The following is a 144,179-nucleotide window of genomic DNA, read 5'->3' on the forward strand; positions in this document are numbered from 1 at the left end:
ACTTGTTGTGACCAATGGAGTGACAGAAAGGTGAAAAATGTTTGCACAAAGGAAATTTACCTCCCTTGGAAACCTTCAACTGCTACCATGTGAGGAAGCCCAAGCTTGTATGTATAATGAAAGACATATATGGTTCATTTTTCCGTGTCACCCTAGCTAATGGCCCAAATCCAAAAGCCTAGGTGGGTGGAGTGATACAGACACATGAGCAATCCCAGTCAAAACCAGAAGGAGAGATGCCCTGCTTAGCCCAGTGCAAGTGGTTAACACTCTTAATTATAAGCTAGATAAATGCTATTATTTTAAGCCATTAAGTCTGGGGTCGTTTTTTTCTTTTTTTTTTTTTTATGCTGCCAAATCTAGTAGATACAGTATGAAATACTTAGTAATCACTTGCAGAGTCTTTTTTCAGAATGATGCATCAGTCTGAGGCATGCAGAAGGGTATAAATATAATGTAATTAACATTGCATTGATTAGCATTGCATGGGCAACACAGTATATAACCGAGCCCTCCGTGCTTGAGTCATGCAAAAGGGAAGTTGTTCAGGCCCTAGGAAAGATAACCAAGAGTGCAAAGGGTCATGTTGATTGGCCTATGAGATAGTGAACTACTGGTGCATTTCATAGAACATGGTAACTGGGGCAGTGAGGGTTGGTTGTATAGCTTAGCTGGACTATTTTAGACCAATCTCTAATAATTTTAATATGTAACAGCATAAAACAATATATTAATGAGCATATCGTACTTGGATCTTGATTAGAACAAACTGGTTATAGAGACATTTTTTAGGTAATCAGAAAAATATTGAAATAGAATAGGCAGTAATGATATTAATTTTTCTTTTATTAAGTGTGATACTGGTGAAATAGTCATTGTCTAATAAAGATGTGTAGTGAGGCATTTAATAGTGAAATGATTTAATGTCTTGAATTCACTTTAAAACACTCTAGCTACCCCTCTTCTTCCAAAAACGGGAAGATAAAATAAGTCCAGCTGACTGCTGATGATTGTTACAAGCAAATTATGGATACACGGATGCTCATTATGCTATTCTCTTTACTTCTTATGTCTGTTAAAAATGGTCACATTTCAGGGGCGCCTGGGAGGCTCAGCCGGTTGAGCAGCTGCCTTCGGCTCAGGTCATGATCCCAGGGTCCTGGGATCAAGCCCCGCGTCGGGCTCCCCGCTCTGCAGGAAGCCTGCTTCTCCCTCTCCCAATTCCCCTGCTGTGTTCCCTCTCTCCCGGTGTCTCTCTCTGTCAAATAAATAAATAAATCTTTAAAAAAAATGGTCACATTTCAAAAAGCAAAGATAATAAAACATGATTTCCTAATTCTTTTTAAAAAATCTATAGCATTACAATAAGATGAAGTGTCTGTTTTCTCTTCACTTAGAGGTGGAAACCAGATTCTGACACTTCTTTGAACATTATAAGCCCCTAGCATTCTTGAGCTATTTTGAAGACTTTATAGCCCAAATGGGATATGTTATATTTCCTATTAATGGAGCAGGTGGAAGCTCAACCAATTAACTGGGAGGAGAAAATGATGCTACAGTATTTTACCTGATGTGTCGAGGAGTTCAAGCTGGTTATATCTCATCATAAATTTCTTTTGCTCTTTGAAAGATTTCCCTGAAAAATACTTGATGTCATTTTGTAATATTAAATCAGGACTGATATTTTTGCCTTTGAATTCTATGGCTCTACATCACAGAATTCATCCATTTCTTTACATGACAAGAATGCAATGGAGTGTAAAAGAGAACCTAGCAAACTAAAAACAATTTTGATGAGAAAACTCTAACAAATATATTTAAATGAAGTGATATCTGTTAGTCCTCATTCAACTACTAGGACTAAGTAACATATTGTATGGTAGGAACAAATATGGGTTCCAAAAATTTGAGAGTCTATAAAATACGCAAAGCCCCAGACATCATATTTATGGTCTATCGTGGAACAGATATTAAACCATAAACATGGCACATGGACATGCAAAACAGAGGGACTAGGTGTTTTGGTGGCTTGCGTTTTTTTTGTACTTAATTAAATTAGCTTTTATCGGAGTGGCTGCAGTGTAAAGCTTATAAAAGTCCTTGTAACCATGATGTGAGAATTGGGAAGTCAATAATGAATATTGAAAGGGAAGGAATTAGGCTATATATATATATATATATATATGCGCGCACACACACACACACACACATATATACATATATATATATATTTTGTATTATGTTATGTTAGTCACCATACAGTACTTCATTAGTTTTTGATGTAATGTTCCATGATTCATTATTTGCGTATAACACCCAGTGCTCATTGCAATACGTGCCCTCCTTAATACCCATCACCGGGGTAGCCCATCCCCCCCACACCCTTCCCCTCTGAAACCCTTCCAAGTTTGTTTCCCAGAGTCCATAGTCTCTCATGGTTCTTCTCCACCTCTGATTTCCCCTCCTTATTTTTAAATTATACTTTGGCTGCAGTCAATATGTGATAAAAATAAAACATGACATAATGATAGATATAATAGCAAGGTAATACTTTTAATGAGAGGACTATAGTTAAGAAATATGAAGTTGTAAATGCATACAGTTTTTATATTTAAAGTACCTAATTAGATTTAACATGTTATAGAAATTTAAAACATCATAGTCATAGGAATCCTAAAATGATATAAAAGGCATGAGTATTTGATTCATTTACATTAAAGATAAATGTCCTAATCATGAGGTTAATAATCCTAATTACATCAAAAGTGTATAATATCTAGTATAACTCATTGATATTTCCAATATCTATACATTTTGATAAAACTCCTGCTTCAGAAATAGTGTATAATACAGTTTACATATTTCATAATGTAAATAATTAGATATATATTTAAATTACATAATTAGTGGTTAGGGCATTAAAAAATCTCAAAACTGATAACAGAAAGTATTCCAAATATAATTAGATTTAATCTGCAATATTTATTGTTTTGAAAATGTGCGATCGTTATGTTAGTTCACTTTCAAATCCTCAGAGTTGAGAAAAATATTTGAATATTTGAAAATTCAGATTAACTCAATCTTACAATTTGCCAAATATTTTTAGAAACCTATTAAAAATCATCTTTTAAAAAATCACTACTTTATAAATTTTGAATAGTAACATTGTGAATTTTCATCATCATAAAATAATCTAATAATACAAAATTCTTATGCAGTATTCTAAATTCACATAATGTGTTGAACTTTTGTGTCAGCATCAGGCCACTCAATGGCAAATAGCTTGCAGGCATTAGACCTTATTGAGAGAACAGGTGGGGAATTCACTGCATAACATACACAAAGAAGAATATCTGCAGTATGAGTAATGCAATATTAGCAGATAGGAACTTTGAAAACTGCCATCATATCAGATGTCAAATTCAGCTGCCAATCAGGACAAAAGAAGGAGTATATGACTCAAAATTCATGGCAATGGAGAAATAAAGGCCTTTTAAAATCTGCTCTTTCATAAAAAGCAATAAAGAATAGTTGCAAAATACTGAAAAAAATCAACCTTTTCTTAACTCTGGAATTAACCAAAGGCCTGCAACAGTGGGACAAGCATTTATTCAGGAAAAATGGCTGAACTCTATAAGAATAGCATGATTTGTGACATTTCCCTTGCCCTGTTGCCTTGCCCCTCGTTCCAACTCTGCCATTGCCTTAACATCCAATGGCCTCAAGCCAGATATTGTGAAAACCGCCACCAGAGGGAGACCACTGAGTTTGGAGTTTCCCAAAAGCCCGATACCCAGAGAATTTTCTCTATTTAACATGTCTGGAAAGTTCCTGGAAAAGCTCCATTTATAGGGCTTGTCTTTATTTGACTTAACTCAGAACAATTTCAGTGGGAAAAGTCCTATACCCATGTCTTTGGTTAAAAACACATGTGCAGAGATGTGAATATGGCAAAGAAGGAAATGAATAGGTCCCAATCTCTTACTTCCCACTGCTTATCTGCAAAAACAGGAAGTGAAGGCTAAGACACAGTTGTAAACTACCATAAAGTTAAGGCATGCCTCAAAGCACAAACAGGGCCACTATAAAAATGTGTGAGACTTACTGACTCAAGGCACTCAAGGAAGACAACAAAGCAATATCTGTGACCACAATTTTTGTTATGTTAGCAAACTCTTACACATTATTGGGCATGACTTTGTAATGGATGGATGGCAGTAGCAGAAAATGATCAAGTGCCAGGATTTGTCTGATTTATTTTTCAAAATAATTTTCAATTAAAAAATTGAGAAGATGTCTAAAAAAAGGATGGATTCTTATTTTCAATTGCTTTAATTGATTTTATTATTTTTTCTTCATTAAACAAAATATTTTAAAACTTAAAACTCATTTGCTTTGTGTCATTTGTTGTAATTATTGTTTTTTTAAAATATATTTGTAAGAATCAGCTATTTACCTATGCACACCTGACTGAAAATGAAAAACAGAAGTTTCCTTGGAAGTTTCATCTTTATTAACTTTTAATACAAGTTGAATTAATATAAGATGAATGATAGAAGGATGGATGAATGGATGATTGGAGGTATTAATAGATGCATACCTGAAGATATGGAAAAAAAGAGATGGAAATTAATTATAAAGAGAAGTGGAAAGATGGAAAGAAAGTATTATTTTGATAGCTTCTTGTTAATATTTTAGCATCTAAAACTAATTCAATCAAATTGTGCTGCCTACTTACTTCTGAGTTACTACTTTTTTGTCCAGTGATCATCTAATCTTTAAATTAAGTGATGCATGCACATCTCTGAACATATTTCTATTCAATTAATTTCATTTTTAAAGTTTTTAGAATTGTTTTAAGTTTCTATTTAAATTCCAGTTAGTTAACATACAGTGTAATATTAGTTTCAGGCATACAGTATGGTGCTTCAGCACTTCCATATAACACCCCGTGCTCATCATAGCAAGTGCAGTCCTTAATCCCTATCCTCCATTTCACCCATCCACCCACTCACCTCTCCATTTGTTCTATATAGTTAAGAGTATTTTTCTTGGTTTGCCTACCTCTATTTTTTTTTTCACTTTGCTCACTTGTTTTGTTTCTTAAGCTCCACACATGAGTGAAATCATATGGTATTTGTCTTTCTCTGACTGACTTATTTTGCTTAGCATAATACTCTCTAGCTCCATACACATCTTTGCAAATGGCAAGATTTCATTCTTTTTTATGGCTGACTAATACACACACACACACACACACACACAGACACACACACTACATCTTTAGCATTCATTAGTCAAATGGACATGGGCTGTTTCCATAATTGGAGTGTTGTAGGTAATGCTGCTATAAACATTGGGGTGCATGTATCACTTTGACTTAGTATTTTTGTATTCTTTAGGTAAATACCTAATAGTGCAATTGCTAGATTGCACTATTTTTGAGGAACCTCCATACTGTTTTCCTGAGTGGCTGCACCACTTGGCATTCCCACCAACAGTGTAAGAGGGTTCCCCTTTTCCACATCCTCACTAATACTTCTTGCTTATTGTGTTGTTGATTTCAGTCATTTTGACAGGTTTGAGGTGATACTGTAGTTTTGATTTCTATTTCCCCGATGATCAGTGATGAGCAGCATCTTTTCATGTGTCTGCTGGCCATCTGTATGTCTTCTTTGGAAAAATGTCTATTCATGTCTTCTGCCCATTTTTTAACTGGATTATGTGTTTTGGGGGTGTTGAGTTTTAGCAGTTTTTTTATATATTTTCAGTACTAACCCTTTATCAGATATGTCATTTGCAAATATCATCTACAATCCTATAAGTTGCCTTTTAGTTTTGTTGATTGTTTCCTTGGCTGTGCAGAAGCTTTTTATTTTAATGAAGTTCTCATAGTTTATTTTTGCTTTTGTTTCCCTTGCCTCAGGAGACATATCTAGAAAGAAGTTGTTATGACTGATGTCAAAGAAGTTACTTCATGTGTTCTCCTCCAGGATTATTATACTTTCCTGTCACATTTAAGGTTTTCATCCATTTTGAATTTATTTTTGTGTATGGTGTAAAAAAGCATCCTGTTTCACTCTTTTTCATGTTGCTGCCCAGTTTTCCCAACAGCATTTGTTGAAGAGACTGTCTTTTTTCCCATTGGATATTCTTTCCAGTTTTGTTGAAGATTAATTGACTATGTAGTTGTGGGTTCCTTTCTTGGTTTTCTATTCTGTTTCATTGATCTATGTGTCTGTTTTTGTGCAGGTACCATACTGTTTTGATCACTGCAGCTTTGTAATATAACTTGAAGTCTGGAATTGTGATGCCCCCAGCTTTAGTTTTCTTTTACAAGGTTAGCTATTTGGGGTCTTTTATGGTTCCATCCAAATTTTAGAATTGTTTGGTCTAGCTCTGTGAAAAATGCTCATGGTATTTTGATAGGGATTGCATCAGGTGTGTACATTGCTTTGGGTCGTATAGATATTTTAACAATATTTGTTCTTCCAATCCATGAGCATGGAATGTTTTTCCATTTCTTTGTGTCATCTTCAGTTTTTTTCATCAGTGTTTTACAGGTCTTTCACCTCTTTGGTTAGGTTTATTCTTGGGTATCTTACTATTTTTGGTGCAATTGTGAATGGAATTTTTTTCTTAATTTCTATTTCTGTTACTTTATTATTAGTATATAGAAATGCAACAGTTTTTTGTATGTTGGCTTTGTTTCCTGCAACTTTACAGAATTCATATATTAGTTCTAGCAATTTTTTGGTGGAACCTTGGATTTTCTAAGAAGAGTATCATGCCATCTGCAAATAGTGAAAAAACGAGACTTCTTCCTTGCTAATTTGGATGCCTTTTATTTCTCTTTGTCGTCTGATTGCTGTGGCTAGGATTTCCAGTAGTATGTTAAATAATGGTGGTGAGAATGGACAACCCTGTCTTGTTCCTGACCATAGAGGAAAAGCTTTCAGTTTTTCCCCACTGAGGATGATATTGGCTGTGGGTTTTTCATATATTGCCTTTATTATGTTGATGTATGTGCTCTCTAAACCTACTTTGTTTAGGGTTTTTATAATGAATGGATGTTGTAATTTGTCAGATGCTATTTCTGCATCTATTGAAATGATCATATGGTTTTTATTCTTTCTTATCATTTTTGGTGTCTCCTTTGTACTGAAATAGTGCCCTTTAATATTTCTTGCAGCTGGTTTAGTGGTCATGAACTTCTTTAGTTTTTGTCTGGGAAACTTTTTGTGACTCCTTCTATTCTGAATGATAGCCTTGCTGGATAGAGTATTCTTGGCCGCAGATTTTTCCCATTCAGCACTTTGAATATATCATACCACTCTCTTCTGGCTTGCCAAGTTTCTGTTGAGAAATCTCCAGCTAGCCTTATGGGTTTTCCCTTGTAAGTTAAGGACTACTTTTGTCCTGCTACTCTTTTAAGATTTTTGTTCTTTATCACTATATTTTGCAAATTTAATTACAATATGTTTTGGTTGCTTGCCTTCTTTCGTTGATTTTGATGGGAGTTCTCTGTGCCTTCTGTATCTGGATGCCTATTTCCTTCCCCAGATTAGGGAAGCTTTTGCTATTATTTTTTGAAATAAATTTTCTGCCCCCTTTTCTCTCTTTCTTCTTCTGGGACTCCTATAATACAAATGTTATTGTGTTTAATGAAGTAACTGAGTTCCTGAAGTATATTCTTTTGTTGTATAATTCCTCTTTCTCTCTTTTGTTCAGCTTCATTATTTGCTATTATTTGTCTTCTAGGTCATTAATTCATTCCTCTGCTTTTTTCAGCCGCTGTTCATTGCATCAAGCCTGTTTCCAATCTCGTTTATTGCATTCTTCATCTCTGATTGATTCTTTTTTTAACTCTTTTATACCTGGGGTATAGATCAGTCTTCCTGATGTCTTCTATTCTTTTCTGAAGCCCAGTGTGTATCCTTATGATTGTTGCTTAAATTCTCCATCAAGCATGTTACTTATATCTGTTTTGCTTAGATCTCTATATGTGTCCTTATCTTGTTCTTTCATTTGTGATAAATTCCTTCTTGGCATTTTGTCAAAGTATCTGCGTTCTTCTGGGTGTTAGAAAAGACAGGTATGTCTTTTGCTCCTGAACGTAACAGCATTGTGAAGAGGAGTTCATGTAGTGCTGAGGGCCTGGTGCTTCAGGGAGTGTCTCTGTTGTGTGCTACATGTACTCTGTTGTTGTGTTTTGGCTGCTCTCTCCTTCCGGCCGGTTGTCTGCAGAAGCTCTCCTTGCCTTCTGTGGGCAGTGTTTGGTCTTTGACGTGAATGTTGAAGTTTTAACTGTGTGTGCTCTGGTCTTCTTATGAAATGAGACTTGACACTAATTCCACTGAAAACTGAGGCACTGTAGAACTCTGGTCAGAAGACATGGTGTGGACAAGGGTTTATGCTGGTCTTCTGGGGAATTGGCCCACCGTGCTGGGCTGAGGCAAGTTTGACAGAGAAGGGTAGTCTTGCCAGAGCAGAGCAGGGTGGCGCTTGGTGTAAGCAATTTAGACAGCCAATGTCTGCACTGTGCTCCTTTGCTTAGGTGGCTTGCTGGTTGCAAGAACTCATGAAATTCAGCCCCTCTTATTTTCCAAGCCAACGGCTTTGGGGAAACATTTTCCTTGTGCATCTCCCTGTGCGCTCCTCTGTCTTGTGCTTGCTCCCTCCCCTCCACAGCCCTGGGGATCTGTTTCTCCCCTAGACCATGTCTCCATACTTCCTACTATCTTCAATGTAGTCTCTTCTCTCCCATTAGTTGTAGAGTTTGTTCTGTCAGATGACTTGATAGTTACCTGGTTGTATTTGTGGGACAAGATGAGCCTACAAATGTCAAGATTTCATTCTTTTTTATGACTGAGTAATATTCCATTTTATGTCTATACCACATCTTCTTTATCCATTTATCTATCAAAGGACACTTGGGTTGCTTCCATATCTTGGCTATTGTAAATAATGCTGCAAAAAATATAGTGGTGCATATATCTTCTTAAATTAGTGTTTTTGCTTTCTTTGGGTAAATATCCGGTAGCAGAATTACTGGATCATATGGTAATTCTATTTTTAATTTCTTGAGGAATCTCTATACTGTTTTCCACAGTGGCTGTACCACATTCTGCACTCTTGTCTCATAATTTTAAATCGATGTTTTAAAAAATGTAATGAAATATATAAATAATTGCGTGAATAATCTATTGTTGGTACATTTAAGTTTGAAAATGTCTTGTATTAAAATCTTACCAAAGAAACCATGGCAATTATTCCAGAAAACATTGTGTGTGTGTATGTGTGTGTGTGCACGTGCATGCGCACACATGCACGTACACACACACTAAATAACACTGCAATTTCTTTGTCATTTATAACTTCCTAATTTTCAAAGCAGATAACTTGACTCATCCTACTTCATCACAATAGAGTGAGGGTATACATAATTCATTCTTTTAATCTCTCACTTTAAGTCTTAACTTCAGAGCTCCTTAATCATACTTCTGAGTTTTCTTCAAAGGCCTTTCCATTTGTCAGCATCTTTATGACACTGAAGTGTCTCAAACTGAAAACAGTATTACAAGTGTGTGACCTTATCAGCCTCTTTATTTATTGTTTATTTTTCACTTGTCACAAAAAAACATAATGGAAACTTGATATAACAGGACATTTCCAATGTATGGAATGGTACTGCTGTATTTAAATGGAGGGCCTCTATTTCTCCATGGGATATGTTATAGCATATCTTTAAAAATTATCATCACATGTACCATGACACAAATCCATGACACTTCATATAAAATTTAGATGTTTTTTTGAGTTCACATAAGCTGAGTACTCTCAGTTAAGTTCCAGTGGTAACAAATTTCAGTTCTGCAAGGTTACTCAAAAGGTTTCCAAATGTAAAAGTACAGCAATTTACTCTTTACAGTGGAACATAACTAATTCTTGAAAAGTTGGAGTTTTGTACAAAAAAAAATAACTGTTAGGGTTGCAAACGACATTTTAAAATGATATCTGGAACTAAATTATCAGCACTTACTAAACACTTGAGTATTTGGTAGGAGTAATGGGGAAAATTAAATGGTTTGTGTTAATTCCTTCCAAAGTATAAAATATGAGAGTTAGCCAGGAGGTAGCTTGGGCAAGGGCATTATTGTAACCCCTTCAGAGAGAGAGAGAGAGAGAAATAAAGACAGAGAGAGAGAGAGAGAGATTGAAAATGAATTAAAGAAAGTAGCTTTTCTTTCTCTTCTCTAAACTGGAGGAAGAAGACCTTTCCCTATGACACAGGTGGTCACTAAAGTCCTAGGATATTTCAGGAAGCAGAAGGTTATCAATTACTTTTTGACAGGTTATAAAACAGGCAGATGCTTTGGTAAGAAGAGTGTGCCTAAAAACTCTTCATAGATACATAAGAGGACCCAAAGGCACGTAAACCATCGCAAGTGCAGGAGTAGAGGGTATGTTAACAAGCAATCCCAAAAGTGGCCTAGCTGAGGTGGAAGAAGTGTACACAAACAGGAGAGGGCAGCACGTTAGGCATCTTTGGGCATGCCTTCTACTACTCAGTAGGAAGCCACCTGGCTTCCTTGTCAGGTGGAAGGAGGCTACAGAGTTTCCTCTTACTGTCCCATGTTCCTCTCCCACTTCCCCTAACAACCTGATTCAGGGGTCTTAATGGGGTCAGGGACCAGCTTTTTTGCCAGGTTTTTCCTGTATGGAAGCCTACTTCTACCTTGAGGGTCATTCACTCTAGTCACTACAGTGCCATCAGCACGGTGGCCCTGCAAATCTGTCGAACTCCCTAGGGCAGCCCAAGATCAGTGGGTCCTTACAGGGAAATTTATGAGCATGTGCCATCAGCAAGAAATAAAACTTTATTTTAAACCCATAGAGATTTGAAGGAAGTCTGTACAGCCCAATCTTGACTATACAAAATGATATTAAAAGGTCCTTTTATTTTTTTAATTGTTTTAATTTCCAAATTAACAACATTAAAATTTATTACTTTGTTAATTCATTAAATTTTGGTCAATATTGTATTATTTATACTTTGGCTGTCTAATGTTAGCTATATGTATGGTTTAATAAAAGACTAAAAATGCTTCATTTTCGCTTTTTAGAAATACACATATATATATATGTATGTAAAATCTGATTTTCAGGATGTAGATCTCTTTCTATCTATATCCATTTATCAGTATATATATCTAAATTTTCTATGTGCTTATACTGCCTATCTTGTGTAAATCTTGGTTGTTTGCATCCACCGGATTTGTCTAGATCTGAGACCTCTGTTAAAAATCTTAATTTACTGGGCACCTGGGTGGCTCGATTGGTTAAGCGACTGCCTTCGGCTCAGGTCATGATCCTGGAGTCCCAGGATCGAGTCCCACATCGGGCTCCCTGCTCAACAGGGAGTCTGCTTCTCCCTCTGACCCTCATCCCTCTCGTGCTCTCTATCTCTCATTCTCTCTCTCTCAAATAAATAAATAAATAAATCTTTAAAAAAATCTAATTTACTTTGCATATATCAGTCTCTATGGGCATCTCCCAATAGTTTCTGTTTAATTAAAGTTTTGACTTTATTGTATGTTACATAGATATGAATAAACGTTATATCTTCATTGTGAATTGTAATTATAGCAGCATTTCCCTCTATCTTTTTTTTAAGAGAGAGAAGGAGCACATGTGTGCAGAGGGAAAGAGGCAGTGGGGGAAGGAGAGGGAGACTCTCTGAAGCAGACTCTGTGCTGATTGTGGAGCCCAAAGTGGAGCTCGATCTCATGACCCTGGAATCATGATGTGAGCCGAAACCAAGAGTTGGATGCTTAACTGACTATGACCCAGGTGTCCCCCTCTTTATCTTTTTAAAAAAATATTTTGGGGGCTAACTGCTATTTTATCTAGTATCAAATTCAGGTCCCTTGTTTCATTTTTATTTAATCATTTCTATTTAACTTTTGACCCATTAAACTTTTGTAGCCCCCCATTGTTTTTTTTAAGATTTTACTTATTTATTTGACAGAGAGAGACAGCATGCAAGAGAACACAAGCAGGGTAAGTGGGAGAGGGAGAAGCAGGCTTCCCACCAAGCAGGGAACCTGATGGGGCTCAATCCCAGGACCCTGGAATCATGACCTGAGCTGAAGGCAGATGCTTGACAACTGAGCCACCCAGGCACCCCATTTTTAGCCCTTTTAAAGCATTATATTTTAGTGCACTTTTTGTATACAACATGAAGATAAATATTATTTTACTAAGTGAATTGGAAATACTCTTTTTTAGTAGATGAGTTAAACTTACCTACATTTATTGAAATATCAGATTTGTTAGATCTCAGTTCTGTAATATTTTAGTGATCTTTTCCTTTTCTATATCTTTCTTACTGTTTTCTCTAGTTTACTTGTTTATTTTAATTTAATATTTAGCAACACATGTATTATTAAATTTGTTTGGCATCAGGGAAACTAAAATCCAGTTTTAGTTAACCACATATAAGACTATAAGTATCTCTCACCAAGAACGGGAGAGAATATACTTAGAGAACAGAAATAATAGAATATGTAACAGAAGGTATTATATAACTCTCACATCATGATAATTATAATTTATCCATTCTTCCATTCACATTATTTAAATATGATTTTGATCCATTTCCAGTATTTATTTTTAAAAGGTACAAATAATATTACAAACAATAGTACCTCCAAATCAATGTGATTTCATTTCTATGTCCTTTTCTATCTCCAATAGCTGAAAGAAGGTAAGTACATCGCATTATTCCAGTTGTATAGACAAGGATTTCATTTTATTTTCCAATAAGGAACATCACAGCCTCCCAGGAATGCAATGATGTCTATAGTTTCTACTACTTTGGCATAATACAAGTAAATCCTGAATCTCATTGCTTTTCCCCTATATTACATCTAGAAGAATGTTTTTTTTTTTTAAAAAAAAAGATTTTATTTATTTAAGAAAAAGACAGAGAGGGAAAGCACAGGCAGGGAGATGGGCAGAGGGGGAAGCAGGCTCCCCGGTGAGCAGAGAGCCGGATGCAGGTCTTGATCCCAGGACCCTGGGATCATGATCTGAGCCAAGTGCAGACGCTAAACTGACTGAGCCACCCAGGCGCCCCTAGAAGAATAGCTTTAAGTATCTATCAACTATAAAAAAACAGTACAGCTTGATATGCAGGGGGACAACATTTATTCTTTTAAGTATTGACCCCCAGCCCCTTCAATGCCACAGGCAGTCATGGGATTATTCTGTCAACTGCTGCTGGACAAACCATGTTTTGCAGTGTGAAAGCTATGGCTCCCAACATTTGGGTTTGAAATAATATATAAATATTTGGACCAAACTTTTTTTCAAGAAGTCTTTATTTCATAACAAGGAAAATTTGTATGCCATAAACATAAGAAACTAAATGTTTTATCACCTTTTATGCAGTAATTTAGTTACCAAAACTATATTTAATTCTTATTATCCATAAGGAATTCTCTTGGGAAGTATCACAGACATAATAACAATAAAGACTTGGTGGACCTCAGGAACTTACTACTCTGCAAAGGAGATGGAATCAATGCAAATTCCGGTTTTCCAATGTAAGACAACACATTCCCAAATTTATTAACAAAAAGAGGAGTTACAATTTTAAAGATAGGTTAACAGAGTTGAAGTTAAACTCGGAACAACTTTAAAGGAGTGCACTTAATAATGAATAGTAATAATAAATATAGAATTAATCCAAGTACTTGTAAAACTTTTCAGTGTAATAATGAGGAAAAAATTTGAGATTATCTAATGAAAAAGAAAAAGAAAAACACTGTCATTTGAGTTCTTTGGTTGTAAGCCATAATAGCAACTTGGATTACTTAAGGAAAGGGGGGAATATTAAAGAAGTGTGTGTGTGTGTGTGTGTGTGTGTGTGTGTGTGTGTGTGTGTGGTGTGATTGTGTATATATTTGGAAGTTTGGAAGTTATGGGAAGTCAGCTTTGATAGCAAGACAAGAAACAGGAAATAACCTTTTCTACCATGAAAACACATCACTGGAATGAAGAAATGTAGGATTTCTAACCTGGAAAAATACACACACACACACACTATTAAAGGCATCAGCAACATGGAAATTACCAGTAAATGCTGCAGTCAGTGAGTTTGCAATTTATTTCAAAAGTGCAGTTGGTTTTTAGGATTTCTCTTGTACACAACCCTTACTGCACCCAGGTTGGTCAGGGCCTCTTGCCTATTCTAGGGACCAAGCCATCACTTTGAGGGAAATAAGCTCATAGTGGACTTACCTGAGATCTGATGCAATAATCTTCTATTTATCCTTACCTTTGGAATTATAGTAGTTAGTCGAGGCTGCTATAACAAATTACCGTAGACCAGTGACTTATAAACAACAGAAATTTATTTTATAAATAAAATACTTTGAAGGTCAGAAGTCCAAGATCAGGGTGCCAGCACTGTCGGGTTCTGGTGAGAGCTCTCTTCTGGGTTATAGGATGCCAACTTCTTACATCCTCACATGGTGGAGAAAGGAGTAGAGGAAGCAAGCTCTCTCATAATTCTTATAAATGTATAAACCCCATCCATCAGGGCTCCACTATTTTGACATCATCTAACCTTAATTAATCCCCAAATACCCATCTTCTAATACTATCATACTAGAGGGTAAGGTTTCCGCATATGAATTTTGAGGGGACACACATTCAATTCATAATAGGAATATATCACCAAGATATATTCCACTATTATCTTAAATTTTTCAATAAGTTCTACCGACCTCCATTGTAAGAAATGGCAGGAAATAAAGATATGGGAAAAGAAAAAGCAAAATTGTATGCTCTAATCATCTGTTCATAATTTTTGTTGGTATATGGTATAAGTAGGGATTTAACATTTTTTTCTTCAAAAGAGAAGACCTACTATTCTAGGAAAATCTATTTCAACTGCTATAATATTAAACCTTAATTATTTTTCTACAGTGAACAATTACTACTCATTCTAGGCTTTTCTTTGTTCCTAGTCCAGTAATTTGTCTATTTTTGTGGAAACCAATATTGTTTTAATTACTTTAATGCTGTAGTTGTTTTCATTGTCTATTGATGGGTTCAATTGTTATTCCCTTCTTTCTGAAAACTTTATTTATACATAGTCCTTTATTTATTTAAGATTTTATTTATTTATTTGAGAGAGAGAAAAAGAGGGAGAGCATGTGCAAGAGGAGGGAGGAGCAGAGCAAGAGGAATAAGCAGACTGAGCTGAGTGAGGAGCCTGATGGAGGGGTTGATCCCACAACCCTGAGATCATGACCTGAGCTGAAATCAAGAGTCAGACACTCAACCAACTGAACCACCCAGGTGTCCCGGTATATAGTATTTTATTTAAAGCTTCATATACTGTCATAAAATTTAAAATATCCTGCAACTTAAATACTTGATATCCCACAACTTAAGTACTGAGACTTAATTGAATTAATACATGTCAATTCTATGGGGATAAGATAGGAAAGAAATAAAAATGTGTGCTATATTTATATATACATATAAATATTCATAATTAATATATTCATATTCACGAGAGAAAATACTCTTATGATTATAGTCCTGATTCTGCAACTGATTTCAGGGCATAGCTTGTACTTATAAGTATCTTTTTTCACTACCTATTCCATATTCTCTTTGTCCTCAGCAATTACTTCAACTGGTTATAGTTCTTTGCATGATGGGACAACTAAAACTTGTATTCCTCAAATATCTGGGTCACTTAGTCCTGCCTGAATTGAATTGTAATTTTCCATTGACATAATGTCAGAGTTTATATTGTCAGTGCTGCTAATTGAAGTGGGATCCCTTGCCTCACCTTGATAATATTTTGTCGGGATAAATTAAAATTTATCACCAAAAAATTTCACAGTGTGCAATATTATACATGAAATTATTTTTTAATATATGTAATGATAACTGTATATGTATATACATATATGACTGTTGACTGTAGCAATGAATATGTTGCTAAAACATAAAAAAATACTTAAATGCAAACTTGAATGTTCCTCTAAAGGGAAAATACAAAATGCATGGTGTTACAATTAAAAAAGCCTTGAATGGCTTGTGATTGCACAACACGGCTTCCATTGTTATTGTCCACCCTCACTTCTTGACAGCTTCTCATGCATACTACATGTGCACATGTGTAGGCTTCTATTATACTAAAATAATTGCTGTTCCTTCACTACTCCATCACCATTTTGGTCTCTATAACACGCCCACCCCCACATACTAAACCATTTTTCTTTATACACATTTTCATTTTATCTAGTAACTCCTCATTTTTATAATTGCATTGTATGCTTCTCCATTGTGAAATTTCCCGTGAGTCAAACTGACACATGTATATTCTTTTTTCCGTGGCAATATCCCTGTGTTACAGAATATTTCATATTTTAGAACAACTGGCCTTTATCTCCAATATATTTTGTGCTTTTTTTGGATACTAATGTTGTATATTTCAAAGTATGTACCTCTAGCACAGCATCAGACAATAGGAACTGCCTCCAGAAATTACAAAATAAATGAATGTTTATAGATTGCTCAAAATAGTATATGAATAGGTCATACATGTCCTTGTCATTTTTAAATTTTAATAAATGCATTTTACATGTGCATAAAAGGATGCTAGAATATTAGTGAAATATATTTGATAAACTAAGAGTCATTATATTTTGATGACACAGAGTTGCATAACCATTTTGGGTTAGTAAGTTTTATTTAAATCAGAATTATGGAGGCACCTGAGTGGCTCAGTCAGTTAAGCGTCCAACTCTTGATTTCTGCTCAGGTCATGATCTCAGGAGGGTGAGATTGAGCCCCAAATCAGGCTCCAAGCTCAGTGAATAGTCTTTTGGAGATTCTCTCTCTTTCTCTCCCTCTGCCCTCTCCCCACTCATGCAGGTGTTCTCTCTCTCACTCAAGTAAATAAGTAAATCTTAAAAAAAAAAAAATCAGAATTAGAATTATGTAATTAAGTAATAAACCATATAATAGGAGATCAAACAATTTATAAAATATTAATCGGGAAATATAAATCAATAGTAACTGGGTTTCTGCAAGTAATCCGATAAAAATCCATATGAATAGCATGCATGCTTGCCATTTTACAGTGTCTGTATGACATAAAATATTTTGAAATGACATTTATCCGGCCATTTTTCTGTATTATACAGATTACATACTAAACCTTTTCTAATTTTATCAATATTATGGCTGCAGAGTTAAATAATTTGATCATAATATTGTTTTCTTTCTTTAAAAATTTCATGGATCTAGAGTTAAGTCACATCGTCTTAAAACCACTGAAAACATCACTCTTGTAGCTGGGTTTTATTATATGCTTACTAAATTTCAGGAATGTATTAGGCCCCATATATTAATTGTATCTAAATTTATAATACATTTTTATTGTATTTATTTTTGTTAAATTTTTTTTAGATGAACCAGTTGATTGTCACAGAAATTAGTTTCCTTGACCTCAAATTACTTTTACTACTGCAGCCAGAAATAGAATGCATGCCTGTAAAACTGTAGTCAGGCCTATTTCCTAGAAACCATGTTTTGTTTGCATTTTGTTCACTCATAAAATGTACTAACCTACATCAAAAATTTATATAAAATAGTTTACTAATAAACATGTGGGAATTATACTATCATAAAATTTTAGGGACTACTCCAAATTCTCATTTTAAAGAAATTGAGTTCCAGAGAGGTTAGGTAGTAGAAGTTTCTATTTAGCAGTGTATTTTGTGAGTGACTTTCAACTTCTTGACATATTTATAGAAAGGTGAATAAATTTAAGAATATAACTAAAAAAACCCTTAAATTATCATTTATTTGTAAATTGGTCTTAATTAGTAGATTTCTTTTTATTCCCATGCTTACTAGAATATAGTTTTGCATTTTGGATGGTGTACTGTTGACAATAAAAAATATTGGTGATATTGGTTTCTACAGTGTTTCTTTAAAAAGCTATAATTATTATATTTTTACATTACTTTCAGATTTTTATAGGGCAACTTATTTTTAAAGATACTTAATGCTAGTTATGATAATCCATACTATTTTGTAATCTTGGAAAGTGGGATCGTGCTGGTTCTTTACCTATTGCCTCTCAAGCTAATGGTTCCCCCTTATGCCCTGCTCTCTGATACTGGGCCTGGAATCTGAGTATCTATTTTCAAACTACTTTGCTGTTAGCATTTGGGGTTATATCCATGCAAAGCATTGGTGGGCAATTGGAAGGCAAGGGAGACAAGGGACCTTATATCTTCCTATGTCTACATCTCTCAGCATTTCTCCAGCCTCCAGGTTTGCTGGGTGTTCATATGTTTGTTTTGCACTTCAAGCATCAGCTCTCTGAGCCTCCTCAGAGATACCTCAGCATGAAACAGCTCTGCCCCTCTGCAGTCTGAATCCAGGACATGAGTCTGAGGTACCCTTCTCCAGGCTCCTAATTTTTGGCAACCCTATTTCTTCCCTTTAGTTATTAACACTGTAGATGGTACCTGCTTGCTGCTTCAGTGTTCTATCGTACTTGAGCTTTCTCAACAAGAGGGGAACCCATTTCCCATATTCCAGTCATCAACAGGCAAACCAGACCTGGACTTTTCTACTACCAATATAGCACTTTGATCAGAAATATTTTATTTTTAAATCTGCAACCTATTGTTTATTTAGTTTTATCATTGAGATATTTTTATAAATGATAGATATTTATATTATATGGAACAGGTCTTTTTCAATACAAAAAGATAAATTTTTTTCATTATTGAAACAAGGCAATTAAGATAATTCATTGGGTCACACTTGTATAGATCTTGCTAGGCAATTAATCATGGTATTTTAAACATTTCTGTCATAAGTCCATCAGTCCCATATGGAAGCTAATCGTGACAGCTTCCTATATTCCGAGTGCTGCCTTGCTTTTCTCTCCTGGTTGGAATGTCCTTTCTCTTGGATTTCTTGACCCTTCTCAAACTCAAAGGGACTTAACCTGCAGCCTGAACATGAGGCTTCACCTTTGATACTAAGTTTTTCAGAACTGCAAAGACATTTTGTTACCCTTTCTGGCAAAATGTTCATTTTTCCTTTAATTGTATATATTAATTATATATTAATACATTAATATATATAGTATAAATATTGTATATATTTATCCTAATTTCTATAAATTTGGTGTACACATGGTAGAAACAAGGACCCATATATTCATATATTTTAATCCCTGAATCTTTTAACATGGTATTTCATGTATTAACTGAATTTGATTGAGTGATAAAAATATAATAACTATAAATTTTTTTAAAGAAACATTGTAGAAACCAATATCGCCAATATTTTTTATTGTCAATGATACCTCACCCAAAGTGCAATACTATATTGTACTAAACATGGGGATAAAAAGAAATAAATAAAAAGAAAAAGAAATAAAAAGAAAGTCCTGATGCAGAACGTTTGCTTACTTTCTTCTGTGTCTTCAGGTACCAAAAACAGTACTTAGCATGGCATAGTCATTAAGTATTGTTTTAAAATAAATAATTTAAAAAGGCAAGATGTTGTTTGATTTTCAAAAGAATATAGAATTGAGTGTCTTCTTTTACAGAATACACTGTCCTTCTATGGAAACAAGACAAATATACAAAATTAAAGAACAGTCTGAATCAGGAGATAATTTATATCAAAAGAATATCAAAATGTGAACATAAGACGTTTCCCAAAAATTAGGTCCACATGAATTAGTCTGAAATTACTTCCCCTGGCATTGTAAAATGAAGAGCTCTGTTGAAGTTGAAGGGCTGAGGAATTGCTTGATCCAAAAATCAGGGTATTTGAGTTGGAACTTGATGCAACGAATTTATGAGTGGAATGGACATTATTGTGGCCATTGAAATACTGAAGGGAAAAGCAAATCTGATTTGACCAGACTTAAACAATAAAACTGAAGGTAATAAAAGGATATTTTTACATTGTGTTGCTCCTGCTTGAAGCGAGATTTTCTAATAAATTTAGAAGAATCTATAGAATAAGAAAATGAGTCATTTTCACATAGCAGTCAACACATTTCCTATCAAAGCCTGGAATTATAGAATGGATGTGTATGCTCCCTCCAAAAAAAAATTCATATGTTGAAATCCTAACCCCTAGTGTGATGGTATTAAAAGATGGGACCTTTGGGGAGGTGATTAAGTCATGAGAATGGGTTCTGATGAATGGGATTAGTGCCCTTATAAAAGAGATTCCAAAGAACTCTCTTGGAAGTCTCACCATGTTGAGGACACAGTGAGAATGGACTAAGACATATAGGAAGCAAAATTTCTTCCATTAAGAGAAACCCTTAAGCAAGTATCACAAGGTGAAGATAATTTGGTGGAGAAGAATCATACTGCTTGCATAATATATACAAGGTGGCAAACAGTGAAAAAAATAGCTAGCCTTATAAATAAAGTTTATGAAAGCTCTATACCTTAAAGTCTCAATGGAGATAGAAGATCACAAAACATTGAAAATAATCTATCACCTTTAATGCAAGACTATTAGGGAAGAATGGATGATATAGAAGAGACTAAATAGAAAATGGACAACTAAGACTAAAGCAGATTTCCAAACTATAGTTAATTTATAGAACCAGTTATAAATTGTAATTTGATACAATTACAACACTTTTTTATGCAACACTTAAAACAGTGTTTTTTAAGTATTGATAACATAAGAATTACATTATTACTGTATCTGGCTTTGTAATCTATTTGTATTAACTGTTCCTTTAATTGTATGCACTTTATTTCATAATATATCATGAACCTCAGTGAAAAATAGTGGTTTTACCAAGTGCCAGAAAAAAACATAGACTTTTAAAAGCAGATGTACTTAAACAAGTGGTTCAAAAAACAATTCCTAAGAGAGTTCTTAGTTAAACAATGTACACAGCAATATTTACAATGTGGTCCTTGAAGAAAAAGATTATATATCATAGAGCATTACACTTCAGTGTAGAGACACACAACTTTATCTTGGATATGTCATCCTGGAAATGTAACCAATTTTTTTGAGCCTCAATATCTTCAAATTAAACATCTTTAAAAGTAGTAATTCATATTTGAGAATCTAGTTTAAGGATCATGTTCAATCAAATACTGTATCCTGGCACATAGTGTATGCTGAAATTGAAGTGTGGCATTGGGTACAAAAACCAAATTCAAGAGCGTAAACAAAAGATAGTGTTGGGGAGAAACAATACCCACATTAGTTTCTGAGTTTGAACTCACTTTTATACAAGGTTAATACTACTTTAGAAAAGAGAATTGTGATTTTTATCATCCTATGCCTCTGCTATTTAGTCGAAGTTGACTTTTCATATGCCCTCTTAAACCTTTGTAGTAAAAGTTAAATAAAGAAACAAAACAGTAAGTTTAGTGTTACTTCTAGGCTCAAGTTCAAACCCAATGTTCTTCCAAAAGATAATGCTTGTCAACAACTCTAATGTAGTTAACCTAGTTAGCATTCATGTTGCCCAAGTCATGGGCTTTGCCTATTTTCAAATGTTTAACTTCTCTCAATTTTTATGGTATAGTTTTAATTTTCAGAGTTACTAGTGAAGCTTAGGGAAAAACGAACCTAAATATGCATTATTTGTGATGTTTAGATTTTCAAAAAGTTTTGAAGACATTGATAATTGATGGTTATTTTACAAAGTTACTGTATGCCTATTGTTAAACTAACCTCTCCAGGATTACATATATAATCATAAACAGAAAAAGAAGAAAATGTTTTTCAGTCTTTTTCAATAATTAAATTTGTTTCTAAGATTTTGCTGTACCAAAATTTTGCTTGTGTTTACATACTTCTGGATTTGAATCATATATTATTCATGTAGGCCTTAAGGGAAAACTGCTCCATTAAAATAAAAGTGAAATCCAGAAAATCTAACTAGAAAATGATTACCAAGAGGGCAAAGAAGTAAGACATACTTCAGGCTTTGAAAAATGCTTCTTCTATATGAGTCTTCCATTTGGTTATCACTATTTATTGGGAGGTTCAATATTTAATGTGGATTTACTACACCTAATAAAATTCTGGAGTCAGTTTCTTGTTTTAGATGTAACTGGCTCCAAATGTGTTCACTTGGGGGAGTGGACCCTCATTCATATTTCACTGGGGAAACAGGGAAGGTCATCAGAGAGGATCTCTTTCAATTCTTTATAAAGACTCATCCATTTTGATAATAAACTGTTCAGCATTTTAATTCTAACAAGTTAAATTCATCTCCATTGCAAAGGAGAACTTATTTCATTTCATACACGAGGGTAACAGGGAAAATAGATTAGACAAAGCAAGAATACAGATAAAAGAAAAATATTAATTATTAACTTATGAAACATCTAGGGAGCCTGGGTGGCTCAGTTGGTTAACCGACTGCCTTCGGCTCAGGTCATGATCCTGGAGTCCCGGGCTCGAGTCCCACATCGGGCTCCCTGCTCAGCAGGGAGTCTGCTCCTCCCTCTGACTCCCCCCTCTCGTGCTCTCTCTATCTATCTTATTCTCCCTCTCAAATAAATAAAATCTTAAAAAAAAAAAAACTTATGAAACATCTAAAGCAGCTATATGTGTTTGGAGAAATCAGCAAATTTGGAAACATGGAAACCCCAAAGATTTTGAACATTTTATAAATATTTTCTTACACTCAACCTTAACCCAAAAAGTGAAAAAAAATTTTGACTGGTTTCACTTTTTCTTAATGTGAGAAGAAAATATGAGCTGTTCATAGTTTATTCAGAGTCTATGATTGCCTCACATAAACATATAAACATTGTATTTATAGAAAAAAAGATGACCTCGCAAGGTCTTTCCTTGATATGCTCTGTGTGTGTTTGAGAGCTCTCTCTCTCTTCCTCTTCTAAGGCCATTAATCCCATCATGAGGGCCCCAACCTCATAACCAAATTTAACCCTACTTACTTCTAAAGACTCCATCTTTATGGGCGCCTGGGTAGCTGGGTTAAGAGGCTGCCTTTGGCTCAGGTCATGATCCCAGGGTCATGGGATCGAGCCCCACATCGGGCCCGTGCTCTGTCTCTCTCTCTCTCTCTCTCAATACATAAATAAAATCTTTTTTAAAAAATAAAGACTTCATCTTTATTTATTTATTTTTAAAGGTTTTATTTATTTATTTGACAGAGAGAGACAAAGTGAGAGAAGGAACACAAGCAGGGGCAGTGGGAGAGGGAGACGCAGGTTTCCCACTGAGCAGGGAGCCTGATGCGGGGCTTGATCCCAGGACACTGGGATCATGACCTGAGCTGAAGGCAGATGCTTAATGACTGAGCCACCCAGTTGCCGCAAAGACTTCATCTTTAAATACCATGACCATAAATGTTAGGGCTCCCACATATGAATTTTGAGGGGACACAAATGTTCAGTCCATAACAAGACTTCAAAAGATTGAGGGGAAAATATATGTGGCAAGCATTCCTATAATTCTAAATGAGATACCAGGTGTCCTATAGGGAAGTAAAAAAAAAAAAAAATGCTCAAACTCTTTATTTATTTTTAAGTCTTATTTTCTTAATTATTTCTACCCTTAGCTTACCTCCCTCTTGAGGATATAAAAAGGCTGAAGTTAAAGAGGAAAGAAGAAAATACATTTGGCAGGAAAAATGAGACTTTCCCTGTCATTTTCCCTCCCATTGCCATGGAGGGAAGTGGAGGTGGTGGTAGGGAATCTGTCATTATGCCTACAGATCTCCGTGGAATTTGGGAACAGTAAACAATGTGCAATTCGTGTATGAATACCCTGAAGTTTTTGTATCTGACTAAGATGGCAAAACAGGGAGAAAGAAAGACTTCACTGGGACTAACTACACTGGTGTAACATTGGGTTTTTTCTCGTGTACCAGATGTGTGCCATGCAGAGAAAGAGCCAGGCTGATTCCTTTTACAATGCTGCTTTGAAGGACTGTCTGGAGAGATCATATAATGCCAACAACAAGGTGGACGTCTGGATGAGCAGGCACTGAGAAAATCATAAGCAATCAGCCTAAGAAAATGCACTGCCTTAGTCAAGAACATGGAATTTCAATATTCTCTGAGCATTCATGTTTTAAGTGAAGAGACTGAAAATGTACTCTACTTGAGCATTATCTTTGATTGCATTCCAAGCAGAGAGCCAAAATCAAGCCATTATACAACTAGGTGAGTAAAAAATGTTTCTGCCCTTTAAACTTCCTTTCCAACATCCTCTCTCATTGTTTCCCTAGGGAAATCATTCTTCATGCCCAAAAAGTAAGGGAGAAAAATAAGAGAGTAAGATAGGAAAAGAAAAAAGGTCTGCCAAACGTCCCTTTCCCACTTAGATCTCCGCTTGAAGTGGGCTCAAGTCAGTGAAATGAAGAATCTTCACTTTTTTTTTTTTTAAAGGTCTTATTTATTTATTTGACAGAGAGAGAGAGACAGCGAGAGAGGGAACACAAGCAGGGGGAGTGGGAGAGGGAGAAGCAGGCTTCCCGCGGAGCAGGGAGCCCGATGTGGGGCTCGATCCCAGGACCCTGGGATCATGACCTGAGCCGAAGGCAGTCACTTCACTGACTGAGCCACCCAGGCGCCCCTGAAGAATCTTTACTTTAAATAAAGTTTAGTTTGGCTATTACACAGGATGATTTAAGAACTGATTATGTAAATCTTTGGTGAAACTGAAAGTGACTGAGAAGGTTTTGCTGTTGTGTTGAGTAACCACAAAAGTAATGAAAAATTCTTTGACCTTTATACAAGAAAACGGAAAGAACTGGACCCTCAGAATGGATTTGTTCAAGAAGTATGAAAAAAGAGAATCTTTTCTCTTGCATCCTGTGAACCCAAACCTAAATCTTGACTCAGCATGAAGTGAAGAATATTGCACAGTATTTCTGATACACAAAACCTAAATGTTGTATAATTATAGTACACCTAAGCAATAAATGGTGGTATCTGGGACTCAGATATAACTTGACTGAAAAAAATTCCCTCAATTTCTATTGCTATTCTTTTTCTCCTGGGATCTTAGACCTAATTACTGAACTTGACTGAAGGCTTTCTAGAAGCCCAGCAATTTTTTAAGAAGTTTACACATATTATTAACTACTTTAATCTTCACAAGAATGGGTATATGTGAGGAAACTGAGACAAGGGAAATTAAGTGCTGTGACAAAAATTAGAGATAATTATCAGAGTCGGGATTTGAGCAATGAATATGTAGATTCACAGGTTTGCTTAAATGCTATGCTTTACTGTTTTATTTGTGATATCTGGTAGTCTGGATTGGTTACCCAACTAACTTTTAAGGACCAGATTTTGATGTTCATTTACAGAAATTCACTCTTTCCTCTCCTTTCCTTAAATTCATCATGCGATTTGAATTCATTTGAACCATGTTGGGAAAATCTTTTACAAACCAACCAGCAGTTACCGGCAATGAATAATATTTAAACTGTAGATTATTCTCAGATAAACTTTATATTTTTTTCAAATTCTCAGTGTCTTCCCACTCTTATTTGTCTGATCTGACATAGGTTGAAACATTTTGTTAAATTCTCCATCAAAATTACTTTTGTCAATTCCCATATAGTTTGGAAAATTTATGGTTATTAAGATTGCAAGTTATTCATTACTTAAAAGTTGAACTATTAAAGTCTTATCAAGAATTTTCCCTTTTACCTCTGCATAATGATCCTCTATTCCACAAAATGCATTTTGCTTAAATTCTTGACTGGCTGATATTAATAACACTCTTATTTGTTTGTATTTGCCTGACATGTTGTTAGCATCTTTGTAGAAGTTGTTTATTTATGAAATATTCCATACACCTCTGTGATAGTTTGATTACTGGCTCACCAAAGATGTGCACACCCTAAACCCTGATGCTACATCTGTGAATATCTTAACATCACATGGGAAAAGGGAATCAAAATTTCAGATCAAACTAAATTTGCTGACCAGCTAACCTAAAATAGAAAGATTATACTAGATTATCAAGTGGTCCCAGTGTAAACACATGGCCTCCTAAGAGTGGAAGATGAAGGCAGAGAGTGTCAGAGAGATTCAACCGAAGAAGGAGGAGAGATCACAGCATGAGAGGGGTTCAACCCACCTTTTCCAGTTTTGAAGATGAAAGAAGGGTGACAGAGACAAGAATACAGGCAGCGTAGTACTAGAAACCCTAGCCTCAGCAATCAGACAACAAAAAAAAGTAAAGGCATCCAAATCGGCAGAGAAGAAGTCCAACTTTCACTCTTTGCAGACGAGATGATACTCTATATAGAAAACCTAAAAGCTCCAGCAAAAAAAAGTCCTTAGAACTGATATAGGAATTCAGCAGTCTCAGGGTATAAAATCAATGCACAGAAGTCAGTTGCATTTCTATATACTAACAAGAGAGAAGAAAAGAGAAATCAAGGAATCGATTCCATTTACTGTCACACCAAAAATCATAAAATACCTAGGAATAAAACTAATCGAAGAGGTAAAGGATCTGTACTCTGAAAACTAGAGAAAATTTATGGAAGAAATTGAGGAAGACACAAAGAAATGGGAAAACATTCCATACTCATGGATTGGAAGAACAAATATTGTTAAAATGTCTATACTACCGAAAGCAATGTACACATTCAGTGTAATCCCTATCAAAATACCATCAACATTTTTCACACAGCTGGAACAAATAATCCTAAAATTTGTATGGAACCAGAAGAGACCCCCAATAGCCAAAGGAATGTTGAAAAAGAAAACCAAAGCTGGAGGCATCACAATTCCAGACTTCAAGCTGTATTAGAAAGCTGTAATCAAGACAGTATCGTTCTGACACAAAAACAGACTCATAGATCAGTGGAACAGAAAACCCAGAAATGGACCCTCGACTCTATGGTCAACTCACCTTCGACAAAGTAGGAAATAATATCCAATGGATAAAAGAGAGTCTCTTCAGCAAATGGTATTGAGAAAATTGGACAGCCGCATGCAAAAGAATGAAACTGGACCATTTTCTTACACCATACACAAAAATAAACTCAAAATGGATGAAAGACCTAAATGTGAGATAAGAATCCATCAAAATCCTAGAGGAGAACACAGGCAGCAACCTCTTTGAACTTGGCTGTAGCAACTTCTTGCTAAACCTGTCTTCAAAGGCAAGGGAAACAAAAGCAAAATGAACTAGTAGGACTTCATCACGATAAAAAACTTTTGCACCTCAAAGGAAACAGTCAACAAAACTAAAAGGTAATCTACAGAATGAGAGAAGATATTTGCAAATGTCTTATCAGATAAAGGGCTAGAATCCAAATCTATGAAGAATTTATCAAAATCAATACCCCAAAAACCAAAAAATCCAGTCAAGAGATTGGCAGAAGACAGGAACAAACATTTTTCCAAAGAAGACATACAATAGACATGTGAAAAAAATGCTCAACATCACTTGTCATCAGGGAAATACAAATCAAAACCACAATGAGATACCACCTCACACACTGGGCAGAATGGCTAAAATTAGGGGTACCTGAGCAGCTCAGTTGGTTAAGCATCTGCCTTTGGCTCAGGTCATAATCCCAAGGTCCTAGGATCAAGCTCCATGTCAGTCTCCCTGCTCAGCCGGGAGTCTGCTTCTCCCTCTGCCCCTCCCCCAGCTCATGCTCTCTCTCTCTCTCTCTCTCTCTCAAATAAATAAATAAAATCTTTAAAAGGAATTGCAAAATTAACACTCAGGAAACAACAGATGTTGGCAAGGATGCAGAGAAAGGGGAACCCTCTTACACTGTTGGTGAGAATGCAAACTATTACAGCCACTCTGGAAAACAGTATGGAGGTTTTTCAAAAAGTTAAACATAGAGCTACCCTACAACCCAACAATTGCACGTTTAGGTATTTATCCAAAGAATAAAAACATAGTGATTCAAAGGGGCACATGCACCCCGATGTTTACAGCAGCAATGTCCACAATAGCCAAACTAAGGAAAGAGCCCAGATGTCCATCGACAGATGAATGGATAAAGAAGAGGTGGTATATATATATATATATATATATATAAATACAATGGAATATTACGCAGCCATCAAAAGGAATGAAGTCTTGCTATTTGTAACACCATAGCTGAAGCTAGAGTGTATTATGCTAAGTGAAATAAGTCAGAGAAAGACTAATACAATATGATTTCACTTATATGTAGAATTTAAGAAAGAAAACAGGTGAGCATAGTGGAAGGGAAAGAAAAATAAAATAAGATGACAATAGAGAGGGAGGCAAACAATAAGAGATGCTAAGCTCTAGGAAACAAACTGAGGGTTGTTGGAAGGGAGGTGGGTGAGGGGATATGGTAATTGGGTGATGGGCATTAAGGAGGGCACTTGATGTAATGAGCACTGGGTGTTATATGCAACTGAGGAATCACTAAATTCTACCCCTGAAATTAATACAGTATATGTTAACTAAATTGAATTGGAAAAAAAAAAGAAAAGAATGTAGGCATCATATGTAGGGAACTCAGTTTCACAGTCGGAAGGAACCAAATTCTTTCAACTATCTGAATGAAGAAGGAAATAGGTTTTCTTCTTGAGCTTCCAGAAAGGAACAGCCCTACCCACACCTTGATTTTAGTTCACTGAAATCCGTGTTACACTTTACCTTTAAGAACTATAAAATAGGGATGCCTGGGTGGCTGAGTTGGTTAAGCTTCAGCTCAGGTCATGATCCCAGGGTCCAGGGTTCGAGCCCTGCATTGAGCTCCCTGCTCGGCAGGGAGCCTGCTTCTCCCTCTGCCTGCCACTCCACCCTGCTTGTGTGCTCTCTCTCGCTCTCTCTGACAAATAAATTGCCGGGAATGACGAGCAATCCCTGTACTGACGGATGAAAGATTACCTCAAACTCTGCTGTGAAAGAGAGGAGAAGGCAAGGGGGTCAACACTCAGAGAAGAAGACCCTTTACTCTTCTTTGCTCCCACTGTTATTGACCCTTCAGGATAATCACAAACCCTTATCACTGTTTCTCAAGCACCTGATGTGTGACAGGGGTCTTACTAAAACTGGCAGGATCTGTTTACTGGAAAGATACAATATGCTAATCTGCGTGTTCTAAGAGTTCTGCTAAACATAGCCTAAGGGACAATGCGTACATCTCTTATATCACAGGGCAGCTGTTTGGGCTAAGAAAGCCTCGGGGAAGGCAACTCCAGAGTGGTCTCGCAGGCCTCGGCATTCCAAAGGCCTACGCCCTTCTCCGAAACCTTACCTCGCCCCCAGCAGCCTCCATGTTACATTTTAGCAAGCCAGGTATTATGGCTGATTTCATGCTCTACATTTACCCCAATAGTAAATAAATAAAATCTTAAAAAAACCCTGTAAAATAATAGCCCTGTGTTATTAGTCATTAAATTTGTGATAATTTGTTACAATAAGAATATGACTAATATTATTTAAAAATAGATTTTATAATATCGAAATATTATATGCAGTAGGATATTAAAGTGGTACCCATTTGCCTCACTTTTGAGTACAGCATGAATATAGATATAAATATCAATCACAAAAGTGGGTGTGAAAATTATCCTCATATGTAAAACTTATAGCTAAAACTGAGGAAAACTAATTTTATAATTCTTAGAGTTCTCAGAAAAGTCAAAAACATCAAAAGGAAGGCAGAGGATAGAGAATTAAATTCTGGAGTATTTCTTTGAAGAAAACCCTGCTGTGCTCCTAAATTCCTACTCCAAGGTGAGTGAGTTGTACTTAAAGTGAGAGATCCTTCGAGACTTGCTAGAACACTTACTTAGTACATAACCCATGCATTTGGGGGGCACTAGGCTGATTTTGGACATAAGCCAGGAAAAATCGTGGGCAAGGGGAAGAACTGGCCAGCTGCTTCCACAGGAGAAAAGGCAGATGGAGGGAAAGAGGAATAGAGATTGGAAGTATTCAGTCTTTTTCAAATAGATCTCAGAGAAATGAATCCCAAAACAGATGTAGAACTTGTAGAAGTGTTTACTGAAGGTCATTTTTAAGGGAATCTTATGCTAGAGAAATTATGCTAGGGGGTAAGTGTCTCCAAAAGTTTTCTTATAGGGTAGACATTGGTGAAAAAATAGCTGAGAGAATATTATAAAGGAAAAATGCTTTGTCCACATTATGGCATTGCAGTCACCAGTGATAGGAATCTCCCCAAAAGCAAAAAAGAAAAAAAAGAAGGAAAAAGAAAAAGTAAAAATAAAAACACAAAAAAGTTCTCTACACTCAGGAAAGTGCCACTTTATAATAAACTGTCTGGTTACCCAGAAATGATGAAATCACTCCTCCAGGTAAGGGGTAACCAGTCCCCTGAAATGAAACCTCTTTCATTTGACTGGAAAAAAACAAAATATTAAGTAGCAAATTGGGTTTGAGTCAAACTGTGAAAAAAGCCAAGCTGACCACAAACCTTTTCCAGATAAAAGGCTGTCATTAATAGACCTTAGCAGAAGAAAGAGCAGAGGAAGGCTAACTACTCAACTACTTGTGAAGATTGAAGCATGCAGATTTTAATTTTTAATACTTAAATCATGTTGCCAACCTAAAGTTTCTTCAATGGTGTTATTATCTAAGAGCAAACAGAAAACTCCTGGAATTAGCCAAGTGTTCAACCAGAAATTTACTATTAGGGAAGAGAGGCGAAGGAGTAGAAATTTACCATGAATAAATTTAAAGGATGACAAGATAAAATAACTTTTATTATGATTAAATCAAAAGTTATGTTTGTCTGCATACTAGATACAATTCAGTAAAAAACATATTAATACATTTAAAAAAAATAGAAAATGTCTTGGAGCATATTCCTCCCCAGTTGCCTGTGTCTCTCATTCCACAGGGCTAAGTAGTCCTGTAGATTTTGGTGTTAGCTTTTTCTCCCCTTTGGTAGTAGTTCTGTGGATATGTATATTTCCCAATAGAGTACATTCTTACATTTTTTAGATTTTTAAAAGTTCTATGAATACCATTTTACTATCAGTTCCATAACTTTCTTTTCTTGACTCAACATTTTGTTTTTGAGAGTTACTCATCTTGGTATGTGAACTTATGATTCACTTATTTTAATATAAATAAAAATATTTTAAACATTTAGTATTTTATTGCTTAATTGCACCAGAATATATTTAGCCAATCTGTTGTTAATGAACATTTGGGTGATTTTGTTTTTCCTGTTACAAACGAGGTTACCATGAATATTCAGATACACATTTCCTAGTGCACATATATATACACAATTTTATCTAGAATACCTGACATAGGTTTATTCATTTTCTTTACTAAAATACTAACATATTTTAATTTAGGTTTATTTCTTCTAAGAAAGATGAGATTAGACTTTATGTTTTAGTCAATATTAATATTTTAAAGTTTTGTAAGTCTTGGGAACATTTCTTTTTTCTCACATGGCTCATAATTTTTTTTGTTTATTTTCTTTGTCATTTATTCAATCCTATAAAAACAGTTTCTTGCCGTTGTGTTTTGTGTGTATGTGTGTTGAAATATACTTTCAGCCAGGTAAATTGCAGAATTTTTATATTTGGATGGCCTGCTCTATAGTAGGACAAAAATAATAAAGACAAGAAAATAAGACACTACTGACATTTTTATTTTATTTTGTATATTAGGAAAGCAAGGATTATCATTTGCTTATAGTCACACAGCTAATCAGGGCTAAAATTAGTAAAAAAAATTTCTCTGTGTTTTTGCCACAGATAGCAAGTTAATTATTGAACAACTACAATATAGAGAAGATGATCAATGTTAGACATTTCTGGGTTCATTGCATTTATGTTTTCCTACTTAGACATGCAGATATTTTAACAAGCTCTTATTGTTGGAATAAACATATTTAATGCTGTAATGTTATTATATGAATATTTTAGCTTACAATCAACTAGAATTTAGAGTTACAGAAAATTTGCACAACAATGAGCTCTCAATAGAAACTACAGATAGGCGGGTGCCTGGGTGGCTCAGTTGGTTAAACATCTGCCTTCGGCTCATGTCATGAGCCTGGAGTCCTGGGATCAAGTCCCACATCAGGCTCGCTGCTCAGTGGGGAGTCTGCTTCTCCCTCTCCCTCCCCCCTTGTGCTCTCTCTCTCTTTCTCTCATTCTCTCTCTCAAATAAATAAAAAATAAATAAATAAATCTTAAAAAAAAAGAAACTACACATAGGTGAGTCATGATCTTTTATTGCAAGTAACTGTTTGAATATATATATTTGAATTTTATTTATATTCTAATATATATGCTTATTTCATATATATGTGAACACATATGTATATATGTATTATGAAATACAGAAAAACTGAAACCTAAACAAGAAGGCCATACAATATTAGAGTTAAAATTTTCAAAGCCTAGTTATATTTTAAAGTAAATCTTTACTGGGAAAATATCCTGGTAACACATCAGTCTGAATACATCTAAAAATTCAATGTAAATTGCTAAAGCCATATGTTATATCTAGATAAAATAGGCAGTCTATTTATCACTTGGTTTTATCAGGCTGAATTAAGATCTGTAACAATCTGTAAAAACAAATTTAAGGAAAAGGTTGTTTTCTTAAAAATTGAGGATCATTTCTCCTCTAAAAGAATGTATTATAACAGGCATTTTAATAATACAGTAGTTCCCCGCCCCCATCTGCCATTTCGCTTTGCATGGTTATGGTTACGTAGGGTCAGCTGTGTCCTGAAGCAGATGCTCCTCCTCCTGACTCACTGTCAGAAGGTCAATAGTAGCCTGATGGCTATGTCACAATGCCCATGTCATTCTCCTCACTTCATCTCAGCATGTAGGCATTTTATCAACTCACCTCATCACAAGAAGGGTAAGTACAGTAACAGTAAGATATTTTGAGAGAGAGAGACCACATTCACATAACTCTCATTACAATACATTGTTATGATTGTTCTATTTTATTGTTAGTTATTGTTGTTAATCTCTTACTGTGCTTAATTTATAAAATAAAACTTTATTATAGGTAAGTATGTATAGGAAAAAATAATTTTATATATAGGATTCAGTACTAACCGTGGTTTCAGGCATCCACTTGGGGTGTATTCCCTGCAAATGAAGGAGATTAATGCTATCTGTTCAGAAATCTCATGAGACCATGAAGCACCTAATGACTACCTTGAGATACCAACATTGTTTCCACTCCCTTAAAAGAATTTCTACCAGTATACAATTAGTATTTGTCAAATTATCAATCATTTTTTATTCAAATGCTTGTAAACATTTAAACATTATATCTAGTCTCACTTCATTCAATCACGAAAAACATGAAGACTGTGAAAAGACTTTATAGATATTACATTATATATGTTTGCCACAAAATACTAAAATGTTAACAACTTAATTTTTAATATGCAAAGTATGCTTTCTAAAATCACTTAACTGTTCCTTTATAAAAACTTATGTAGAAAATATCATCATTGGCTATTTCAATTTGTATTTATTTTCTTTTATTTTAAACTTAAATTACCATTCACTCTGTGAATACATTCATTCAGCAAATATTTTTAGCATCTCTCTAAGCACCAGAAAATATGGCAAACATAAAAAAGAGTGAAACATAAAATATAGGCTATACTCTTATTAAAACTTAGATAATTAGCAAAGATCAGTGCACTAAAGCCTGATTACTTTGCATTCAATTTGAATAATTTTTATTTATCGGGATTGTTTATTCATTCAGCAAAATGAATGAATGAATTTGAGCATGTAAGTCCCAGGATAAAATTGTGTATTATGAAACCAATTCATTTCATTTCTCTTCAGTCTCTAACCAAAAGAATGGATTGTTCTAGTTCCAGGATGGTTCCACTAATTAAAAAATTATGCTGGAGGCCAGAAAGAATACGTATATCATTTGCAGAGAAATAGTTAACATAGTGATTCTCAATTCCCTATGACACAAACCTAATTTTACTAACATACAAAGACTATGTATTTTGCAGGGGAGAGTGAATTTATCTGAAGACTCTTCAGCGTGCTTGCAACTGTCTACACAAATTCAGTGAAAAGGTAGAGAGGGCTTCCAGCATGATCCTTCAGAGAGATACAGTAAATGGTATCCCAACAGACTGGGATATTTTTTCAAAATGATGGTAGTTTATTATGTAATCCATATTTATGGATATTCCCATTTTATTTTATTTTTTTAAAGATTTATTTATTTGCGAGAAAGTGAGCACGAGTGGGGGAGGGGCAGAGGGAAAGAATCTGCAAGGAGACTCCCCACTGAGTGCAGAGGCTGACACAGGGCTTGATCTCAAGACCCATGAGATCATGACCCATGAGATCATGACCTGAGCCAAAACCAAGAGTTGGACGCCTAACTTACTGAGCCACCCTGGCACCCCTGGATGTTCCCATTTTAAACTATGGATTCAAGCTGAAAGGAATAGTCTTTAAAATATAATTTTTAAATACAAAATTATGAGTTTTCCTGATAAATATTATTTTCCATTTAAGTGGAGCTAACATATATAATTCTCAGAAAAATAATCACATATTTGGTTTTATTTCTAGTATATATGGTTGAAAAATTGTGATTGTAATGCATAATGAAAAATAAAAGTCACATTCTAATTTTTGAATACAAAATGGAATTCATATTTTAAAATGCAAATTTTAATATTCAAAGCCATATTTATTTTTATTTTAATGCTTATTTTTTCAATGTGATGTGTGTCTGTATATATGTGTATATGTGTATAGATGTGTGTATATATATATATAAATATATATACACATCTTCAGTATTTTTTACCTAATTCTTCCACTGTCTTTCCTTAAATCTCGAACATATGAAAATCCAAAGTATCTATTACACAAATAAAAGTGCCTACATAGCTCTTTGGATTTTGCAAGTCACCCAAACCTATTTCAAAAATAGGTTTATATCAAGGCAAATGAAATATGGATAGACAAGTGTCTAGATAAATTATAACTCTGCCATAAACATGAAATTATTGACCAAATGTCTAAATAATTCTAGTTGGTAAATTTAGGTTCATAAAATCTATAATTTATATATGTAAAATATTCATCAGCTGATATTAGTAAATAATTGTTACTAGCAATGTTATTATGCTAGTTAATAATGACTCATGAATCCTATCTACCACAAGGAGGAACAAACAAAATGTGTTGATTCTAACTACATTTAGGGCTGCTTCATTGCACGACTTTGGTACGTACCTCTCATGTCTTGGTCCATGTACACATAGTGTCTAGAGCTATAAGATACAAAGTGTGCATCTGTGCACCGTGGTTTTGTGTTTGCTTCTATCCTCAAGGCTTTGTGTAGAATTCACTGGTTATATTTGCAAATGGAAGCCACATCCACAATTTGTAAACCCCGTGTTTCTATACTTAGTCCTGGTTTAATGTTCAACAATACATTTATTATCTACAGCTCAGTTTATTCATTTTCAAAATGGGAATAAAATTAGCGTAATATTAGAAAGGTATTTTTTGTAAACGTTACATATGCACAAACTACTGGATTCAACTCATATAAGTAATCAAAAGTGTAGCTTAATGTTACTATTGCATTGATTAAATTCTTATCAATTTAATATAGTTATTATTTAATAACACTAGCAAAACAATTTCATGGCAAAAATGAATGACTACATGGAGTCATTTTTTAGAGTGATGTCAATTTTAAAACATACTTCAAAATACTACCTATTGGGTGCTTATGAACAAGAGAAGTTTTAACTTTCAAGGGCTCAACTGATGTGCAAGCCAAAGAGAAACACATTGATTCATAAATATTATTTTCTCTACTTAGATATTAAAGATTATGCCTCCTTTGTTTGGCACAGAGAACATAAACAAATTTATAAAGAAGCATCCACAGTCATGTCAACATGATGAGAAATCAGTCTAGAGTACTTCTGAGCAGACCCATGTCTGAAGTAAAGACAGTTATTCTCTGCAGCGCTCACAGTTTACTCCAGGGAAAGCTCAATTCTTTTTTATCACAAGGGAAGATAGAATTGTGAAGAAATTAGTTGTCAGAGCCAGTAAGATTACCTGAAGCTATAATAGAAGAGAGGTTAGCAAGCGGAGATGTGGGGAGAAAAAGAAAAACACTGGTGAGAACACATTATTTATGAAATATTGCAAATGACCTACTCTAAAAAGGATATAAATATCCCTAAGCTTTATTTATTTTCACTGATGAAACTGAATTTTTTATATTGAAATTTCTTTTGGTCAATTACTGTTACAATCCAACTAACGAAAAATTCAAGGTACAAGAACAGGCATGGACATTTTAAATTCTGAAAGAATTTCATTGGTAATGCTGTATGAGTCTACCTTTGGACCTACTAAATGGGATTTCTCAGTCTCAGATTTATCTATCAGGAACTCAACGTATTTCCTCCTTACTCCTGCATAGCCTAATATCCAGGCAATTAAAAATAAAATTTGTCTAATGTAGAAAATCTTCATTTTTATTCATTAATCCAACAGGTATTTACTGAGTACTCATTGGACCAGACACAAGAATATAGTGATGAAGAGAATATTTTTTTATGACCCTTACTTTCTACTGAAGGAAGTTGAAAATAACAAAGATAAACAGGTAGGATGTCCAACACATTGTCTAGTCATAAGAAAAAATGAGAAAAATAAAGCAGGGAAAAGAGAATAGGAGATGTTGGGGAGGTGTTGCAATAGCTCCAGATTTGGAACCTGAGCTACTAGAGATCAGGTTTACCTTTTACAAAACCATGGAAGACAGATGTGTGGAGAATATCAGGAGATCAACTCTGGGTGCATTAAGTTTTTGATGTATATTTGATTTTCATTGGGGTTCATGAGTCTGTTGTTCAAAGGAGAGAGTTAGGCTAGAAATAGAAATTTGTAAATAATTAGTATATGTATGTATATGGTATTTAAAACCAGGAAAGCATATTACCAAAGGAGTAAATATAGGTAGAGACTCAGTTCAAGGGCAGAACAGACTCTAGTGTTATGATGTTGGGATATTTAGATGAGGGGAATCCAGCAGAGTTTTCTGAGGAATATTGGCTAGAGAAAGAAGGAAAATAAGTTTCATGTGGCAAACTAGAAACCAAGTGAAGAGATGAGTTCCAATGAGAATAAAAATTAAAATGACAGGAGAAATATGATTTTATATATATATGTGTGTGTGTGTGTGTATAATGTGAAGTCTGATTACATGTGTATATATGATTATATGTATATATATACATATATACAGATACATGTACACACACATGTAGTCAGTGTGTTAAATGCTGTTGTTAAATAAAGAAAGATGAATATACAGCAACATGGATATTGTAAGTGGAGTGGTTTCAAGGGAGCCTGGAAAGAGAAATTTGACACAATTTATACAGAAATTTTTTCAAAGACTCTTGTGTAAGGAAAAGGATAGGGCTATAAATAGAAGGTGCAGTCAATGGCAAATTGTTTGTTTTTTTTTTAATTTTTTGGTTGAGTGAGAGAAATTATAGCACATTTGTATGTTTATGGAAACCATCCAGTAAATAAAAATATTTGATGGTACTGAAGAAAGGAAGGAATGGTATTGTAAGGGTTAATACAAATTTAAAGAAAAAGTAATACTTTTCCCATGCAAAGAGGAAGATACCCAGTCTCTTGCCTTTTCTTAGAAGATTTTCTTCAGATAGCATTTTCTTTAGGTATTTGTAAATTATTTCTCTAGCCCTTTGATAAGATGTATGCAAATCATTTAAAAGCTAAATAAATCTCTTGCTGGTCTTAGAGCCCAGGAATGTTTTTCTCAAAGACCTGGGAAGCTTCCCTTTGAAAGGAATTTAGAGCTTTATTTCACCGTTTCTGAGAGAAGGTAGGGGCCTCACTTCAGTAGGTGCCTCACTCCAAGTTACAAAACTACCTTCTGTCATGAAGATAGACGTTTAGTTTACCTTTGGATAAAGCCAGTTAGCTAACACAGATGATCAGAATTCCAGGTAAATTTAGGGTGAACTGTGTGTGACCAATGGTGCTGTCAAGTCCTCTTAGTTAGGAACAGTTTGTCTTAAGAACATGTATGTAATGGGTTGTATCTGCTTGATTTAAGTAAATGGGTGATTTTTTCCTGTCTTTAGTGGACTCCCTTAGATGTACATCACATTCTGGTTTAATGCTTATTCAATAATAAAACTGTTTTCTTTCTCCTCTTTTGTGAAGAGGTGTTCTGGGTTGGCAGGAAATTTTATTTTTAATTATATTTCCCCTACACCATACAGTGACTAAGTAGAGAGGTTGGCCTTAGCTAGGAGCTGAGGTGGTTCATCTTTATGGAAAGCCACAAATAAGACAGGTGTTTCATATTAAAATAAGACAGCAGGCCCCGAAAGGAAATTGCCTATGCTATGCCCATATTGCCAAACTGTGACTTAGGGTAATTACAGTTTTTACTTCCCTAGAAATGGAATCTTAAACCAGTCAGTCAGGAATCACCTAATCAGCACTAGTTAGTCAATCTGCCTGATAGACCCCTGCCATTTCACAGAGGAAGGTATCCTTGCAATAACAAACCTGCTTTTTTGCCTAGTGTAAATTCCTTGTCCCGTTCCCTTCAGCCTATAAAGTCTTCCATTTTGTACAGCACCTTTGGAGCTTCTTTCTATCTGCTAGATTAGATGCTGCCTGATGTGAATCAGTTTTTGCTCAAACTCTCAAAATTTTCCATATGCATCAGTTTTCTTTTAACAGTAGAGATGGTGTTGAGAACTTATGGAAATGCTCTTTTGATTATTTTTTCTTGGTGACAAAAGGAAGTGAGGCCAACAATGAGAGATAGGATGTGATTTTTGAAGTGCCAAAGTCTAAGATCACAAATGATCACCTAGGAGAGTGGAGAGATAAAGGTCAAGAAATGCAGCACTTTTTTCTAGGCTTTGCTAAGGTCCATGCGAGCTAGTGTTGATTAATTTAAACTGAGTCAAGTCAGCATGGAGGAGTTTTTCTCCAAATATCTTAAAGCACAATAATTCTTGTATGAACTTGGTGGAGAGTTATAGGATTATGTTTCAGACAAGTAAGTACGGAGAACAATGAATGGAAAGAGGGTAAAATCATTGAAGGTTTAAGCAAGAGAATGATTACAGTGATTGACTGTGGAATTCAAGCTGACCCAAACATATCAGTTACATAAAACATATTAATTAACTATTAGAGACCAGAAACTAGAATAAAATATGAACAGAAGAGTGTCCTTTGTATTTTCTTAGAGAGAGCATTGTAAATTCATGTAAACACAGATACATAAGTTAATTACTATCAGAATTGTTAAGTGCATGGAAAGATATCAAATAGGAAGATAGACATAGAGCATGGGAGTGGTTTTTGAGCCTGTAAATTAGGGTAGGCCTGAATGCAGAAGGTCTGAATTGAGACCTGAACCCAAAGCCAACCTGCAAAGATTTGAGGGACTCACATTAAAAAAAAAAAAAAAAAAAAAAAGTGGCAGCGAAGACGAAGGTAGAGAGAGCTTGACACATTTGAAAGGTCAGATATTGACAGCATAATCAATGAGGGTTAGCTGGTTGAAGGGTAGATTTGGAGGGGTAGGTAGGAGCCAAATCAGGAAAGGGACCACAGGGTTTTATTCTGATTACAGTGGGAAGATACTGGAGGAATTTAAGCAGGAGAGAAGTCTTTTAAAAATGTACCCCTTGAAAATATAACTATGGTCATTCTGTGGAGAATGGGTGTAGAATCTAGAGGTGGAGCCTGGGAGATCTGAGCAGGATTGTTATGGGGGTGCAGGTGAGAAATGATGCTAACTTAGAATAGGACTTCGGAAGTATAGATGACTAAATGATCAGATTCTGGTATGTTCTGCAGAGTGGGCCCACAAGTATTAGTGAATGGAAATGGAGGTAAAGTAAAAAAGGGGACCCATCCCCTTTTTTATACCGATAAGTATTGCCCTCAGCAGGTGGGTATTTGTTAGTGCTGTTTTCCTGAGCCCAGCAACTCTTGAGATATGAGAGTCAATTAGGTCTCAGTAACAGTTTCATGTTACCCTTTCAGCTTAACTATATACTTTTTTGTTTTCCTTGTCAAAGCCTCACCTAGGATTTCAGTTGGAGTTTTGGGTATGCTGACCAAGTCCTACCTCAAGAATGCACATCTCTTCTCTTTTCCTCTCTGTCTCAGTATTTCTTGGAAGTTCTTGTCCTCCATATAAGAGAATCTTGGAAATTTGGGGGAATTAAAACACTTAGAGACAGTCCTCAATCAGTAGAGGGTGGAAGCTGTGGGGAGATATCCCAAACTCCTCTCCTGCGGATAAACAGTTGTAAGAGGCAGTCTGTTCCTCTCAGAGGTCCTGATGGAATTGACTACCTAATGGCTACATCAGCATTCTCAGTAATATACCCTACGTTGCCTTTCCCCCTTTCTGTCTCATGTTCTCTGCTTCCTTACTCCTGCTTTTTGGTCCCTGTCTTAGGTTCTACATTTAGGGTAAGCCAAACTAAATCATATGTTTTTATTAAGGATAAAAATAGAGATAAAAGAAAAATTGCATTCATTAAGGATAACAATGAAACTCTAAAAGAATTTCAGAGCTTAAGAACAAAAGTAAAGAAACTCAAACTTGCCTTAATAAAGTGATAAGGTAAAAGGATTTTGAACCTAAAGTTCTATACTTAGCCTGAATGAACAACTAGTATGGAAAAATATATATATATATTTTTAGACATGCAGTGCCTCAGAAAATGTATTTCTGAAAAATTAACCCATGGATTCACTCAGCAAAATAGTAACAAAAACATGAATTAAAAAGGAAAAAAATTATTATGAATGAAAGAATCACCATGATAATTAGGGTCTGCTTGTAATTGCTCATCACTGTAGAGTAAACAAGATATCTTGGTAGCAGTTCAGTGTACGTATTTGAAGATCTACTTACAGGAAATTATCTGTATGACTGCCTAATAGTAGTAATGCTCAATTTGTAGTCTTTGTGTTCCATACTCTTGAGATCTGGGATAAAATGTGGTGAAAAATAAGTTTTTAGGCTCTTGAAGATTCGTCTTTATCTTTTCAGTATTTTCTAGTAGTAAGAATAAAAAAAATGATCATGTTTCCTCAGAATACCATTCCCTCATATAATGTATATTATCATACAGGTCTTTAAAAAGACAATAAAAATGACAAGATGAAAACTAAATAGAAAGAGCGGTTTTTCTTATTAAGTGCAACATACCAATATATTATCATAATAACCGCACTTTGGATACCACTGCTACACAGTTTTAAGTTCAAAAACTAATTTCTAATGTAGATTGGGTTCCATTGAGTTTTATAATGAACGTTGAAATATGAATTAAGATTTTTTTCCTTGATATCTTTTTTACCTGTTGGTAAACCTACTGGCAAGTTTGTGGGCACATGCAATGCAAAAAGGTACTTTAAGATACTTTCTCATCTGCTTTTTAATTCCTAATTATAAGCAGTTTATAGCAGAAAGAAGCTGAAATGAGATGGAATACAGTGATGGAATCAAGGACTATGGGAGATGGGAGGCAAAGGAAGCTAGGTGGAGGATGAAGATGAAGAGGAGGAGGAAAGGAAGGAAGAGGAAATTGAATGAGTCTGTGAGACAGTTTGAGATTTCCTCAGACCAAAAGGAAATTTCCCAGAAACCCCCCAAAACTCCACAGGACTCCCCCCTGGTGTTCAGCTGTTCTCCAAATATCTGGCAGGACCTCTGAGTGTCTTTGTGGTATGTGGGAGGGTTCTAGAGCTCTGAGCTTTGCCACACAGTTCGGTAACCCAAACATGCATAGCAGTTGACATGAAGAGAACACAGGGACTGCAATAAAAAGGGTATCATCAGTAACTATTAAACTGACAACTGAAGGGGACCATTAGGCACTTTGGCCCCAAGAAACCAGTTTCTACCCTCAGGGCAAAAGGAGATTATTAATAATGGTGTAGATTAAATATCCCATTCCCCTGTTAAAATAAATGCTTAAAATCAAGATTAATTTGATTTCTCAAAAATACACAGAGGAAATATATCTTGTTTTTAGGGTTTATAAACTAAAATTCAAAGCAGTTTCGTGAATTGCCTCATTCCTAGGCATTCAGTCATAGAAGTGTAAAAAAAAAAGTAGAATTGGGGCTATACTAGCATAAAAATGACTCCAGTTTGAATCGTATTTGGGCTGATTTGCTTCAACCTCTTCTGTGACCACGGTTAAGCATGGAATTAAAGACTTAACTGAGGGAACCACATGTGTAGGTCCTGATAGAAGGGTTTCAGTAAGGACACCGAAAGTGTTGTATGATTATGATAAAGAGGTATGTGTGTCTTATCCTGCCTTTTATAGGTTTGTGTTTATTTATTTTAATTCGAACACATTGAGACAGGTATTTTGGTTTTCAGCTCCCCTAGAAGCATATCCTGAGGCAAATATTCGAATACAAGTAGTTTATTTGAGTGGTGATCCAAGAAACTCTGGCAAGGGATGTGGAAGTGAGGCAGAAAACGGAAAAGAGCCCACGTCGGGTGCACTATCAAGGAAGCTCGTTCTGTGGGTAGTTGGAGCTTAATCTTGCCGGCAAATTCAGAGAGCAAGTATGCAACAAGCACCTCAGAGTTATTCCTCCCTCTGGGCAAGGGAGCCAGAATATTGGTAAACAAATTTCCATCCTTCATTGGTTGAGGGCTTTCCTTGGGAGCCTTAATCTTAGCACATCTGGTTGGCTGTGAGTATATAAATGCAGCAAAAGAAAGCCTCAGGCAAAAGGAATCCCACTGCTGGGGGTGTGGGCAGGAATTAAGAAGAGCATACGCAATACTTTGATCACAGAATTCATCTTTCTGTTTTCTAATAATCTGACTGCTTGATTTACTGATAATCATGACTGCCTGGCCTCAACAGGCTCTTGAGTTCACAATTTCTAGCATCACCAACTCCTTGATACTCATGATGTCAAATTTCTTACTTACTGTCTTAAACCATGCTAGCCGTGAGTTTTTAGGAGAGTTTTGTAGGGAAAATCACACCCAAATGAACTTGTGTTAAATTAGCGTTTTGTAAAAATGTTCATGCAATCCAAAATCCACTTGGGGGCGGGGGGAGCCACAGAAATGTTCTCTGAAAGATGAATAAATGATAATTTAGAAATATATATATATTTCTTTTTCATATTCTGACATTATGAAGTTATTTGTTTAAGTAATAGAGAGCACTTATTTCTTGTTTTCCATATTCAAGCTTTCATTCCACTTACAAATTGAACTGAACTTATAGGTCATTTAGAAGGTTAATAAGAGAGATGAAGGCATAATTCAAATTTGCTAGTCTTTGCTTTGGTAGTGAATTGATTTAGAACATTGCAGAGCAATGGAAGAAGATATGGTCCTGAAGTCTTATGCTCATTTTAGTTCCACCTGATTAATTTAATATTTATATAAGCAAAGAAGTTTGGGGTCAAATCCTTTGATTTTTTTAAACTCTTGAGAAATGAACAAAAATGAATCAAACCATCAAGTTGCAATATATGGGTCAATGCTAGATCTATGGATTGTTGTGTTTTAAATATCTCTTATTTACCTTCCTTTCAAAACTCACATGCATCTACATCATAGATCTTAAGAATATTGTACACATTTGTTGTATCAATAGTGGCAAAGCCTGGTACTTTCTTTGGTCAGGCCATCTAAGTGGGAACACAGGCATTCATATTAAAAATCTCTACGATGTGACAAATGCTTTCTATAATTTAAAAGATAATAACCCTGGTTGTCTGCTTACTAATTTTTGCTAATGCATACATATATAAGTGAATACTAAAAATTTTGATGCATAAGTGATAATGAATGACCACAACGGTGGTATTTTCAGCCTTACTGCTTCCAAAAACAGCTGGAGAAGAAAGATTTGGTTGTAATTCCTGATCTTAAACTTGATCAAAGAAGATAAAATAAATTATATTTTTAATTTCGTTATATAGTGTTCTATAACATTTGCTAAAGTACGTTGCACATTGAAAGGAAGGATAACTAGAAACAAGTAACTCATTTTATAATATTAAATTTAAAGATAAAAGAAGTTACTGCATTTTAGAATTTCTATGGATTTTAGAAGTAATCTTGTTGGAATCATTCTTTTTCAATGTGAGAAAAATGACACTCAGCTTATTGGCATGCCTAAGCTGAAATAGTCAGTGGCAGCACCAACATTTGAGCACAGACATCTTTTCTCCAAAGCTTATGTACAATGTATCATTGCTTCATTAAGAGTGACAAGGGATCCAGTCTTCTGCAAACACCCGTAATTATGGTTTTCACCTGTCGTCCAGTCAGTATCTCTGTATTCCCCTAACTATGCAGCACGGGTGATCCAGCATCTACAGCCTTGATTATAGTCCTATAGTAAATGGAGCAGAATATGTTAAATGTTTATTGGGAGCACAGCAGGGATTTAAGCTGTTTGTGGATGTGTATGCTCTAGATTATAAATAAATCCTTGCCCAGCACTGCACGGCAATGTAACAATACGCGGCTCTGCCAGTGACCTTAAATAAAAAACCCCAGGCATCCTTACCCAGCCACCTACTCATTCCATTTGATAAGATTTTGGCTGATAGAAAGAAAAAAGCTCTAACTGAATGATTTTGCTGAAATGGTGTAAATGAAATGTAGGGAAAACATGGCTGTACTGAGGGAGAAATAATGGTGGATGATCCTTCCACTGAAAATAATGAAAGAATAGTTGCTTCACTGAAAGAATTATCTATTAGACTAAATTTTCAAAGATCTTAATATATTATCATATGGAGTTACATATTTCCTAAATTTAACCTACTCTCTGAATTTGTTAATCATCTCTTAAACTTAGATTTATCAATTTAGGGTTCAATTTGTTAAATCAAGACTTTGTTCTTTGAAATTTAAGTTTTTAAAGTACTAGGCAGCAACATTTGTACTATATAATCATCATATCCATAAGGGATATAATGGTTATAAGAACCTTATCGATATAATGGTTATAAGATTTCTATACTCTTAAGTGTATTACTATAACATTCATAAACATAAGACTTAAAAATGTAGTTACTATAAAAGCATTACATATTAACTATAGAAGTGTTCCATTTGGGTAGATTTTTAACTTTCCCCACAAAGCCATTACCTTATTTGATTTGTAAAAGTACATTGTTAGTCATAATAATCAAATACTGAGACATCGCTCAAGAAAAAATCATGTTGCATTTTTTTGTGTGTGAGAAGAGTTTCTAGTAGTTGTAAGACACACTTTTTACATAACCATCTTATTTTTTTTTTGAAGATTTTATTCATTTATTTGACAGACAGTGAGAGAGCATAAGTAGGGGGAGCAGCAGAGAGAGAGAGAGAAACAGGCTCCCCACTGAACAGGGGACCCTGACGTGGGGCTCGATCCCAAGACCCTGAGATCATGACCTGAGCTGAAGGCAGACACTTAACTGACTGAGCCACCCAGGCGCCCCTACATAACCATCTTTCTCTAAACAGCCATGAATATTTTGCACAGATTCTTCTTCAGCATATCAAATTCAGCACCTGCAAAATGGAGTTAAACCTTGCTCAGTTTAATTCAGAGTATTATAATAGAATGAAATTAGATAAAATATGTGAGAACATTTTGAAAATGGAAACCAGTCTATAAATATTACCTCTAGGAAAGTGTTTGAGTCACAGAAATTAAAAAGTAATTCTAACTATAGAAAACCCAATAAGCAAACCCTCATTAAGAAAGATGCTTTTTGGGTTGCCTGGGTGGTTCAGTTGGTTAAGCATCTAACTCTTAATCTCACCTCAGGTCTTGTTCTCAAGGTCATGAGTTCAAGCCCCATGTTGGGCTCCATGCTAGGTGTGGAGCCTGCTTGAAAAAAAAAAAAAAAATCCTTTTCAGCAAAGTACAGGCATTGCTTTTTTCGGGGGTGGGGTGCGGCATTGATCACTTATTCTCAATGCTAGTAACACAATTGTACAGCCCAGCACTAAAAATTTTTTGTGTTGTGCTTCTAAGTTCTTTTACTTCTATTAGACTCTATTTCACTGATCTTGTTAGAATTATTTGCCCGATAAATGAACATAACATACAGTTATTACTCATTTCTCAAAACTTTGATTTTAATATGATTTTGTTCAGAGCTGTAAATAAAGAAATACAAATAAGTCAGTGTCATATTAGTATTCTTCCAGAGTTTGAGAGAACTCTAGAGATCATCAACACAACTTTTTCTTTTTCATATGTGCAGGAACAGTTTTAAATGATTTTCCCTCTATTACATAAATAGGTAATACAATAGCAAAAGCAGATTAACGAAGAATGATCTGAGAAACATAATGGATACTAGAGTCAGAAAATAAGCTTGATTCAAGGATCTGCCATTTACTGGGTTTATAATAAGGAGTCTTTGCGATGTTTTGCCCTCCTCCTCAGATTCTACATGTAAGAAACTATATAAATAAAAATAGCATCAAACTTAAAGAATGGTGTTACTGATTCTGTGCTTCTAAAAAACAATCAAAATTTCCAAATTCATTTGTAAAATTACTTGAATATTTACTGGTAAATTTTTTTATATTTTCCAACTCAATGAAATACTTTATGAAACATATGAACATCTTATGTTTGCTTATTTAAACTAAAAACAAACAAAAAATAATACCCAAAGTTGTTTTTCTAGACTTCACTTTCTGGAAATAAAGGTTGGTTTTGGTTGATGCCAAGACATCTCAGAAGTCTAAAATATAAAAATTATGAACAATGAAGAATCCCTTCACTGAGAAACCCTAGAGAATTACTAAACAGTTGATTCACCAGATGACTAGAGAGTTCTCAAAACAACTTACAAAAAATATTGCAAGGCAGATAATTTTGTTGTATGAATAAAGAGCACAGATGTTTAAACATATGCTATCCTTATTTTTAAATTACAATCAGTTTTTGAAGAATCTTAAGGGCTAAAATATTTTTCATCATTTTAATTTTTGTTTGAGTGTCAAATTTTATTTCTTGGCATACCTTAGTCCAAAGTAGGTAACATAAAATTTTAACTCTTCTAATATCTATGTGGTAGATATTAGATGGTTCAACTCTATCAGTGAAAATTACCCATTAATTCTACAACTTATGTTTTCTCAAATATGAGGGAAATGGATTACAGTAACTGTAAAGAGAGAGACAGAAAAAAAAGGGGGGCCAGCTCTCTCAACTCTCACCAACTCTCTCTTATAGAATTCTCAGCTTCCTCCAAATTTCTCTCTACATAGTTCTGTCGGTTTCCAGAACATTCTTTCTGATATGATTTGATCCTCTCAGTCATTCTTTGAAATTTGCCATTGTAAATCTCATGCAGTTATAGTTGAGAGAGGATGTCTGTCTCAAGAGCACCTGTAACTGTGAACTTCTGTTAAATTACTCATCATGAAATAAGGCTGTGAATGTCTTTCCTCATCACAACTGAAGTCATTGTTACATAAGTATTGAATCTGCTGATAGAACTGATAAAATTTAGTCAAAAGTTCTCTTAGCCTTTATGTTTTCATTTCAGCATTCTTTCTTTTGGACATGGGTATGATCCCATGATGGCCATGTGATAAATTCAGTGACCAGTATTCTACCCAAATGGCACCCTTTCCCAGCAAGATTTACTAAGTTCCTTAAACAGATGGAGCTCTTCTATCACATACATCATTACCTACGTCATGTTATATAAAGAAAAATACTTAACTCCTTCATTTATAATTAATTCACCTCATATTTATTATGCACCCACTACAGATATTCAAGATTATATTGGACAATACATTCACAAAAGAATTAGAATATAAAGTGATAAATGCAAAAGAGAAACCTGATTAACATTATAGAATTAGAACCAAGTGCTTGAGTTACTATCTGTATAACCATGAATAAGTTATTTAACTTTACTAAATCTCAGTTTATTAATCTGTACTAATAAGGGTAATAATGATATTTATTTTATATGATTGAGGTAAGGACTCAATAAAATTTTGCATATATGCACCTAACACATATAATCATATAATAAATGCTATTATTGCTATTATTTTGTGCTTATTATTTCCATTAATGTTTGAATTGAGATGGTGCCATTTTATTTGAGTTTAGAAAAATATTTGCGTTTAGAAAAAAATAGATAATAGAGTGTGAGTGAAGATATATAGAGTCAGTGAAGGTAGAAACAATAGCATTAATAAAATAGTATATAACTAATAGAAAAAAAATTAGAAGGGAGATTAATTTTCTGCTCTAATTTTTCCAAGTCCCTCCGGAGGTTCTTAAAGAAAAAAGAGGGGTACCTGCATGGCTTAGTCAGTTAGGCATCTGACTCTTGATTTCAGCTCAGGTCATGATCTCAATGTGGTGAGATAGAGCCCTAGTCCAGCTCCATGCTCAGTGTGGAGTCTGCTTGAGATTCTCTCTCTCCCTCTCCCTCTCCTGTCTCTCAAAATAAATAAAATCTTAAAAAAAAAGAGAAAGAGAGAGAGAGAAAAGTTGCAGAGCGGAAATATTGAGAATAAAAATTTTAAAAAACTATACATGATTAGAAGAAAATTATAAAACTTTAACGAAGTACTTCACTTATAATTATGGTTTAAAATATTACCTCTAAACAATGTTCTAGAAAACGATAAAGCACACCTTTCATATTTATACAATACCACTTGGAAAAATTGGAGTATTAAATGAGATCACAGCAATTATATATGGAAAGATTATTAATAGGACAATATGGCTGTTGCCACTGATGTATCATAATTATATTCTAGGAAGCATGCCTGGCAAAATGAATGTGCCTTTCACAGAATTGGGAAATTGGGATTTTCTTGGTTTGCATAAACATCATTAAGGTTGTCAGGACAATACAAAATGAATGTGCATATGCCATGACATAAAGTATAACATTTGGGTCAAAACTGCTTTTGGACCACCATAAGAAAATGCTGCTTTTAGTAGCAAATCAAAGGTTTGATGTGGAAATTTTTCCATGTAAAAATGCTTGATACAATATTCCTATGCTTCTGAAATCTGAGTAAATTATGGCATATTTCTATCTAGAGAATTGCACACTTAAACAATATTATATAGCTATCAATTTAGTTTACAAAGAGCCACGAGATGGAATTTGCACTATGTTTCCCAAGCCATCCTTGTCAATTAATTCTGGCAAGCAAGTAAACAGGAAACAAGGATGGACGGTTAAGTCAAAGAAGAAAGAAATGATTTTACTTCCTCCCATGGCTTGATCCTCATCTTGGGGAATGACATAAGTAGAAAATTTTATATCAGAATGATCATAGTGTTAATGATTTCCCCACATTTAACCCACTTTCAAATTTTTAAAAACGCGGTTTGTAATATTATTTAACATAAATTACAAAAACCATAACTTTTCAAATGTATTTAAAAATACCATGAATATTGGGCACCTGGGAGGCTCAGTCAGTTAAGCATCTGCCTTGGGCTCAGGTCATGATCCTAGGGTTCTGGGATCCAGCCCCGCATTGGGCTCCCTGCTAAGTGGGGAGTCTGCTTCTCTCTCTCCCTCTGCCCCTCCCCCTGCTCATGCTCTCTCTCTCTCAAATAAATATAATCTTTAAAAAATACCTTTAATATTAATTTAAAATTTAAAATAATTTTCATCCTTTAATAAATTTATATAAATGAATAAAATTGAAAAAAAAGTAGAGACAGTATGAAAGGTTTTCCTTTTCTACAGTTTATCCAACTAATATAAATGTATGCATAGTTTTATGATGTTAATATACAGCTGTTTAATAAAGCATAGAAAATTGAATACTTTCCGAAGGGGTATATATTCTGGTGGGAAAAGAGAAGTGTGCCACTGTGTAGCACAAATATATATACATATATATACATATATATATATACCTGCAACTTATTTTAGCCAAATCTTCCTGATAAACCCCTGGTTATGGTAGAATTCCCAAAATGAATTTTTTTTTCAATTTAAATTACTTCATGAAACCTTGAATAACATATAATAACCTTTTCAAATTGTTATTAGTTCTTGGCATTCAACCTCTCAAATGAGCATTTTTAGCAATACAAAGAAATAAGGGTAATGATCCCTTATTACACATAGTATGGAAAATTCGAATCCAGTAGATTAAATTCTTGTCTTCAGAATATACATCTACATGCCTTTATTCATAATTCCAGTGACATGCATCTTATTTCTAGACCAGAAGTTTTTTGCTGCATAATCAGAACCTGCAGTGTATGTGAAACCTATTATATTAAAAACACATTTACATAAAAGATAGTTCCATGAAATTTAAAAGTACCATGAGGAGAAAGATGAGTAAAAGATTAAGTTTAAATTCTCTTACTGAGTTTGATAGAGCTTGTATTCTTCCCTTGATTTTAATTACATATCTCTTTTTATAAATTATTTAATGAAAGAGAGATTGCTCATTGTCTTCAGCATATCATGGATTTCCAATAGAATTATTTCCTTTTTTTATGTTAGATTTGAATGATTCATACTCCCTCTGAATTTTGATTTCTGTATCCCTTAAATAAAAAACAAAACAGCAGACTTACATGATTAGGCCTCATATTTACATTAGGCATTATCATTTGCAGCATTTGAGCTCTATCTGTACCGACTGGTTTCCTTTATTTTTTTAATTCTTTTTATTTTTTCATTTATTATTTTTATTATTGTGTTTTTTATTATTATGTATTTATTATTATAACCAGCATATAGTACATCATTAATTTTTGATGTAGAATTCAGTGATTCATTAGTTGCATGTAACACCCAGTGCTCATCACCACACGAGCCCTCCTTAATACCCATCACCCAGTTAACCTATCCCCCCAGCCCCCTCCCTTCTGTAACCCTCAGTTTGGTTCCCGGAATCCAGAGTCTTTCATGGTTTGTCACCCTCTCCGATTTCTTCCCGTTCAGTTTTCCCTCCCTTCCCCTGTGGTCCTCCACACTATTCCTTATGTTCCACACATGAGTGAAACCATATAATAATTGTCTTTCTCTGTTTGACTTATTTCACTTAGCATAATCTCCTCCAGTCCCATCCATGTTGATGTAAAAGTTGGGTATTCATCCTTTCTGATGACTGAGTAGTATTCCATTGTATATATGGACCACATCTTCTTTATCTATTCATCTGTTGAAGGACATCTCTGCTCCTTGTGAATATTGCTGCTATGAACATTGGGGTGCATGTGCACAGATGACATGATACTTTATGTGGAAAACCCAAAAGACCCCACCCCCAAATTACTAGAACTCATACAGCAATTCAGCAATGTGGCAGGATACAAAATCAATGCACAAAAATCAGTTGCATTTCTATACACTAACAATGTCACTGAAGAAAGAGAAATTAAGGAATCAATTCCATTTACAAAAGCACCAAAACTGTAAGATACCTAGGAATAAACATAACCAAAGACATAAAGGATCTATACTCTAGAAACTACAGAACACTTATGAAAGAAATTGACAAAGACAAAGAGATGGAAAAATATTCCATGCTCATGGATTGGAAGAACAAATATTGTGAAGATGTCTGTGCTGCTCAGAGCAATCTACACTTTCAATGCAATCCCGATCAAAATACCATCTACATTTTTCACAGAGCTGGAACAAAAAAATCCTAAAACTTGTATGGAACCAGAAAAGACCCCGAATAGCCAGAGGAATGTTGAAAAAGAAAACCAAAGCTGGTGGCATCACAATTCTGGACTAAGCTCTATTACAAAGGTGTAATCATCAAGACAGTATGGTACTGGCACAAAAACAGACACATAGATCAATGGAACAGAATAGAGAGCCCAGAAATGGACCCTCAACTCTATGGTCAACTAATTTTCAACAAAGCAGGAAAGAATATCCAATGGAAAAAAGACAGTCTCTTCAACAAATGGTGCTGGGAAAATTGGACAGCCACATGCAGAAAATTGACTGGTTTTCTTTAAAACGAACTCTGTTTTGTAAAGAACACCTAAATGTAACTGGAAGGCATCATATCACGGTGGTTAAGAGAATAGTAATTAAAGTCATACATATGCTTGACAGTTTATCCTGACACTTAAATAGAATTTTTCTTTTTTTTTAAAGATTTATTTATTTATTTGAAAGAGAGAGAGAGAATGAGAGAGAGAGAGAGAGCACGCACATGAGAGGGAGGAGAGTCAGAGGGAGAAGCAGACTCCCCGCTGAGCAGGGAGCCCGATGTGGGACTCGATCCCGGGACTCCAGGATCATGACCTGAGCCGAAGGCAGTCGCTCAACCAACGGAGCCACCCAGGCGCCCCTTAGATAGAATTTTTCAAAGTAATTGAATATGCCAAGTTTTAAGTTTCATAATCTGTCAAATGGGGATAGTAATAGCTCCTCCAGTTTGCATGAATTAAAATCATTTTTGGTCTAGCAAGTAATTAAAGAGTAACTATTAATAATTGGTATTGGAAAATATTGGTGAGAGGTATTTGTGATGGCCTATAATAGGAAGGTTTACTTAAGAAGGAAAATGGTCTCCTATCTATACAAGACTTTTTCAGTGGGGTTTTAACAATTCACATTTAGTTTTTCCTTATCTGGCAGTTTTAAGAACTTTCATGTCATGTTAATAAAATTACTACCAGTTTTTAAAATAATTTGCAAATCTGTAATACTAACAACCTATACATTATGGCTTTTTGCACTTTTTATAATAGTTTATTATCTTTCATTTGTAATTGTCTTCATGTATTTATAGAATTGCAAGCTTCTCTATAACATAAACAGTCCCCTCATAGTTATCAAAATAAGGAATGTATAAGGAGCCAAATACCTTGGATACAGGGTTAGTATGTAACAATGGAAAAAGATACAATAATGTTAGTCACACAGGAAAGAGAATAACATAACAGAAAGTAAGACATAAGATGAAGCACCAAAACGTGTGTTTAAATTAATATGAGTTGCGGCGCCTGGGTGGCTCGGTCGTTAAGTGTCTGCCTTCAGCTCCCAGGGTCCTGGGATCGAGCCCCGTGTCAGGCTCCCTGCTCCGCGGGAGGCCTGCTTCTCCCTCTGCCACTCCCCCTGCTTGTGTTCCTGCTCTCGCTCTCTCTCTGTGGAAGAAAGAAAGAAAATCTTTAAAAAAATAAATAAATAAAAATAAATTAATATGAGCATGAAGGAAATCATTCTTCCCATGCATGTAAGTGAGAGAAAGGTATATTCAAAATTTAGTGGTGAGAGAGAAGACATGGCTCAAGTTGCGGGAAATAAACCAGAGTCAGGTATTAAATGAGTATATAGGACCAGAGCACTAAGAGCAAGAGAGTATATGAGGCAGAGGAAATGCCAGGGTAAAAAAATGGAAACCCAAAACAACAGAAAACATTCAGGTATTCATGTTTATTAGATACAACAGAGTATAGTGAAAATACAGTTCAGACTTTTGAGTTAGATAGATACGGACTGCTTTCAAAACCCAATTCAATTATTATCTGTGGATATGTGGTTATGACTCAGTCCAATCAACTGTAACAATAGAAAAGATAATATTCTCTCTGGGTCTTAAGAAATGCTAATCTTTGCAATTGATGTTTTGTAGGGATATAGGGAAAGGATGATCAAGGTTTTGAGGTACCTGAAGCTGATACAATTTGTGGAGCCCTCTTAGAAAAAGAATGTAAATTGCAATTACTAATTTACATAAGAATACAAATTTAGAATGAGAAAGTAAATCACAAATTTCAAATACCACAAACTTCAAATAACAAAACAATTTTATTAATGAACAGCTCAACACAGCTAAAGAGTATCTTTTTTCCCCCTAAAATATCACTAGCATATTTTATGATGACTTTTTCATAGTACAGTGACTTTGTAATACAATCTTGTGGAAATTATAGTTTGCTCTCTCCTCTAGCTTAATTAAAATTTATCTTAAATTATTATTATTAAAGAGAAGCAGGTTTAGAAAATAGTTCACTCAGGTTCACAACTCAATACTGGAAACATCATGCAAATATTCAGAATTATTGTTAAATTTGGATAAACCATTAACAAGATTCTTTCACCTAGACTACAAAAATACAGGGCATTGCAAGTTTTCATTTGCTGTGGTGTCTTAAATATTGGCTGAACTGACGCTACAAATTAGCTAGTTTATCATGGATGATTTTACGGCATTACTTATATAATGGATTTTGTGTGTTACCCTTGTCAGTGTCAGTATTTTGTATCAAACCAACAGCAACTAGATCATGGCCAATGAGTTCATACAATGCGATGATAAGTTGTAGTATATAACATTCATCCAGTGCACACACTTAAGTACTCAATATTTGTTTTAATGCTGGAAGCACACGCCCTACAAATACAGGATTTCTGATAAATTCTACTTCACGCAATTCCAATACAAGTGAAAAATTATTATTTTCTTACATTGTATATGCTGCAGTACTGAGTATATTCCTGGACGAACACTACTTTTTTAAATAGACATCAATGAGAACCAGTCTTCTTCATATAATTTTATATTCCTCATGATAGCATAGTTTCCCACAGAGTAGCTTCTGGCTCCAGACATTTGGAATCTTGTTATTCCTCTACTCACATCGGATGCCGGGCAGTTTGTCGTATCGCGATGATGTCATAATATCATTTCAAGTTTTACTCCTCTGGCACAATATGAAGTGAACAAGCATGGTAGGCAGTACAATTACTTCTGGAAACTAGTTCTATTCCGAGATGGATAGCAAAAAGTTTACTGTCATTGGAGGGGGCCAGTGATACACAAAAACATTTATTCCACAAAGTTCAAACTCTACTATTCAACCTTTTCTGGGCCAGATCCTAAAAATGACTGTAAGCACTCCAGTACCACACAACAGCAGAGGAGGTCAGATGAAGAACAAATAAGGGTAGAAAGAAACTGTTTTTAAGCAAATGCAGATAAAATATCCTTAAAAACAAAACAAAACAAAAAAAACATAGGACCATATGCATTGACTAGCTCAGACTACTATAAAATTCCTCAGACTTTATTTTTTCATAGCTTTGGAATCATAAAGTCCATAATGAAAGTGCCAGCAAATTTTGTGTCTGGTGAGATCTTTTCTGCTGGCTTGGGAAACGGCCCACTATTGGTGCATGTGCGAGTATGCAGCTAAAGTTATATGTACAGGGAAATTTATAAGGCTAAAAGCTTATATTAGAAAGGAAGAAAGATTAAATGACCAGAGGCCTTCACAGGAAGTTAAGAAAAAAAGGAACAAAGCATGTCTAAAGTAAGTAGAAAGAAGAAAATAGATAAAAGCCAAAACGAACAAAAAACTGAAATATAACAGAGTAACAAAGCTAAAACCTGCTTCATTGAAAAGTTCAACAAAAATGATAAGCCTTTATGGGACACCTGGGTGGCTCAGGTGGTAAGCATTTGGCTTCAGCTCCGGTCATGATCCCAGGGTCCTGGGATCTAGTCCCATATCAGGCTCCTCTCTCAGCAGGGAGCCTCCTTCTCCTTTGCCTGCCACTCCCTGTGCTTGTGCTCTCTCTCTGATAAATCAATCAATCAATCAATCTATCTTTTAAAAAATGGTCTAAAAAATGATAAGCCTTTAATTGAAGAGAGAAAACACCAATCAGTAATATAAGAAACTACATATCCTACAGACCTTAATCAGTATTAAACATACGAGAATACTAAGTCAACAAAATTAGAACCTTGGATGAAATGGGAAAATTACCTTAAGACATAAACTAAGTTCACTGAAGAAGAGATAGCCTGATTAATTCTGTATTTATCAATTAATGATAAGTAAACTAACACAAAAATGATATTTAATCTGATAATGGATATTTACAAAAATTGCATGGTGAACATCTTATTAAAATGTTAAACACTTAATTCTTTGATCCTAAAATTAGGAAAAAAGTGGTTTACTATCATCTTTTTCTGTTCAACATTATACTAGGGTATACAAATATTAAGGCATAAATACCAGAAAGGAGGAAATAAGGCTTTCAGTGCCAGAATATTTTTTTCCAGATAGGTAACACTTCCCTAACTCTTTATTTATTTATTTATTTATTTATTTATTTATTTATTTATTTATTTGATTAGGAGAGAGAATACTAGCGGAGAGAGATATATTGTCAGATGGGATATAAATACAACACCCAATTACATGCTTCTTATAAGAAATTACTTTAAATACTTTAAATTACTTCAAATATAAAGGCATGAAAATATTAATAATTAAAGGATGTAAAAAATATATCATGTCAATAGTTAAAAGAATTCTGGAGTGTCTCTTTTAATATCATCTAAAATAAATTTCAGAGTAAAGAATATCACCAGAGATCAAGAAGGTAATTTCATGATTTAAAAAAAAAAAAGTGGTTGATTGATCAAGAGAATTTAGCACCATAAATTTGGTAGCTTAAAACAACAAAAATTTATTCTCTCACAGTTCTGGAGGTGAGAAGTCCAAAACCAGTTTTACTGAGCTGAGATTTAGGTGTCAGCAAAGAAATGCTCCATCTGCAGTCTTTAAGGGAGAATCCATTCCTTGCTTCATTTAGATTAAGGTGGCTGCTCACAGTCCTTGACTTGTATGTAGCCTCTCTCTGTGGTCCTATTGCCTTCTCCTTCTGTGTTCTGTCTATTCTTCCTCTGTTTTTTTCTTATTAAGATAATGGTAATGGCATTTAGAGTCCACCCAAATAATACAAAATGATCTCCTCATCTCAAGATCCTTAACTTAATCATCCTTGCAAAGAGCCTTTTTCCAAATGAAGTAAAATTTACAGGTTTCAGATACTAAGATGTGGATTTATTCTGTGGATTTATTCATTTACTCATTTTTCAGGCTATTAGAATACCTTTATAGTTAGTTTTGAAAAACAGGTAATAATAGGTTTGATAGACCAAATAGATTTGATCTTTTCAAAATTGTTTTGCTCTTATAGATCTTTGTATTTTAAAGTTAATTTTAGAGTCAGTTCTTAATTTCTCCACAATAATTCACTGGAGATTTGATGGGATTATTTTATATCTATAGATTACTTAAGGACATATTGTCATCTTAAAAATGTTGAGCCTTCAAATCCATTATTTATTTAGAACTTTAATCTTTCTCAGCAATATTTTATATTTGTCACTGAACAAGTATTACACATATAATCACTGTCTTCATCCTCAGGTATTTTATGATTCTTGCTGCTATTGTAAATTATTATTAATTCTTTTTAAAGATTTGATTTTTTTTAAGTAACTTTGTTGGAGATTCCTTAGGATTTTCTTTGTATACAATCATTAATTATAAATAAGCACAAGTTGATTTTTAATTTATTTTGTTACCTTGTTACGCTGGTTAGGAATTCCAATATAATTTTTATGAAAATTATTAAAGAGGATATCCTTACTTTATTCCTGTTCTTTATATTGTCTAGTTTTACAGTTGTTTTTAAAGATTTATTTTAGAGAGAGAAAGGGAGAGAACACAAATGAGCATGTGAGTGGGGGAAGGGGGCAGAAGGAGAGAATCTCTAGCAGAGTCTGTGCTGAGTGTGAAGCCTGACATGGGGCTTGATCTCAGGACCCATGAGATCAGGCCTCAAGCCGAAATCACAAGTCAGTCGTTTAACAGACTGAGCCACCTAGGCGCCCCTAGTTTTATTTTTTTTTTATTTTTTATTGTTATGTTAATCACCGCATATTACATAATTTGTTTTGGTATAGTGTTCCATGATTCATTGTTTGTTCATAACACCCAGTGCTCCATGCAGAATGTGCCCTCCTCAATACCCATCACCAGGCTAACCCATCCCCCCACCCTCCTCCCCTCCAGAAACCTCAGTTTGTTTTTCAGAGTCCATCATCTCTCCTGGTTCGTCTCCCCCTCTGACTTACTCCCCTTCATTCTTCCTCTCCTGCTATTTTCTTCTTTTTCTATAGTTTGTATTGCAGAAAGGCACAATCCAGGACCAGTTACTTCATCATGACTATTCTGATTACCACAGCTGTGTCAAAACTTATTTTGAAACTTAGTGATCTAACTCATGATGGCATTTATCTTGCTCATGAGCCTTTAATTTGGGCAGCACTGAGTATATCTTATCTCTACTCAACTTGGATTCAGCGGGAGTAGCTCGAAGGCTAGGGCTAACATTATCTACAGGCTTTCTCACATTTTGGCAATTGATAGTGGCTTTAGGCTGATAAGGGCTATAAGTGATAAATAGGGACCTTAGCTGGACTATCTACCTGTGGCTCTCTATGTTGCAGAATTTGTTATAACATGGTGAGTGCATTCTATGAGCAAATGTCCCAGGAGACATAGCCAGACTAAAGCTTCATCACATTTTATGTCCTAGTCACATAAACTACATTATTACTTTAATCAAATTCTATTTTTTGAAACATTCACAAAGTTACAGCCAATTGAAAGCTGAAGGAAAGTAGGCTTCACTTTTTGATGGGCATGGTACATTTCTGGAAGGGCAGGTAAGATCATAAATACTCCTACAAACACTTGTTTCAAAATACAACATATAGTAATGACTCAATAATTTATTTTAAGGCTTTATTCTATTTGTGTATTGCACAAAAAATGAAAAATGCTAAATGTTCATCCTAATGAATTAATAATCAAGTATTATGCAGATATTAAAAGGAGAAAGCTCTACATTTCTTCTAAAGTATAATTTCCAGGTAAATAAAACAAGTCCCCAAAAGTGTATGTGGTAGCATAAGTGATACAAAAATGAATATAAATAAATAGGTATGTTAATATATGTAGATAGCTCTGGAAGAATACATAAGAAATTAACAACATAATTGCCACAGGATAATGAACCTGGGTGATAGGAAGAGAGAGGTGGAAGGGATAAATTAGCTTTCTTAATTTTTTGTGGATTTTAAATATTAGAATACATGTAATTTTTATATAACATGTACATAACTAGATAAATAGTATTAAGCTGAAATTATATCTCTTTTTGTATCTTATAATGTGGTAAATATTATCAAAGAGATGTTACGGAGGAACTCCTGAATAACCCAGTACCTCTGGAGAAGTTGGAGATGACTTTTCCAAGGAAATGACATTTGACTTGGATATAATTTTTTCCTAATGTTGGCTCATTTCAGTACTCATTTATTTATTTTATCATTTTATAATTAACATTTATTTTACTTTTTGTTCAAATCTTCTCACTCGCGGAATATAAATCACCTTCTTCATTTTATTTTCTAATCATTGGTGGTCAGAACTGAGTCCTGGATTCAGATGTACTGTAACTGAACCATGAACATTAGATCAACACAGGGCATCCAATCTCAAAATGGGAAAGGCGGAGTTTGATTTATACCTGTTGGCTCTCTCTAAAGAAGTATATTGAAGGCTGTGTTTATTTACTCCCTCCAAAATGTTTTCATCCAAAATGAAAAAAAAATTAAATAACTGGATAATTCTGGGGCTCCTTGGTGGCTCGGTTGGATGAGCGCCCAACTCCTGATCTCAGCTCAGGTCATGACCTCAGGGTAGTGGGATTGAGCCTGTGTGAGGCTCTGTGCTCAGCTGGGAGTCTGCTGGAGCCTCCCTCTCACCCTCTCTCTCTGCCCTCCCACACCTCAAATAAAGAAATAAATCTAAAAAAAACCCAACAAACAAACAAAACAGATAATTCAGCCAAATGCCTTGATATAGGTTCTTATCACTGAAACATGGCTGATCGGTGCATTCTTTCCTTTACTTTGCCCTTCTAGATAAAGTCTACTAAGAGCATATAAAATTTTTTTCAAAATATATTTTCACCATAAAGAACATAAAATATAGACTGAAATTAGTTCATATTGATAAATAAAATACTTCTGGGGGAAAATTATGGCTACAGTGTCAAGTGGAAGTAGATCTAATACAAACTTACGAATCTATCATAACTTGATCACATCAAGAGATTGTAAGTATGCATTTTGGTAAATAAAGGAATCCTAAATCTAAAGGCCCAATATTGTGATGACAAATAACAGACCTTATATGTCTAAGCTCCACTGAGAATTCAATTGCTTTATCTTCATTACTGAAGAGTGATACTATTTTTAAAGTATTTTATTTAAACATACAATTGAGTTGTGAATTCTATAACATGGTGGTTTTGTGCAGGCTCAATTTTCAGTGGCACAATTTTAAAAACCACACTATAATTATTCATTTCCTGTTAGTCACTATTTAGAGAATCATGACAGCCACTCTAGGAGTATGTTTGAGAAATTGTTGCTGAATTTAGCACTTAGTAATTAGATTATGTTATTAGAGGATTGCTAAGTTTCAGGCATTGAAATTTAACAGACTCCTGAAACCTCTTGTTGAGGGTACTTGATTCTATTCCCATGGAAACTGTTCATGCCTTGACAAATAACCTGTAAGTAGTTTTTGAAAAAATGAGTGTTAGAATTTTAAGACTTTACTGTGGTGAAAATTTTAAGCATAACTATATACTCTAGCTGATATTTCCCTTTCCTTAACTTTTTTGTATTACAACCAGAAAAACTGGGCTTCACATAAAAAATAATTCCAAAATTAATTTTTATAAATACTTGGTATTTTATACCATATGTAAAATGGCATAATACCATTTGTAGGTAGGCTGTAATAAACAACTATATTATTTTTCAAAACTTAGGGAAATGAAGTAAGGATATAAAAATGAGTTTTTAAATAATAAACCAAGAGTGTAGATAAAATGGAGTAATAATATTACAATAAGACAAAAGCAAGAAGAAAGAAAGGGAGAAGGAGAAAAAGGAAGAGATGGATTAAATAAAAAAACTGGCAAATGACAAAGTAAAACATATCAATATTCACATTAAATTAAAAATATTCTAAACACCCTAATTGTAAGATATATCATCAGATGGGATATAAATACACCTAATTACATGCTGCTTATAAGATATCACTTTAAATATAAAGACATCAAAATATTAATAATTAAAGGATGTAAAAAATATACCATGCGAATAGTCAAAAGAAATCTGGAGTATATTAATATCATCCAGAAAAAATTCCAGAGCCAAGAATATCACCAGGGACAAAGAAGGTAATTTCATAATTAAAAAAAAAAGTGGTTGATTGATCAAGAGAATTTGGCACATAATAATAGAGCTTCCAATACATGAAACAAAACCTCATTAAATTATATGGAGAAATAGATAAACCCACAATCCCAGTCAAAGGTTTCAGTATCCCTCACTAAATAATTGATAGAGGAAATAGAAAATCTGCAAGAATATAGAAAATTTGAACAGTCTGAACCAACTTGACATTTTTAGTAGACTTTCCAACACCAGAAATATTTTCTGTTCCATAAAACAAATTTTATTGCATTTGAACAGAATCAAGTCATATTGAATATGTTCTCTGACCATATTGATATTGAGTTAGAAATCAGCAGCAGAAAGATATCTGGAAAATTCAGATATGCAAAAAGTAAATAAAACACTTCTAAATTACCCATAAGTCAAAGAAGAAATTAAAAAAAAAAGAAATTCAAAAGTACTTTTTTTTAAATTTTATTTATTTATTCATGAAAGAAAAAGAGAGAGAGAGAGAGGCAGAGGGAGGAGCAGGCTCCCAAGGGGCAGGGAGCCCGATACAGGACCCAATCCCAGGACGCTGGGATCATGACCTGAGCTGAAGGCAGACGCTTAACCATCTGAGGCACCCAGGCGCCCTAGAAATATTTTGAACTAATGAAAATGAAAACACAACATATCAAAATCTATGAGACTCCCCTAAAGTAGAGCTTAGAGACATATTTATAACAGTAAAATCATTGTTAGATAGCAAGAATTCTCTCAACTCAATAAATTCAGTTTTCATGTTTAAGAAACAAAAAAAAAAAAAAAAAGGAAGAAACTCAAATTAAGCAGAAGAAAGAAACTGGGAGAGATTAGAGAAAAAAATCAATGAACAGAAAATGGAAAAATAATAAAGAAAATCAATAAAACCAAAAACTTTTTACTTGAAAACATAAGTAAACTGATCAGTGTCTAGCTGGAATGAACCAGAAATCAAGATACAAAGTACAAATTGCCAATATCTGTAATACAGAATACAGATGTGAAAGAGTAATGAAGAAATATTATAAAATGGTATGCCAAAACTCTGACAAATTAGAGGAGATGGTTCCTTGAGGCAAAAATCTATCAAGAATCACTAAAAAAAAAAATAATAATAACTTAAATAGCCCTATTTCTTTTAATGAAGTAGAATTGTAGTTAAATTCTCCCATTAATGGAAACTTCAGGCCCAGAAACCTTTACTGGTGAATTTTATGAAAATTCTTGCTTAGTAGTAAGAACTAACACTATCTTACACAAACTTGTTTTTTTCAGAAAAAGTAAGAGGAAAGAATATTTTTCAACTCATTTTTGAAGCTATCTTTACACTGATACCAAACGAGATAAAAAAAAATTACAAAAAAGTCAATTGTTAGATCAATATCCCTCATGAACATAGATGCAAAAATAATTTTTGAAAATCAAATAAAGTCTAACAATTTTTAAAAATGATATTATATCATGATTCAGTAAAGTTTATTTCAGGAATGCAAGTTTGATTTAGTATTCAAAAATTAATGTAATTTACCATATTTAAAAAAACTAAACAACAAAATTCATATAATTATCTCACAAGATGTAGGAAAACTCACTGGATGAAATCCAACATTATTTTTTGATAACCACTGTCAAAAACTAAGAATAGAAAAGCACAATTTTACATGGTAGAAACATAAAAAAATCTATATTTAATAACAACTTAATGGTGAAACACTGAATAATTTTCTTATAAGATCAGAATGAAAGGATGTCCACTGGCACTGTTCTATCCAACATTGTACTGAGGGTTCTAGGCAGCATCATAAGTTAAAAAAATGAAAAATAATAGATATCCAAAGACAAGAAAGAAATGTAGAAATCTAACAGAATCTACAAAAAAAGCTACTAAAACTAATGAGTTCAGTTAGTTTCTGAGATATAAGATGGATGTACAAGCATCATCTATGTATTCATATTCTTTGAATAAAGAATTAGAAATTGAAATTAAGAAAGCAATGCTATTTATTAGCATTAAAATTATAAGATACAGAAAAACCTGACAAAATATGTACCAAACTGTTACTCTGAAAATTACACTATTACTGATAGAAATTAAAGAAGGTCTAGATAAATGGAGAGATACATCTTATTCATAACTCAGAAGATATAAAATGTTATGGTGTCAAAGCCTTTCAAATTGTTGTAGAGATACAATGAAATCTTAAAATCCAGCAGGCTTTCTGTACATAGTGACAACAGATTCTAAAATTCATATAAAAACATAAAGATCCTAACTTGCTAAAGTAACTTTTAAAAAGAACAAAATTTGAAATTTAGCATTAATTTGAGTAGTAGTATCAAAAAAGACACACATATCAGTTGAATGGAAATAGCATCAAGAAAAAGATTCACACATTTTTGGACATCTAATTTTCGGACAGATATACTAAGGTAATTCAGGGGAGAAAGGATAGTCTTTAACAAATGGTGCTGGAGCAATTATATATCCATATGTAAGAAAAATTTCTATCTGTGAATAGTACCATATACAAACACACACACACACACACACACACAATGGACAATAGACCTAGTTGTTCATAGATTTAATTGAAGGCCATCTCAAAGCAACATGGAGACACCTATAAAGTTTTCCTTCCAGAAGGATCCCTGAATTTAAGAAACACCTTAAAAAGCCAATTGAGACTTGCTATAGTTAGAGAGGATTACACATTTCCTATAACTTTGGAATGAATTAGTGACTCAGAATTAATTATAATTTGGTTGTCATATTATGTTTCAAATTCTATCAGAGGGTGGAGTAAGCCAAGAGAGGAAAGACAGTCTCTTGTTTGAAGAGCTTTTTGGAAATTATTACCTCATTAGGAAACTTGGTAAGAGAAGAAAATGTTGGAATATTTCATGAGAAGATCATCTGTTTTAAGTTCTATCCTGATGATTGACAAAGTTTGAGCCATGTAAAAATTATATGTTAATTTATTCTCCTTTATGTTTCTCCCCCAAAAAGGTTTCAAAAAAGGTATTTAACGTCACATATTTCTTCTCTAATATAATAGAGTGTGAATTATTCACATATATGGGTTTCTCAAATAACTACTTCTATCAACTTGGAATGGACTAGTAAGATAAAGGCAAAATTTAGGCCACTAGAATCTAAGTTATTTTTAATTATAAATCTTTAGAAGTATAAATATAGATGAAAAACAATAATGTGATGACACAAAGAATCTCATTAAAATAGATTTTCATATATAATAATAAATATCTATATTATATATATGTAATTGGCTTACTTTAGCAGCTAAAATATTTAATTCAGTCTCTTGTATTTGGTAATAATGTAACTCAGATGTAGCCCATTTCCCACAGTTATATAAACAATAATATAATTTTGGTAATTTGAAGTTGGTTGGGGGGAAATTAAAAGGGGCAGAGGGAGAGAATCTTAAGCAGGCTCCACAGTGAGCTTGGAGCCCATCACTGGGTTCGATCTCACGACCCTGAGATCACAACCTGAGCCAAAACCAAGAGTCAACTGCTTAAATGACTGAGCCATCCAGGTGCCCCTTGACTTCATAATTTAATACAATTGTTGCTTATGCCGTATGTGGAATAGTTTGGCAAAAATGAATGTAGTTTATTTATATCGTTAGTTCAATCCCTTATGTATTCAAAGTTAGAGGGCCTCTTCTGAGAAATGATACTGTTGGTTTCACACAGTCTCTAGAGCTTTATTTGTTTCTCATAAAAACACACCTGAAATTTGGTGGCTTCAGCAGCCAAAAGAAATTTAGAGGAACCTAAAATCATGGCAGTTAAAGGAGTTTAGAATCATGGTATGCAGCTTTTTATCACATTTTCTGGTATGTGTTTGTAGAGGGAAAGTGTTACTGGAGGAATTCAGCGTACAAAGATCTACATGTTTTTCAAAAATGTGATCAATTTTATTCCTTTTATGCCACCCCATCTGGACACAACTTCTAGGATCCAGGTTCACATTTCCTTGTTGTACCAGAGTTACATGATCTAGTCATATAAAGGCTAATGGATCATGCTATATAACTTAGCTTCTGTTGCATTTTATTCTTTGCTGAACCACAGGTATATTTAAGGTGTCAACACAGCTATCTTTTCCATGGCCAGACAAATCATCATTTGGTTGGGGATGTTAATAGCAATAACTTAATCACAACTATTTTTTGTTATGTGAAGGTATACTGCTACCTCTGTAATCTGGACAAAAATATACAGCTGTATTCCATATTCTAAAATTTTATTAAAATTTATGAAAGAAAACTATGTTAAAAAGTCTTGCCCCAGTCTCAGTGATGGGTTTAGGTATTCGTCTTTGCCTCTAAAGATAAATCCAGGTAGAATAACTTAGGTGAAAGCAAGGTGCAAATTGAATTCTTTTCCCCCTCCCACCTTCCCTCCATCGTTTCTACTCTCTCTGTCTCTTCTTTTTTTCTTTTTGTAAACAATAATTAGAAGGTATCCATTTTATTTTTATTTCTTTAACCCTGTACTTTAACAACCAAGTCTAAAATTCTTTGTGTTTTTGGCTGTTTCAAGCTGATATGGTTTAGCATTCATTTCTTCAGCTACAATTAATAACTATTATTTTGGGAGAAGACTTGGTTCACAATTTCCAAATGATGTGTTTTTCCATAATAAATTAAATTGGTCCATGATATCATAAAAAATGCTTGGTGTTTACAAAAATAAACATAGGTAGGCATCACCAAGGTATAAGATAATCCTGGAAAATGGCACTGATCTCGTCCACAGCTACATCACTAGCTTGCTGACTGGATGAAGTATCAAGTTCTACAAAACAAATTACTTGTTTTGTTTTTTCAGTTTACCTGCATTGGTCTACTTATTGATGAAATATTTAGAGAAATCACATTTGAAAGGTGCATGCTTCCCAAAAAGACCTTGTACCTAGTAACAGAATGCTGGAGTTGTTCCTGCATTTTTTTAGTTGCAACAATACCAAAGTGATTTTAAAGCACTAGAGTTTTGAATTAGGAAATAAACTTCTGAATTTTTCCCTGAAAATATTAAATTGTCTGCTTCCACCAAAATTCATACCTAGTAGAGTTTGGCTCAGGTTTTTGCCTTTATCGATCTGAATTTTTGTCTATATTTTTGCTAGGTAATTGTGGGTCTTCTCTTTGTCTACCTACAGCTTCCTCTGAAGCCCATGTAGTCAGAGGCATATTGGGTTTCAGAAGCATCAGGCCATCAACAGAGTGTTGCCAGCTAAGTACCAGTGAATGGGTCTGCACAGGAGGGCTATAGTCCCACCATTTGCATTTCCTTTCACCATATTCACTCTTGGATCACCTCATGGAGGAGCTACTATCTCCTTCTTGAAGTTTTTTCATGCACCACACCCCAGACCATGTGCCTTGGTGCCTTCAGGGCTAGCCTAGTCATAAAAATGGTCACTGAAAGAGCATGAAGTCAATGAGTGGAACATTTCCCTTTACCCAATATATGTCTTTTCTGCTTGAATAGCCCACTCCTTGCCCTGGAACTAAGAAATAATGAGCCTCCTCTGCGCTTTTCTTCTTTAAGGAGAAGCCAGGAAATGGGACTCCCAAGTTGTGGCTTGATCTTCCCTTTGCCTTTCTTATTTTAATCCCCTGGCCAAATCTCTCTAGGTTGTTTGGACTTCCTAATTGTTCCAATTTATACATTTGTCCCAGAAAAAATGCCACTGAGCTTCAGTATCATATGCACCATTAAAATAATAATGTCGTGAGTAATAAACATGCTGTCAGTTTTTAAAACCTCAGTATTCAATAAAATATAAATCATGCTTACTTCAAAAACAATATGGTCAATGCAAGCCACTGTATTTTTGGTAAAGACAGAAACTACAGGGTAAATGCAAACCCTAAGGGTGAAAGAAAGCTGCATTTCATTTCAAATACTATAATATATTGTCTATCAATATGAAAGGTTTTTTTCTGACATTTAAAGTCAGTTAAGCATTGACATTTTAGAAATGAACATCAATAATGTATATAATTTATAATACAATTTGGGTATGTATATATACACTGAGATAAAATATATTCATAACGATGATCAAATTGGCATATATTAAATTTATCTGCATTAAAAATACTAGGAATCAAAAGCTTAAAAGCTGTGTTGTCAACAGTTACCCTCATAATCCTCTGGTAGAAAATCATTTTTCTTACCATGTTATACAGGTGAAGAAACTTACAGATTTAATGCCTCAGCTAATGATATACAGAAAGACAGTTACAGCAAGGGTCAACAATCAGAATTTATTTTGGGATGTCACTTTCAAACTGCTGTTTCACATTGACCTCTGAAAGAAAATCAATTACATAGAACTTACTGGTTTAGAGAATGTCAGTGCAATGCAGTTTAATTCATCATTAAACCGTACTATTTTACCAGTCTGTTGTTTACCGTGAATAGTAATGTTGAATAAAAACCACATCTGGAGAATAAGGAAAGGTTTATTTATTGGGACGTCTACTAGACATTAGTCACATTCCTACTAAAGTGCTTTCCTATCACACTGAAGACATTTTTTAAAGGTTTAAATTCACTGAATGATACTGAAGCAGAAAGTAGAAGAGATCATCATTCTATCATACCAGATGTGGAGTGCTATTTCTATAATTTCTGGAATTGCATTAAAGTATGTGGGGAAATGAGTTTTCTCAATAAAAAAAAAATGGATTTAAAGGATAGCTGGAGTGACACAAAGAGGTAACTCATTTTCCCAATTCCAGACAGTTTACTGTCTGAAGAAAGAAACATATATCTATTTAGGGGTGGGGTGGGAAGCATTGTTATCTTCTGGAACTGCATACAGAGAAGAAGAGGGATTCATTCAAGGAATCTTCTTATAAAGAAGAAAATATGACAACAAATACAATGCATTCGACTGAAAGTATTGGCTGAAGACATACAAATTATTCTCAAATGAATACTTCTTGAATTCAGTATCAGTGAAGTAGAAAGCTTAATGCAAACTTGTAATTTACTGAAATAATTTTAATGTGAAATAACACATCTAAAAGAATGGCTAAAAATTTCTGTACATAGTTCTAAGATAAAATTCTTAATCAGGTATTTTGTAGCAGCTGGATTGAAATCTTTTCTTTCTTTTTTTTAAAAGATCTTATTTGTTTATTTGAGAGAGTGTGTGTGAGAGAAAGACAGAGCATGAGAGGGGGTAGGGTCAGAGGGAGAAGCAGGCTTCCCGCTGAGCAGGGAGCCCGATGCGGGGCTCGATCCCAGGACCCCCGGGATCACGACCTGAGCCGAAGGCAGACGCGTAACCGACTGAACCACCCAGACGCCCCTGAAATCTTTTTCTAATTTAATCTGATAAAAGTAGTTGTGCAAATAAAATATCCTATGGATTAAAACTAGGTGATATATGTTAGAAATAATATATGAGGGAGGAAGTGGAAGAGGAGTCCTCTGCATAAGATCATTCATGTTACAGATGGCACAACTCCAGCCGGCACCATCTCTATATGCTGTAATATGAAATGTAGCCCTGGAATTGTTCATGTGATGAGCTTGGAAAGGAAGGTTACTATATTTTCCCTAGTTTATTATAAAATTGTCCTTTTAGAGGTAAGAGCTCTAGTGTTCAACTACTCTTAATTCAATTCTACAGAACCTTTTGTCCATCTTTGTGTGCTTTGTTTTAGCCACTTGCTTCAGATCTACCTTCCAGTACCTTTGGAATCTCTCCTCTGTTCTAAAGTTTGCTTAAGTTCTCCACTGAATTTTTTTTTTCAAAAATTACATTAAAATATTCTAGATGTTCTATTTATATCTTTTAAAAATTTTGCCACTTAACATTTTTCCTTTGCTTTAATTATGATTGGGTTATCTGTTTATGTATTTTATGCAAATATTGTTGTAGACTTTCTGAGATTGTTTTATCATCATAAATTGTTTTGTTGTTAATGGTTCAATTTTGTTAATTCTGGTGTACCCCCTCATGGATGATTACTATCTGTGTCTTTTATAATTTTAGGTAATGCAGTCATCCTCAACAGATTCAGGTGTGTTTGTTTTATTATTTTTTGCTCTTGGAATCCCTGGGTTCCCTCTAGAGCAGAGAGTGCTGCTGGGGACTTTTATTGTGGGGGGAGGGAACGACAGTGACTTTACTGTTAATAGACCAGCTTTTGCTTTATTTTCTTCCTCCCTGACTTCCTACGACATACAGACACTATGAGCTTGGCTTCCTCAATTGTACATGGAAAAAAATGGGGGATTAAATTTTTCAGAGAGGACATTTCTCCCACCTCCAGCATTAAGGCCCAGGACAAACTTCTGACGCTTTCCTAGGTCGATATGCAGTTTTTCTCTAGTGTCATTCTCATGAATCTTGGATTATGTTTGGTAGCACTGAATTTGGTTCTAGTTTCCGATCTCATTTAGGCCCAAGGTCACACCTCTTCCTCTCTTACAGGTATTTTATTAAACCCCATGTCTAGCAATTAGATCGTACAGCTTTTCTATCCTCTCTTCTAGTGAATTCTTGGGTTTTCTTCTCCTGCTCTGCATTTCCATACATTTTTTCTAGCATTTTCTAGGATTTATATTTAACCTGGTAGTATATAATAAAATAAGGTTGGGTATATATCTGCATATGCTAGGTTCAACATGTTTCCAATATGTAAATAACTTCATAAGTATCTTTTGTGTCTTTAGTCTCTCTAAGTTAGTGTGCATTACTTCCTCTCTGAATCACACATTCCTGTTCAGTCATCTGCATTTTCCTTTCCCTCTGTCATGGTCACCTGATTATGAATTTACATATACACTGGTAATTCATATTGGATATTTGGTAGAACTAAAACACTGTTATTGTAAAGGATATTAAAGATCATGTCTTTTAATTTCTTTCCATTGCTTGGAAGTAACGGAAAGTAAAGAAACTCAGACCGAGAAAAGTCAACGCCATTCAGTATGATACCCCGGCACAATCGCACTAAAACAGCTTTTGATTCTGCAAATAAAAAACTTGTGGATCATATATTCATAGAATTTGAGAAATTTTATATTGCTCTATTGAAGTTCCAGAATTACTGTGTTCTCCAAATACAGATCTTCATTAAATCGGACTAGAGATAGTAATACGAGGCATGAAAGTGCTTTAAGTTACTAGAACAGGAACCTTGATTTCTGTACCCATTGTGGCTTTTATTAAACACTGTGAATGTTGGAACATGTTTGTATTAATTTTTACTTTTCTGTTTCCTAAATGATTCTGGTCATATTTACTTATAATTAACTATTTTTATTTAGGTTTTAAAATGTAAAGATTATAAAGGTCTTTATAACTAAAGCTTAGTTTTATCATATGGATATTCACATCAAATCACATATCATATTATATTCATATATCAAATATGTTTTTCAACTTACAAACGTTGTTCAAAGAGTAAATTTCTAGTTTCTATCCTAGGCCAATGAATTAGAAACTTTGAAAATGTCCACTACCCATTTTCTACACATTAATCTTTTTAGTACTAGTACCCCTCAGAATGAAGCACAGAAATTCTTAGCATGTCATACATAGCTGGTTGATTACCTTTTGGCCCATGTTTGCTTATCATCTGAATCTCCCGAAATTCCAAGCTAATCCCATTTCCCCACTTCAGGGAATTTTGTGCATTTTATGTATTCATAAAATTCCATCTCATCTCAAACATTCTGCCATCAGTAAAAGTTGCTTTCTTTTCTTGGAAGTACTTACAGTTCCTCTGGTGAAGTTTGACTTATGCCTGAAACATCATTTCAGATATCACCTGGTTTATAAAATTTTATAGACACCTCTAGGTGGTGAGAAGAAGATAAAACATGTGTTGAGGCAGTAAGTTATGTAAGAATCTCCATTTAATAATCGTGAAACAGTGGGAATGTGCATGGTCAATCTTGAATGTTAGTGATAAACACTTTGTTTTTAAATTATGTAAAGGATAGGGGGCGATGCTCCCTTGTGTCTGCGTGCATCTCATCGTATGAAGTCTGCTTGGTGTGACTTGACCACTGAAGTTTAGTAGCTCCTTCACAAGACCTGAGGAGTTACACACTTCTGTAGACTATTTCTTAATCCTTCATTTGGGAGTGTTGTGAGGCAAGGAATGTTTTACAAGTGAAGACAAGTAAATTTAAGTATAAAAAAGCCTTTTTTTTTGCCTACTTAAGAATAAAGCAAAACATAAAATTAAAAAACAAAACATGTATCTCCTACCTTAAGGCAACTTGCTCTTAGTTTCTCACTGTTATGGGGACCAGAACCTTATGATTTCTTTAAAGATTGAACCCTGTAGTTTTCTTGCACAAAAATAAAATAAAGAGAGCTGAGCTGGCCGGCCGGCCTGGCTCCCCTCCTTGGCCCCAACGGCGGGCGGGCTGCCCTGAGGAGGTGGGGAGGGGAGGGCTGGGCCGGCGGGCGGGTGGGCGACGATGCCGAACTTCTGCGCTGCCCCCAACTGCACGAGGAAGAGCACACAGTCAGACCTGGCCTTTTTCAGGTTACTGTGGATCCGGCCAGATGCCAGAAGTGGGTGGAGAATCGCAGGAGAGTGGACTTAGAAGATAAAACACCTGATCAACTAAATAAACATTATTGATTATGTGCCAAACACTTTGAGACCTCTATGATCTGTAGAACTATACATTTTGCAGAGGCATCAGAAAACTAAAGAATGATTGGGTTATTTTATTTCTCAAAATTAATTGAAGCAGATACTTGTGAAGTCACTGGGAGAGTCCTTATAGGACAGTTCTTCGAGATAATGCAACACCAACAATATTTGATCTTATCAGTCATTTGAACAATCCACATAGTAGATACAGAAAAGGAATAAAAGAATTGAGTGAAGATGAAATCAGGACACTGAAACAGAAAAAACTTGATAAAACTTCTAAACAGGAACCAAAACGTAAAGAAATAAACAACAGCAACGCTCAGAATCCCAGTGCAGTAGAAGGGATTGGAGAACAGGATGAAGACATTTTACCTTTAACCATTGAAGAGAAAGAAAACAAAGAATACTTAAAATCTTTATTTAAAATTTTGATTCTTATGTGAAAACAAAAACCTCTGGATGGGCATGAAGCTGATGAAATCCTAGAGGGTCTGTCTACCCCGGATAACTTCCAAGCACTGCTGGAGTGCCAGATACATTCTGGTGAAGAGGTTCTGAGAAAGTGCTTTGAGACAACAGCAGTTAACACATTGTTGTGCTCGAAAACACAGCTGAAACAGATGCTAGACATCTGTGAGAGCTGCATTCATTCGGGAGGAGACCCTCAGGGAAGTGAGAGACGCCCACTTCTTTTCCATCATCACTGATGACGTAGTGGACATAGCGGGGGAAGAACACTTGCCTGTGTTGGTGAGGTTTGCTGATGAATCTCATAACCCGAGAGAGGAATTTGTGGGCTTCTTGCCTTATGAAGCTGATGCAGAAATTTTGGCTGTAAAATTTCACACTACGATAACTGAGAAGTGGGGGTTAAACATGGAGTATTGTCGTGGCCAGGCTTACATTCTGTCCAGTGGATTTTCTTCCAAAATGAAAGTCATTGCTTCTAGACTTTTAGAGAAATATCCCCAAGCTGTCTACACACTTTGCTCTTCCTGTGCCTTAAATATGTGATTGGCAAAATCAATGCCTGTTGTGGGAGTATCTGTTGCGTTAGAAACAATTGAGGAAGTTTGTTCTTTCTTCCATCGATCTCCACAATTGCTTTTGGAGCTTGACAATGTAATTTCTGTCCTCTTTCAGAACAATGAGGAAAAGGGTAAAGAACTGAAGGAAATCTGCCATTCTCAGTGGACAGGCAGGCACGATGCTTTTGAAATTTTAGTAGACCTCCTACAAGTACTTGTTTTATGTTTAGATGGTATAAATAGTGACACAAATATTAGACGGAATAACTATATAGCTGGTCGAGCTTTTGTTCTCTGTAGTGCAGTAACAGATTTTGATTTCATCGTTACCATTGTTGTTCTTAAAAATGTTCTATCTTTTACAAGAGCCTTTGGGAAAAACCTTCAAGGGCAAACCTCTGATGTCTTCTTTGCAGCCAGTAGCTTGACTGCGGTGCTGCATTCACTAAATGAAGTGATGGAAAATATTGAAGTTTATCATGAATTTTGGTTCGAAGAAGCTACAAATTTGGCAACTAAGCTTGATATTCAGATGAAACTCCCTGGGAAATTCCGCAGAGCCCAGCAAGGTAACCTGGAATCTCAGCTCACTTCTGAGAGTTACTATAAAGAAACTCTAAGTGTTCCAACAGTGGAACACATCACTCAGGACTTGAAAGATATATTCTCAGAACAGCACCTCAAAGCTCTTAAATGCTTATCTCTTGTACCCTCTGTCATGGGACAGTTCAAATTTAACACATCGGAGGAGCACCATGCTGACATGTACAGAAGTGACTTGCCCAATCCCGACACACTCTCAGCTGAGCTGCATTACTGGAGAATCAAGTGGAAACACAGAGGGAAAGATATAGAGCTTCCATCCACCATTTATGAAGCCCTGCATCTACCAGACATCAAGTTTTTTCCTAATGTTTATGCACTGCTGAAAGTCCTATGTATTTTTCCTGTGATGAAGATTGAGAATGAACGCAATGAAAATGGGCAAAAGCGTCTCAAAGCATACCTGAGGAACATTTTGACAGACCAAAGGTCAAGTAACTTGGCTTTGCTTAACATAGATTTTGATATAAAACATGATCTGGATTTAATGGTGGACACATACATCAAACTCTATACAACTAAGTCAGAGCTTCCTACAGATAACTCAGAAACCATCGAAAATACCTAAAAGACTTAGAGTAGGCTTTCTCTTATGTTTGATATTTGGAAAAATCTGTAAGAAATTTGAAAATATCTTACAGGAAAGCTGTCAGATGTATGTAGGCCACTTAATCACTGAATATCTTGATCTGTCAACTTCTCATTGAGTACATTAGCCATTGATAATCTGCCTGTTTAAATGTTCCCTGTTTAAACTTTCATGCTTTGGAGACGTACCTGTTCCAGAAGATAGCATTGAAAGTGCCACATTACACTTCTGTGGGATCTCTGCTAATGGCACTTGGGAATTGTTTTAGTTAAGTCATTTTAGATAAAACATTTATTATCACTGGATCCAATTGTCTGGTACTGAGTTACCAGTTCTTAGAAGATAAAGATTTTGAAGAGGTATGGGAGGAAGGAGTACATTTTATAAAATGTTACAATGAAGCTCAGAGTGACCTTTGAATAGTAGGAGTGTTAGTATGTTTAAAAATCTGTAATGGACAGTAAAGGGAGTTACCAGACAGAGAGAGAGAGAGAGACAAACAGGTGAGCTTGCCAGGCAAGGTTTGCAGTAGAGATTTTGTCTTTATCAAATAAACTTAAAGGAACAAGTTACAGTTCAAGTTTGAATGGGAGAGCCTGCCATTTTTGTTCCACATTGGATTGTTGCTGTTTACATTCCTTTGTTGAGCCAACATCTTCATAAGCTCTTTAGCAAGTGTATGTAGAACACCTAAGTCTTCAAGTGTATGTAGAACACCTAAGTCTTCGTAAGCTTTTTAGCAGGTATATGTTGAACACCTCTGTTCATGGTCAAGACAGGATCAGAGGCCATGGATACTGACAAATGATTTGTCTCTTTTCCTCTGTCTTTTTCCATGACTATATCTACTGCCTTGATTTATAAACAAAACCTGGAAAACCTACAAAAATAAGTGTTTTGTGGTTTATCTAGGAATAATACAGAAAATATTGCTGTTATTTTTGGTGAAGAAAATCAATTTTGTATAGTTTATTTCAACCTAAATAAAATGTGAATTTTGTTTAAAAAATAAATAAATAAAATAAAATAAATATAAATTACATTCATTTTTAAATTAAATTTTATTTTTATTGAGATATAATTGGCACATTTCATTGTGTAAGCTTACAGTGTACATGGTATTGATTTGATACATTTATATAGTGCAATATGATTCCCACAGTAGCATTAGCTAACAACTCTATCAAGTCACATAGTTATAATTTCTTTTTATGGTGAGAACATTTAAAATCTGGTCTCTTAGGAATTGTAAAGAGTATAATACCATATTATTGACTATAATCACTAGGTTGTGCCTTAACTATTAATTATTAATCACAAAATATATGCATGTTTTAAATACAATTCAACAATACAATATTTTAAAAAGTCCTCTACAGAGCACACATTGAAATTAAAGTTTACTAAAGTACTTCTACAATTTATGATCCAGGCAATATTATCTATGAATTCATCTTTTAGAAGTACTTGCACAATTGCTCACTGATACATTATATGTAAGAGAAAAGAAATAAAGAAAAGAAAATTCAACCATCTAAAAGACCATCAATCAAGGCATTCCGAGAAAAAAAAAAGCTCTTAATCTTATTCTAATCCTACCTCCTGAAGCTAACTATTTTTAATAGTTTCACATATATTCATCCAAGATATATGTCTATGCAAATACCATCAAAAGATATTTTAACAAAAAGGAATCACGTTATAAATACTACTCTTTAACTTACTTTTTTACTTAATAATACAATAATGTGGACTATATTTTTTGCTATTCAAATGCAATTGTATTATTTTAATACCCACATAATGTTATTTAATACATTACACACTTTCAAAAGCATAATTCCATTTGTTATGGTGAATTTAAGTGATATTTTATGATACCTTACTTATTTTGTGATATTTTATGATGCCTCAAGCATATAGAAATGTTGAGTACAAAAGCAATTTTAATATATAGATAAGCTTAAAAACAAAAAAGGGGATATCCAAGAGCTAACTAAAAAGAGAACTCAGGGGCGCCTGGGTGGCTCAGTCGTTAAGCATCTGCCTTCGGCTCAGGACATCGTCCCAGGGTTGGGCTCCCTGCTCAGCGGGAAGCCTGCTTCTCCCTCTCCCACTGCCCCTGCTTGTGTTCCCTCTCTCGCTGTGTCTCTCTCTGTCAAATACATAAAATAAAATCTTTGAAAAAAAAATAAAAAGAGAACTCAAAGCCATAGTGGTAAGCTGAAATTAAAGTTGCATTAGTGGTTCAGTATATTTTAACTGGATATATGTTTAGTGGCTTGGATTTTAAAATTAATATTGAGATCAAACACATGCATGGTTATAACTAAAACTGATAAAACTTCATAAAGCTGGGAGCTGGGCAAAAGCATCATATCTATGAAGAGAGAACCATTGCTAATGAGTTCACATGCTGCAATCACCAAAGCATACATAGAAACTTATTACCAAAGGTCAATTAAAAAACAAATCCAGACAGGTAAGGAGAGACTTTATTTGAAAATATTATTTAAATAAAGAGAACAGTCTGACCTCAGTGTCTGCAAGTGTCTCAAAATCAAAAAGAAAAAAAAGTTTTTCTTTTATAGGGAAGGATAATTGAGGTAAGCAGGAACTTTGTAGGGAAATGGGGAGCAAGCAGATGGGAGTGAATTTTCAGTATCAGTGGACCTGTTTAACAGAAAATGTACTCTCAATGGTTGGCCAATTCTGAGAATGAGTTTTTAAGGGGGATGTTCTGTACTATACTGATTCTTGAAACTTGGAGTCAAGCCAAAAATCAGGGATCTGTGGGGAGGAAACTTCTGAAGATTTACTAAAGTTCGGTCAAGCCAAGTTACTAAGTCAGTTATCAATTATGAGCATCTGGTTACAACTGAGATCATTCATCAATGAGTTGGCAAGTCCATACCCCAGGAACTAAAGATAATAGAGCAATCTGAAAGAGATTTAATTCATTTAAGCTTAAATGCCTTCAGAGATATTAAAAAGAAGAGAAAGAGAGAGAGAAATGAAAATATGGTGATACAAAATATCATGGCTAAAAACTAATAGATCCTAAAGTGCAAGAATTCACAATATTATAAATAAAAGCTACATTTGATAAAGTACCAAACAGAATTACTATCAAATAAAACCTACAGTCACTATAATAAAAGAACAACTTGAAGTAATTTAAACAGTAACTAAAGAAAGGATTAAGGAAATGTTTTCAGAATAATAAACTGAGAAATATAATTGGAATATACATAATAGGCAAAGGAATACTATCTATATTTTACAAATTTAAAAAAGAAACAGTAAAGGAAATGGTACAAAATAAAAATGACAACTCAAAAAAGAACGTGTAAAAAGCCAACAAATATATGAAAATTATAAGAAAAATTGAAACAAAATACCTTTCTCAGTTACTATATTGGAAAAAATTTAAGACATTTTAAAGCCATTCATTAAATTTGGAGAATAGATGATGTTGTATACAATCTTTGATTTAAGGTGATTGTTGCCACACAAGGAATAATTTGGCATTATCTGTTGAAATTTTATATGTGTATCTTTGCCCTGGAATATGTGCTTCTATGAATTTATTTAATATGATTCTCTTTAAGTCTGTATAAATATACGCAAGGGTTTATGATAACAAAAACATCCAAACAATCTAAATTCCTACTCTCAGAAAAAATTTAAGAAAATATCTTTTAGGATATGCTTGAACAATAAAGTTCAAAAATCTGAGGATTTTCAGATGTGCTTTTTTTTGGCCTATAATTTGTCATCTTTTTTCTCTCTATACTTTATCAAGAAAAAAATCAGTGAGTGCGCCTGGGTGGCTCAGTCGTTAAGCGCCTGCCTTCGGCTCAGGTCATGATCCCAGGGTCCTGGGATGGAGCCCCGCATTGGGCTCCCTGCTCGGCGGGAAGCCTGGTTCTCTCTCTCCCACTCCCCCTGCTTGTGTTCCCTCTCTTGCTGTGTCTCTCTCTGTCAAATAAATAAATAAAATTAAAAAAAAAAAGAAAAAAATCAGTGAGTTGTACTGCTATGATCCATTTTGATCCTAAAATGCATCTTAATTAGATAGCATTAATAATTTTAGTAATAAGATAGTTTATTTATTAAAGTTATCAAATAATTTTTGAGGACATTAAATATTAATGTAGTAGAAATGTTTTATCTCCTATGGCCAATAAACTGAAACACTGTTTTTAAGATGTTTCTGTACAGTCATAAGACCTAGAGAAGACAACTCCAAACCTAAGCAGCCTTGAGAGCCCTGAAAACTGAGTTATTTGTCAATGTAACATGAAAGGTATATTTTAATAACCCACGAGTCAAATTGAAAGACTCAAAGTGATGTGAAGTCTAATAGAATGATATTTTGGAATATTATGTGAATTTTTTTTCTTGCTGGTTATGGCATTGAGAGAACTATATTATATAGAAAGAATCTTTTGCCTCAGGCAATAGATGGTAAAAATATTAAGAACAATGCTTTTGTATTGTGGGCGTTAGCAACGCTGAGGAAACTCAGCACATTGCCTGATGGATACAGTGCCACCTAAACTTTCCAAATCTGTTAATTCTTCTCCAGGTAAGTAGAGCTAGAGAATCAGAAGAGAAAAATAAAATGTCGTATGTTGGTAGGTCCCGAGATGGGACCATTCAATCTGTTAGTTTAGGGAACGTGACAGTAGAGAATCTTTGTGCAAACTCCTCATGTTAACACATGATACATGAAAAAAAATCTCGTAAGGAAAAAAAAAGTCTACATGGCAATACAAAGTGGATGTGTCTTAAGTGCCTCAGACAGTCTCAGCAAATTTCCTGTAGACACAATGAGACCCTGGGGCAACCTGATTATCCTGGGTACCAAAATGCCCACTGAAGTATAAAGAAAAACTGACATATTTAAATAGGCAAAAATTATAAAGAGGACTTGTTTCATAGAATAAGGAATTAAATGTCAATAACCTGCCTGCAGCTATAATTTAGGACTCTGATAAAAGGTGGCCACAGCTGGTGATGGTACCACATGGATAGACAACAAGCCATATCAGTCAGTCTTCTCCCCATACCGCCATATGCCTCAATACTACATGATATTTAAGGTAGAGTATTTGGAAAGAGAGCACCCATTCAACTATCTAACTTGTTTTTTAACTTGAACTGGGTAAGAAAAAGAGTGCACTTGTATGGGAAGGTTAATTCTTTTTTCCCCCAGAAAACATAGATAGATCAGTTTATCTATTGATCAATCTATATAAGTAAATAGATTTATAATTTATCTATCTAGGATTTAATAGATACAAAGTTTTCTCTCTATAGATGATATAGATATAGAGACAGATACAGACGCAAAGGCAGACAGAGAACAGACAACAACCAAGATCCTCCTTTTCTGAAATCAGTATATTTTCTTATTATATCACATTGCTACCAATCCAGCTACATTCCCCACAAGAAATTTGCTTTGATTGCTTTGTAAGGTAAGTGAACTAGTTTTTCACCTGCAGACTTTGCTTATTCTTCTTAACACAATTCAGAGTTAATGATCCCAAATAATTGTTCAAGCTTGTTCAGGGACCATCTGCCAAATCAGAAGAGACATTTCTGCCTGGGAATGAAAATGCGTCTGCATATGTGTTGCTATATTTTTTGCCTTGTGAGGAAATAAATGTTGCATGGGGTCAGATAAAATTGAACTTTAGTCATATTTTATAAAAAAGGGGTCCATTTTTCTAATGATAATAATTATTGCCATCATTTTCAGAGCACATTTTATTAGGTCCTTTGCTAATGACTTTATGGGAAAGTATTAATAGCTTTCTCTTCCAGAAGAACAAATTCTATTTAAAGAGATTATGTCACTTGCCAAAGATCACCCAAATAATAGATGCCTTGGACAGAATAAAAATTGAGATGGTGTTCTTAGCCTTTATACAATATCATTTTGATTTACTCAAAGTGATATGATCCTATGTCTATATTGTTATTTAGAAAGATATATACCACTCTGAAAGTGTTAATTTGTTGATGACTTCTATATTAGTTGAACAAACCTTGATCTTCTAACTGCTTTGTTGAGAATAAACTGCAGGGGAATAAGAGCAGAAGAAAAACCATTTAAGAGACTATGACAGTAATCAGAATAGAGACTATTTTTAATAGTTCAAAGTGGTGGCAGTAAAAAGGTGGTGAAAGTGGTAAGATTCTGTTTTATTTTTCAGTAGGATTTCATAATGAATTGGGAATGGAGTGTGTGGGAAAGACAGTAATCAAGGACAGTTTCAGGATTTGCGGCCTGATTGCCTGGACAGATAACGTTTCCATTGACTGAATTGGGAAACAGCTTAGAAGGAGTAGGTTTTGGAGTCAGGGGATGGGGCAGTGAAGGGCAGGAGTTAGTTATGGACATGTGAAAGTTGAGATGCTTATTTTGCTCCTGAATGGTTTTGGGCTCATTGAGGAAAACAGAAATTTGATACTGAAGTTAAAATTTATAACATTGGATGAGATGAGAGTTAGGGTTACAATATTTAAGGAAATCACTACTGAAGATTTGGGAAGTTATCGCTAAAAGGTCAGGCAGACAAACACTAAAGCACGTAGCCCGTAATTTTCAAGGATCACTGGGAAATTTTCATGACTTACTGATAAAGCTCCTATTATCTCAGTCTGTAGCAATAAAGCAGATGAATCTCAGGTGATCACTTCTCTGGCTGTAATTCTCATGTCTGTCCATACATTTGGATGCCACTCCCATAATTATGCTCCTTTTCTTCTCCCATACAAATATTCTATCAGTTCTCAGTGGTAATCCTACCCCAGAATCATAGAGGGAAATAGATGCCAAAAAATGTAGTTCTTATCTGTTCCTCATCATGCAGAGAGGAACATAAAGGAGATATTGGTGATGCTAAGTTGGAAAAATAAATAATGTAGTACAATTCCTAACTAAAATATTTAGTAAACACTTAGAAGAGTTGATTTTTCAGAGAATGAGTTAGTATTAGAATTACAAATTTGATAGTTGTCTTTGTTTCCTAGGGCTGCCCATAACAAAATACTACAAGTTGAGTGGCTTAAAAAAAATGTCTCACAGTTTTGGAGGATTTCCAAAATCAAGGTATCATCAGAGCCAGGCTGCTTCTCAGACTCTGGTTAGAATCCTTCCTTGCCTCTTGCAGCTTCTGGTGGTGGCCATCAGTCCGTGGTGTTCTGTCTCTGTCATCACACGAATTCTTCCTCTGGGTCTCTGTTTTCACATGGTATTTTCTTCTCCTTATAAGGATAAGGTGTTGGGTCTACCCTAACAGTCCATCTTACGTTGATCGCGTCTGCCAAGATCTTGTTTCTAAATAAGGTAACATTCACACATTCGCTGGTACTGGGGGTTAGGACTTCAACATATTTGGGGGTGGGGAACAATTTAATCCATGATAGTAATCTTCAAAGTGCTGAGGGTATTCAAAGCCATAGGTCTGGACAAAAACACATAGGAAGCAGATTTGGGTAAGGAAAATTTATGACCCAAAGATTCTCATCTGGCACAGAGAAGAGACAAGGAATCAGCAAAGGAGATTGAGAGAGTAGTTATTAACGAGGAGGCTATATTTGTTTTCTATTGCTGTTGCTGTAACAAATGGCCACAATTTAGTGGCTAAAACAATATCATGTTATTATCTCTTGGTTCTTGAGGTCAGATGTCGAAGGTGGTTCTTATGGACTAAAATCAATGTGTCTGCAGGACTGCATTCTTTTCTGGCAGTTTGAGGGCAGATTTTGTTTCCTTGTCTCTTACAGTTTTTAGAGGTTGAATTACTTGGCTCATAGTTTTCTTCTATTTTTAAAGCTAGTTCATTGCCCCTCACCCCCCTATCTGCAGTTTTGCTTTTCGTGGTTTCAGTTACCCACAGTCAACTGCAGTCTGGAAGGGGATGATCCTCCTGACACATCACGCATCCTAAGGTCAATAGTAGTAACTTAATGCTATGTCACAGTGCCTGCATCATTCACCTGCTTCGTCTCATCACCTACGCATTTATCATCTCACATCATCAAGAGAAGAGGAGTGAGTACAGTGCAGTAAGATATTTTGAGACAGAGAAAGAGAGAAACTACATTCCCATATATTTTACTACAGTATATTGTTCTATTTTATTATTGCTTAATCGTTGCTAATATCTTACTCTGCCTAATGTTTAAAGTATATTGTATTATGGGTATGTAAATATAGGAAAAAGCATAGTATATATAGGATTTGGAACTGTCTGTACCTGCATCCACTGGGGGTCCTAGCATATGTCTCCCACTTTTAAGTGGGGACTATTGGAATAGCCAGTTAAGTTTTGACCACATATTATCACTGACCCTGACTCTTCTGTCTAACTCTTCCATATTAAAATGACCCTTGTGCTTACATTGGGCCTATCTGGGCAATGTAGGGAAATCTCTCTATTTTAAGGTTCACTTATTAGCAAACATAATTCTACTTTGCCACATGGCAAATATGTTACATAACATAACATATTTATAGATTCTGGGGATCAAGACTTGGGTGTCCTTGGGAGGCCATTATTTTGCTTACCACAGAGGAAAGCTGGAAATGTAGTATTCTTAGGTCCAAATGTTACAGAGCAGAAAATATGATTGAGCATTGTTGAATCTTGCTGATGGCCTAATTAAGGTAACTAGGTTACTTGCTGATGGTTCCATGAGGTTAAGAGATGAAAAATGAGCACGGTTTTAGCATCTGGGAAAAACACTGGTAGTATGAGAAGAGCAGTTGATGTGTACTGATTAAGATGAAAGTCTGGTGTAAGTAATTCTGGCAACGATGGTAAGAGAAAATATAGATATAGCAAGTACTGACAACTCCCATGTTTACTGGGATTTATGATGTATCAGTTGTCACAGAGTATTCATGTAATCCTCACCAAAACTATATTTAATAAAGTCGACACTTGTTATTTGTATCTCTGCAACACATTATAGAATTATTCAACATGTTATGATTGATTTCCATTATTAATGTAATTTAAAAATATGTCAAAATAATGCTATAAGGAGTGTTGTATGGTGTTAAACTGTTTACAATTGTATGCTGATGGATCTAATATTGTAATTCTGCATAAATCTTGGTCTACTTTATTTTAGAAATGAAAACAAGTATTAAACTCCCCTTTTATTGTGGGGGGGGGAGAATTCCTTAAACAGAGATTATATTTCTTCTTTAGTAGCAAATTAGGAAATGACTAAAAATATGGTCATTTGTTAAAGATTACTTATTTTTAAAAGAGATTACCAACTAATGATATAGGTAGAAATAAAAGGTTTCTGAAAGCTCTATTAAACTATAACATTGTTTTAACATTTTCTGAAATTCATTATGTTGAATATCCATCATTTTAAAATCATACTTTCTGAAAACTGTAGATTCTAAGTTCCTTTCTAACAACTGGATGCTATTTTCCTTTTATAATGTGCTTAAGTAGCTTGATGCTTCAGTTTCCTGATCAGTAAAAGAACTGTAAGCCTATCAGTTTGTCATACTGTGTTGTAGTCATGTAAAACTGAACATAACTTGTATAAATTATGAAAAAGATATAAAATTGAAAACAGAAAATTAGATGACATTGACTCATACTAACTTAAAAAAAGTTTTTTTTTTTTTTTTTGGAGGGAAGAAGCAAAATCAAATATTGCAATGTACCTGCAGAACCTCGTGATGTTTCCTACTAGGGAACTGCTAAAGGGAACATAGAGATAAATTTGTATATAGGTTTATTGTTTTCTTTTTGATATAAATAAAAATTTGGGAAAGCCAATTAATGACAGATAAAAAATAATCAGATCTTTTAAACAAAAGTTATTTGTGAATGGTAATGATATATTTTGATAGTTATACATTATTGCTATTATGAGTACACACTTTTTCATATGGGTTGATGAATATTTAGTTATACTTGACTGTCCAACTTGGCTTAAACAGATTGAAAAGATTTAGTCCTTTAAAATAACAGATTTAAAATTTTTTTCTGGATCAAAAATATTTACAGTGTACTCAGTATGTGCCAAGAACTATTCTAGGAGCTGTGGATATAGCAATTAAAACACGCAAGTGTGCGTGCACCACCTGCCCCACCCCCACAACCCTGCTGCTTCCATTCTATGAGAAGACAGATTTTTAAGTAAAATTAAAATATGTATTTATTAATATAATAATATCTATTTAACCCATGTGGATTTTTAAATCTATATTTAATATTGAAGCTAAAAATCTGATATTTTTAAGGACCTACATTATAAAACCATATTAATGCCACTTTTTAATGAACTTTTATTTTTATGCTTGACTGTCATGATTGAGCCAATTGAAAACTTGCCAAAAAAATTGTAACACAATTGTAACTATGCACACTGAGGCAGCAAGGAAATTTGAAGGAATGTTTAATTTTTATATGCATTTTCATAAAATTATTATAAAGTTGTAATCACAAAACATAAATTTGTCCTGCCTTAAAGTTTATAAATAAAATAAGTACTGATTTTTAAATGAAAGTTAATATATATGACTTTCTTATTCAAATATCCTATACAAATTATATTCTAAGGAATTACTTGTTTGTTTAGTTTTTTCTTAGAAATATAATCACCATGTTTTCAAGATGCTGTTTTCCTATGAACATGTATAAAGAGTTTTTAAAGTATTATCTAAAATGTATAGTTTTTATTTTCCCTATATTGAGTTCCTTTGAATATCAAATGAATGTTTGCTTATTATTATTTCCTAATCTTTTAATATAATGTAGAAGCAATATTATCATGAACTTTTAAACTACATCACATCATTTTATGTTCACAAATTTGTATGCTTACAGTTGTCATGAAACTAGCCAGAACTTTTCACAGAATATGCAATTAACCAATGTTCAAAATTGCTTTTTCTATCTGGACATACTAATAGGATGCAATACATTTTGCTAGAAAAATTGCATAAAGATTATTCCGCCATATTTTAGCACTAAGTAATTGGACGCATTAGGAGTCTAGTAATTTCAGGAAGAATCTGCATTAATCCCCACCAAGCTTGAGTTAGACATAATAGAAACCCTAAAGAATTCTGTGCTCTTAATTACTGCTCCTTTCTTTTTCGATATAGAACTCCCCTGGTGATGAAAACTGAAGAAAAATCCATCACTGAGGCACTCAAAGTTTATAATCCTTACCAGTGACCTTTCCATGAACCCAAATTTAAGGACGTTTTTAAAAGAGTGTGTAAGTATAACATTTAAGAAACTAACTTAATTAAAACAGTAAGCATTAAGTTGGCATGAAAGCAATTTCTACTAGATCACCTGTCAACATACCAAACAATTTTTGGTTTTGTTTTTAAACTGAACCTCCTCAACAGAGACTGATTTTTTTTTTCAGAGATAATTGTATTTTAGAGACATATTTTTAAAGGTCACAATAGGCTTAAATTTTCTATAGTTATAAATAAACTTTTAAAAATGTTTAAGGGGCGCCTGGGTGGCTCAGTTGGTTGGGCGACTGCCTTCTGCTGGAGTCATGATCCTGGAATCACGGGATCAAGTCCGGCGTTGGGCTCCCTGCTCAGCAGGGAGTCTGCTTCTCCCTCTGACCCTTCCCCCTCTCATGTGCTCTTTCTCTCTCACTCTCTCATTCTCGCTCTTTCAAATAAATAAATAAAATCTTTAAAAAAATAAAATAAAAATGGTTGAGTTTAATATGAATACTTTATTTTTAAATTCTGATAGTCTTTTATAAATATTCCTATTTAAGCAATCTTCAATATGGCTGCCTTCTCTTCACTTGATTTATTTCATTTCTAGAATGATTTTGAGAATTGACAATGCAGTAGTCTCAAAGAAACTCAAAAACAGGAGACTGTAACATACTTGATATTTCTCAGCCTAAAGCATCATTTAAGTAAAAAAAAAATTTCACCGTCATTCGTTTGACCCATTTGTACATTTGTACTATTGCCTGTATTGTGCACAATGATATTTCAGTCTTTTCTTTAAAAGATTTTATTTATCTGCAAGAGAGAGCAAGCACGCACACACAAGCAGGGGGAGGGACAGAGGGAGGAGCAGACTCCACTCCCCACTGAGCAGGGAGCCATTATGGGACTTAATCCCAGGACCCTGGGATCCTGACATGAGTCGAAGGCAGACGCTTAACTGACTGAGCCACCCAGGCGCCTCTATTTCAGTCTTTTGTAAACTGCTTCTAAACAGGTGTTTTCAACTGCTATGAACCCCAAATCTAACCATTTAGTGGACATTAATTAGTTATTTCAATGTTTGTCACAGTTTCTGATATCTAAAGTGTATTTAAATTTTGTTGAGTTTGTTTGTGATCACAACTAACCTTACAGTATTGAGGAGAGTAAATAAGGGGTGGGGGGAAAGGATGGTTCCTTTCCTTCCCAGTGAAAATAGAAACTTTATTTCTTCTTCTTGATTCTCAAGAGTGTCACTGAAACACTGTTGCAAATGCCATGATTTCACCTTTCCATTCATTTTCACGGCTTTAAGCTTTCTGCTTTGGTGTCCCAAACTTGCTATGTTAAACCTTGTTCAATTTGTATAATTTTCATGTGACTTTCTTTTCTGTGAGTCAGGATAATTCTTTATCAAACAGCAGAAAGTTAAATCAAGCACACGTTGATAAAACAAAAAGGAATTGGAGATGGGGTGACTGTCAGGGAACCTCAGGACCACCAGAAGTGAAGTTGTCTCTCAGGGAAACTTGCACTCAGGGATTTGAACATTGTTACACCCCATCTTTCTACAATGTTTTCAGACCTCTCAAATCCTCAGATTTGTTTTCCCAGAATAGCTTCTCTACAAAGCAACCTCTTGCTGATTATCTGATACACCTTAAGGTTGCTATTTTAAAACAGAACTTCAGAGGACCACCAAAAAGTCTATGTTTACTGTGGGCTCCCAGCTTTAATTTTGTCACTCACATAGTTGCTACAAACACTGAAACATAAAGTTCAAATTATTTATTTTGGTAAAAAGCATAATTGTAGTAACAAGTTGTTGTAGTAATTGGCATGAGTGTGCTTATAAAACCACTTGAATGAGAGTTAAGTCTCTGAATTTACCTGCTTTTACCTTAGAGCAAGGTAAAATAAAACTGTGGCATGTACTCATGCCTAAATTCTTTGAAAAAAAAATGTTCTAGCTATTATTTTTTTCTTAAGACGAACACCCATATTATGACATCTTCTCTTCAACATATAGCCTCTAGGGTTACACTACTTTAGATCCTTGAAGCAGCCTTGTATGGTTATGGCAAGAAACTGGATCAGGTGTGATTACTAACCGTAACTGTAGATATCAGACCTCCGAGCAGACAAGGTAAAATTCTTATCCATTATGGAACCTAGGAAAGGATATATCTTGTGACTAGATTATTTATTTTAATGGGTATCTAATTTACATATATGTTTAAAGTCATTTTTGCCTCTTACATGTTATAATTATCAATGGAAATATAATTGTGTTGTTGAAACTTAATTACTACTGTATTTCAAATAATATATTGTGATTATTAATATTTTCAGATAATTTGCAAATGCATAATTAATATTGCCCAAAAATCCCATAATATAAAAGCTGTAGAGTTAATACTTTCCTGATTTTTTCAGATAAATTACAAAAGCAGAACTAATATTACAAACAAAATTCTAATATAAAAGTTGTATAATTAACATTTTTCTACTCACTGTAGATACAAAAGTTAAAAAACTAGATGAAATAAATTAAAATATAAGTAAGTATAATCTCCAAAGATAACTTATCTAAAAGCATTGATATAAAAAATGATTTATAATGCTAAAATTTTTTATGGATAGGTTACAGATAATGTCCATCATCTTATGAAATTCTTTAACCTTCCAATATTTCTGTCAATGTAATCACTATTATTACCATAACTGGATAATATTTATATACTATATATACTCCATTATCCAAACCAACTATAATTTCCCTGAGTATAAGACCATATTTTAAAAGCGTCTGTATCTCCAATAGTATCTAGCACAAACTATATTATTGTATCAGAATCTATCAATCATTCCTCTTTCTCATTATATTTTAATATGGCACAGAATGGTTTCTTGAAATATATTTCAAATTAACATTATTATCTAATACTCGTCATCATTTTAAAAACTCAAACAAATTTCTTAGTGAAAGTGTTAGAAGTGAGGTGTCATCTAAAAATATTATATTTTTAGAGGCAATAGTAATCCTTAGACTACATTTATAATTAGATGAGTCTACAAAGAACTATATTAATGCTCAAGGCTGAGAGTAGAACTGGCAGTGAGTCAGAGATTTTGAGTAATGTTTCGCAGAATACATGTGAAATAATTTTTTATCACAAAGTGTTTTAAAACCCTATTTCTGCACTGTGATTTATTCATTGACTTGTTCTTCTAAGGTGAATAATAGAGCCACTGGACAGTGCATAGCTCTTGAAGTGATCTTAGAGGTACTTCTCCTGACAGCTGAAGTGTTTGTTGTGACATTTAGTATAATTTTTCAAGTTTTGACTGTCTTTCAGAAATACTAACTTCCCCATATTTTTCCCCTTAATTTAACTTAACAGTGTGTTTCCATTTAACCTTAAGATTCTTATGGCCTCCATGACCATTCTCTTGTGATAATTTTGAAAATTCCCTTAAGTCCAGATGGAAGACACACTAAAAAAGTATCCTATCAACAACAGGAAATGTTGAGGAATAAAGACCTAATTTAACTTTACTCAGCTTGATCTTTTCATTCATCTAACAAACATATAAAAGTACTTGTTATGGCTAAGGTACTTGGTTGGATAGGCCTTGATGATATAAAGAAATATTAAAGTATAGACACAAAGATTTTAAGATGCCTATGTTTTAAAAGAATCAATAGCTAAGCAAATCAGTGATAAAACAATGCTTGAAGTGCAATGGGGGCTATTGCTGATCATTGAAAGAGAGAACAATCCGATATTTGAAGATTAGCTGAAGTTAGGAACATGAAGTAAGGGGTTGAGACGTTTCAGGCGAAGGAAACAGCACTTAAAGAGCCTGAGACATAAAACAGTGGCGTATTATGTTCTTGGAAAAACGAATAGACCAGACTTAAACTCTTCATAAGTGAGATGGGACCTGACTGATTCTTTGCAGAAAACTCCTATAAAACTTGGACATAAAACACACAACAACATTGGCGAACAAAGAAAAGTAAGCAGAATATGGTGGAGGTACATATTCATAGGAGGGAAATTTTACAAAGTACATTCCCAGTTTTTGTGGATTTTACCCTAAGGACATGCCATCATCAGTGTCACAAATGAGGGGGCAGTGGTAGAGGGAAGTCCATAGTTTTGTGGCCCGGCAATTTGAGACCTGAATATGGAGAGACACTAATTTACAAAGAGAGGAAAAAATTGTGAAAGGAAAAGAGCCAAATAAGTCTCAAATTCTGTGCACCATATCACTGTTTGATCCCTCAATCATGCATGTCTAGACAAAAAACATAAAACACCCCAAAAAACCCTCAACTAAAAACAGAGGATCTGAAATGAGACCAGAGATATGGCCCATAAAACAGTTTTTGATTTAAGGCCAATTAAAATAATTGAAAGATAAAGCAGAAGAAACAACTCTTAACAGAGAAAAATAAAATGATCTCCTTTCTCCCCCAAGGTGATAGTCATAATTTCCAGGACTCAGTCTAGAATTACCTGATATATGAAAAACCAGATGAATGGAAATCCCTCTCAAAAGAAAAGGAAATGAACTGAAACCAATAACATGATGATCTTAATATTATAAGCCTCAGAAAACATGGTAAAGTAGGTATTATACTCTCCCTAAGATAAGTTTAACACAATATACTCCTAATGAAGGGAAAGAGGAATTCTCAACAGACATATAGGTATGATAAGAAGGAAGCAAATGGAAATTCTAGACCTGAAAAATATGATACCACAGTAAAAGAAAAAAAAAAAAAAAGAAAAGTTCATTGGAAAAAATTAACAGCTTAAAGGAGATGGTAGGGGAAGATAAAGCAACTTTGAAAGTACTGCAATAGAAATGACCCAGTGTGAAGAACAAAAAGAAAGCATGTTGTAAATAATGAACAGAGCTATAGGATTAGTTAGATAATATCAAATAGTCAAAAGTCTGTACAATTAAAATCCCAGAGAGAAAGGAGAAAGATTGGAGCAGAAAAATATACACATGTCAATATATAAACATATGCAAAAATACATACATATGCACACAAATGTGTATGCACGTATAAATGTGTATCATATAATTTGAAGATATAAGTCCTTTAACTTCCCCACATTTGATTAGATAAATTTTCAGATTCAGCTCATAGAATTTGATCAATTTTTTTTAAAGATTTATTTATTTATTTTGGAGAGAGTGAGAATGAGAGAGAGAGAGAGAGTACATGAAAGGGGGGGGAGGGTTAGAGGGAGAAGCAGGCCCCTCGCTGAGCAGGGAGCCCGATGCGGGACTCGATCCCGGGACTCCAAGATCATGACCTGAGCCGAAGGCAGTCGCTTAACCGACTGAGCCACCCAGGCGCCCGAATTTGATCAATTTTTTATTTTGCTTTCCATTTTGTGATTTTGAAAAAAGTCTATGTGTGTGTACACTATATTTATACTTTTATAAACAAATACACATGTATATACATATATATGTGTATATGTGTGTGCATATATTATAGTAAATATATTTCATGTGTGCATGTATACATACACACATATACATATGAGATTTAGTAGTGTTATGCGATTTAATTCTGTTATTAAACTCAACAGTATACCTTGCAACACAAATAGAGGTATAAAAGTGTGGACCAACTTCATAATTTTATGCCCAGTTTGCTATTGCTTCACCTTGAACTGCCCTCTCCTTGCTATTGATGCATAACAGCTGAGGTTGAGTGTCTGTACCCTCCAATATTAAAGCCATAAAAGGCGATACAGAAGCTGATGCTCTGAGAGATGTTATGTGGTGGTAAAATTTCCTGCATAAGAGTATCCATTATTTAGTATGTTTGTTTATTTGAAAAAATATTATAATTTTTTCAAAATTAGAAGACTGACAGAATGGTCCCTTATTAATTGAGCAATCGTCTTTATTATTTATAGCCATTGATGATGCTAACTTTGAACCCTTGGTTGAAGTATGTCGTAACTATTCATTGTATAAGTTTGTTTTTCCCTTCTGAATATAGTATTATCAATAAATTTACACTCAAATGTTTTTATATCCATTTACCATATGAACCTTAGTCAACTTTTCCATTGGGATTCCAAAGTTTAGTTTTTTCTAGTTCCAGTTCTACCTTGCTTCTACATTTATTGCCTGCTTTTTTTCTACAAAGAAGCAGTTTCCATAAAGGTCAAATTTTAACTTATAAGAGATCTTGGAGAAGTGCTGAGGACATAGAAATTCAGCAGAGAGAGAATGAGACAGGAAGAAGTTGTGAACCAATGAAAAAGACTTTCTCAGAAATAGACCAGACAAAAATCATACAGCACTTTTTAAAGCTTCAGTGGCAGAATCAATACTAAGAAAACCACTCAGTACTGATATGTCTAGATTTGAGAGGATCAGCACAGACTACTTCATGCTTTATTAAGGGATTGAAAATGTATACAATTATTCTAGTTTGGGAAGAATAAATGGCAGTTTCCTTAATCCACATGCCTGGGATATTTATGGAGTTAGGATGCTTGAGGAAGGAATATGGAAGATGAGACTTACTAAAGGTGTCAGGCAGGAACAAAACACATCAGTGACTGAGTTGTATTTGGATTGATATACCACCTTTTTATTGGGACCATACTGATGCATAAGAAGTTGTAAATGATTTAACAACTGACAATTGGGTAGATCTGGAATTTAAGTTATATTATTTATAATGAAGGGACCCCCAAGAGAGTATAAAGAAGAGCACGTTATAAAAGTAAATGATATAATTTAAAATGTAAATCCCAATTTCACTTATACCTAAGAAGTAGGAAGCCAGAAAGATTGTCACTTCTACCACTGTCAGCACAACAAAAACAAGATAATCTAAAAAAAAAAAAAAAAAAAAAAAAAAAAACTTAAACCCACCCATCAAATATCTGAGGATATAAAGCAATGGGATAGCCTAGCATCTAAAGAAAGAGATGAACGTAAGAAGAGACAGAGCCTAAGGACTCCCTCACTTATGGCAGAGGGTAAGGAAGAGGAAGATAGTAGTGCCTCATACATGAGTAAGAAGGATTTAGTTACAATTCTTAATTCATTGCTAAAGACTGATGTGGCTTAGCATGAGAGCTGCAGAGATTTTGTAGCCACAGTTGTGTTTTTTGTCACAAAACTCCACAAGGCACACCCAAGAGAGTTTGAGGTATGAAAGGAAGGCTGGATAAAGTCACCCCTATTGTATGAGCCTAGAAGGTAGAGGCAGCCATAAGGAAAAAAAAAGGCAAAAAACCTTGCCCAAACTCTTCTCTGCTAAGGACAACAGCCTGAAATTGAAAGACAGTAACAATCCTTGTGGAACATAAAATAAATTTTAAATGTATTGGAGATGGAAAAGGAAGAGTATTTCTTTCTTAAGGGTGTGGTCATTTGCAGGCATACCTATAATTTCCTTAGGCATGACAGTGGGTAATGGTATTCTCAACCTCAGGGCATCCTTAGCTTTTAGAATACTTTTTTTTCCTGGTCCCAGAAGCCAACATTTCTCATTGATTCTGCATTTTCTCCAACAGGCTAGCATGCACTGAGTAAAGGCAAAAGTCATCTACCTCAGGGGAAGAACAGTAACACAGAAAAATTAGAAATTTTGTAGCCACAGTTTTCTTTGAGAAAAAGGTGCATGAAAAAATTGAGGGTAAATAGGAATGATGAGGGAAAACCCCAGCAAACTAGCCCCTACTCTCTAATCATAGGTAACACTAGAGGTCTTTGAGGTTGGTACTAAACTCATGCTAACTGTAACAGAAACAAAACCAAAACACAGTTCTATTGCTGACTAGAATAATTCAACGCCCTACATTAGTGGCTTAGCAGCAAGAAGAGTATTGATATTCAAAGTCATAAATATAATTTAATTTAGAATCAAGTGTTCCTCACAATGTTTAGTGTTCAGAAAACATAGAACACACACAAAAATACAAGTTAAAAATCCATTATAAATGTAATGAGCAGTGAAATAAAACAGAGTAAGATGAGGTGGGGAATTTTATTTATTTATTTTAAAGGTTTTATTTATTTATTTGGCAGAAAGAGAGAGAGAACAAGCAGGAAGATGGGTAGTGGGAGAGGGAGAAGCAAGCTCCCTGCTGAGCAAGCAAGAAGCCCAATGCAGGGCTTGACCCCAGGACCCCAATATCATGATCTGGGCCAAAGGCAGATGCTTAACCAAATGAGGAGGTGGAGAATTTTAAAGAACAAAAACTAATATGTTAAAACAAAAATAAAAACTAATGGAGGGGACTTCCTGTTTCTAGTTTTCAAGATAAGGAGCTTGAAAGTTGTCCCTCCATCCTAACAACAAATAAAAAGCTGAAGAGACTAAAAAATCAACAACTCTTCAAGTGAGGACACAAGACAAAGTACTACCCCCATGATTGGACAGGCAAATACAGAGAATAACAACTTAAAGGAGTGTAAACTGTTGCAGTAGTGAGGAGTAGAAAAGCCTAAATTATATTTGATGAATTACTGGAGGCTCAGTTTAGACAACTCTGAGAGGTAAAGACTCCAGGAGAACCCTATAATTTTCTAAGACTTAACTCATAGTATAAATATGGGAGAAAAATGCTCTCCTGCTTCCAGCAGGGGAAGAGGAAAAGGAACCATTTTGAAATATGCCAGAACACTCTTTTCTTACCAACAAGGCCCAATCTCAGGAGAAAAAACTTAGTTAGAGCCTAACCTTCTGGGGTATTATCAGAGCCCAACTGACTCGAAGGGAAAGAAACCAACCCCATCCATTTCTAGTCTTCCATGTGAAAGAAGAAAAATATCCAACATCAGCTCAGTCTAGCTATCCTCTTCCAATCTAAGAGTAAAACAAAACAAAACAAAACAAAAAAACAAAACAAAAAAAAACACCCTGAAAACACTTGTCAGACATGTCACAATCTTGAGGCATAGGATCACTAAAGACTGATACATACTTATAGAACTATAGAATGCTTTCTCTCCTTGTACGTCTTAGCAGCACATTACTTAAAGTCTATTTATTTTACATGGTACATCATAACCAACTATAAAAAGCAAAAATTGCAAACCGTACCATAAAGCAAACAACATGATTTAAAGAGACAATATAAGCATCAGAACCAGGTGTGGTAGGGATGTTGGAATTATCAGATTGGGAATTTAAAACACCTATGATTAATATGCAAAGAGTTCTAATGAATAAAGTAGGCAGCATGCAAGAACAGATGGGTATTGTAAGCAGAGAGATGGAAGCCTAAGAAAGAACCAGAAAGACCAGCTAGAGAAAAAACATACTGTAATAGAAATAAAGAGTAACTTTGATGGGCTTATTAGTAGATGACATGGCTGAGGAAATAATCTCCAAGTTTAATAGAAATTTCCAAAACTGAAAGCAAAGAGATCAAAGACCGAAAAAAAAATCAGAATATCCAAGGGCTATGGCACAACTATGAAAGGCATAATATGAGTAATGTGAATACCAGAAGGAAAAGAGAAAGATAAAGGAACAGAAGAAATATTTGAAAATATAATCACTGAGAATTTCCCAAAACTAATGTTAGACAACAAACAGCAGATTCAGAAAACTAAGAGAATGTTAAGCAGGATAAATGCCAAAAGATTTAGTCCCACATATAATTTGCAAATATAGAAAAATCAAGTATAAAGAAAAAAATCCTGAAAGAAACCAGAGAATCAAAGATACCTTACTAATACAAGAACAAAAAATTACATTTGACTTTTCAGAAGCCATATAAACAAGAAGAAAGTGGAGAGAAGTACTCAGTGCTGAGAGAAGAAAAAAAAAACAAACTACCAACCTAGAATTATATACCTGGTAAAATATTCTTCAAAAGTGAAGGCAAAATAAATACTTTCTCAGACAAATAAAACTTGAGGGAATATGTTATCAGTAGACTGGCCTTGCAAGAAATGTTAAGAGAAGTATTTTTAGACAGAAGGAAAATAATGTACATTAGAAACTAGGATCTAAATAAAGAAAGGAAGAGCACTAAATAAGTGAAAGTAAAATAAAAAAAAACTTTTGTTTTTCTTATTTTTAAAGATTTATTTATTTATTTTAGAGAGAGAAAAAGAGAGGAAGAGCGCAATTGGGAGGAGGAGAGGGAGAGGAATAGAGAATCTCAGGCAGACTCCATGTTGACCGAGGAGCTCGATGCAGGTCTCAATCTCACAATCCTGAGATCCCAAACTGAGCTGAAACCAAGAGTCAGACACTTAACCAACACGCCACCCAGGCACTGCTTATTTTTCTTATTCTTAATTGATGTAACAGATAATAGTTCTTTCAAAATAGTATGAACAATATGAATTATTTATGGTTACCTATATACTTAAAATATAAAATATTACATAATATAACATTATATATATATTCTTTTTATGCTAAATATAAGTAAATAATATATAATATATAAGTAAATAATAGATATAATAATGTATAAGTAAATACATAATGTATTTACTTACATATAAATATATCTAAAATAAATATATATAATATATAAAATAAATATAATAAATATATATAATTATATATAATGCATGTATGTAAATAATATATAATAATGTATAAGTAAATATATATGATATATAAGTAATATATGTATAATAATATATAAGTATAAAATAATATATGAGTAAATAAATGACATCAATGATATAAGGGATGAAAGGGAGGAATTTGGATTATTTTGTTATTAAAATGTACTCACAGTACCTGTGAAGTAGTATAGTGTTATCTGAAAATAGACTCTGATTAGCTATAAATGTATATTGCAAACTCTACAACAACCACTAAAAAAGTTAAAAAAAAATGGAAAGAAAAAGGAAAAAAATGTCATACAGTATTCTCAATTAAAAGCACATACACAAAAAGAGAAAGACTGGAAGACAAAAATAGAAATGAAGAATAAGGGCAGAAAACAGTAACAATTGTGGTAAATATTAATCCAACTATATTAATAAGTTTGAATGTTGATGGCTAAATGTACCAATGAAAAGACACAGATTGTCAGAATGGAACAAAAATCACAAACAACTATCTGTTTTTTACAAGAAACCTATTTTAAATATAAAGACATATAAATTAAGGGTAAATGGGTGGAGGAAATATACTATACTAATGCTAATTTAAAAAGAAATAAGAATAGCTATATTAATTTTAAACAAAGTAGACTTCAAAGCAAGGAAAGCTATCAGGGATAGAGAAAAGCATTACATAATGATATAGGGGTCAACTTTCTAAGAGCATAACAATCTTTACTTTGTAAGTGCCTGACAATAGAGTGTTAAACTACATGAGGTAAAAACTAATAAGACTGCAAGGAGAAAGAGATTAATTCACTATCATAGTTTAAAACTTTACTAGCCCTCAGTTAGAAATGGACAAACTCAGCAAGTAGAAAATCAGTAAGGGCATAGTTGAGCTTAACAACACCATCAATCAACTGGATATAACTGATGTTTGTAGATCACTTCATTCAACAGTAGCAGAATACATACTCTTCTCACACTTACATGGAACATTTGTCAAGGTAAGCCACATTCTGAGCCATAAAATACACATAAAAAAATTTAAAAGAGGGAGACTTGGGTGGTGCAGTCGGTTAAGCAGCCAACTCTTGAATTCAGCTCAGGTCGTGATCTCAGGGTCGTGAGACTGAGCCCCACATTGGGCTCCACGCTGAGCATGAAGTCTGCTTGAGTTTTTCTCCCTCTCCCTCTGCTCCTCCTGCTTGTGAGTGCTCTCTCTCCCAAATAAATAAATAAATTTTATTAAAAAAAGAAATTTAAAAGAATAGAAATCATAATTTTATTTGTCTCTTCTTAGACCACAAAGAAATCAAACAGAAAGATAACTGGAAAATTCCAAAATTGTGGAGATTAAACAACATACTTCTAAATAACATATGAATCAGAGAAGAAATCTCAAGAGAAATTTAAAAATATTTTGAACCAAATCAAAATGAAAATACAACTTATCAAAATTTGTAGGATGCCGTGAAATGTAATGCTTAGAGGGTAATTAATAGCATTGAATGTATATATTAGACAAGAAGTAAGATCCAAAAATAATATTCTGTTTCTACCTTAGGGAACTAGAAAAAGACAAAAGAACAAGTATTTGATAAAAGCCAACACCCATTGATTATAAAAAACTTTCAGTAAAAAATTGAGGAGAATTTCCTCAACTGACAAAGCATAGCTAAAAACCCCCTACAGGTAACATTATACTTAATAGTGAGAAACCTGTAGTTTTCCAACCGAGATCAGCTACAAGTCAAGGATGTTCCCTCTTTTCACTCCTTTTCAATATACTAGAATTTCTAGCTAATGAAATGAGATAAGAAAAGGAAATAAAAGTAGATAGATAGGGATGGAAGAAATAAAACTGTCCAGGAATGACATGATCATCTATATGGAAAATTCAAAAAAAACTGAAAAAGAAGCAAAAATGGAATGTCATCATTAAAATTCTGAGAACACAAAACAAAATCCTTAAATCCAGTGCACTATACTCAGTGAAAAAACATTCAATTATAAAGGTAAAATTATTTTTTAGAGAAATAAATGTTTTTCTTTCCATCAGACTTTCACTATGGGGAATGTTAAAAAGATTCCCCATGCAGAAAGATGATAATTCCAATAAATAAATGATTTTCTCCGTAAATAAATTAATTCTATGGAAATTGGGAAAGGATAAACATAAAAGATATACTTACGTTTTATTTATTTAAATGATTGTTGACTTTCTAAAGCTTTTAAACATTTTCAGCAAAATCTGCCCAGAGCGCTGTCCAGCCCTGGGACAACTCCTGCTGAGGCAGAAGAAAGGGAAACCCTCCTGCTGGTCTTTGAAGAAGCCGCTGGACAGACTGAGCCACAACCACAGTCCTTTGAGAAGAGTCCACTTCCTCTGGCACCAGCGAATGAACCAGGACTTCAGGCTGCCATACACACCGTCCTCACTGTTCCTGCCAATCTTGTGTTTGGGGGATGACCGGCCGTTTAAAACACACAGTGCATTCTTACCACGGAGCATCAGCTTCTTCCTTCAAGTCTTCCCCTGCCCGTTGCAAGTTTTGAATAGATTCCAGTGTTCTCAAATTCAATTCTAACACTTTTTGCCAGCTCATTAATTATTGTTGGGGAGGAACAGAGCTCTAGAATTACTCTTCTTCTCTACCTGCAAATATACTAATTATGTATTGATCTGTTTATTTATTGCATACCTTATCCATCCAAAAATGCAACACAAGTGTACTGATCTTATTTTGCTCATCATCTGGCCGTGGTAGTATAATCGTGAAGATCCAGAATAGAACAAAGCAGGAAAGTAAACAACAGAAGATGACCATTAAAAATCTAGCACTAAACTTGGAGTAGTAGTCCAGGGGGAATATTCTTGTTAGGATATCGCTCTCCTCTATGTTGCAACCAGGTTTTCAAGCAGTTTTAAAATTCTTTGGTGACTTACTGTTACATAAGTTCTGGGAGAGGGAAAAAAGAGAGAGAGAGAGAGAGAGAGAGAGAGAGAGAGAGAGAGCTGTAGGAGGTAGACTACTTCTTATTTTTTTTTAAAAGATTTTATTTATTTATTCATAAGAGACAGAGAGAGAGAGAGGCAGAGGGAGAAGCAGGCTGCCTGCTGAGCAGGGAGCCCGATGCGGGACTCGATCCCAGGACTCTGGGATCACGACCTGAGCCGAAGGCAGATGCTTAACGACGAGCCACCCAGGCGCCCTAGACTACTTCCTGAAGTCTTGTTCCCACAGTGGCACACATCACTTCTGCCCCCACCTCACTTGCTTACATGTCTGAGTAATGCAGTTCAGAAGCAGAGTGAATGGATTTTGGTGAGCTGCAAGCAATTTCTTCTGTGAAATAGGATCGTTTTCCTTCCAAGTCATTACTAAAGAATGGTGGCTAGTTTTCTTAAGGGAGAGTAGGTTGAATTGAAACCCAGGAAGAGAAGTTGCATTTGGTAAGTCTGGAGGCAGGTAAGAGTTTGGAATGTTTCATGTCTGAAATATGGCGTGCCCAAAAGGAAGAGTAGTGAAAACAGACGTGGAAAAGTATGCAAGGAGCAGACCAAATAGGACATATGTGTAATATTTATATTACATATTTATATAATATATTTTATGTACAAAATGTTCAAAATTGTATTTGTGTTGCAATGAGAAGCTGCTTAATAGATATTAAACAAACAGAAAATGAATTGATTTTGTATATTTTAGGCATCACTAACCCTGTACATTCAGAATTAGCATGAAGCTTAATATATGCATGGTCAATTAGGAAGCTTTGGCTAACAGAATGGCAGTGAAGATAAAAATAAATATATAATGTTTATGAGGTAAAGCCAATAGAAAATGGTTGACACAGACTTGCAATTTTAGCCTGAAAAAAAGGCATATTTTTCCAAATACTTGAAAAGATGTCATGTAGTACTGTTCTGTGTTACTATTTGGAGTTGTTCTTTATAGAGTACCTTGCAGAGAGTACATCCTTGATACATACATTTTTAAAATAATGAGTGCTTTTAAATACAGAAAAAGTACAACACTAGGGGCAGAAAAGAGAAGAATAGCTGCTGTGTATGGAAGACATTTAGCTCAATATAAAAAAGGAATGATCTGAAAATAAGAAAGCATCTTAATATGAAACCAGATGTCTTAGAAGCCAGCGGCCTTTTCATAAAAGAGGTTGGATTATCTGAGGTTAGACACTGAATCACAGAGAAAGAACTACCCACTTAGCAGAAGACTGAAAAGCTGTGTTCAAATTTAATGGATAAGGAAATTTTGTGCCAAAATAAAAGATTTGAAAACAATGTAGACAAAACCAAAGTCCAACAGGGAGGCACATGTTGGCAGGTGGTCTTCCCCTCACCTAGCTGTTCACAGTGGCAGTGAATTAGTTATTAGCCAAAAAGATCGCATGTGTCCTAGCAGGTGATGTGCCCATGGCAAAGATAAAGAACCTTCAAACCTACATTTTATACATGTCATTCAAAATTTTCCCTAATGCTATAATAAATATGTAAATATATTTTATTTAAAAGAGGCAGTGTTTAGACTCCTCTAATATGACTTACTTGATGAACAATACATTTTATACTTTAAAATCAGACATTTTTGTGGCTAAATCAACCTGAAAATTGATACTTGGTATAAAAACATATTTGTATTTTAATATTTTTGAAAGAATTATTAGAGTCTTGATTGAACGTATTATCTACTGTGAAAATGAGATTTTTAATTAGCTTTATTGAAGCTGTGCGGATAGTGATAAATGATGAAAATCTTTTTTTAATTTTTGCTTGTTTTTGTTATTAATATTTGTATAATGGAATTCAGTATATAACGAGATCACCTCAGTTGTTTAATTTTCAAAGTACATTTTAATGAAATACCCTTCATTAGAAAAATTCAACTTTCGAAATGGAAAATCCCTTCAACTCCAAATGGCAGTTAAATAAAATAGTTCAGGTTGATCCTCTCCTCAAGAGAAACAAAGGGTGGGTCTGAGTCAAAATACAATGGGAAAAGAAGGAATGTGACATAAAATGAGGCAGAATAATGTGACATGTGTTCATAGAGGTTTCATTAAAAACTCAAAAGTCAGTTTCTTTAAATTGGCACTCAGATATGAGCATTTGTTCAAACAGCAGAATTCACACTGTAATAGTTGCATAATCAGCAAAAATGCCAAACATTTTCTACGTTAATCCTTTTCCCCTCTCTGTTGCAATGACAGAAGTAAATTCTCTGTGGAGATCAATAGTGTGTGTATGTGTGACAACTACCAAATCATAGAGTCCAGGGGTCTAATGTTTTATGAAAGAGAAGGATTGGCCAGCAAACTGAGACAGGGACCCTCAGAAGTAGTGTTTTTGTACCTGCTGATAATGGATTTTAAGGAAAACTATTTTATTCTAAGTCTGTAACTCTAGTCAGCCACCACCATCATCTTCCTCCCAGTACACTTTCCCTTAGGTACAAGAAATCATAGATTTGTAAGGATTCTTCTCTCCCTAGAACATTTAGAGAAAAGGGATTTTGACTCACAGTGGTTTTTTAAGTCAGAACATTGTAACAGTTAGTTCTTTATTGTCTGATTCTGGTCAATCTGTTTGGTCCACTTTTGACTTAGTTGCCTAATGTGATCTGTATGTTATAGTTACTTTTCTCCATAGTTCTGATGCTGCCACCCATCTATTAGCCACACTGAGAGAGCCACATGTTCTAGCTTCCCTAGAACACCACCACCTTTGGTCCACTCTAGGTAGTAGGCTTCTAGAGAAAGGTTGAGCACAGCAGATGATAATTTCAGCATCATCCAGAATGTGGTGCTCTCCTCTTCTTTCCTAATTTTTTGAGCATGCCTAGCTCTGCCATCCCTAGACTGTTGGCCTGCAATTGCATATCTTCAAAATGCTCCGTTAACTTACTGAAACCTAAACAAGAAAATATGGAAATTTTGAATTACAACTTTTCTGAGCTGCCAATGTCATCAACCTATGTGGTATACCCACTTTAACTCATAACCAGAGAAATTATATATTTTTATGTAATTAACAGTTCAGCTTTGAGAATAATAGCTGTGGATTTTCCTGTAACTAGGATTACTATGCTTGGCCTTCCTTCACATTGATTCATTGAAATGTATACCTTTTTCCTTCCTTTCAGCCTTTGGGTTCCATTTTACTTTTAGGTGCATTTCTTGTAAATAGTAAAAATATAAATTTAGCTTTGTTCAATTTGATTCTCCAGCAAGGGTAATGAAGGCATTCATGTTTAAGGTGTTCACTAATATTTACATTTTTGTTACTACTATCTCAAAAAATGGTTTATTCCTGCTAGTCTTTCTTCCTTCCTTTCTTTCTTCTTTCTCTTTCTTTCTTTTTCTTTCTTTCTTTTTCTTTCTTTCTTTCTTTCTTTCTTTCTTTCTTTCTTTCTTTCTTTCTTTCTTTCTTTCTTTCTTTCTTTCTTTCTTTAATTTTTTATAGTAATTATATCATATTATAATTATATTATATTTTTAGATACCCATAAAATTGTATATGGACATATTTAAAATATATTCTTATCAACATCAAGACACAGCTTTTTGATAGACCAGTGTCAGAACAGGAATCCATCAAAATCTTAGAGGAGAACACAGGCAGCAACCTATGTTGCTGCAACAACTTCTTTTTTTTTTTTTAAAGATTTTATTTATTTATTTGAGAGAGAGAGAATGAGAGATAGAGAGCATGAGAGGGAAGAAGGTCAGAGGGAGAAGCAGACTCCCTGCTGAGCAGGGAGCCTGATGTGGGACTCGATCCCAGGACTCCAGGATCATGACCTGAGCCGAAGGCAGTCGCTTAACCAACTGAGCCACCCAGGCGCCCGCTGCAGCAACTTCTTGTTAGACACGTCTCCAAAAGCAAGGAAAGCAAGGGCAAAAATGAACTATTGGGACTTCATCAAGATAAAAAGCTTTTGCACAGCAAAGGAAATAGTCTACAAAACCAAAAGGCAACTGACAGAATGGGAAAAGATATTTGCAAAGGTCTTATCAGATAGAGGGCTGGTATCCAAAATCTATAAAAAACATATCAAACTCAACACCCAAAGAATGAATAATCCAGTTTAAACATGGGCAGAAGGCATGAACAGACATTTCTCCAAAGAAAACATACAAATGGTCAATAGATACATAGGCATATAAAAAAATGCTCAACATCACTTGGCATCAGGGAAATACAAATCGAAACCACAATGAGATTCCACCTAACACCAGTCAGAATGGCTAAAATTAACAAGTCAGGAAACAACAAATGTTGGCAAGGATGCAGAGAAAAGGGAACGCTCCTACACTGTTGGTGGGAATGCAAGCTGGTGCAGCCACTCTGGAAAACAGTATGGAGGTTCCTGAAAAAGTTGAAAATAGAGCTACCCTATGACCCAGCAATTGCACTACTGGGTATTTACCCCAAAGATACAAATGTAGTGAAAAGAAGGGGCACCTGCACCCTGATGTTTATAGCAACAATGTCCACAATAGCCAAACTTTGGAAAAAGCCCAGATGTCCACTGACAGATGGATGGATAAAGAAGAGGTGGTGTGTGTGTGTGTGTGTGTGTGTGTGTGTATGGAATACTACTCAGTCATCAAAAAAATGAAATCTTTCCAATTGCAATGACATGGATGGAACTAGAGAGTATTATGCTAAGCAAAATAACTCAATCAGAGAAAGACAAGTATATGATCTCACTCATATGTGGAATTTAAGAAACAAAACAGAATCATAGGGGAAGCAAGGGAAAAATAAAACAAGACAAAATCAGAGAGGAAGACAAACTGTAAGAGACTCCTAATCATAGGAAACAAATGGAGGGTTGCTGGAGGGCAGGGGGTGGGGGATGGGGTAACTGGGTGATGGACATTAAGGAGGACACTTGATGTAATGAGCCCTGGTTATTATATAAGACTGATGAATCACTGAACTCTATCTCTGAAACTAATAATACACTATATGTTAATTAATTAAATTTTAAAAAAATAAAGTACTTATGGACAAAATGCAAAAAAAAAAAAAAAAGAACAGTTAATGCCATAGAGACTGAACTCAAGGGAATAAGAGTAAATAGATTATCCCCAGATCCTATTGCAATGATCTTCAACTCTTCTTCTTTTTTTTAAAAGTTTATTTATTTATTTATTTATTTATTTATTTATTTATTTATCTTCAACTCTTCTTAAGGGTTATATCTGCTTCAGTACCCATCTTTTGCTCAGCAATGCAAGCCTTTCCATTTTAGTGGATCATGCTACGAAATAAATCTACACAATTGTTCATTTCTTCCCCAAGTAGTCTTCATTGTTTCTATAATATTTCCCTATTCCTGCATATATTTGAATTACACTCTGCCTTTCATTTAGTTTGTAGCTAGATTGTGTTTACCCATGGTCTAAGGACTCCCTTCCTTTTTCAAATCTGTCTCAATCCACATCTCTTCAGAATTTAATTAATGGTTAACTTTTCATTCCCATTCATATGTGTATGTAAACGTGGACATTTCAAAACTACATTCAGGAATTATCAAGTACTTGTTACTAAGTAATAAGAACAGAGGATTTGAACAATGGTTTTATTTGCATTCAAAGTTTAGAATTACCCATAATGAAACTAAACATATGCTTGGGCTATTACAAAAATGCATTTTCACATTGAACAAAATTAATTAAAATATCATGTCCATTCCAAGGACATAAGGTCTCACCTGACCCAGGATTAAATTCTACAGCTTGAGTTGTGTGTTTATTTATGGGGGCTGAATCCTAGATGATCATTGATAAAACCAAGGAACTAGAGGCATGTGTTTTCAGAATTAATTGAAGAAACTGGTAATGTTTAATCTGGAAAAGAGAACTACTGTCAGGCCTGTAATAATTATACTCAAGTGTATGAATAAGTTTCCTTGAAAAATTAAACCACCTTGCTTCAATGAGAGGAACTCATAATCATTTTTATTTTATTATTTTTTAAAAGATTTTATTTATTTATTTGAGAGGGAGAATGAGATAGAGAGAGAGAGCATGAGAGTGGAGAGGGTCAGAGGGAGAAGCAGGCTCCCCGCTGAGCAGGGAGCCCGATGTGGGACTCGATCCCAGGACTCCAGGATCTTGACCCGAGCCGAAGGCAGTCGCTCAACCAACTGAGCCACCCAGGCGCCCCGGAACTCATAATCATAATCATAATTGAAGGAAATAGAAATTAATTCACTATATGAAAGGACTGTTAGATGTCCATAAATGAAATTGGACAGTTTGGAAATTTTTAGATCTTCTGTCAGTGGAAACATTGAGTGGCTGGATAGCCATTTACTGAGATAATTCAGGCAAAAAGGGGTAGTGAGGGACTGTGTGATTGATCCTCTCATATCTGTTCCAATCCTGAATTATTAAGTCTGTGAAATATCTTTTGTCTTCTCTTATTCCTAGTATTCGCATTTTACTTTTGAAATGTTTATAGATTTATAATAGAATTATTGCAGCCTAATAGGATTATTTCCTCAGAAAACAAATGAGTAAACTGAAGGCAGCAATACACAGTGATTTCTATAAAGACCCATACGGAGTTCCAATAATGGAAAATATGGTGGGTTGGAAATTTAAACCTACTCTAGAATGATTAAATTCATTAGAGATATAGACATAAATATAAGTCTGATATAGTTACTTGTCTTACTGAATTAGTAGAAATTTCAATATATGGAAAAGAAGATAATTACTGCAGGAGTAAATATTTGCTCTTATTTAAGGAGCTAGCTAAGGGACCACCATGCCTTGGCACCTAGTGAGATTCTTTTTGTAGATTAGTTTGTTGCTGTTTTTTAAAAAAAAGTAGGGTTACGGTTAGGTTTGGAGTTATTTGTAAATTGACAAATCAAATAATTGAGTGGATAAACACTTTTTGATATCCTACTCAAACTATGACAATAACATGGTACATTGTTTATTTTAATAATGCACTGAGGAAAGAATTATCATCCTTCTGAAAATAGGTAAAACTTTTATCTGTCAGAAATGGTCCATGAATATTTTTATAAGGAAAGCAATATATGCAAGAACATATGATACAAGAAAACAGGATGATAGGAGAAAAATTGCCTTTGGGTCACTTAGATCAGACAGCATGTAGGAAAGAACTTAATCCCAGTATTTGGACAGTCATGTGAAATGGGAAGCTAAAGGAAGTGGTAAAGGGGAGAGAGGTATAAATGAAAGAAGCATGTGGGTAGGAGAGATCAGAGCATGATAAATACTTTCAAAATTGTAGGATTTAGGAAGGAGACAAGGATGTCTGGAGAGGAATTCTAAGAAGCTTTCTGAGTAATGAGCTCAAAAAACCCATGAAGGTCCTCTTAGGGAACACTTAATTTAAAAAAAATATATTCTTTGGGGTGCCTGGGTGCTCAGTTGGTTGAGCATCTGACTCTTGGTTTCGGCTCAGGTCATGATCTCAGGGTCATGAGATCCAGACCTGCGTCTGGCTCCGCACTCAGTGGGGTCCGCTTGAGATTCTCTCTCTGCCCCTCTCCGACTCATGCTGTCACTCTTTCTCTCTCGCTTGCTCAAATAAATCTTTAAAAAATAAAGAAAAATATATCACTCTTTATTGTTTCTGGAGTCAGATTTGTGTTTGTATTAAATTATATTAAATGTATATAAATTTGTATAATATAACAACATGCAGAGGCTGAACCAAGAAGAATCTAATATTTTATAAATGATTTTCTTCATATATAATTCTTTTTTTTTTTTTTTTTTTTAAAGATTTTATTTATTTATTTGACAGAGAAAGACACAGTGAGAGAGGGAACACAAGCAGGGGGACTGGGAGAGGGAGAAGCAGGCTTCCCATTGAGCAGGGAGCCCGATGCGGGGCTCGATCCCAGGACCCTGGGATCATGACCTGAGCCGAAGGCAGACGCTTAACGACTGAGCCACCCAGGCGCCCCATTCATATATAATTCTAATTTCAAAATCCAAGTTATTTCCAAAGACTTTATTTTATAATTTATTTTCACCTGGATGTTTCCACACAAAATTGTTCCAAATAATTATCTTCTGAAAATAATTGGGAATTTTGTACCTTTGTGCCAGCATAAACATAGGTTATACTCTACAACACACAAAAATGCATAATGATTTTATACTTGGTCACCAGATAAAATGATTAAAAATCTATTATAATAAGCACTAAAATATAACTGAGAATCATGACCTATTATTTAAACTTAAAAAGCAACATAACTTGAAGCAATTGCAGATTATCAACCTCTATTTGAGAATTGTCCCCTTCCTCACACAAAAATAAATGTGCAGAATTTAAAATAGCATCTTTATTTTTTGGTAGTTCACTGACTCCCCGCTGTATATCTTCACCTAAAGTAGCATTTTAGAACAATTAGTGACTGTAGAGATGATTATAATGTCACAAATGTGGGATTATGACTTTAGCTAAAGAATAAACAGCAGGATGTAATACCCTCTTTCCAGAGAAGTATGGTTTGCAATTAGAAAGAAATGGGAGCAAGAGAGAACAAAAAGACTCAGTTATAAACACTTATGAATTTTTATATTGTTGTTATTTTTTACCAGAAAAATATTCCTATTAAGTAAAGAATCCTCTGATAATAAAAAAAATTAGAACACTGTAATTTTGAGGTGTTATTTTTTCTCTAGGGAAAGAGAATCAAATGTTTTTAGAATGGCAAAAATGATGAAGACCAAAGGAGTAAAACATTACTAAAAAAGTTTGAAACATGCTAAGTATATATGTAACTATTAACTTTAAATGGCTAAACATAATAATTTGAATGAAAAGCTCAGCTAAACTACATGGAAAGCAAGTAGACAGCAAGAATCTTGAAATATTCACCTCACCCATATATCATATATATGATACCATATATTATATATATACCATATATCATATGTATGATACCATATATTATATATATACCATATATCATATGTATGATACCATATATTATATATATGATATAAACCAGATTAAACAAAAAATTAGTAGATTCAAGACCCAGACCATGCAAATATTTATTTAACTTATATCATTATTATTTTTCAAATAATGTTAAAAAAAGAGAGAAGATAGAATGATGATAGATAGATAGATGCTAGATAATAGACACAAAAAGATGGTGGGAGTCAATTGAGGTCACAGATCAAGTTTTTGAGGAAATTTCTTCCAAACGAAATTTCCTTCTAAAATCTTTTATCTTCAATTCCCTAACTAAAATATATATTTACAGCAACTGAAGGAAAGTATTAATATATCTGAAGGACAGGTAGAATTTTTCAATTAATAAAAAAGAAAATCTTAGACTCCTAACTCCATGTCATAATAATAAGTAAGTTCCACATGAAATAAGATTTTTGGCTGACAGTTTTCAGGAAAAAATAGTTGGAATTCTAATGACCGAATTAGGAACCTGAACACCAGAGGGGAAAAAAAAACAAAAGTTCTAATTCAAGAATGTTAAGTCCAAGTTAGTTGTCCCTATAGTAGACTAGGTAATGGAGAGAGTGGGAAATGAATTTGGAGAGAGGACCCAGCTAGATCATTGTATTAGTCAGTGTTCTCCAGAGAAACAGAACCAACAGAATAGCATGTGTGTGTGTGTGTATGCACATACACATACATACAGGTACACATACATATGCACACATAGACACACAGGCTGATTTTAAGGAATTGGCTCATGCAGTTGTGGAAACTGGCAGGGTTAAATCTGTAGGGCTGGTCAGCAGGCTAGAAATTCAGGTAGTTGATGCTATAACTGTGAGGCAGAATCTCTTCTCCAGGAAATCTCAGTTTTTGCTTCAGTGGATTTTTAACTAATTAGATGAAGTCCATCCACATAAATGAGGGTAATTACCTTTGCTTAATGCTAACTTATTGTAAATGTTAACCATCTAAGTTAACCGCAACACCTACATTAGTGTTTGGTTAAATAACTAGGTACTATATATCCTAATAGAGTCTTCTGAACTATGTCAAAAGATTGGCGTTTAGTTTAAATGCAGTGAGAGCCTTTGATGGGTAGTGGACAGATGGAAGGGAATGCCCAGACTGTAAACCTGGGGCCTAACAGCCAGACATTTATATTGTCTGCTTATTTATGATGGTGGTTTGGAACACTAATAGACATATTTTGAGGATGATGATCAAGTGGAATATGAACTCATTTACTTAAGAAAACTTCCCAAGCATCCCAAGAAAATTCTCAGTAACAATAGCAACGCTCCCAAGAAGGATAAAGAGTTCATTTCTATAAGTGTTTATAGAGATAATTTACCAAAATATTCAAGGAAAATTACAAAGATATTTCCTTAGACTGATTTTTGCTTTGTTTGCTTTTCAAATTTCCAAATGTTCCCTTAAAAAAAAAGAAATCGAGATAAATATAGCATATTCCAATTAAAAAGGATAAATTTGTATTGATTTTTTTTGTAAAAACAGATTTATTATAGCATTTAATCAGTGAGAAGATGCTGCATATATATTTTTAATAGCTGAAACATATATTGAAGTTTACTGATATAAGGAGAATATCAATTATATTCTAAGTCAATTTATATGATGGATCATCAACACTGGGAAATTAGACTTAACAATTATGGAACACAGAGATAAAATAACAGTGTAGGTGTATTAAAATATATTATGCTTTTATGACTTTTCTATCCTATATTGTTTTTCTTAGCCTAAAAATATTATCTCCAACTCTTTTCTAATAAGCACAATTAATTTTTTCTCCATTTCTTGTTATGCTAAAATTATGTACTATTACCACCACTATAATTTTAAAACTCATAAAATATGGTTTAATTCACAGAAGTTGTTTTCTTAATATGAGTTATCTGGCTTACAAAAATTATAACTCTCTGCATTCATGTTGAACTCTTTCTTTAAGAACTCAAATAAATTTAGTCATTAGCTAATTGAACCACCGTAAGTACATCCTTGTAATTTATAAAGCACTTAATGTTTTCCTTCCTTCCCTTCTTGGATATTAATTTTTTTTAAGATTTTATTTATTTATTTGACAGAGAGAGACACAGCGAGAGAGGGAACAGAAGCAGCGGGAGCAGGAGAGGGAGAAGCAGGCTTCCCGCTGAGCAGGGAGCCGATGCGGGGCTCGATTCCAGGACCCTGGGATCATGACCTGAGCCGGAGGCAGACGCTTAACGACTGAGCCACCCAGGCACCCCAGATATTAATCTTTATTTGGATTGGAAATATGATACTTTGAAAGCATCTGTTTTTATTATTTGGAATGGCTTAGGTAAAAGTAACTCATTTCATAACAATTGTAAAAATAGCAAAAAAATTTATAAAGAAAATATAAGGCTTGTTTCTATATTCAGGCAGTTCATTCAATAGTAGAATTTCATTTTTTATTCACAATCATGATTCTTTGGTAGGCAATTTCATAGACTGGAAAGATGTATGGAAATATGAAATACAAAGTATATAGAAGTTGGAGTGTGATCCCTTGTAAAGTTATGTTGTAATTCCATCATAACTAGTATACTTTCTTTTGGAATAGATTTTAATTATAGAAATGGACTCAGTCATTTTGAGGAATGCATACTTGACTACTTTAATGAGAACATGCATCACTGCTGAAGTTGCAGGGAACTTGGTTTGTATGGATAGTTCTTTGACATTAACACTGTACTCCAACCTGACCCAGAGACTGTATCTTCAAACACAGCTCCTGTGGTACATTTCAACTCATCCTGTGTGGTTGGTTCCCTATTGAGTTCATCTATAGCTTCTATCTTTGCTTTCGGAGACCTTTGACTTCAGAAGTTACTCTGAAGAAAAAATCACAAAGGTTCTAAGAGTTATAGATGCCTCATAACCTCTACTTAAAAAAAAGTAAAGTTCTTGTGATAGTATTACTAAGATAGGACTCATTAGTAATATAGACTAAAGTAAGAAAAATCTACCCAGAATGTCATAATAAATAATAATCAATAAAATTCTGTTATTTTTTATATTTTATATAAATTTTATATTCATATTCTGCTATATACTGTTTTTTATTTATATTCCACTATATTTTATATTTTTTGAAACATAATTGTAGATCAAGTTGTAAAAATGTGTAAGAGTAACTTAACTTGCTAATTATTTCTGTACTTAGTATAATATTTCAGGATAATTTAGAAGCCATAATATTCGAAAAATGCTCACAAAATCCATAGTAAACTATTTTAATCTTTTTATTTTCATTTCTTTTGATTTGGACAGTGCAATTATCTCAATTTTATAGAAATGATACCTTCCTAATTCATCCAGAGATTTGCAATAAGAAGTTAAGGAAACTTTGCAGATGTTTTAAATTGTTTTCATAAACAATTTAAGCGGAGGCAGACTTATCTATTCACTCATGCATTTAACAAATACTATGAGATTTCCTACTATGTGTGAGGAATACTGCTAGATACTGGGAATGAAACAGTGAGCCAAAAGAAATACAGTCCCTGCTACTATGGAAATTTTGGTCTAATGGATATACCAGCATTGGGGAAAAACAAATAATGAATACACTGCTACAGATTGAGATATGTTCTAAAGGGAGGCAAAGGGGTTCTGTGAAAAATAAGTCAGAAAAATATCCTGATTTTGAGTGGGGTGTTGGGGCTGAGGAAAAGCATCTGAGGGAAATTTATAGCTGCCTTAAATTCTGATGTTTGAGTGAAGTTAACGTAATGTTATCAAAAATTTGGCTTAAAGGAAGAACTAGTACAGAAAAGAGGGAAACAATGTTAAAGAACCTGTGGTTCAAGAAAACATGGAACCTTGGTGGAACTGAAGCAGGGTCAGTGTGATCTGTGCAGACGGAACCCAGAGCAGATTCGTAATCAATCAGGATAGAGAGGTAGGCGGTGATCACATTTGCGCCTTTAAACCTTTTGAAGAAATGATTTCTTTATCCAAATAGCAGTGGGAACCTGATAGAAATGCTAAAAAAAGTGAGTAAAATCGCTAGTTTAAAAATGTTTTCGGCTTTTATGTGTAAAATGGATTGGAGAAGACCAGAGTATATGTACAGAGACCAGCATGAGGAGCACAATAGGTCGGCAATTGAGATGGCAAAGAAAGTCTGACTTTGGACTTGGTACGTTGACTATGTGAGTAAGGGGAATGGATGAAGGACTTCACATTGTCTGACTTGTACTTCAGCACTTATTTCCAATATTTTTGGGGAGGTGGTACTTTCATAGGATAATTGGATTTTAGTTTTAGAAATCATTTGAGATGTCGAGACATTCAAATGGATATGCTGGTAGCTAGTTAGGTATATGAGCTGGTAGCCCAGGAAGAGGTGTTGGCAAGTATACAAATGTGGATGTCATCCAATGATAAGGACCACTGAAGCTCTAGGGATAAGTGAGTTTCCTAAAATGAAAGTAGAAGACAATTTGATAAGAGAGCCTGGGATGATACCATTAAATATCAGGGCTTCAGTAATAAAAAGGCAGCCTTGGGGAAACAAGGTTTTCAAATTTGGGAACAGTTTGCAGGGAGGAACAAAGGTTTCAGTTTATGTTGCCGAAAAGAAACAGCGTTTTAAAAGTGAAGTCTCTCTGCTCTGGAAGGGATAGGCTCATTAATTCCCCTTTAGGGTTAAATGTTTATAGAAAAATATTTTTCTCAACATGCTCATTCTTGGAACTCCTCACATGATCTTACTAGTTTTATTTTACTCTTACTATTTGTCACCCTTTAACATACAGTACAATTTGCTTATTTATAATAATCAACTTTCTATTTTCTCTGACAGCAATGCAAGCTGCAAAAACGAAATTTTATCTTTACTCTTTTTTCTTTGACGGTACCTTGCACATAGTTGATTCTCCATGAATATCTATTGAGTGAATGAATAAGTAAATGAAAGAGTGAATTGTAGAACAGTGATATGTTTGAAATCATTGAGGGTACAAGATACTGGGATTTTTTTTGGAAAAGAGGCTGGAGGGCGCCTGGGTGGCTCAGTTGGTTAAGCGACTGCCTTCAGCTCAGGTCATGATCCTGGAGTCCCGGGATCGAGTCCCGCATCGGACTTCCTGCTCGGCGGGGAGTCTGCTTCTCCCTCTGACCCTCTTCCCTCTCGTGCTTTCTATCTCTCATTCTCTCTCTCAAATAAATAAATAAAATCTTTAAAAAAAAAAAAAAAGAGGCTGGAAATGGTATCTGCGTTCAGGTTATCATAGGACCTTGAAGACTCTTATATTTCAGAGCTTTATTGTTTAGGTTATGGGAAGCTATTAAAATTTTTTATAAAAGAAATGACACAATAAGAGTAATATTCTAGAATGGTATTTCTTGTGACAGTATCAAAACTTTATTGGATTATAGTAAAACATTTATAAATATGACTTAGAGATCTGTCCAATTCCACAGAAACTTGGAAATGTTAATAGCAGTTTTGGAAAGAATGTAAGTTTTATCTTTGCAAACTTGGTAAAGCAAGTGATAAATGAATAGCAAACCTAGAATTAGGAAGTAACTTAGTACAATGGACACCCTAGGGGGGTGGTGTGTGTGTGTGTGTGTGTAGTGTGTGTGTGTGTGTGTGTGTGTGTTAAAATGTGTCACAGAGACGAGACTTAGGAATTAGAATCTGTTGTTCAATTTTTTTTTTTTTTTGGCATGGATTTCTTGTGCAAAATTCTAGCTGTTCCTAACTAGCCTAGCTCTTTTCTGTCTCTCTTAGCTGGTGAGTGCGGGACATCCTTGTGTCATGCCCTTATATATTATATGGGTATATAAGAAATTATTGTCAACTTTTGTCCCCTGGTCAGTCTTTGGGTATTTCTATCCTGTAAGCTGATGCTCAAAACATCTGGATCCTTGTGTTATGTTGAGTCCACTTTCCATTTTCATATTAAAATGACAAGAGAGAGAGGAAGAAAATTGTGCTCCCTTTCTTTAACCACTAATAATGATTTTGGCATTTACCTGATTTCATAGGAAAACATAACCTCATTCACTGGGGGAATAGTTCTTATAATCATTTAAAACTTTCTTCCTGGGTTCTGAATTAAAATGTGCCCCCACCCACTACCCCGAAAGAGATAGTATGACTGATTCATCAGTATAGTGAGCCCTGAGTATGTAATGGGAAAAGGGAAAGAGCAATATAAATTTCCATCCATAGTTAACTAGCGGCTTAGTGATAAAATAATGCTAATAAAACCAGGCACTGAAAACTGGAAAACAGCTATTGTATGAATAATACTCTTTCTTATGCCAAGGACAAATAAAACCTCTGAGATACCCTAAGTAAAACTGAGTGGGATGATGCTTCCAAGCTACCACTCTGGTCCCCTCCCCCACCCCTTCAACAACTCTGGAATCCAAGTTAGCAAGGAGCACACAAAATAAATTTGATTGCTGTAATTTGGCATATCTTATGTTCGTGTGTCTCATCATATATTTATATGATAATTTCTAGTGAGCACTAAACAAATTCCAATGATTGTGTAGGATTTTTTTTTTTTAAGTTAGCAAAACCATTCCCCTCTGTCACAATCCCCATGCACATTTTCCATATGTTGCACTGCACCTTACCTTAGGGCAATGTTGCAGACCTATATGTAGATACACAGTGAGGGTTTGGAGTCACAATGAATATATTTTAACCCTATCCCGGTCACTTTTTATATACCCTCAGTTTTCTCACTCAAAATAAAGATATCATCTATTGAGTAGAGTGCTTTTGAGGAGTCAGTGACATAATCCATGTAAGGCACATAAACACGATGCCTAATTTGTAGAAAGCCCTCAAAATGGCGTGTTACTATGACCATTAGCATAGCCAGTGATTATTTTCAAGAATACTGCATCACAAATGTATCACTAAATAGGAGTAAATGTGTAATCACCAACTGTGATTCAGTCAGAGAAGGGTTCAGATTACATATTTTATTGTTGTTTATTCACTAATTTTAGAAAATCTGCTGCTGTCACATGTGGTATATATCTATGTATATTTATGTCTTGCCATAATATATATTCTGTATTTGCTTTTCCGTATTTTCTGACACTCCTACCTCTTTAGGTGTATACATTCTCTCCAGGACCCTCTGAAAATACAATTGCAACACATTCTATGTATTAGATACAAGATCTTAAAAATAATTTTGTCAATTGATTTCCGAGCAAAAATCAGAGAACTAAGGGAGTGAGGGACAGGAACAGTCAGCTTTACCATAAGGAAGGGAGCAATAAGAAGAAGATGACCTTGAGCAGTGACTTGTGAGAAAATACCTTAATTGACACCCTAATCATAGAGCACAAAGACTCTACAAATAAAGGTATGAAGAACAAGCTCAGAGCCCCACAGGTTATACCCAGACCAGAACATCCACCTGTCTGTCTACAGTGCCACATTCAATGACAGTGAATAAAAACAAACAAATAGCATTTAGAGTAGAAATATAGATTATATCTTTATTAATATTTCGTAACTCAGTTTTACTCTATCAATGAGGATCTTAATAATTTTTGAATGATTGCTAAATGGTCTCTGTTATGAAATATTGGTGGATTATTATTCATGCAACAAAGATTTATTTTGATATTTTTTATATTATTACATGTAGAATTATTGACAAAAAATCTGTTTGAATCACTTCATTTAAAGAAGTGTTTATAAGTAAGGAATACATAGTTTTATCTGTAGGAAGGACAAAATTTAATGAAGAGTAAATTCATTGTATATCCAAGTATGGGAATTGTAACATTTTTCTCTATTTACTTGGATAGAAGAAAGCACAGACTCTATAACATACATATTACTAATCTGTTTCCAGTCAAAAATAGTTTATTATAAACAAAACAACATTAAGAAGACAGAGAATCTGAAGATCACTGAATGCAAACTTTTGTTTTACATATAAACAACTTGAAGTGCAAATATGTGTGTCATTTGGTTGAAATCATCTAGAAATAAATATTTTTATATTTGCATTTTAATTTATGTTTATATCTGCATTTGTATTCATATTATTAGTCGTATTAATATTAATTTATGATATTAACTTTTAAACATTGCTTCACCCATTTTAATGCACAGTAGTCAGTATAATACTGTTTTATTTTCAAAATATCCTTTTTTTTAAGATTTGTTCATTTGAGAGAGAGAGAGAGAGCAAACACAAGTTGGGGGCGGAAGGAGAGGAAGAAGCAGGCTCCCTGCTGAGCAGGGAACCCTACGAAGGGCTCAATCCCAGGACCCTAACTAAGATCACGACCAGAGCCGAAGGCAGTTGCTTAACCGACGGAGCCACACAGGCGCCCTTCATAATATCCTTTAAAACATTCCAGGTTCTTTTGCTTTCTTTTTATTCCATGTTATCACTTTTTTTCTCAACAGCTTTTATATCATATTGCTTCCTTCTATATTTCTTATTTTCTTCACTTTTCCTAAGAAAATGTTTTACTCTCTGCCTCATGATTCATTTCTTCATTTATAGATTAAAAGAGGAATGTAACACTAATATTAAAGGTGCAGAACTATTCATCCATGTGACTGTAGCGTCAGTTCTTCTGGAAAAATTTCCACTAACCCCATCTAAAGTGGCATCTCTCATCATTCTTTATCCTTACGTGATTAAATATTCCTCTTAATTCTTATCATGTTTTAACATTTATATACAAAATACATATATATTTTGGGTTAGTTCATTAATTTACATAATACTAATACTTACAAACTAGATAAATTGCTTTAGTCTCTTTTTTTACTACAAGATATTTATATTTTATCAGCTTGAAAAGCTATCAGCTGCAAGTAACAAAAATCTAATTAAGAGGGGCTTAAACTATACAGAGATTTATTATCCCACTTAATAAGAAGGCTAGATGGAGGTGGTTGCTGGCATCAATTTGTCTGCTCAACAAAATCGTACAGAATCCGTTCTTTTCCTTTTATTCCTCTCTATAATTTCCTAGCCTTTGGGTTTTTTTTCCCCTCCTTTTATCACCTCATGGTTACAGTAGGACTGCCACAATCTTTAGCATCAAATCTATACTTTGAGTCAGATGACATAAAGGATAAAGTTAGCAACGTAAAGCTCCTGTCTTGCACTTTTGTAAGAAAGTAAAAGTTTTGCCAAAAGTTTCCCAGCCAACTTGCCTTTACGTTTTACTAGCTGAAGTTGGGCATATTGTCGCTTTGAACCAATTGGAGAAAGGGGAGTTGTAAACCTGTTTTGGCCAAATAATGGACTGTGCCTGCTATGGTATCTTCTATGTATACTTTACAATTTCTAGCTCCTGGACACTGTGAGGACATTAGCACTGTAACGAACCTACTTTATGTGATTGTGCCTAGTACTATTGAATTGTTTATAAACTGGATCACCTTTTCTGTTCTTTATCTTAAAAATCGCCCTCCAGGGGCGCCTGGGTGGCTCAGTCGTTAAGCGTCTGCCTTCGGCTCAGGTCATGATCCCAGGGTCCTGGGATCGAGTCCCACATCAGGCTCCCTGCTCAGCAGGAAGCCTGCTTCTCCCTCTCCCACTCCCCCTGCTTGTGTTCCTGCTCTCGCTGTCTCTCTCTGTCCAATAAATAAATAAAATCTTTAAAAAAAAAAAAAACCGCCCTCCTGTTCTGGTCTTAGGCATAAACAATGATTGATTTAAAACAAAGGAACAAGGAGGGAGACAATGTCATCAGTCCTTCTTAGCAGTGGTTCTGAATCGTTTGTTGAGTTAAACGATATCTAACAATCTGCTATCTACTTGTCAGGTTTCTCTTCCAAATGTAGACACTGATAGCAAAGTTCTTTTTTTTTTCATTTTTACCAGTGAATTCATATAGGTTTTTAATATTGCCAAAGACCCTAAATAAATTTTTTGCCATATTTTTAAAAAAGTGTTAAAAGTGATGAAGTGCATTAAACCAAATTCTTTTGCAAACACAATGATTATAGCACATCTGGCCTCATTTCTGCTGGCCCTGCCCTGCTGTTTTTCCTCAGTGGGCACGTGGGCTGCAGATGTTGCCGATGCAGCTGGATAGTCACCCACATTCTATCACCCTAAGGCGCAAGAGCCAGAGCCAAAACCAACTCAAAATTCCTGCTGCCAAAAACCTTCAGAACAGCAGAAGTGCCTTGAAAATAAATAGGTCTTGAATCATCAAAAGTCAGCTTCATAGAAATTGTTTTATTTATCAAAATAGGCAAAGAAGTATAAATTGTTTTATTTTTCCTATAAAATATATATAAAGTTTTGTTATGAAATTCTTTAATCATTATAAACTACATCACAAATATCATCTATTTTGTCCTTTGGATCAAACAGAAAATTATTTTATTTAGAAAAGAACTAGTGTCTATTCTCCTGATACATGTGTATATCTAGAAAGTAAGATTGCTTAAGATGCTGTGAAAAATATGTTTTTCCTCTGAATTGAGAGTTACATTTTAAGAAATAAAATATATGTAAAATATTTATATATATTATATATTAATATATGTGATGTGAATGAAGCTACTTTCACTGTATTGTGCTCCCTCTTCTCTCACAGCTAAAGAAAATTAATAAATAATTTCTTCTAGAAAAGCCAAAGTTTAGGTTTGCTAGTAGTCCTTTCTTTGCCTCACCAAAATATCATTATAAGATACTTCCCCATTTTCTTTTCTTGAAATCAGATCTTTAAGTACCGTATTTCCCTTTCACTCACTTTCTTCTAGATTTTTAAACTTCCTGCTAATTACTTTCCATGGTATTAGTGATAAAAATGAATTAATGCAATGATTAATTCAATTACTTACTTGCCATAATGAAAGGGTATGATTAAAAGTGAAATAATTTTCTAACATGTTTATGTATAATGATTAATTTCATATTTAACCTACTCACAACTTCTGTATTATTTTCCCTTTGCTGCTGTGACAAATTACCACAAATTTAGAGACTTAAACTAACACAAGTTTATTATTTCGCTTTTCTGCAGGTCAGAAGACTTAAAATCAATTAGTCAACATAGCTGTGTTTCTTCTGGAGGCTCTAGGGGAGAAACCATTTCCTCGCCTTTTCCAATTTCTGGATGTTTCCTCCTTTCCTTGGCTCATGGCCCTTCCTTCATCTTTAAAGCCAGCAGCATCTTCAGACCTCTCTCTTTCTCTCTCTCTTATACTTCCATCATCATATGTTCTCTGACTCTAACCTTCTTGTCTGTTTCCCTTTTATAAGGACCCTTGTGACTAGATTGGACTCACCGGATAATCTCCCCATTTCAAGATTATTAACTCAATTACATTTGGATTCCTTTACTAAGAAAAGTTGCATATTTACAGATTTGGGAGATTAGCATGTGGACATCTTTCCATTATTCTACCTACTCAACCTTCCCTTTCAATTATTACATAAAATTTTACATAAAAAGGACTGCCTCACTTAACTAGCTATCACTCATTCACTATCTAGATGGGAACTATTTAGAAGTGAGCTGAAAACATACCTAGAGGAAAAAAAGTATATGTTGTTAATTTTACATTCTTTATTCATGGAAGAAGTATTGATCCTTCTTTATTAATAATTTGTCATGGTTTGATTTCCTTAACCACAGAAATTTAGATGGAGAAGATTATTTGGAGAAGAGTGCTGATGTAGAAGCAGTTACAAGTAGAGACCAAGAGCCTGATAGTCTTCCTTGGGCCATGGATCAAATTCCAAAGAGTCAGTAAACTCAGGTTGTATTTAAATTCGAGTACATATGTAGAAACCTTAAAGTATGTTACCATATTCATAAAGTTATGGGTTTCCAAAACAAACAGTACCTACATGAAACAAAGAAAGATAAAGTTATTATAACAGTTCAAATTTATCCCATCTAAGAAACTCAGCAGGATGATTTACATTTGGGAAATATTTCTAAAGAAGATTCTTCAAGTAATTATTTTTGTTTGAAACAGGAAGCACTTGCTCTCTGAAATATTTACTTACAGAAAATATGGTACTAGTGATACCAAATGCTTGCAGATTTTGTTACTAAACAGAACATCTTTCAGAGTCACTGATCATTTTGCTAACAATCTTATAATTTTATTCCTAAAAGAACAATTATATAGACTGTAGGCATTATGGAAAAATATATTCAAAATATGTTGATATGTTGAATCTTCAACTTTGAAGCCTGAATGGGGTTTCTAGTTATACATTAGGCTGAAGTGAATCCTTTGTTTGGGCACACCTTTGACTAATGCACACATTTGACTAAGACAATACAGAAATTCTGTTGTACTAATCAACTAGTTATCTTTCTTGTCTCAAAATATGTAAGTATACTTTAATTAAGCTTCTAATTGCGTGCTGATTTTAATGTAGAAATAAATTAAGAATATGGAAGTATTAAATAAAATGGTAAGTTTTCAGCAGCTCTAGAATTTATAGAACTTCCTTCTCTTGACAAATAGAGATAGAGATAGTCAGTTGTGAACATTACCTTAACTCTTGACCATTTTATGTTTATACAGCACAAGGTATAATTTTTCTATTTGCTCTTTCATGGATCTCTAGTTATCTTTATTTACTTTAGTTATGAAAAATTTAATTTGACCATATATTTTTCTTTCTTAGAAATTTGGGACATATGCAATCAATCTTTACACTCCATCGTGTTGCTGTCAATTAAATTAGTTGTCAAGTGAGAGGACTATCAGTTCAAATGCTTCATTGTGCAATATGCACATTATAATAGAAGAATTACCTTACTTGCTACTCATCTATCATTTTCAAACAGTCTTTTAAAAAGACATAAGCAGATGTCAGACATCTGGAAGTTTTAGGTGACAGATCATTTTGAAAGAAATAATTTAAACTTTGAAGGTAAAAATGGAAATGTATAGTTACCTTATGGTATCATGGAATTCTAAAAAAAATAAGAATCTCCCTTCTTAAGGTTTTTATATGTTTTTAATATACAGCTTTATGTCTTATAGGCTTTATATATATGACAAGGAGAGGGAATGAATGAGAGAGAAAAGAAGGGTGAACGATATGAGTTTTACCATGTATAATATCCTCAATGATTTTTAAACATTTTTAAAGTGTTTATTTTAAATTCTAGTTAGTTAACATACAGTGTACTATTAATTTCAGGTGTATAATACAGTGATTCAATACTTCCATTAACACTTGGTGCTCGTCACAATAAGTGCACTCCTTAATCCTCATTTTAAATTCCCCAAGACTAGATTAATAGATCAGAATGCACTGATTTTGGAAGAAAAAATTGCACATAAGAAACTGGAATATTCTCTTTTTAATGCTAAGTAAAGATAACATTAAGCATGTTTGGAGTAGGAGGTAGGAGTCCAGAAAGATAGGATAAAGTAATAAAAGCTAGCATTTATTAACTAAACCAAATGCTTTATATTAACTGAGCTGAGTGGTTTATCTTATATAATCCTTTTTCCAATCCTCTGATACTAAGCTTTATTACTATCTAAATTTCAGACATAATAATGACTAGGGCTATACATGTTAAGTAACATGTAAACAGTAATATAGCTAGTAAGTTCTTAAGATTTGGGATTTGAATATATTCATTTACTCAACAAATGAGTTAAACAGGTGCCAGAACACTGAGGATGCCAAGTCTTACCCTCATTGATTATACATTCTACATTCTACAGGAAGAATCTTACAGTAAACTGGTAAATAGTTAATAGAGCAAGTGATGACAGGTAATAAGAAGAAAAAAGTAGAGGAGATAAGAAATTAAGTGAACAAACCTTACAAATATGAGGGGAAAGAACATTCCCTGCAAAGAAGCTAACAAGTATAAAGCATGTGGGTCAAGAAAATGAAAATGCAAGAAGCCAGTATTAAGACTCTGATGGTGATTGATTAGATGGTACACCAGATAATGTGTGGCCTGGTCTTACAGATCATAGTAGGGACTTGAAGTGTAGTCTGATATAGGAAGACATTAGATAATTTTGATCAGAGAAAGGATGTGCCACACCTTACATTTTAAAAGGATCCCTACTGGCTACTGGTGGAATTGGGATGGATGAAGGGGTGAGATAAGTAGAGAGGCCAGATAGAGGATAACTAATGGTCTGGGAGACAAAATATATTTGCATGTACAAAAATAGTAGTGATGGAAGTATTTAAAACTTTGCAACCATTTTGAAAATAATCTCTCGAAATTTCAGACATTGATGAGAGATGCCAAATAAGTTTATGTTGAAGTCTGGAGGACTACCACATAAAAATCTTGATAAGGATAGAGATTTTAATTGGAAAGACCTCAGCCCTGGGTTTGGATGATATTGCCTGGGGAAAGATTGTAGTTATAGAATAGAACCAATGACAAAACATTATAGAATTATTAGAGAATGATTTAGGATCAAGCAGAAAAGGAAGGAATTGGAAAAGGAAGTTAAGGTTAAGTGGGCAGTGAATTCAAATGAAAGCAAGTAGAAAGTGCTATCGTAAAATGAAAGAAATCCGATTTCTTCCTGATTGGCTAAGAGTAGGAAGTAGTAGGAAGTGCTATCTTAAAAATCAAAGAAAACTGATTTCCTCTTCATTGGCTAAGTAAGATGACATGTTAGTTTATGTTAGTTGAATATCATGAAATAAATGGTGACTTCTGTTGACCATAACATTAAGAGTATCAGCAGAAAAGTGGGGGACATAAGCCAGTTTGAGGTGAGTTAAAGAGTGGAAATTTTTAAAAACCATCTTTAAATAAAAATAACATAAACAAGACTGATGCTACAGTAGACTAACTACAGGTTTTCACTCCAAATGTCTGGCACCAAACCTACAGGAAGACCAAATGACTAGGTTTAAAAAAAAAAAAAAGGATTGAATGCAAATATATTATAGAGGCAGTAGCTGATGTGGGGTATGTGAGTGAGTTTGTTTGTTGGTGTTGGCTTTCTGTGGTGCGATGGTTATTTTTATACCCAATATTGTGAGTAGTGAACTAATTCTCAGTAGAACAATGATTGGTGTTATAAAGAAAGCAAGAGTAAATTAAGGAGTAATGCTCTTCTGAAACCTAAAGGAAATGAAAATTCAAAGGACAGAACATAAGTGGAGTGATTTTTTTTTTTTTGATAAATGAAGGGACTTATTTTTCTATTATAATAGAAGAGAAGAAGGAGAATGGATGAACATGTAGGTAGGATCATAGGTATGGTAGGATGAGTAATGTCCCCACTAAATTCCTATGAGCCAATCTCTGACACCTGTGAGTATGTTACCTGCCGTAACAAAAGGAATTTTGAAGGTCTGATTAAGTTCAAATTCTTGAGATGAGGTGATTAACCTGGATTGTCCTGGTGAGCCAAAATGTCACCACAGCGTCCTTGGAGGCAGGAGGGTCAGAATAAAGAGGGAAATACGAAGATGGAAGCAGAGACCAGAGGAATGTATTGTTGGAAGTAGCCCATGAACCGGGCAATGCAAGCCATCTCTAGAAGCTTAAAACCAATTCTCTTCCAGTGACTTCAGCAAGAATGTAGTACTGCTGACACTCTAATTTTAGTCCCTTAAGACACACTTTTGGAATGCTGACCTCAAGAACCATAGGAGAGTAAATGTGTGTTCTTTCAAGCCACCTAGCAGTGAGTTGTTAACAATAGGAAATTAATGCATTAGGTTTGATCGTGGAAAGATAAGGAGATTGCAACTAAGCACTTCTTTCTTACAGAAGAAAGTATCTCCTGAGGTGTACATAGAGCATTCAAGAGTGGGAGCTAATGGGACAGAAAAGCATGTCTAAAAATTTCATACAAAAGATGGAAAATTTAGCCAAAAATGAGAAGCAATGGACTTTCTCATGAAATAAAAGAGAAAACCGTCTCATCATGTGTATAGGTTTTACTAACCAATATGCATGATCTTGGATGCAGAATAGAGAGCCATTTATCATGACTAATCCAGAAATGTTTTCAATGTAGTAAAATGAACTGAGGGATGCACAGTGATTTGAGAACATTGGCTGGAGAGTGAGCTTTATGATGAGCAATGAATCATGACAAGAAGTTCTGAAGCCAGAAAAGGGCTGATGAATAGTGCTCCAAAAGGTGCAGTCAGAGGGTTTAGAACTGAATAGGTTGATGGCTTTTACCAGGTTGGCGGGGAGTAGGGGGGCAACTGGATGCACAATTATAGAATACAGTAATCAGAGTGGGTAGCAGTGAGAGACAGAGTCCAGGATTTTGGCTGATTTATCATGTTCGTTTTACTTAGTGTAAAATCACTAATAATGGTACAGAAGAGTAATTAAAAAAAAGAAACAAATTTAAGTCAGGAACAAAAGTCTTCATTCAGGGAGAGTAAATCACCAAGAGGTCGACAAGAAAGAGGTGGAGAAGATGCTGTAAATGGCATTTTCTAGATGGAGCTGACATTTTTCTACAGCAGTAAATTTTTCAGAAAGGAGGAATTGATGCTTGGAAATTCAGTGAGAAACAAGGATGATATTATTGCGACCTATTTAGTTGAGAATACACATGTAGATTTGAGAAATGTGTACAAACCAGCTGTTAAAAATAATCATTAGTGAGGTAATGAACGATTTTAAAAACCTCTTTTCATAAACAGTACATACCACAACAATAAAGCACAACAAGGTAACATCATGCAGATTTCCTTAATGTACCAAACACTTATTTTTACTAGAAGTTTCTAAAGAGAGATATGAGAAAATTATCGTTCCTAATAACCTGACAAGGATCTGCTTTAATCTATTATAAATATGTAAAAATTTCTTAAGGTATGACTGCAAATAGATGCCATAGGTTTGATCATCTGTTTTGATTTATAAAATATCTCATAAGGGACCTCTGATTACGTCTACAAATTGCAACACAGAAATTGATACTAGGGTAATAAAACACACTCTGGGAAACCAATCCAAGCCTGCAGTAGAGTTGTTTTTTGTTTGTTTGTTTGTTTGTTTTGTTTTGTTTTGTTTTTTTAATCACACTTTTAGGTACAACAGCTTTGGACAGATACAGACCCCAAAGAACTAAAGGAATCTTCAGATAGGGCCTCCAACAACAAAAATAATTCATTTCTATTAAATTTTGGCAGCCCATGATTTGAAACTTGGGGATTTTTAGTAGACCATAAAACTCCCAATTAATTACATTAATTAAAGCATTTTAATTAAGGCAATCCTTGATTAAACATAAATCAATATCTCATTTCTAAATTCAGGTTATTTACAATAAGAAAGGGGATAAAATTCATCAAATAAAAATGAGACAAATTTTAACATTAGCTCTGATTTTGTTCTACAACTAAAATGCAGCTACCGTAAGTGCTGCAACTTCTGTAATCATGTCAGTAGGCATTTTTTTATGATTCATATAACTACGCATTTTTTTCCTATCATGTTGTTGCTTTAGTCTACACTGGAAATTAGTTATGTTATAATCATTCTGTTTAAATTGCATGTTTATTTCTGAGGATACATAGTGGATTACATTGATGCTATGTCAGGAAAGACAATTTCCAAAGTAATTTTCAGAATGACATATTAAAATGGATTCCTTTCAATTTAAGAGATATTTGTTAAAATGGTTACAAATTTTATTTAGTGATTTTAAGGAAAAAAATGGCTCAAGGCTATTTATGCTTCTGAGGGGCATATGTTTATTTAGCAAAAATACTACTGTCTTTATTTGGAGTTTGGTTAAGCAGAGACATATCATGAAATTCTAAATAAGAAATGCAAAAGCTATAAGAAATTCAAAACAAAATGAACTAGATGATAGATTTGCAAGATTAGTTGAAGAGAACAAAATGGCAGCAAGACTCAAGTGTATCCACGTGTTACTTTATTCACTTCCCCTAATCAGACTAGTCTCTCTCTATTTTCCCTGAGCCTTTTTTTTAATGATTTTATTTATTTGACAGAGAGAGAGAGACACACACACACACAGCGAGAGGGGGAACACAAACAGGGGGAGTGGGAGAGAGAGAGGGAGAAGCAGGCTTCCCGCTGAGCGGGGAGCCTGATGCGGGGCTCAATCCCAGGACCCTGGGATCATCACCTGAGCCAAAGGCAGACACCTAACTGACTGAGCCACCCAGGTGCCCTCCCTGAAGCCTTTTAACATCACTCTACATATGAGTTTATTCCATAGCTGTATAAGGATAAAATGAAGGTCAATGTGAGGCTGTATGTGACATATCACCTTATCTCTCTGAACTTTATGTATAAAATTCTAAGTTTAAAAAGCTGTATTTTTCTTAGTTTGGGTACTGGCATTACACACATCTATGAAGAATCCTTCTTACAGAATATTGACAGAGGAACAGAGGGTTGGGTTTGTTTGTTTGTTTTTTACAGTGGCTGCCTCTCAACAATCAAGATGACCACATACCCTAACAACTGGCAGAATGAGAAAAAAGGAGGGATTTATTCATGACATTTCTATGCATTTGGGAACAGGATTCCATGGGTTGCTTTTTACCTGAGTTTTGATTTTGAAATTTTTACTTGTTTAACTGAAGAACTGTGATTTTTGGTTGGTATGACACTTTGCTACCTGTAAATTTCCCTATCCCTTTGCAATCTTATCTCATCTTAAAGCTGTTTTTTTTTTTTTTTTTCCCTGCAGTCTACTCAATAGGAGATTCCCCAGATCCCTAACCCTAAAGCTTCTGCAGTTGTGGAGGGTATGGACTCCATGGCCTCCCATCTTCTACAAACATGTCAGCTTCTCTGGGGCCAGTACCACTGGCTCTGTAGATAAAACTACTTTTATCTATTGAGCTCTGGCTCCTCACCCCCCACCTTCTTGTATTGACAATTTCAGCTGCTCTATTCAAAATCCTTCAGTGGCTTCCCATTATATCTCGAATAAAACTAAACTCCAGTGCTGGTATGATCAAGTCCCTGCCTACCTTTGCAACCTTGAACTTCCTCTTGGTCACCAAGCTTTCAACATACAGGTTGTTTTCCAGAACCTCAAATAAGCCCATTTTGTCCCACCTCTGAGTTGTAATGCACACTTTTTCTTCTTCTCATCACAGACAAGATGCTTCTCTTCCTTTAGAACTCAATCTAAATGTCTTTCTCTCAGAATTGAGGTGTAAAGGAGTCCATTTGTTCACTACAATAAGACTACCCTCTCCTTAAGTTAGAATAATTTCACTAACACTGAGAAGTTAGGGGATCTTCACTTCTTGCGGGAAAGCTGAGCTTCTGTTATGAAGTCTAGTACAAAATGCTCCAGGGTCCAATTACTTGTAGCCAATCTACTTAAACGATACTATATTCAAAAGAAATTTTATATGTTGTTTGTTGCAAAATATATCTAATTTCAACATATGTTTTTTCTCCTAAGTGTTGGTTCATGATTAAAAAATTGACTTATGCCTTTCCATAGTAGAGAAGATCCATTTGACTTTTACGAGATAGTCCGCCAGGACTCCGAGCCATTGGCAACCTTGAAACAACATTTAACTACTATTGTCAGGCCCAGAAACTGTTTATCAATCTCTTTCTTCTATTTGCCTTCAGGGGTCAGAGTTGTTTGTTTACTGTTGTATGTTGAACCACAATATAAAACTCTCCTCCCCTTCCCTGACACTGGACTTTCCAAGAATGTTGCTAGTTTCTGATGTATTATATATAGCCTCTGGAGAAGGAGCAGTGCTGGTATAATCACAAATCACACAGTGGGAATCCAAGATTCCAGGTGGTTTTTATCTTCGCAGCTCAGCATCTATGATATATACTTCATTTTTCTTCAATACAATGTTGAAAATGTATATTTAGACACATACCTGAATCATAAATATTATCCATGTTCATCCTATATTAGGCATTCTTGGCTTTTGTCCAGAACAAACCCTCTACCAGTGCTAGTCACACACATGTACTAGTGCAGGGTACAGGAACACTTACCCGCCCCCCAAGACAATTAAACTGAACCAAAAAAAAATTTTAAAAATTTCTACAGACCTAGCAGGTTTAAAGGGTAGTCCAGATCAAGTTAGCATTAATCTCTGCTTCCATGAAGAATTCTAGGGTTTTGATTTAATTTGACATGTAACCAGTAACTGCACCTTAGTTCATGGGAACCACGATGAGCCAAGGAAATTTATAACCCAGATATACACTGGGCCCAGAAATACAAAGTAAAATTAAATTGAATAACATACGATTTCACAGTGTCTGAGAGTCCAGAGTTTGGGAGAATTCCCGAGGAGCATCTCTATTTTCTCTGGCTTTTAAGCAGATCTTTCCATTGTGCTGTCTGATATCGACCCCCCAGGCTTTCTTCAGAACTTCAAAAGTGTCTGTCTTTCTCCAGGCCTGGTAGTTCTATACATATGCAATCTTTCAAAGTTTTGTCTTGTATCCCAAGTAATTTAATAATTATTTTCCCCCAAACAGTACTGTTTTACTCCCTAAAGAGCAATTTAGCATCACCTTTTTACATAATAAAGTGTCTCCTGCTTAACTTTTAATATAATAGTTATATTAAAATCAAAGCCTGTTTATTATTGTGACATGACTAGATCTTTTGCATAAGTCATATGTTATGAGATTTGATTAATCACTCAATTTGTTATCATGTTTAATTCAGTGGCATCTTATATAGGATATTAACATATTTATTTGTGAGATAGGTTCATGACTGTAAGATTGTGTTTATATGTGCTTTCAGTTCCTGATTTTTTTTTAAAGATTTTATTTATTTATTCATGAGAGACAGAGAGAGAGAGAGAGAGGGAGAAGCAAGCTCCCAAGGAGCAGGGAGCCCGATGTGGGACTCGATCCCAGAACTCCGGGATCATGACCTGAGCCGAAGGCAGATGCTTAACCATCTGAGCAACCCAGATGCCCTCGGCTCCTGCTATTTATAAGCACATGGCCCCTTATCAGAGCAAGAAGCAAGCAAGAAAGCATGATTTCTCCCTTTCTTTTTCAGTCTCCGTAAATGTCTCCCATAGGCAGAACTTAACTAGAAACTAACTGTAGGATATGGATGAATGTGAATCTGAGCGAGTGAGAAAATATGGATAGCTAATACTGCCCTTGTTTCTTTATCTTGTCACTAGACTGTAGTTAAAATGACCTAAGACCTTCCTCCATTACTCTTCCCACATTTATATTTTTCTGTTCTTATATTCCATTTGTGCTCAGCTATTCTGGTTAATTACCTCGAGGCGGCTTGGGTGGTCAGTGCCTTATCACTGCAGCATGGCTCAAGTCTTCATTCTGAGGTAAATTTAGCCTTCAGCAGCCTTGCTTGCACGCGGTTGCTATAGTTTTTCATTAACATGGTGACTGGAATGGTAGTACTATGAGACAGAGCGGAATATGCCACAGGTTCCTGGCAAAATCTTCCTCATATGCATAATGTAGCAAATTTGAATAAGAAAAATAACCACTTCAGTCTACACTGTACTTCTCCTTTTTGCCTATTACTCTTATGGTTTGATAAGACTAAAATGGCAAAGAGTATAGGCTTCTATATCAGTGGAAGGATTGTTGAGTACCCTGTCAAAGCAACAACTGTACTCAACCAAGTTAAAAAGCAAGGGAGACTTTATTCAAAGCTATTGCAATAGGGGAGAGAAATTAGAATCCAGCCTAAGCTTAACTCCACTAAATTAAAAATAAAATAAAATTAAATTAAATTAAAAAAATGGAAAGGTCAAAGGGATTTTAAAAGTTGGAGTAGGAGGAATCATAAGCCATTTGCATTTGCTGACTGTCTTCACTCAAAGGTAAACTTTCTGCTCTTTTCATGACAGGAGGGAGTTTTACAAACTGGCCTGTCATAGTTAGGCCACTACATTCCCACAGAAACCTGGATCCAAGGGGCCCTAGCTCCCTTGATAATTGCATTTCAAAGAGATTGTTCCCAGGTCCTTCAGAAAGACATTCCTGGATTGTAAATCTGGCAAGAGTCTTTACAAAGGCTTTATATTGCAGAAGTTTAAGAATGAACAATTACAGATTTTCTAAAGTAAATGCTCTAAAAAAAAAAGGTGGAGGGGATTTTAGATCGTAGAGTCAGGAAAAAGCCGGTGTAAAGTTCAGTCTAGCTGAAAGAAAGTTAAGGAAATAAAATTTGTGTGCCTCTCCTACTCCCTACTCCTTGATCCCTGAACTAAACATCATTGGTATGGAAATGGGAGAAGCAGAATTATTTGTCCGTGACTGGTTTAGAAAAAATGCTGCATCCTCGACCACAGCCCACAATCAATCAGTGACTCTCACTGCACCTTGCCATCCATTCCAGCACCTGAACAAACTGGAGGTTCTCATTCCTACTGAAGACTCAGGGCAACTTCAGTGGCTACAACCGCTCACCTGTACTAAGGGATTCTAAAGTACATTCTTTTACGCTCTTTTCAAGGATGTTGGCCTTCTCCTTTAAATAAATTGCCTAGTATTGGCAAACACCCCTGGGCCCTCTTGGGGATCTTAGTTAATAGTTGGTTCGCCAGATACACATGATAAAATGACTTCAACGCCAACATCTCTCTAACTCTTTAGATTCTTTCTTCTGGAAATATAATATCAACTATATATTTAGTGTTAGCCACATATATAATTTTAAATTTTGTAGTAGCCACATTAAAAGGAATATTTAAAAATACTTTAATGTATTTTATTTAATTCACTATATTCAAAAATTATTACTTCAACATGTAACCCAATAGCACATCTATTAATGATATTTTACTTTTGTTTTGCACTAGATCTTCAAAATCTGATGTGTATTTTAAACTTAAGCCACATCTTGATTTGGATGAGCACAGTTGCTTGATAAACATATTTAGTTAATGGATACTGTATCGGACACAACAGTATTTGACTATACCCAGAAATTTCTGGTAATTTAATCTCCTGCTGAGTATACTACCCCTAAATCTGTTCCAGAGATTTAGCTGAGAGAGAGAGAGAGAGAGAGGGGGGGGGGGGGAGACATTGCTAGTTGCTAGACATAATTCTTTGAACATAACACATTTTTCCTCCACTCTTAGTTTAGCAAACTCTTTCACAAATTACCCGTGGTTTGATGATACAAAATTGAAAACCATGGAAAACTTTTGACATCTCAGGTTCAACTTCTTAACTGGCACCCTGGGATAGGCTGGCGTCTGAATATAATTATAGATCAAGACTCATTGCTGAGTAGTAGGAATGAAGCAAATTGGCAGGCACTTGAAAGATAAGTACCTAAATTAAGGTCTTGATGGACTTCCAATTAATGCAAGACAGATTTCATCCGACAGTGTAAGAGGAACTATCTTTGCTGACTAGAAAGGCTCAGTGGAACGTGGAGTTTGTGATCCTTGGAATTACTTAAATGTCAACGAGTCCAACTTTCAGGGGCCTTTGTTGGTTTGCTTGGTTGGTTTTGGTTTTGGTTTTGTTTTTTTTTTTTTCAATGAGTAACTTTACTAAAGAAATCTGGAAAGTCCGTGAATTCAAACTACGTAACAATTTACTGTGCACTAGTAATAAATTCATTGTATGGTTTTTGGCAATCTGATATATTTTTATGAGAGCCATAGAAACTTACTAGTTTTCTTTCTGTACCTTCAGTATTGAAGTGAAAAAAGCCTGTTGTCTTATCTCTTTGATTTTCCAGTGCTGTGAGAAGCAAGGGTTTCCGAACCCTTGTCTTTTGCATGCCCAGTACAAGTGTTCTGTCAGCCAGTGCTTGGTCCTCTATAGCTGTGCCTTCCCTTCGGTAGGCATTTTATTCTAAGCAAACCACAGGTAATGATTTAAGTGACCATTCTGACGTCATGTGCCCAAGGTTACTACAGTCCCATTCTCTAATGTCAGTCTCATCCTCATTCCCTTTAAACATACAGCAGGTAAGAGAACCCTTATCCGAAAATCTTATCCTTGAGGGTTAGCTGTTTGCCACCATGTTTGGTACTGATTACTTGAGTCACTCAAGTTTCAGCGGCAATTCAGTGCTTTGAAAAAGAAATTTAATACAATGGCATCTTCAAAACAACAACACAGAAACCCGAAAGAAATTGGAATCTAAAATATTTGAGCTACTCAAGAGAGAACATACAGCATAGTACAATTGTGAGATAAGTAGATTTCCAGTGATATTTAATGTTTTTTCTTATCTTATTATAAGTGATACAATTTTATTGTAAATTAATGTAATGATATTTATTGAGCATTTTCAGTGTGCCATGAATCTTGAAATTGAGATGTGTTTTACTTGTATTATTGCATTGATCATAGAGGAACCATACAAGATTAGTACCGGTACAATAACTTCTTTGCCAATAAAAACATGAGGCATATGGTAGTAAAGCGACCTGGCCAAGGTCATACAACTGTTAGGGCCAGAACCAGGGCTTGAAGCTGAGTTTCCTTTTCTGACTGAAAACCCCATGTTTTCAACGATTATGTAATACAGCATCTCAAAATATAAAATTACCAGCAGTATCCCAGAGGTCACTAAATTTTGATAGACCAGCCAGCGCTTGTCAAGCTGATATAGACAGATGTTTAACGTTTATCTCTTCTCGTACCATGCATAGGTTAATCTAGGAAGAAAAATGAAGTTCAGAACACTGTATGAGTATTTGACATAGAGCCTACTCATTATTTCACTGTTACCATTGCAGATAACATTTAAAGGAAACTTCTAATGTCCGTTCCTTTACTTGCAGGGTATGCAGCAGCCATAGAATATTATTTTCTTGGTTGTATTCTTTCTTGTAAGGAGGGAAATGAAGAAAGTGACCATATGTGTTCTTTCTGGATGCTTTGAATTTATTTCTAATTAATATTTTAAAACTGTGAAACCCACATACAGAAAAGTGCAGATATCATAAGCATACCTCTCAATGCATTTTTGTAAATCAAACCTTTATAAACTTAATCCATGTGGACCAGAATATTACCTGCACCTCAGAAACCTCCCTCATGTCACCTCCCAACACCACTTCCATTTTTTCCAAGGTACCCTTTCGCTAACTTCTAATTCCGTAATACATTTTGCATGATTTAGAACTGTATATAAAGGAATTGTATAATGTGTATTCATTTGAATTTGGCTTCATTGATTAAGCATTATCTTATTTATGTTGTTTACATTTGTAGTCAGCTGGTTTACTTTGGTGTGTACTATTCTACAGCACAAATATCTCTATCTATCCATTCTACCAGGGGTGAAAATTTGGGTTACTTTCCATTTCTGGTAATTATTGATAGTGTTTTAATTAGAATTCTCATTCATAATTTTGATGAATGTTAACACACATTTTCATTGGTTATAAACATGTTCAACTTAACCAAAATATTCCTAAGAACTTTACCAACTGGGAGATTTTGACTCCCATAAACAAGGTATGAGGGTTCCTGTAGATCCCTATCTTCTTCGACACTTGGCTTTGCCAGTCTTTTCCTCATAACTACTTAAGTGAGTGTGTGGCTATGTCTCATTGTTCTTTTTGAGCATGCATTTGCATGATTGTTAATATAGTTGAGCACCTCTTTACATACGTTTTTGGCTAAGTATCTCTTGAAGTGTCTTGTCCATTTTTCAATTTAGGTTCTCTTTCTTGATTTACACATTCTTTAGATATATTTTGGACATTAGCCTTTTATAGTTCTATGTTTTTCAAGTATTATCTCACATTTAGTGGCTTGCATTTCCATTCTTATAATTGTGTGTTTTGAAGAAAGAAATTCTAATAACATTTGGAGTTATATTATCCTAGTGAGAGTGTAAATGTGGTTTCTAAAGAGCAGTATTCATGAATGATTTGCCTAATAAGTATTCTGAATTTGACATTTCTCTTTTATATAAGAAAATTATCTACTAACTGCCCAAACTGGCTCAGTTTCTTGACTGTAACTGATAAGTCTCAACGCTTTAAGTTGCAACACTTATAAAATCCAAACTGAAAAGAAATCCCTTCAAATGAATTCCTATATCTACTAATTCTCCTTCCCTTTGAAAATTATAATTGTTCATATATTAGTAGTTCAAGCTGAATTTTTGTTAAAAAAAGTCCCTCACGCCCAAGAGGAATTTGTTCCCATAGCAACAGCATAATATATTTTGTTTATTCTTCTAGGCTGATAGCATTGCAGACTTTAGGTTTTGACTGATACTGATCTATTTTATTCTTCTTTGTAAGCTGAGGAATATGCAATGCTCAATTTCACAGGAGACTAGACCCTATCAATTTCCACTACTTTCGAAATTTCTAACACTTCCATGTGATATTTTGAAAAGTGTGTCCCATTTCAGATTACTTCTGAGGAGTTGAGACTTTCTGTTTTCTTATAGACTAAAAATCTTTGTGGTCCTGGTCTTGTGAAATGTATTTCATCTTATTCTTTCCTCTACAGAAAACAAGTGAAAAGCAACTTCTTGGTCACTTAATCCACTCTAATGCAGGTCCTACTAATATGGATTTTATGCTTTTCCTGAACATAGTATTTTATCTTTTTAAATTTAATATTATAAGGAGTTTTGTGTGTGTGAATTAGAAGCTAATTCTAAGGCTATTTTCTGACACCAGAAGTGAAGAGACATCTTACAGTTTTTTTAGGGTGACATCATAAAATCTGAGCACATTACAGAATTTCCTCATAGGAAGGATTTCCTTTCAATTCAGTCACTTGAAACAGCCAATATTATAACAATAATTAACCAAATCATAATAGAAGAGACAGAAACACAATACAAAGCAAGTATCAATCATGCCATAGTTATTTCATTCCCTGCCAGAGTTCTCAGTTTCTAGAATGGTAAATCAATCATAGATGTCTGAAATGGATTATGAAGGAGGAAGAAGATTATTGAAGTGTATTGCATATTTTGACAGCAATTCCACTGTTAACCCTTAATTTGACAAATAAGCCTCACTTCAATGCGATCATTGTACAATGTTACACAACACATAGGATGAGAATTTAGAATTCAGATACAGTCTTGTAAGACAACAGATCCCACACATGCTGTCGTCAGTCCCCTATAGGCCCTTGGAGGTGATCTTGAAAATAGTGGTATTTGACCAGTTTCTAGGAATTCTGTGGAGGATGTAGTTGATCCTCACTCACCATGACCCCAGTGTCTGATATTTCTACATACTATTGCTGGAACACTCACACAAAAGTAAGTGTTTTCTTTAATATAATACAGTTTTGTTTGGGGGGAATTAATAATACATCAAAATTACACCAGTTTGTTTGATATTAAGAATAAGCTTGATATTAGGACTAGGCAGAGGCAGGTCATGAATGCCCTTTTTTGTTGTTGTTGTTTAAGACTTAAATTTTTTTTGGAGCAATTTTAAAGAATTAAGAGGAAGGGAGATACAGAAATTTTCTATAAATCTCCTGGCCCCACACATACATAGCCTCCCCCATTATCCACATCCCCCACCAGAGTGGTACGTTTGTTAAGATTGATGAACCTACACTGATACATCATAATCACCCAAAGTCCTTAATTTACGTTACTGTTTACTCCTAGGTGCTATATATTCTGTGGTTTTGGACAAATGTATGATGACATGTATCCATGATTATACCACACAGAGTACTTTTACTGCCTTAAAAATCCTCTCTGCTCTGCTTCTTTACCTCACCCACTCCAGCAACTACTGATCTTCTAGTCTCCATAGGTTTGTCATTCCCAGAATGTTCTATAGTTGGAATCATACAGTATTCAGACTTTTCAGTTTGGCTTCTTTCATTTAGTAATATGTATTTGAAGTTAAGCCCTATGTTTTCATGATTTGATAGCACGTTTATTGTTAGTGCTAAATAATATTCCATTGTTTGGATGTTTCACAGTTTATTTATCCATTCACTTATTGAAGGACATTTTGGTTACTTCCAAGTTTTGTCAGTTATGGATAAAACTGCTGTAAACATCTGTGAGCAGGCTTTTGTGTGGACTTACGAACTTCTTTTTAAAATAGTTGCGGTAGCCTCCATTTTAACTTAAAAGGTAATTTCTAATAAGTACTTTTGTGGGAGGGCTGGGTCATTGGATTAGAGAAGTGTTAGTATGTAATACTAGGTAAAGCAAAGAAATATTGGAGAAACTGAAGATTGGTGAATAAGAACCAATTGATAATGAAGTTAATCCTGCAATCATCTAATCAGGTAGGCATCAAGATCAACTGTCCTAAAATTTTACCTTTAATAAAGTTTAAATTATTTTTTCTAAGATGTGGTCACACGTTTTAGAAGCTTAGAGGAATTATCTCATCCATTTTTTGTGGAAAGCATAACTTAACAAACGATTAGCTTGGGTTTTCAGCTGAGAGATTTCCAAGCAATATATTGTAGATGTGGTCTGGTTTCTTCCTGTGGCTTGGAATAAAATGTGAGATGGGAGGGATGAATTGACAGAAGAACTGTTAAAAGCCAAAACAAATAAACAAAAAAACAACCAAAGGGGGACTTGACAATTTGGGAAATTCTCAGCCTGCCCAGATCGTAAAGCATGATAAAACTACGAAACCATTTCCAAATAAATCAAGTGTCTTCCTGTGCAAACTGAAACCACTGAAAGATCGAATGGTCAGAGTCTATTCACAAGAGATGAAGGACGTGCGTCTCAGATCTTCTCACTCAAACCAGAGGGTTTCTAGGAAGCTGGAATATGCTGTCTCTCCTCCGTCCAGCAGAAGGAGCCAAAAATAGAGGTGTTGTTTTGGTTAATATCTTTCGGTAAGATTTTTTTTTTCCTCCAGAATGGAGTAAACCCACATGAACTTTATGCAAATCTCACAAAATTCTTGTGGAAATTATATCACCATAGGCTAGTTTGATCTGAAGAGGCCAGAGTATAAAATAAAAGAAGGCTTCCAAGCTCTCACCTTTCAAATGTATGGGCAGGATGCAAATAGTATATGTTCTTATTTCTTCTGTAACCACTACCACAAGCTTAGTGGCTTAAAACAACACAAATTTTTTACCTGACAGTTGTGGGTATCAGAAACTATAAAGTCAAGGTGTGGTGTAGGAGCAAGATGGAGTCACTCATGTCAAGCGGTGGCTTAAGCAGCCAATGGCATTGTAGGTAAGACCAGATATCACCAAGACCAGCACAGACAGGCAGTACTAAGGACTAATAACAGGTAAGACCACAGGAACCTGGAAGAACCAGGAGTTGATAATTATTAGAACCAGAAGAAGCCTGCAAAGACCCAAGACTGACTAAAATCCCTTAAAAAGTTTGGACTTCTGTAGCCAACTCTCAAGACTCTCCAGACGCTGACTCTTTCACATCCAACTGCATTAGAAAGGCAACTGCCATTGAAAGCTCTGCCCAACTGATCTCTAAACCTATTAGAGATCCTCTACTGCGTGAACATAATAAGCAGTAAGGGTGAGCGCTGGCCTAGACCCGACCGAGTCCTTATCTGCACTGTAGCCTCAGAGAACTTAAAGTTTGGTTTGTTAACTGCTGGCCCTTTGTTGTATCTTGTTTGTTGTGTGACTTTGTATTGTACTTTGTTTTGTGTTACGTGTATGAAGCCAAGTTAAATGTGTAGTGAAATATCATTGAGCTTGGAATCCCGAACATGCTTTACAAGTGTGGTAACCTTGCTTTATGATTGAAAAAGCGGACATTGTGGAAAGACGCAGCTCGTGTACATGCCTTTATAGGGTGCTCGTGACAGGTAGATAAGGCTATTCTCTTTCTGGAGGCTCTAGGGGTTAATCTGATCCCCAGCCTTTTTATTCTAGAAACCATGTACACTCCTTAGCTTGGGGCTCCTCCCTCTTTCTTCAAAGCCAGTAGCATAACACCCTCAAATGACACTTTGTCTCTGACCTCTGCTTCTGAGATCACATTACCTTCTCTCTAACTCTGACCCTCTCGCCGCTTTTATATAAAGACTCTTATGATTACATTGGGCCCATCTCGATTATCCAGGATAATCTTCCCATCAAAAAACCTTTAACAATCAAATTTGCACAGTCCTTTTTTCCATGTAAGCTAACATATTCAGTTTCCAGGGATTAAACCATGAACATATTTTGTGGGTGGGAGACATTATTCAACCTATAGCAATACATCTTCTGGACCTTAAAGATTCACATCCATCCACATACAAAGTACATTCAATCCATCTCAATATTCCTCAAAATTCTCAATACATCACACCATCAATCATCACAAGGTCCCAATCTCATCTAAATCCCATTAGCTCCAAAGTCCCAAATTTCATTATCTAAACAAATTAATTCTGATTTAGAGAAAGTTCTGGATACAATCCATCCTGAAGCACAATTCTTCCATATCTGTTGACCTGTGAATCTAGAAAACAAGTCATTAACTTTAAAAATACAATGTTGGAACAAGGATAAGACATAATTATAGAAATACCCATTCAAAATTGGAGAAAACTAAAGGAAAAAAAAGGAGACATGAGTCCTAAGCAATTTTGAAACTCAGCCTGGCAAAATCTATTAGGACTCTCATTTTTTTTTTAGCTTTATTGAGGTATGATTGACAAACAAAATTCTTGCAGTGAGATCCCAGAATAGAGGCCAGCCTTGTGACATCTTGACTTTAACCCTGTGAGATCCTGAGCAAAATACTCAGCAAAGCTCAGCAGAATTCTCATCTGGATTCTGGAGAATTTTTGTTGGTAGACATATGGTGACTTTTAGTAAGAATCTTTTTTTTTTTTCTGGTAAATGCTTACAATCATCTATTTAATAATCTGTCTCAGAGTTTAATTAGGTTTACTATTTATAGCTCACAGAATATGTTTTCTTATTTCCGAAATAAAATTTTAAAAGAAACTGTTAGGTTTGTCTGATTTTATTCTTCCCTCCCTTCCCCTATGATCCTCTGTCTTGTTTCTTAACTTCCAGATATAAATGAAATCATATGATAATTGTCTTTCTCTGATTGACTTATTTTGCTTAGTGTAATACCCTCCAGTTCTATCCACATCACTGCAAATCATAAAGATTTCATTTTCTTGATGGCTGAATAATATTCCATTATATGTATATATATATATGTGTGTGTGTACCTCCTCTTTATCCATTCATCTCTCCATGGACATCTGGGCTCTTTCCATAGTTTGGCTATTGTGGACATGGCTGCTTTAAACATTGAGGTGCAGGTCCCCCCTTTGATCACTACATTTTAGTCTTTGGGGTAAATACCTAGTAGTGCAGTTGCTGGAACTTAGGGTAGCTCTATTTTTAACTTTCTGAGAAACTTCCATACTGTTTTCCAGAGTGGCTGCACCAACTTGCATTCCCACCAACAGTGTAGGAGGGTTCCACATTCTCCACATCCTCACCAACACTTGTTGTTTCCTGACTTGTTTATTTTAGCCATTCTGAATGGTGTGTGGTATTTCACTGTGGTTTTGATTTGTATATCCCAGATGCTGAGTGATGTTGAGCATTTTTTCATGTGCATATGTATCTGTTGGCCATTTGTATATCTTCTTTGGTGAAATGTCGTTTCATGTCTTCTGCCCATGTCTTGACTGGATTATTTGTTTTTTGGTGTTGAGTTTGATAAGTTCTTTATAGATTTTTGAATTCTAGCCCTTTATCTGATAAGACATTTGAAAATATCTTTTTTTTTTAAAGATTTTATTTGTTTATTTGACAGAGAGACACAGCGAGAGAAGGAACACAAGCAGGGGGAGTGGGAAAGGGAGAAGCAGGCTTCCCGCAGAGCAGGGAGCCCGATGTGGGACTCCATCCCAGGACCCTGGGATCATGACCTGAGCCAAAGGCAGGCTCTTATCCCATTCTGTAGGTTGTCTTTTGGTTTTGTTGACTATTTCCTTCACTATGCAGAAGCTTTTTATCTTGATGAAGTCCCAATAGTTCATTTTTGCCCTTGCTTCCCTTGTCTTTGGAGCCATAACTAGCAAGAAGTTGCTGCGGCCGAGGTCACAGAGGTTGCTGCCTGTGTTTTCCTCTAGAATTTTGATGGATTCCTATCTCAAATTGAGGTCTTTCACTCATTTTGAGTTTATTTTGTGTATATGGTGTAAGAAAATGGTCCAGTTTCATTCTTCTGCATGTGTCTGTCCAATTTTCCCAACACCGTTTGATGAAGAAACTGTCTTTTTTCCATTCGATATTCTTTCCTGCTTTGTTGAAGATTAGTTGACCACAAACCATAAGAGACTCTTAACTCTAGGAAACAAACTGAGGGTTGCTGGAGGGGAGTTGGGTGGAGAGATGGGGTAACTGGGTGATGGGCATTAAGAGGGCACTTGATGTAATGAACACTGGGTGTTATATGCAACTGATGAATCACTAAACTTTACCTCTGAAACATTTAATAATACACTATATGTTAATTAAGTTTAAAATTTAAAAAATGCTTCTTTCTCTATTAATAAAGTTGTTAGCTGGAAAAAAATGAACTGTTAGGATATTTAAATGATCTGGAAAAATACATGATTCTTAGCATCTTTAAATATTAGATTTGTTAAATTTTCTTTCTTTAAAAATAAAAAATTCCATTGTATTCCATTTTATTATGGACAATCCAGTTAGGTAATTCATCTTTGGATAAAATAGGCACATTTTCACACCACCCTCTCTCTCATCTCTGCATCTACCTCTATGTCTGTCTGTCACTGTCTTTCTTTTTCTTCTTATTCTTAAAGGAAAGCGACAAAAACTACTTTTTTAATTTCAAAAATCAATTCTAGTAAGCTGGTACTAATTATAATAATAACTTATGATAATGGGAAGTTCATATGAGAATTAATAGCAATAAATTATCATTGTTTATATACCAGTCAAGTACAAAATAAAATTTATTGGAACAAGAATATTTTCTATGCACAAAATTTTATCATGTTCAATAATTAATTAAATCATACATGCTGGGCGCCTGGGTGGCTCAGTTGGTTAAGGGACTGCCTTCGGCTCAGGTCATGATCCTGGAGTCCCGGGATCGAGTCCCACATCGGGCTCCCTGCTCGGCGGGGAGTCTGCTTCTCCCTCTGACCCTCTTCCCTCTTGTGCTCTCTATCTCTCATTCTCTCTCTAATAAATAAATAAAATCTTAAAAAAAAAAAATCATACATGCTGATCTAATTAAAACTGTGAGATTTTACATATATATGATAAATGCATGCCAAAATGTAAGTGCTGAAAGAGAAAAAGCAAATTAATCTTTCATAAAAACAAAAGTGTTTAATATGTTGTATAATAATAATGGAATATATTATTAATATAAAAAGACATGCATATATTTTCTATGATGAGATTATTAACTTTCATTAAGTAACTTGTTTACTATAAATTGTTTAAGGTAATGGATTATATTATTTCCACTGAAAATGTAATGTTTACTATTACCTCTCACCTTGACTTGAAGGAGAAAAACTATTTCTTTACCTTGAGTTAGAATATATTAGCCTGAAGTATTGTGGTTTGGAAGAGAATAGAAAGTAACTTTCATATATAAAACTATTTTATTTTATTTTATTTATTTATTTATTTATTTATTTTAAAGATTTTATTTATTTGTTTGACAGAGAGAGAGAGAGACAGTGAGAGAGGGCACACAAGCAGGGGGAGTGGGAAAGGGAGAAGCAGGCTTCCCGCCAAACAGGGAGCCTGATGCGGGGCTCGATCCCAGGACCCTGAGATCATGACCTGAGCCGAAGGCAGTTGCTTAACCAACTGAGCCACCCAGGCGCCCCTATAAAACTATTTTATAAGTATGTTGAAACTGATGGCATTAAATTTTAATCTTATATTAAGTATATGCTTATAAAATGGAAATGACAAGTGTTTGTTCTAGGTCAAGAACTTTTCTCATTTAACTCATTTTTACCTAGATCTTCTATCATATGGTGGGAAGAAGAAGCATTATAGCTTAATAAAGCTAGGCACAAGTTCCAGTCAGAAATTACCTGAGTTCAAATCTCTCCTCCTCCACCAAGTGGCTGTGTGATCTGAGACAGTTCTTAATATCTCTTCAGAGGGGTCTCTTTAAATATCTGCTGTTGCTATCTTGAAATTCTTAACATTTTTTAAACAAAGAGATTTGCATTTCCATTTGGCAGTGGATGCCACAAATTTTGTTGCTGATCCTGTTCATAAGTTAGTATGTATGAAAAAATCATCCTTAGAACTATGCCTGGCATGAAGTGGCAATTAATTCAACTCTTAAATTCCTAAAGTTCTGAATATCTTTTCCAGGAAGTCAGTTACATATATTGCTATTATGAGGTATTTTTTATTCTGAAGTACCATGTACTTCCAATCTCCTATGTTGCTCATCAACATCCACTTTTAGTAGTTACTGTGTTCATGAAAGTAATCAATATGTTAATGTGAATAATTCTGGATCACAAGAAACAAATTTTAATTGAATTTTTTATTTGTCAAACTATACTCTTCACCTAAATATTCTTCTATTTTTTTTAACTTAAAGGCAAAGTAAATCTAGGGGAGTAATTTAAGTTGATAGCCTGCAAGTTCTTTCCCAGTGAATGATGAAAATGTTAGTATACCATTATTAGGATTCTCACTTGACCTCTTAATCTTTCAATCAGCTTCAAATTCTTAAACTAATAGTTCTAGGAAATTTTTTGTTATGACAGTAGAGGAAAAATGAACTTAGTTTCTCTCATTTGTGTGTATAATTGTTAATTTTTCTTTTTTAAATTTAAGGTCCACCAGAGCAAGAAATATGTTAATTTTACCATTGCTAAAATATTTATTTTTATTTACTATGGGAATTGGTTACATTCATGTTGGAAGAAAATGTTTATTCATGGAGCCAAAGGAGAAAGGGGATTATGAGAGACTAAAATGGAGAGGAGCTCCCTCTGTACCTTGGCTCAAACACATGACTTGTGTCCCTGATATGCTGGATACTGAGCCACTTTCAATGGTTGAGTTGGAATAGCACTCCTATAGAGTAAGAAACCAAAAGGCTGATGCTGCTGAAGGCCACTGCAGCCTCTGCCCGCTATTATTGTTCCTGGAAGATCAACCAGAAGGAGAAATTGAAAAGAAATGAAATCAAACAACAAATTCTTTCTCTGATTAAGAAAAAACTAAACCAAACCAAACCAAAAAAACTTCTTTGTCCTGTACCTGCTAATCTGTCATTTTCTCTCTCCTTACATTCACATAGTCTCCTTCACTTCACAGAATGCTTTTTACTCAACAATCTGTAAATGTCTCACATGTTTTATTAATAATTAGGTGTCTTTTATGTAATAATCACATCTCTAGTCTTTGGGAATATAGATTCCATAAAATAGATCATTCCTGTCATTTTATGAAGTCCCTTTGTATGCCATTAGAAAAGTCATCAAATAATCAATTATAAAGTAGAGGAAAAAAATATCTTGTGGTAGTAAGAGCTATATGGAGAATTAAAATGATGGTACAATACATAGTAACATGTTAGCTATTCTAGATGAGGTGAAGAGGAAAGCCTCTCTGAGAAGCTAATATTGTATCTACTGTTTGGGTGACAGGAAGGACCCAGACATCTGAAGATAGAGGCAGAGATTATCTTAGGACAAGAAAAGAACTAATGGAAATATCATAAAGCAAGAAAAAAAGTGGCATTCTCAGGCAACTGAAAGAAAGTAGAGTTTGGTTGACCTTAGGACTTTAACCAGTCTAAAGAATCACATTTTAATTTAAGTATGATGACAAGTCATTGTTTTTTTTTTTTTTTAAGCAGAGGAGTAACTTAATAAAAAAACAGACATGAATTTCCACTGATTTAGAATACAGTAGAAATAATGAGATATCACTTCCTTTATTGGTTATAAGAAGACTATGGCTTTTTCTTGTAAGCTCCTTCTCTTTTGCTTGTAGGAAAGATGTCTGTCATGTTGTGAGCTATCTTCTGGAAAGTCTTACATTGTATGCGATAGAGAGAGCTCACTGGCCAATAGTGATGAACTGAGGAGAGGCCTTTAGTACAACAACCTGAACTGCATTCTAACAATAATTATGTAAATGATCTTGGAATTGAATTCAGTGGAGCCTTAGACTTGAGCTCAGTTAATTTCCCCTGTTAAAAATTCAAATGACCCTGCAGTTCTGTCTGAAAGCTTGACTGTCATATCATGAGACACCCTGATCCAGAAGAACCAAACTACGCCAAACCTGAGTTCCTGAT

At 34.6% G+C, this 144,179-nt stretch overlaps 1 protein-coding gene and 1 long non-coding RNA gene across 2 annotated transcripts; both read left to right on the forward strand.

The window, feature by feature from the left end:
- Positions 1-36,596: 36,596 nt before the first annotated feature.
- Positions 36,597-98,635, forward strand: LOC113920602. Its single transcript, XR_003519321.1, has 3 exons — positions 36,597-36,696; positions 85,321-85,436; positions 98,237-98,635. It is a non-coding gene; the product is annotated as an uncharacterized LOC113920602 (long non-coding RNA).
- Positions 71,755-74,252, forward strand: LOC113920601 (52 kDa repressor of the inhibitor of the protein kinase-like). The gene is given in 4 exon segments (XM_027590854.2): positions 71,755-71,824; positions 71,827-71,972; positions 72,059-72,583; positions 72,585-74,252. Coding segments are annotated over 4 exon segments (2,295 nt in total). The 3' UTR covers positions 74,139-74,252.
- Positions 98,636-144,179: the final 45,544 nt, after the last annotated feature.

Source organism: Zalophus californianus, chromosome 3 (assembly GCF_009762305.2).
Source record: "Zalophus californianus isolate mZalCal1 chromosome 3, mZalCal1.pri.v2, whole genome shotgun sequence".
Lineage (NCBI taxonomy): Eukaryota > Metazoa > Chordata > Mammalia > Carnivora > Otariidae > Zalophus > Zalophus californianus.